At 43.1% G+C, this 144,179-nt stretch overlaps 1 protein-coding gene across 1 annotated transcript; it reads left to right on the top strand.

The window, feature by feature from the left end:
• The first annotated feature begins 67,374 nt into the window (after positions 1-67,374).
• LOC124606218 (gamma-aminobutyric acid receptor alpha-like) lies at positions 67,375-142,782 on the top strand. Its single transcript, XM_047138192.1, has 8 exons — positions 67,375-67,437; positions 70,218-70,438; positions 99,312-99,394; positions 110,221-110,355; positions 110,449-110,601; positions 112,444-112,604; positions 112,747-112,902; positions 142,357-142,782. The coding sequence occupies exons 1-8, from the start codon at positions 67,396-67,398 to the stop codon at positions 142,780-142,782; spliced, it is 1,377 nt and encodes a 458-aa protein (XP_046994148.1). The 5' UTR covers positions 67,375-67,395.
• Positions 142,783-144,179: the final 1,397 nt, after the last annotated feature.

Here is a 144,179-nt window from a genome sequence, read left to right as displayed (position 1 = left end):
ATTCTCGCACTTGTCAGCTCTTGCCGTCTACGGAATTGTGTACATGATGCTTTTCCGAAAGTCAGATGGTATATCGCCAGACTCATATATTCTACACACCAACGTGAATAGTCGTTTTGTTGCCACTTCCCCCAATGATTTTAGAAATTCTGATGGAATGTTATCTATCCTTTCTGCCTTATTTGACCCCTCCAAAGCTCTTTTAAATTCCGATTCTAATACTGGATCCCCTATCTCTTCTAAATCGACTCCTGTTTCTTCTTCTATCACATCAGACAAATCTTCACCCTCATAGAGGCTTTCAATGTATTCTTTCCACCTATCTGCTCTCTCCTCTGAATTTAACAGTGGAATTCCTGTTGCACTCTTAATGTTACCACCGTTGCTTTTAATGTCACCAAAGGTTGTTTTGACTTTCCTGTATGCTGAGTCTGTCCTTCCGACAATCATAAGTACAGCCTAATCATTTTACTACCCTTCTGTAAATTCTCATTTGACGTCTTGTTTAATTAATAGACACAATGGGAGTTATCCCCTCATCAAGCATGGACCTCGTCGTCGGTGGGTGGCTTTGTTGTCTCAGCGATACAGATAACCATACCTAGGTTCAACCAGAACCGGAAGGGGGGGGGGGGGGGGGGGGGGATCTGCTGAGAGGCCAGACAAACGTCTCGTTCCTGAAGAGGGGCAGAAGCCTTTCCAGTTGTTGCACGGGCAACAGTGTGAATGATCGACTGATCTGGCCTTGTAACTTCAACCAAACGGGCTTGCTGTGATGGTATTGCGAACGGCTGAAACCAAGGGGGAAAGGCAGCCTTAATTTTTTCCCTAATGCATGCAGCTCAACTGTATAGTAAATGAGGATGGGATCCTCTGGCTAAAAAATTCTGGATGTAAAATGGTTCCTCCATTGGGATCTCTGGGCAGGGACTACTGTACTGTACTGATGGCAAACAGCTGGAGACAGCGTCTGCCGTAAAATATTTAAGCGTAACTATCCAGAGCGATCTTAAGTGAAATGGCCGCATAAAACAGATAGTGGGAAAAGCAGAAATCAGGCTCAGATTTAGGAAGAATCTCAAGGGAATGTAACTCATCCACGAAAGAAGTGGCTTATAAGGCGCTTGTTCGCCCGATTATTGGGTATTGTTCATCTATCTGGGGTCCCTACCATGTAGGACTGTTAGAGGAGACAGAGAAGATCCAACATAGAGCGGCTCGTTTCGTCACGGGATCGTTTAGCTGGCGAGAGAGCGTTACGGAGATGCTAAACAAACGCCACTGGCAGACTTTACAAGAGATACGTTGCGCTTCACGTAAAAATTTACTATTGAAATTTAGGAACAGCACTTTTCAGGAGGAGTGGGACAACATATTACTTCACCCCCATATACATCTTGCTTATTGACCACCAGGAGAAAAATCGAGAAATTAGAGCCAATACAGAGGCTTACTGACAATCATTCTTCCCACACACTATTCGCGAGTGGAACAGGGTTGGAGGGATCTGAAAGAGGTACCGAAAGTATCCTCCGCCACACACCATTAGGTGGCTTGCGGAGTATGATGTAGATGTAAAGAGGATGTGGTCATCAGGAGAAACAAAACTGGCACTGTACAGGTCGGAGAGTGGAATGTTAGATATCTTAATCGGGCAGGTAGGTTAGGAAATTTAAAAAGAGAAATGTATGGGTTGAAGTTAGATATAGTGGGAATTAATGAAGTTCAGTGGCAGGAGGGACAGGACTTCTGATTAGATGACAACAGGGTTACGAATAAAAAATCAAAGAGGTAATGCAGGAGTGGGTTTAATAATGACTAACAAAATGGGAATGGTTTTACGCTACTATGAACAGCACAGTGAACGCATTATTGTAGCCAACATAGACACAATGTTAACACCCATGACAGTGGTACACTTTTATACGCCAACTAGCTCTGTAGATGATGAAGAACTTGAAGAAGTGTATGGGCAGTTAAAATAAATTATTCAGATTTAAGTGAGGCGAACGGACAGGAAGAAGTTGCTGTGATATGCAAATCATTAGCTTTTCAGAGCACTCACACAAGGTTGGCGCCGGTGGCGACACCTACAACGTGCTGACATGAGGAACGTTTCCAACCGATTTCTCATACACAAACAGCAGTTGACCGGCGTTGCCTGATGAAACGTTATTGTGATGCCCCGTGTAAGGAGGAGAACGGCGTACCATCACGCTTCCGACTTTGATAAAGGTATGATTGTAGCCTATCGTGATTGCAGTTTATCGTATCGCAACATTGCTGCTCGCGTTGGTCGAGATACAATGACTGTTAGCAGAATATGGAATCGGTGGGTTCATGAGGGTAATACGGAACGCCGTGCTGGATCCCAACGGCCTCGTATCACTAGGAGTCGAGATGACAGGCATCTTATCCGCATGGCTGTAACGGATCGTGCAGCCACGTCTCGATCCCTGAGTCAACAGTTGGAGACGTTTGCAAGACAACAACCATCTGCACGAACAGCTCGACGACGTTTGCAGCAGCATGGACTATCAGCTCGGAGACCATGGCTGCGGTTACCCTTGACGCTGCATCACAGACAGCAACGCCTGCATTGGTGTACTCAACGACGAACCTGGGTGCACGTATGGCAAAACGTCATTTTTTCGGATGAATCCAGGTTCTGTTTACAGCATCATGGTGGTCACATCCGTGTTGGTGACATCGCGGTGAACGCACATTGGAAGCGTGTATTTGTCATCGCCATACTGGCGTATCACCCGGCGTGATGGTATGGGGTGCCATTGGCATTGGTTACACGTCTCGGTCACCTCTTGTTCGCATTGACGGCACTTTGAACAGTGGACATTACATTTCAGATGTGTTACGACCCGTGGGTCTACCCTTAATTCGATTCCTGCGAAACCCTACATTTCAGCAGGATAATGCGCGACCGCATGTTGCAGGTCCTGTAAGGGCCTTTCTGGATACAGAAAATGTTCGACTGCTGCCCTGGCCAGCGCATTCTCCAGATCTCTCACAAATTGAAAACGTCTGGTCAACGGTGGCCAACCAACTGGCTTGTCACAATACGCCAGTCACTACTCTTGATGAACTGTGGTATCGTGTTGAAGCTGCATGGGCAGCTGTACCTGTACACGCCATCCAAGCTCTGTTTGACTCAATGCCCAAGCGTATCAAGGCCGTTATTACGGCTAGAGGTGGTTATTCTGGGTACTGATTTCTCAGGACCTATGCACCCAAATTGCGTGAAAATTTAATCACATGTCAGTTCTAGTATAATATATTTGTCCAATGAATACCCGTTGATCATCTACATTTCTTCTTGGTGTAGCAATTTTAATGGCCAGTAGTGTATGTATCTAAGTACTACTTGCTTGTTTGAATTTGTGAGATATGATGTGTGGGGTATTATTGTGTCCAGTGTACTGGGCTTTTAGTATGTGTTGAATATGTGCTGGCTTTTCTGAAACTTTATGGTAATTCCCAAGATATTTAACTATTTCGTCTTTTTCTAATGTAAATTTTGTGTTATCGTGATTGGAATTTATGTCTGCACGTAATTGGCCAAATTTTTCTGCTTGGTTCATCTATCAGGCAATGTGGAAAACTGGCAACAGCGGTGCTAGCTTTCATCATGTTTCCTTCGGCATATGGAGTATAAACTGCAGCATAATCGTGTGGTTACATGATGTCTTTCAGAACCTGAAGACTAAACAATATGTAGATATGTCATTATCGTCTAACGTGAAGTCGACAGCGAGCCCTTTCATTGACACATTATTGCAAATCGCGGTTGACAATCGCGACGTAGGTTTTTCCTGAACCAGATACTGACTACACACATTTAGCACGAAGCCACGTACAAAGTCCAGTGACCGCACAATCTCAGATCTGGAGTCTTCCATACGTCGAATATCTATGATTTGGCCGCTGATGTAACGACAGTCACTTCCATAGCCAGTACAACGTATGAATACATCGTTCGCTCTCTTCAACACAGCAGCTATTAATAACACAATTGCCCATGAAGAAGTAGGAGGCCAACAGGCATTCTGACACACTTTCCCATGCGTATATACATACTGTATACGTGTATGTACCGTATCCATAATGTAACAAGCTACACCCATTTTTGTGATGTCATCATGCTCCTTCTCTTTCCTAAGCCACGTCCCTTTTCTTGGAAACGTATCAAAGAGCATTCAAGAAGCTTAAGCCGCAGCCCTTGGCCAGTCAAAGGCCTATTAAGAAGATCTCTCTATCACAGCCCAGCTTTTGGCAGCCAATCTCATTTTTCAACTTCTTTTTTATGTCGAACCCCTTGGTCAATCAGTGAGCTTCTGACCCAAGGCACAGATCTAGATCTCTCATTCAAAAATTAGCATTTTACCATTTTTAAACTCCACGTTACTCCACACCACTTGACTAATCGTTGAGTTTCGAAGTCAAAACACATAGCATTTGCTCTCTGCCAATCACAGCCCAGGATTTTAACATCCCTTCAAGGGAAACATCCAATCACATCCGAGTATTTAACAGACATTAAAATGAAACAACCAGACTACATCTGCAGCTACATCTGCATCTACATACATACTCCGCAAGCCACCGGACGGTGCGTGGCAGAGGGCAAACTGTATCACATTAACAGTCATTTATTTTCCTGCTCCACTCGCAAGTAGAATGAAGGAAAAACAGCTACCCTCATGCCTCCGAACGAGCCCTTACTCTTTATCTTCGTCGTCCTTACGCGAAAATTATGTTGGTGGCAGCAGAATCGTTTTGCAGTTCTTTAAATTTTGTCAATATTGGTCCTTGAAAAGAAGGTCGCCTTCCTCCAAGGAACCCCATTTCAGTTCTTCACGCATCTCTGTAGTACTTCCGTGTTGTTCAAATCTACCGGTAATAAATCAGCCCACCTCTGAATTGCTTCGATGTCACCCTATAATCAAACCTTAATCTCCATCTTGTTGTCTGTACCTCCCACTCGACAACAAGCAAACTTTGATCACTGCATCAGAATTTAAAGAAACCATTGATTATCTGTATTACTTATCAAAACATGCAAACATTTGTTTTATAACAGTATAAAACACACATAGCCCACTTAGTGTCACCCCTCATGCACACATGTCACAATGGTACTTATATAATTAACATAACTGTCAAAAAATACGTAAAGATACTGACAGTGTTGGTGTAACTGACAGAATTTGCACCTCTAAAATGCTATTAAAATATGTAAGAATAGTGATGGGACAACCAACAGGCTTTTAATACCAAATTGGCCAGTTGATTGTTTTTTCATTCAGTGGGTTTTTTTTTCAGTCGAATTATATAGTCAAATGGAACTAGTCTCTGCGGTCACATGAACTTCATGATTCAGTCACTCTCTGAGTTTGAGTGATTTTACTCAATGTGACACAGCCAAGTGACACAGGTCCCTGAGGGTTGCGTCAATTATATGAATGTTTTCACTCAGTCTCTGAGGTTTACGTGATTTCACCTGTATACGTTTTCAGGCTATATGGCTGTACATGAACAATGACTAGGCTTGTCTAGTTTTAAAAGATTAACATCTGATGCTACATTATAAATTTATGATAAAATAAATGAATAATTACTTTTTTATTTAAATGTATTGAATCCCTGTCTTTCTCTTTCCACTGATTTGTACCTATCATAGATATTTGTCTTTCGGTAAATGCTGTGATAACGTGACCAGAAATCATATAAGACGCAGTTTTTTTACGTGTTTGGTGACCTAATCATTTACTTTTTAAGAATATACTGTCATTAGTCAGATGTACTTTTACATGAGAAATATTTGTCTTCATTTCTTAATTTTCTTTGAATCTCAGTAACTAATGTAGTTTCGCAATGTGCATCCTTGCAGGTACTGTATATCACATTGAATTTATCTTAAGGATCAGTTTCTACACAGTCATATGATTTTTTCCATTCCCGCACCGTTGAGAATTTCGACATTTTGATCCAGGCACAAAGTTCACTATTGAGTAAACACTGTGGTGTCACCGCCAGACATCACACTTGCTAGGTGGTAGTTTTAAATCGGCCGCGGTCCATTAGTACATGTCGGACCCGCGTGTCGCCACTGTGTAATCGCAGACCGAGCGCCACCACAAGGCAGGTCTCCAGATACGGACTAGCACTCGCCCCAGTTATATGGACGACGTAGCTAGCGACTACACTGACGAAGCCTCGCTCCTTTGCCGAGCAGATAGTTAGAATAGCCTTCAGCTAAGTCAATGGCTACGACCTAGCAAGGCGCCATTAGTAACATTGCATGTATCTAAAGAGTCTCACTTGTATCGCCACAATCTCCAGATGTACCAAAAGAATGGATTAAAGTTAAGTATTCCAGAAGCTACGTACTTTTCCTTATAGCTTTCATTACGTATCCTGTTTCAGATCTCACGCCCTCCTGCTTTAGCTTAGCGCGTGCCTTTCGGCTACTTCCGTGGCGTGGCTGTCTTGCTACGCCACAACAAACACCTTTTCATAAATACTGATGAAAAACTGTATGTAATAAACTGCAAATATCAGAATGACAATAACAGTTAAGCCACTTAACAACAGAGTTCAATCAACAATAATGATTTAGCAATGCCAAAATGATCAAATGTGTCTGCTTAGAACTGAATGCGTCAGGGATCAGGCGAATGTGTCAACTATTTTCATTGAGATGCTCCGACAGGCTGGTTTAACTCAAAAGAAATCAATGAACAATAATCCAACCGATCTGTAAAACTGCAACCAACTGAACTGACTGGTTTTATTCGGTTGCTCTCATACCCTGGTTTTTTTCAAAAGAATGAATGGTTAATTAAGTAAGTACAGCTACAACCAAAAGAGTCGATTGTTTTCCGACAACTGAATGAACGATTGTTTTCATTCAGTTGTTACCATCGCTAGCTTCAATTATTGTACTACACTTCAAATAAACCAAAAATTGTCTGCATTATTTATCAAAATACACAAATGTTTGTTCTACAATATTACAAAACACTTGTCGCATTACTGTTGCTCCGTCTTACCGGGTAAAGTGCATTTGTCGATGACAGCACTTCGATCTTTGTTCCACACTTTAACTAACAACTAGCCCCAATAAAATTGTTACAAGTGGTCCCCATAAGTCACCATTTTATAATAAAGGCCTGTTTTCCGCATAAGAAACTCAATTTTGCTTAACTTTGACACTGTGATACCATATCAAATCACTGGTACAAAAAATTCGGTGCTACTGGGGATAATGATGGGCAGTTGACATGGACACTTCCATTACCCCCATCATGGAAATTATTATTACCACAAATGTATGGTGGATGTCATTGGCGTAATGGTGATCGGATGACGCAGTGACTCCATTACCCTGATCATGGTGACTACCATTACCCTAAATACTTGGTGGATACTATTGTGGTAATGATGGTCAGTTAACATGGTGACCGCTATTACCCCAGCCCTAGTGACTACCATTACCCAAAATGCATGTTAGATACTACTGGGGTGACGATAGTCAGTTGACATTCTGAATATCGTTGCCTCAATCATGGTGACTGCTAATACCCTAAACGCATGGTGTTTACTATTGGGTTAATGATGTCACAGTACAACAAATACAGCCGCGATTCTCCTGCTCATTTTTGTTACTTTGACAGCAGCGCTCCAAGCGTACGGTAAGCTACACTTCTGAATACGATATCGGATGAGAGCAAATGCTGTCGTTTATACTGATTTGTAACATAGTTTCTACAGCAGGAAGCGTATGTAGAGCCATAAAAATCAACAATAACTAGAAAACGACGCTACATTTGTCTGTCTTTAGTTTCCAAAGGACTCTGGAAGATATGGAACGGTACATTATGGGGCAGCTTAGTTACGGTTATTTTGTAACCTACAGATATTTACTGAAGAATGTCGTTTTCTCTGAAGAACAAAAAATGGCTAGTAAATAACAGAAGGCCTGCCATTTTGCAGAAAGACGTCGTATATCCACTCCACAACATGAAACTTTGTTCCCTTCCAGTCAAATCAATGGTTACTGAACGTAGGAAACTTGTATGGAATACATTACTTACATTATTTAACGCACCAAACAAGCCACAACAATTTTAGCTGAGGGCAAACCACACAGATGTGATAAGAAAAGTCAAAAGCAATAAAACTATTTCCCATCATAGAACACATCAATTCCTCAATTGTTGCTACATCTGAGACACGAACGTGAAGAACGTTCAACACATTCTCTTTTCAAACAAACGTAATTACATTTACAAAATTATTCGTGTATTAGGAAGACCAGTGAAGTGTAAGAACGTAATTAAGTAGAACATCATTAATCTTATAACTGGCTTTTTCGTCGCTAGGGCACTAGTGTCGTTCCATCTATCAGATGGTAGAAACTTTCACAGAAGTGAGTGTCCTGACTGTATTTGGTAGACTGTGATGATAGTGTGTTGACATGGTGACTGGCATTACCCTAATTATGGTGACTATCAGTACCCCGTAACATGTAAGTTACATCAGCAGCAGTGCCATATGTGTTTTGTAATGTGATAGAAAAAATATTTACATGTTTTGATGTACTCATAAAACACAATTTTATTTTGGTGGAGCGAGCGAGGTGGAGCAGTGGTTACCATATTGGACTCGCATTCAGGAAGACGCCTGTTCAAAGCCGCGTCCGGCTATCCTGATTTAGGTTTTCCGTGATTTCCCTAAATCGCTTCAGGCAAATGCCTGGATGGTTCCTCTGAAGGGCACGGCCGACTTCATTCCCCATCCTTCCCTAATCCGATAGGACCGATGGCCTCGTTATTTGGTCCCCTCCACCCCAAGTCAGCCAACCAGCAATTTTGGTGCAAGGATCTAACTTCTGGGAGATCGAAGATTCCATCATTGTTTTTCGTCATATAGTGTCTAAAAATCGTATTTGATGGACTGAGAAGATTATGAGATCAAAAGTACCCAGACACCTGGCTGAAAATTACTTACAAGTTCGTGGCGCCCTCCATCGGTAACGCTGGAATTCAATATGGTGTTGGCCCACCCTTAGCTTTGACGACAGCTTCCACTCTCCCCGGCATACGTCCAATCAGGTGCTGGAAGGTTTCTTGGGAAATGGCAGCCCATTCTTCACGGAGTGCTGGACTGAGGAGAGCTGTCGATGTCGGTCGGTGAAGCCTGGCACGAAGTCGGCGTTCCAAAACATCCCAAAGGTGTTCTATAGGATTAAGGCCGGGACTCTGTGCAGGCTAGTCCATTACAGGGATGTAATTGTCGTGTAACCACTCCGCCACAGGCCGTGCATTTTGAATAAGTGCTCGATCGTGTTGAAAGATGCAATCGCCATCCACGAATTGCTCTTCGACAGTGGGAAGCAAGAAGATGCTTACAATATCAATGTAGGCCTGTGCTATGATAGTGCCACGCAAAACAAGGGGGGCAAGCACCCTCCATGAAAAGCACCCTCCATGAAAAACACGGCCACACACGCTGGCAGATGATGTTCACCGGGCATTCGCCATACCCACATCCTGCCATCGAATCGCAACATTATGTAGCGTGATTCGTCACTCCACACAACGTTTTTCCACTATTCAATTGTCCAATGTTTACGCTCCTTACACCTAGCGAGGCGTCGTTTGGCATTTACCGGCGTGGTATGGGGCTTATGAGCAGTCGCTCAACCATGAAATCCAAATTTTCTCACCTCCCGCCTAACTGTCATAGTACTTGCAGTGGATCTTGATGCAGTTTGGAATTCCTGTTTGATGGTCTGGATAGATGTCTGCCTGTTACACATTACGACCCTCTTCAATTGTCGGTGGTCTCTATCAGTCAACAGACGAGGTCAGTTGGTATGATTTTGTGCTGTACGTGTCAATTCACGTTTCCACTTCACTATCACATCGGAAACAATGGATCTAGGGACGTTTAGGAGAGTGGAAATCTCGCGTACAGACGTTTGACACAAGTGATACCCAGTCACCTGACCACGTTCGAAGCCCGTGAGTTCCGCGGAGCGCCCCATTCTGCTCTCTCACGATGTCTAATGTCTACTGAGGTCGCTAATATGGAGTACGTGACAGTAGGTGGCAGCACAATGCACCTAATATGACAAACGTATGTTTTTTCCGGATACTTTTGATCGCGTAGAGCATACCTGAGCATAGCGAAAATAAGCAGTTTAATACAATTCATTAAAGATCTCATCAAAAACCACCAATTTTAGTAAGGTTTGTTGCGCAAAACCGTCAAACATGTAGATAAATATGCTAGTGGAATATAACCAAGGTAGACACAAGATCAAACGTGTTAAAAAAGTATTTTAGGCAGTCAGGAACATTAATTATATTTTCGTGATACACTATCTTCTTCCTGCCTAAAACTGTGCTTGGTCAGCGTCGCTTTAGTACAACCTGAAACATAGTCTCATCATATCTAAGAGGAACTGTCAACCACTACTACTGCATGTTATTTTAGCCGCATGCTTTTTTTTTTTTTTTTTTTTTTTTTTACTATTGTTGTTGTGGTCTTCAGTCCAGAGACTGGTTTGATGCAGCTCTCCATGCTACTCTATCCTGTGCAAGCTTCTTCGTCTCCCAGTACCTACTGCAACCTACATCTTTCTGAATCGGCTTAGTGTATTCACCTCTTAATCTCACTTTACGATTTTTAACCTCCACGCTGCCCTTCAATACTAAATTGGTGATCCCCTCATGCCTCAGAACTTGTCCTAGCAGCCGATCCCTTCTTCTAGTCAAGCTGAGCCACAAAGTTCTCTTCTCCCAAATTCTATTCAATACCTCCTCATTAGTTAGGTAATCTACCCATCTATTCTTCAACATTCTTCAGTAGCGCCACATTTCGAAAGCTTCTATTCTCTTCTTGTCCAAACTATTTGTCGTCCACGTTTCACTTCCATACATGGATACACTCCAAACAAATACTTTCAGAAACGACTTTCTGACACTTAAATCTATACTCGATGTTAACAAATTTCTCTTCTTCAGAAACGCTTTCCTTGCCATTGCCAGTCTACATTTTATATCGTCTCTCCTTCGACCATCATCAGTTATTTTGCTCCCCAAATAGCAAAACTCATTTATTACTTTAAGTGTCTCATTTGATAATCTAATTCCCTCAGCGTCACTCGACTTAATTTGACAACATTCCATTATCCTCGTTTCGCTTTTGTTGATGTTCATCTTATATCCTCAAATCTAGACACTGTTCATTCCATTCAACTGCTCTTCCAAGTCCTTTGCTGTCTCTGACAGAATTACAATATCATCGGAGAATCTCAAAGTTTTTATTTCTTCTCCAAGGATTTTAATACCTTCTCCGAATTTTTCTTTTGTTTCCTTTACTGCTTGCTCAATATACAGATTGAATAACATCGGGGACAGGCTACAACCCTGTTACACTCCCTTCCCAACCACTGCTTCCCTTTCATGTCCCTCGACTCTTATAACTGCCATCTGGTTTCTGTACAAATTGTAAATAGCTTTTCGCTCCCTGTATTTTACCCCTGCCACCAGAATTTGAAAGAGAGTATTCCAGTCAACATTGTCAAAAGCTTTCTCTAAGTCTACAAATGCTAGAAACGTAGGTTTGCCTTTCCTTAACCTAATTTCTAAGATACGTCGAAGGGACAGTATTACCTCACGTGTTCCAATATTTCTACGGAATCCAAACTAAACCAAACTGATCTTCCCCGAGGTCGGCTTCTACCAGTTTTTCCACTCGCCTGTAAATAATTCGTGCTAGTATGTTGCAGCTGTGACTTATTAAACTGATAGTTCTGTAATTTTCACATCTGTCAACACCTGCTTTCTTTGGGATTTGAATTATTATATTCTTCTTGAAGTCTGAGGGTATTTCGCCTGTCTCATGCATCTTGCTTACCAGATGGTAGAGTTTTGTCACAGCTGGCTACTTTCCCTTCTATGCTTAGAACTGGGTTTCTATCTGAGCTCTTGATATTCATACAAGCGGTTCTCTTTCCTCCAAAGGTCTCCTTAACTTTCCTACAGGCAGTAGCTATCTTACCCCTAGTGAGATATGCCTCTACATCCTTACATTTTTCGTCTAGTCATCCCGCCTTAGGCATTTGCACTTCCTGTCGTTATCATTTTTGAGACATTTGTATTCCTTTTTGCCTGCTTCATTAACTGAATTTCTATATTTTCTCTTTTCATCGATTAAATTCAATATTTCTCCTGTTACCCAAGGATTTCTACTATTATAAAACAATAATACATACAATGTAAACGTCATGTATGAGACACAAACCCGTAAGTTACACAATAATTGCATTCTTTCAGTAATTGACTCAATATTGAAGCTAATGTTTTGTATAGTTATAGAACAGTAACACATACACTGTAGACATGGATACAACATTGTGGCACTTAATCTTAGAGTCCACGGTTATGTCTTAGGCACCAACCCTTTAAGTTACATAATAATTGCTCCAAACCCTATGTATTTTTGAGGAATAGTACAACCATTTTAAGTTACACCCTTTACGTGTTTTTGATAAATAATACAGACGTGGAAGTAGTATTGTAATACGTGACATATACATTGTGGCTGATGAAGCTAACATATTTATGTTGATAAATGTTGCAGACATTTTAGACTTGTAAATATTGTTGCACCGGTATTGTCCATATTGTTAGTGTCTTGAAGTATTTGTTGACAGACATTCTTGACAAACATTGTGACAGAAGTGTGCATCAGTAGTACCAATAAGCGAGCCATGTGTATTTTGTACTGTTGTAGAAGAAAGTTTTATGTATTTTGACAAGAAATACAAACAATAATAGTTTCTTTTAAATTGTGGTACAATGAACAAAGTTTTCCCTCTGTCAGGTTAGATCGCTATTGTTGCGGAAGGGATTCCTTACGTATTTTGATGAATAATACTGACAGTTTAAATATGGAAAGTTTTAATTTTGCCTTTCACCTAGTCTGATACAGATATTGAACTTCCATCATTAACAGGTGTATCTAAATATGTGATGTCGTTTCTTAAAAGCTCTCTGCTTGGCCAAGGATGTGGCGTAAGATTCTTAAAAGCTCTTTGACTGGTCTGTTTGCAGAAAAAGTGGTAAGGCTGTGGGGTGGAGAAGGGAGGGGCGCGATGATATAGAAAGGCCACGTGGATCGTGACGTCATAGGTATGGTACATACAGGTAAACGGAATGTGTATACTCACCGAAAATTGTGCGAATATGCCTGTTGCCCTACTGCCTGAGGATACTAGGGAAAAATAATAGGCTCCATCTAACTTTTCAGGAAATTGTTGCTGTTTGTATGGCTTTCTCCCCCTACAAGCTTCTACCGGCGCTACGTCCTATAGTTCAGTGGAAATTAGATTTCAGAAACTTCATTAAGACAGGCGGAATCCGTTTAGCTGTGGAGGGTGTAGAACTGACAAACAAGTAAACACGTAAAGGTTAAGAGGTGCGTCCGCGTGCCTAGTACCGATGTCCATGTTTCGATTTAAACACAGCTTGATTACTATTTACTACAGATAACCTAGATTCTACTATGTATATGGTTTACATTCAATAATTCAGGAAGAACAAAATATGAAACCTCAGTAACTGTTGTCCTTCTTCGTGCATTTAATTCTATCTACATATGTTTCAACTATAACAGTTTCAGTTTGAAATATCATCCGTCACTGTTGCTACAATACCATTTTCACTAGTCAATGTCATTCTGAATTGTTCCCCATGAAAATCAAAAAAATTGGGATGAAACATTGTAAATGAAATTATTGTCTCTTATCATTCAACGTGATTGTTTTGAATCACAGCACTAATTCCTTGACAAGTCCGTGTTACCGTCATCTTTTCAACCGTATTGCTAATAATAATATTAATATTTTTCCTCTCACCATCTTTCTCTTGCGGTATTTGTCGTCTACATTAATATGACATTTTTATTTATTAAATTTGTAGGCCACGCGGCATAAGAATTCCTTGACAGTTGCAGCAGGCTGGGCACGGCACGTTCGCGTACCAACAAACAATCGTGTAAAGCGATTCTATAACGTCTCTATGGCAACGCCTCAGTGTTGTCTCAGCCTGCAGTCGTTTGCGCTTAGCAGCTGAAAGAGACCGCAACGTTTAGGATTTTTTGCTTTAATAATTATGAAAAATACTAACTTGCCTCTTTTTGTACGATTTATGTTTTGTTCATTATGACACGACGAGTGCGTTTTATGGTGTACTGGTCGTTGCCGATAATGCTTTTCTGTTTTCATTAATGTCGGAATACGAACCATCAGACGAGAGGCGACCGAACATACGCCACCTAAGAGAAGAAAATGTTATGCGCTACATTCTTCACAATGGAAAATTATCCTGCCTAATCGAAATGCATACAAAAAATGGTTATACCACTGTATGCAAATTGTTTCTATCTGATATTTTAATCAGGCATTAAGGAAGTTGTGGTTCAAACAACCACTGTAAAACTGTATTGTCACAGAAAGCATCAGTGAATGTCCAGAAGTTCCAATGAGAAAAATGATATCCCAAAAGCTGAGCGTGTGTGTTTTAGAACATACTTCTTGGCTTAAGTTGTAACAGCCTTGACTGCCAGATAAAACTTGCTCCTTCTCTTTGCCAGTCGTTGTGGCCGAGCGGTTCTAGGCGCTACAGTCTGGAACAGCGCGACCGCTGCGGTCACAGGTTAGAATCCTGCCTCGGGCATGGATGTGTGTGATGTCATTAGGTTAGTTAGGTTTAAGTAGTTCTAAGTTCTAGGGGACTGATGACCTCAGCTGTTAAGTCCCATAGTGCTTAGAGCCATTTGAACCATTTTGATCCTTCTCTGTACTGTTCTTGTTGTGGTCTTCAGTCCTGAGACTGATTCGATGCAGCTCTCCATGCTACCCTATCCTGTGCAAGCTTCTTCGTCTGCTTACTGTATTCATCCCTTGGTCTCCCTATACGATTTTTACCCTCCACACTGCCCTCCAATGCTAAATTTGTGATCCCTTGATGCCTCAGAACATGTCCTACCGACAGGTCCCTTCTTCTGGTCAAGTTGTGCCACAATTCTATACAATACCTCCTCATTAGTTATGTGATCTACCCATCTAATCTTCAGCATTCTTCTGCAGCACCACATTTCGAAAGCTTCAATTCTCTTCTTGTCCAAACTATTTATCGTCCATGTTTCACTTCCATCCAAATACTGTCAGAAACGACTTACTGACACTTAAATCTACACTCGATGTTAACAAATTTGTCTTCTTCAGAAACGCTTTACTTGCCATTGCCAATCTATATCTTGTATCTTCTCTACTTCGACCAAAAGTAGCAAAAATCCTTTACTAGTTTAAGTGTCTCATTTCCTAATCTAATGCCCTCAGCATCACCCGACTTAATTCGACTACATTCCATTATCCTCGTTTTGCTTTTGTTGATGTTCATCTTATATCCTCCTTTCAAGACACTGTCCATTCCGTTCAACTGCTCTTCCAAGTCCTTTGCTGTCTCTGACAGAATTACAATGTCATCGGCGAACCTCAAAGTTTTTATTTCTTCTCCATGGATTTTAATACCTAGTCAGAATTTTTCTTTTTTTTCTTTTACTGCTTGCACAATATACAGACTGAATAACATCGGGGACAGGCTACTGCCATCTGGTTTCTGTACAAATTGTAAATGGCCTTTTGCTCCCTGTATTTTACCCCTGCCACCTTTAGAATTTGAAAGAGAGTATTCCAGTCAACATTGTCAAAAGCTTTCTCTAAGTCTACAAAGGCAAAAAACGTAGGTTTGCCTTTCCTTAATCTTTCTTCTAAGATAAGTCGTAAGGTCAGTATTGCCTCACGTGTTCCAGTATTTCTACGGAATCCAAACTGATCTTCCCCGAGGTCGGCTTCTACCAGGTTTTCCATTCGTCTGTAAAGAATTCGTGTTAATATTTTCAGCTGTGACTTATTAAACTGATAGTTCGGTAATTTTCATATCTGTCAACACCTGCTTTCTTTGGGATTGGAATTATTATATTCTTCTTGAACGCTGAGGGTATTTTGCCTGTCTCATACATCTTGCTCACCAGATGGTAGAGTTTTGTCAGGACTGGCTCTCCCAGGGCTGTCAGTAGTTCTAATGGAATGTTGTCTACTCCCGGGGCCTTGTTTCGACTCAATTAAATTCAATATTTCTTCTGTTGCCCAAGGATTTCTTCTAGCCCTCGTCTTTTTACCATATTGATCTTCTGCTGCCTTCACTACTTCATCCCGCAGAGCTACCCATTCTTCTTCTACTGTATTTCTTTCCCCCATTCCTGCAATTGTTCCCTATGCTCTCGCTGAAACTCTGTACAATCTCTGGTTTAGTCAGTTTACTCAGGTCCCATCTCCTTAAATTCCCACCTTTTTGCAGTTTCTTCAGTTTTAATCTACAGTTCATAACCAATACATTGTGGTGAGAGTGCACATCTGCCCCTGAAAATGTCTTACAATTTAAAACATAGTTCCTAATTTCTGTCTTACCATTATATAATCTATCTGATACCTTCTAGTATCTCCAGGATTCTTCCATGTATACAACCTTCTTTTATGGTTCTTAAACCAAGTATTAGCTATGATTAAGTTATCCTCTGTGCAAAATTCTACCAGACGGCTTCCTCTTTCATTTCTTACCCCCAGTTCATATTCACCTACTACGTTTCCTTCTCTCCCTTTTCCTACCCTCGAATTCCCGTCACCCATGACTATTAAATTTTCGTCTCCCTTCACTACCTGAATAATTTCTTTTATCTCATCATACATTTCATCAATTTCTTCATCATCTGCAGAGCTAGTTGGCATATAAACTTGTACTACTGTAGTAGGCGTGAGCTTTGTGTCTATCTTGGCCACAATAATGCGTTCACTATCCTGTTTGTAGTATCTTACCCACACTCCTATTTTTATTCATTATTAAACCTACTCCTGCGTTACCCCTATTTGATTTTCTATTTATATCCCTGTATTCATCTGACCAAAAGTCTTATTCCTTCTTCCACCGAACTTCACTAATTCCCACTATATCTAACTTTAACCTATCCATTTCCCTTTTTAAATTTTCTAACCTACCTGCCCGATTAAGGGATCTGACATTCCACGCTCCGATCCGTAGAACGCGTCTTCTTTCTCCTGATAATGACGTCCTCTTGAGTAGTCCCCGCCCGGAGATCCGAATGGGGGACTATTTTACCTCCGGAATATTTTACCCAAGAGGACGCCATCATCATTTAATCATACAGTAAAGCTGCACGCCCTCGTGAAAAATTACGGCTATAGTTTCCCCTTGCTTTCAGCCGTTCACAGAACCAGCACAGCAAGGCCGTTTTGGTTATTGTTACAAGGCCAGATCAGTCAATCATCCAGACTGTTGCCCTTGCAACTACTGAAAAGGCTGCTGCCCCTCTTCAGGAGCCACACATTTGTCTGGCCTCTCAACAGATACCCCTCCGTTGTGGTTGCACCTACGGTACGGCCATCTGTATCGTTGAGGCACGCAAGCCTCCCCACCAACGGCAAGGTCCATGGCTCATGGACTATGACAGCAAAAGGTCTTGTGGATGCACAAGAGCTGTAGCAATAGCACAGAACGTGCGCAATGGAACAAGTCGCTACTGGATATACGCACGTGATGCTTCTAATGTTGGAAACATTAAAGGGTATCCGTATGCAGTGCATTATTTTAATATAGAAAGAGAAATATTTAAAAAGCTGGTAGATTTTTATGGTGATAAGTTCGAATCGTCCAAGGATATATTTGAAAAAAATCAAAAGTCACAAAAAGTGATGTAAAACTCAGTTAACTGCTTACAGCGCGAGTACCACTTACGTGAATTCAGTCTCCAAAAACTGCAAGGGACAGACGATCATCTTCTTGAAGCAAACTGTAAGGTAGTCCGCACACGGACCGCCTGAAAAGGAACGCAATTGGCAGGCGATCAACATCGGCAACTGGCTGCCGACGGGCTTACAACACAGTTTCGCACACGAAGCTTCTCAGAGGTTTTATTTTATGTCGTGTGACGAGGGCCTCCCGTCGGATAGACCGATCGCCGGGTGCAAGTCTTTCGATTTGACGCCACTTCGGCAACTTGCGCGTCGGTGTGGATGAAATGATGATGATTAGGACAACACAACACCCAGTCCCTGAGCGGAGAAAATCTCCGACCCAGCCGGGAATCGAACCCGGAAGCTTAGGACTGATAATCTGTTGGGCTGACCACTCAGCTACCGGGGGCGGACTTCTCAGACATGAGAAACTGAAGTTGCCGTTATACGCGCGGGAACTAGATGGAATATCCTTTGTGCCACCCGAACATCTGTTGGTTGTACTCAGCATGTCGAGCACAGATCCTAGCTCAGAGGTAGATCTGATTCTATATTATTATTACACACGGATAAGAAAACGAAGAAAATTCCAGATTCATCCATACCGTGCATCTAATGGAATATATATATATACTCCAGGCTGTATGTAGCTGCCGAGGAGCTGTAATAGACAGATTCGAAATTCATAGCTTTTTCTAGTACGACTAAACAGTGCTACAGTGATTTGGCGCAATTGATTTTGTCCACCATAACACATCGTTACTTTATTTTGGAAACCCAAATATCTTGAGATTTATGCATACGGAAATGTGGTGATGGTGTGTTCGTTAAATCACTATTGCATTTACACGTATCGGAGATTTGTAGCTTTTCACTGTTTGTTTCCACTTGACAATGTAATTTCACAAAACAACAAAGGCTGCTAGTCACACAGAATTCGTACATTTGCTTCCTTCCACTGACATTTTAAACATTAGACCTACAGTACACATACGTCATGTGAAATTCGCTTCCCTCGTCACACCCCTCTTTTTCTGTCAAATCTCTCCTGCAGCAGCCTGGGAGCAAACCTAATGTTTACAACCTGTTCGTTCATTTTCAAATTAAACCAGTACAGACATGTGTTCGAGGACATAACCCAACTCTGATCGCTTGGCAACGCGGACGCCGAGTTGATGGCAACTGGCTGCCAACGTTTAGCAAGCGACTGAAGGCGAGTCACTCTGCAACCGCGCTCTCTGCGGGGCCCTATTTAATTATACAAGTGATTCGTTGCGGACCGGTTACCAATTCACGTCGGCAACGAATTGCTTCTGAGTCGTTCCGTCTGCGGAGAACCTAACTACCACGTAATTAACAAGTGCATCAAATACTTTCAATGAGTTCAACTCACCTCTACAAACACCGAGAAACTAAAGAAACGTTTATTATTTGCAAGTGAGTAGCCCAGTTGCAAAAGCGACTAAGTCAGTTTTAAAAGATTTTTGGGAAAAGCCGAAAAAACGTAGACTCGTTCTTACAGCAATGTCACAACAGTGGTTAATGTCTCTCAAAAAAAGGAAAAAAAACTTAGCGACCAAATCACGCATGTCTCTATAATCCTACACTAACCCCTTATTAGCATTTTTATGTAAATATTTGTACTTATCCCGTTTTGCAACAGAATGGGCCAGTTAGACGCTTCTGAAACCGCATCGACGGCCATGATGGAATGCAGTCGGTTGCAAAACTGGCCGAAAAATTAATTTCGCTGTTTATCTGGCTATGTCGGTAAGAATAGTAGACTACTGTAGTATACTAAAATAATGCGAAAGGAAGAAAATTAAACGAACAAAGTGCTGAAATACTGCTTTATTTTAAATATTTAAAATGATTGAAAACTTTAAATAAAAAAAACCAAACATGAAATACTACAAGGTACAATATTAATATTACTCAGGTTTAATCACTCAATTCAGTCTTAACACCTGTCATGAACATGAGAAATCTTTGGAAACAAATCTTGGAAAAATGAAATACAGCAAAGAAACGATCACAAGGTAACATGAAGTATACAGCGTCTAACCTATGTTCGGGGAATTGTTGTCACCTAAGAGCTCAAAATCAAGTCCTTCATCCTCGCCGTTTTGACATTCTTCTGTTTCCATGATCTTCTGCTGCTAAAAAACATCAGTGTAGAATTTTAACTTTTCCTCCTTGGGCGATGTCTCTCCCCAGTGTAATTCTAAGAGCCGCTTGACGTCCACAATTTTAGCTTTTTTCAGTGGGACGCCTTTTGGAATCCCCTCAGGTAGAGTTTTTTTCGTAATACGTTTGCCTCTTTTAAGAATAGATTTCGGCTGTCCACTTGTAAGGTGGCGTGCTCTCCTGACCTTCATTTCTTACATATTCCGTCGTCAAAATCGTATTCTTCACATCAAGACGCTTCATTCGAACCCAAACTCGATAAGTTAGAGTCAATTTTGTATGAATTCATGTAAGCAATATGCAAATGTAATAAGTAAATTGCAATTGTGCACCGAGGTTGAAAAAAGTCGAGGCTGGCGTACACAATATGACGGCCACAGGAATTTTCGTTCTAAAGAGGAAACCAACCCACTGGGGAGGCCGTCCCTTCAGAGGGCTGGGTCAACAACATACCTACTTCGGCCGAAGCAACCGCCCAGAGAGAAGACAGCTTTTGCCAGAGCGAAGGGATAATGACACCCATGTTCGACTTAAAAGGAAATTCTGCTACATTGTGTGGGAGCACCCAGAAGAGGCATTTTTTTCACGGACCGACAGCATAGTTACAGCATTCCCACAGGAGGACAGTATACGCCTAACGGAGATGCTACAGATTTCCGCATTGGTCGACTCAAACGAAACGTCATTCTCCCGTTTAAAAGAGAAACGCTGATTGGCGCAATATTTCTGACGCAAACAGCCAGAGGAGTGAGGGAAGACAGCGAATGATATACCCCTGCAACTTTTCAAGAAAAAGGGGCCATCCGTTGTCCTCTTGGAGCAGTGCGCTCATACGTGTACGCAAAGAGCGAGGAACAAAGTCTCTCCTCAGTACTTCACTGGGAGAGCACCTCTGTCGTTAGCAAATCGGAGTGACACTCTATATTGAGTCGCTCGCAATTAAGCGTTGTTCACTGTGTTGGCCACCACACTTATTGTGCGGTGTGAACACGGACAGAGTACTAGTTAAACGCCCGTGAGCGAACATTGAGTGGCATCACGGTGGACTGATTATCTGACCAGTGTACCACGCCAATAGTTAGACTAGGGGTGGATAGGAGTCCTTGACTTCATCATGGCATAGGGAGAGTTTGATTGGCGAAGGTCAGTCCAGATACAAAGAGATAGTTGTGTTTTTTGTCAGCAGCGAGCGACGCTGGCAGTAGTCGTCGCAGCTTACGCTATTGTGCGCTACAATGTATGCGAGCCTCGTCTGTCCTCCCTAACAGTACACTCCATTTCATTTCTCACATGACAGCCTTGACCGTACCTAGAAAAGTTATTCAAGCTGTGTAGGCGTGGCTCTCAGCCATTCTGCCGAGTAAATAATATTCTTAAAGAAAAGGGAGAAAAGAACCTTTCCATACTTTGTAAAATAATAGCATTCCTATCCATAAGAGACAATCCACTGTTCCGAAAATAACCTTGAAATTTATTATTATTTTGTAAGAAAAAGTTTTACTTGATTTCTCAGAATTTTTGTAATAAATAATTTTTCGTTCGTTTAATGTTTTTCTTACACTAGCTAGCAACACTCCTGTATCCAAGCATTTCACTAGTTATGTAAGAATATACAGAATATTTTTGTGTCTTTTCCTTACAGCGGACGACGATATTTGGTGCTGAATATTTTACAAGCAATTCTTGTTGGTACATTAGGAGCGTCTGTCTAACTTCTGTAGTAGTGTGAGGTGGAAATTGTTTCTTGCAGGAGCCAAAAGGTACTTGTTGGATCAATCCATTGCGCAACTTGACAGAATAAAACCCACACACTCACACACTTTCAAAACTCAAGAATGCTTCTCCTTGCACAAGACATAATTCTCTGTTTGTTGTCTTTGTGATGATAATTCTCTTCGACTTTTGAAACTGGAAGTGCCAGAATCCAGGAGCTTTGATGACATCAGTGGAGATCTTCTTCCATTCTCTAACTTTGCAGTCATCTGACCGCAAATGCACCACTGTGGCGAATTTTTTCATTATACTGACGTATACTGTAGGGTTTTCGATTGCGCTCAGTTTTGAAAATTTTCTCTCCATGTTTCCAAAAACTCTATCAGGGAGTATAAAAGAATGACTGATGATCAGGAACCACACTTCAACGCTCTCTACGTGTACTGGAGCAACGTACAGGAACCAGTACATCGACAGCCCAATCATTGTTATATTCTTGTTTTGCCGACCGCATCCATCCGAAAAGAGGCGTAGTTTGGTGACACCATGCAAATTGGTGTTAAGCAGTTGATAATGAAGAGGTGAAGCAACCTGATTCGACCCCTTTACACATTCGTCCTCCAGCCAAACATACGAGGTCACATTGTCTTTCGTCTGATTGCTCGTAAAGGAACCTCGGCAAACCGTGAAATTATATAAATACATCTGTTGGGAATAATAAGCCGCCTGATCTGGGACTTTTGGAAGGACTAAATTTTTCTGGTAGTCATAACTTAAAATTAGTTGACCTTCGATGTCTTCCTTCAGTCTTTCATAAAGAACATCGCTCCGAACTCTGTGAGCTGTAAGATGATGCTCCCTGCCGCCGTTGGATAAGCAGCTGCAGCAGCAAGTCGTATACTCCTAGCTCACTCATTTGTTACATAGTTTAATTCTTAATTTCTTTGCGTGGAAACCAACCCACTGGGGAGACCGTCCCTTCAGAGGGCTGGGTCAACAACATACCTACTTCGGCCGAAGCAACCGTATAGTATTTAAGAGTTGTAGCATCGCGTTTTAGTACCTGAATAATGTAAATTCGCGTAGTCGTTTGTCTTCTGTTTTTGTTTTGAACGGCCAGTGTCGGTTGGTCACAGTGTGCTCCCTGCCGCCGTTGGATAAGCAGCTGCAGCAGCAAGTCGTATACTCCTAGCTCACTCATTTGTTACATAGTTTAATTCTTAATTTCTTTGCGTGTTTTTGGTACTTGCATTGTTTAATACATAAATTTCGGGCGTATTATAGTATTTGAGAGTGTAGCATCGCGTTTTAGTACCTGAATAGTGTAAATTCGCGTAGTCTCCTTCCGCCGCCGAGCAGTGTCAGCAGTGCGCAAGTAGCAGCATTACTGCATTTACTAGGCAATCTTGTATTTTAATAACCGTTTAAATTTTGTCGATTTGTTTGCGCTTTCTGTAGATTAGTTCAGACGTTCTTTGCAGAAGTTTTTAGCATGGATAGGGACTGCAACTGCTGTGTTCGGATGCAGGCTGAGTTGGCATCCCTTCGCTCCCAGCTTCAGGCAGTGTTGGCTTCGGTCACACAGCTTGAGGCTGTTGCCAATGGGCATCACTGTGGGGGTCCGGATGGGGGTTTGTCGGGGACGGCCAGCTCGTCCCACGCATCCCCTGATCGGACTACGACTGTGGTTGCCCGGGATACTGCCCGCATTGAGGCTGATCCCTCACCTGTGGTAGAGTGGGAGGTCGTCTCAAGGTGTGGCAGGGGGCGAAAGACATTCCGGAGGGCTGAACGGAAAGCCTCTCCAGTTTGTCTGACGAACCGGTTTCAGGCTCTGTCTCAGGCTGATACTGATCTTCGGCCTGACATGGCTGCTTGTCCTATTTCAGAGGTTGCCCCTCAGTCTGCAAGATCTGGGCAGTCGCAGAGGGTGGGCTTACTGGTAGTTGGGAGCTCAGACGTCAGGCGCGTAATGGGGCCCCTTAGGGAAATGGCAGCAAGAGAGGGGAAGAAAACCAATGTGCACTCCGTGTGCATACCGGGGGGAGTCATTCCAGATGTGGAAAGAGTCCTTCCGGATGCCATGAAGGGTACAGGGTGCACCCATCTGCAGGTGGTCGCTCATGTCGGCACCAATGATGTGTGTCGCTATGGATCAGAGGAAATCCTCTCTGGCTTCCGGCGGCTATCTGATTTGGTGAAGACTGCCAGTCTCGCTAGCGGGATGAAAGCAGAGCTCACCATCTGCAGCATCGTCGACAGGACTGACTGCGGACCTTTGGTACAGAGCCGAGTGGAGGGTCTGAATCAGAGGCTGAGACGGTTCTGCGACCGTGTGGGCTGCAGATTCCTCGACTTGCGCCATAGGGGGTGGGGTTTCGGGTTCCGCTGGATAGGTCAGGAGTCCACTACACGCAACAAGCGGCTACACGGGTAGCAGGGGTTGTGTGGCGTGGGCTGGGCGGTTTTTTAGGTTAGATGGCCTTGGGCAAGTACAGAAAGGGCAACAGCCTCAACGGGTGTGGGGCAAAGTCAGGACATGCGGGGACCAAGCAGCAATCGGTATTGTAATTGTCAACTGTCGAAGCTGCGTTGGTAAAGTACCAGAACTTCAAGCTCTGATAGAAAGCACCGAAGCTGAAATCGTTATAGGTACAGAAAGCTGGCTTAAGCCAGAGATAAATTCTGCCGAAATTTTTACAAAGGTACAGACGGTGTTTAGAAAGGATAGATTGCATGCAACCGGTGGTGGAGTGTTCGTCGCTGTTAGTAGTAGTTTATCCTGTAGTGAAGTAGAAGTGGATAGTTCCTGTGAATTATTATGGGTGGAGGTTACACTCAACAACCGAACTAGGTTAATAATTGGCTCCTGTTACCGACCTCCCGACTCAGCAGCATTAGTGGCAGAACAACTGAGAGAAAATTTGGAATACATTTCACATAAATTTTCTCAGCATGTTATAGTCTTAGGTGGAGATTTCAATTTACCAGACATAGACTGGGACACTCAGATGTTCAGGACGGGTGGTAAGGACGGAGCATCGAGTGACATTATACTGAGTGCACTATCCGAAAATTACCTCGAGCAATTAACCAGAGAACCGACTCGTGGAGATAACATCTTGGACCTACTGATAACAAACAGATCCGAACTTTTCGACTCTGTATGTACAGAACAGGGAATCAGTGATCATAAGGCCGTTGCAGCATCCCTGAATATGAAAGTTAATAGGAATATAAAAAAAGCGAGGAAGGTTTATCTGTTTAGCAAGAGTAATAGAAGGCAGATTTCGGACTACCTAACAGATCAAAACGAAAATTTCTGTTCCGACACTGACAATGTTGAGTGTTTATGGAAAAAGTTCAAGGCAATCGTAAAATGCGTTTTAGACAGGTACGTGCCGAGTAAAACTGTGAGGGACGGGAAAAACCCACCGTGGTACAACAACAAAGTTAGGAAACTACTGCGAAAGCAAAGAGAGCTCCACTCCAAGTTTAAACGCAGCCAAAACCTCTCAGACAAACAGAAGCTAAACGATGTCAAAGTTAGCGTAAGGAGGGCTATGCGTGAAGCGTTCAGTGAATTCGAAAGTAAAATTCTGTGTACCGACTTGACAGAAAATCCTAGGAAGTTCTGGTCTTACGTTAAATCAGTAAGTGGCTCGAAACAGCATATCCAGACACTACGGGATGATGATGGCATTGAAACAGAGGATGACACGCGTAAAGCTGAAATACTAAACACCTTTTTCCAAAGCTGTTTCACAGAGGAAGACCGCACTGCAGTTCCTTCTCTAAATCCTCGCACAAACGAAAAAATGGCTGACATCGAAATAAGTGTCCAAGGAATAGAAAAGCAACTGGAATCACTCAACAGAGGAAAGTCCACTGGACCTGACGGCATACCAATTCGATTCTACACAGAGTACGCGAAAGAACTTGCCCCCCTTCTAACAGCCGTGTACCGCAAGTCTCTAGAGGAACGAAGGGTTCCAAATGATTGGAAAAGAGCACAGATAGTCCCAGTCTTCAAGAAGGGTCGTCGAGCAGATGCGCAAAACTATAGACCTATATCTCTGACGTCGATCTGTTGTAGAATTTTAGAACATGTTTTTTGCTCCAGTATCATGTCGTTTTTGGAAACCCAGAATCTACTATGTAGGAATCAACATGGATTCCGGAAGCAGCGATCGTGTGAGACCCAACTCGCTTTATTTGTTCATGAGACCCAGAAAATATTAGATACAGGCTCCCAGGTAGATGCTATTTTTCTTGACTTCCGGAAGGCGTTCGATACAGTTCCGCACTGTCGCCTGATAAACAAAGTAAGAGCCTACGGAATATCAGACCAGCTGTGTGGCTGGATTGAAGAGTTTTTAGCAAACAGAACACAGCATGTTGTTATCAATGGAGAGACGTCTACAGACGTTAAAGTAACCTCTGGCGTGCCACAGGGGAGTGTTATGGGACCATTACTTTTCACAATATATATAAATGACCTAGTAGATAGTGTCGGAAGTTCCATGCGGCTTTTCGCTGATGATGCTGTAGTATACAGAGAAGTTGCAGCATTAGAAAATTGTAGCGAAATGCAGGAAGATCTGCAGCGGATAGGCACTTGGTGCAGGGAGTGGACACTGACCCTTAACATAGAAAAATGTAATGTATTGCGAATACATAGAAAGAAGGATCCTTTATTGTATGATTATATGATAGCGGAACAAACACTGGTAGCAGTTACTTCCGTAAAATATCTGGGAGTATGCGTGCGGAACGATTTGAAGTGGAATGATCATATAAAATTAATTGTTGGTAAGGCGGGTACCAGGTTGAGATTCATTGGGAGAGTGCTTAGAAAATGTAGTCCATCAACAAAGGAGGTGGCTTACAAAACACTCGTTCGATCTATACTTGAGTATTGCTCATCAGTGTGGGATCCGTACCAGATCGGTTTGACGGAGGAGATAGAGAAGATCCAAAGAAGAGCGGCGCGTTTCGTCACAGGGTTATTTGGTAACCGTGGTAGCGTTACGGAGATGTTTAATAAACTCAAGTGGCAGACTCCGCAAGAGAGGCGCTCTGCATCGCGGTGTACCTTGCTCGCCAGGTTTTGAGTGGGTGCGTTTCTGGATGAGGTATCGAATATATTGCTTCCCCCTACTTATACCTCCCGAGGAGATCACGAATGTAAAATTAAAGAGATTAGAGCGCGTACGGAGGCTTTCAGACAGTCGTTCTTCCCGCGAACCATACGCGACTGGAATAGGAAAGGGAGGTAATGACAGTGGCACGTAAAGTGCCCTCCGCCACACACCGTTGGGTGGCTTGCGGAGTATAAATGTAGATGTAGATGTAGAAATATTTCTTTTCCATTGGCTGATTTTCCAAGAAATCGTGCTTTGTAGGGACGAGCATGTGTCAAAGTAAAGTGCTCCGAAACCAATATTGAAATTATTGCAGAATATTGTCGGGTAGTGGTCATGCTTTACGTCCAAATCAGGATGTTTGTCACAGAACATTTCCCACATATTGGCGATGTAGCATTTCTCCTCTAGAATAGTGACTAACGATCGGTTTGAATTGTTCAGTGTGACTGACATCTGAATTTTTCCTATCTTCGTACCACTTCGTTCTTCTGACAAAAAATGGTTCAAATGGCTCTGAGCACTATGGGACTTAACATTTATGGTCATCAGTCCCCTAGAACTTAGAACTACTTGAACCTAACTAACCTAAGGACATCACACAACACCCAGTCATCACGAGGCAGAGAAAACCCCTGACCCCGCCGGGAATCGAACCCGGGAACCCGGGCGCGGGAAGCGAGAACGCTACCGCACGACCACGAGCTGCCGACGTTCTTCTGATACCTCCTCTTCTTTCAGCGGTTGCAGGTGCGGAATCGCTCATCATACTCTGACAAATTTTGTTGAGTCTCATTTTTTTGACCTGCAAAATCCCCATGAAAGCCGCCCTGCAAAGCCTGATGTTTATAGAAACTCCTTCACGTTTTTTTTTTTTTTTTTTTTTTTTTTTTGGGAACACAAACTCCGTGATTAGTTGCTTTCTTGATACTTCGTCTCCTGTAAGCTTAGATGTTCGAGGAGATGACACAGCGGCATGCTGTCGAATGTACTTGTTCTGCCATTCTCGGTTATTTCGTTCGTAACATTTTTGGTGGATCCGCCTTACGTCGTGCATAGTGAGTTCTTTACATTTCAGCTTTCCAGCAGGATGTTTACAGTTTGGCATCTGTGGAAACCATTCCGGTTGCTACCCACAGGTAAATGAAAAATGAAATTGAAAACTAACTGATAGTAGTTTTATGTCAATGCAATCATAAGTTCAGTGTTTCTATTTCCAAGTACGTTGAATTTACAAGAAATGTGTTCAAGAAACGGTTAGGTAATGTTGCTAGGTCATTAATTGGTTCAAATGGCTCTGAGCACTATGGGACTTAACATCTGTGGTCATCAGTCCCCTAGAACTTAGAACTACTTAAACCTAACTAACCTAAGGACATCACACACATCCATGCCCGAGGCAGGATTCGAACCTGCGACCGTAGCAGTCGCGCGGTAGGTCATTAATTCTAACAACATTAATCCAGTAATGAATATTTGAATATTACTGTAAGCAGTAATTTTCCTTACCTCTTCCTTTTCTCGACGTTTCGTTTCCATTGCTGTACATTCCGCCTTCTCTTCCTAGAAGTAGAGTTTCTCGTGGCATCTTCCCTCTCATCATTAACGCCAATCTCAGCTCTTTTGTCGTCGGGTTCGTCGATCGTCGGGTTCGTCGAAATGTACTTCAATAGTAGGAATTTCCTCTTCATTAGCCTTCTCCATTTCGAAATGTGCTACAATAAAACTGCCTACAAAGTAGCTTTTAAAATGCACAGTGGAACGAGTGTGATGGCAAGTCTTCTTATCATATAACAATGCCTTCTCGCACATTCTTTCCTACAATGTAGCAATAGAATCAAAAACATACTAGATCCACCCAGTTCTGCCAACCCAGACATCTTAGTCACATGTAGCTAAAAATCGGAACTTTTTAAAAGTGTTTCGTCTGACAAGTCGATATGTCCGGTTCTGCAACCTTACTCTTTGTCGGCGTCCATTATCCCACTAAGACTCTGCCTCTTTTGTAACCGGATAGGATTTGGCCGCTTTTGCAGCCTAACATAGCCGCAAGCGATTTTCGTACCTCATTTTAAAATACTTGGAACCTGATTAAAATACTTAGAACCGGATCGGTACATTATTACATATACCGTGAAAACCTGTACGAGAAAGTGCCTCTAACTCAATTTTCGATTTTTGGTCGCAAAGCCGCTTTTAAAACTGGGCTACTCTAAGTGTAGCGTACTAAAACCTTCTTCGTCGTGTCCCAGCAAGATGGCGCTACCTCTTTTACCAGCTGTAGACCGTTTACGGCGTTGCCTGCCTGACGTGAAGCCGTATCTCTTGTTGAAAGGGGAAGAGGAATGCCGAAAGTAGTTAGGATAATTTGTATCAAAAGTCTAATCCATTTTGAGAACTCTAAAGGGTCGATTAATATAAACAGGAAAGGATTTCAGAAGCTTTCAAGCAGAAATTTTAGCGCTGTAAAGTGATGCATGCACTGGTGTTGAAACAGGCAGTGCAATGGAAAAACTGATAAGCCATCTTGCAAGTTTATGATTTGGTGGTTTCTTATTCTATGACTGAACACAACTGTGTAAGCTGTAATGACATTGTATAATATTGCAATCTTGTCACGAAAATACACGCTTTTACACAGTTTACAATCTGACACTGTTAAGACAGTTGTCAAAATGACGTATCTTCCTCTGAAAGTCAACACAACAGTATTAAATTTTAACTCTCAGAAAGTTAAATAAACCTAAACACAACAATATTAAATATTAACTAGAAGTTTCATTACAAAATTATTATTACGATAACTTTATGATGTTGGCCAGTACTACGTTAAATCATCCGATTCCGGTTCAAAGTTCAGTACTATTTTTAGGATGACAAGTCTATGGAGGATGGTTAGTTTTGTGAAGAGTTTAGCAAAACGATTACTCGAGGTCGCTCGAGTTTACAGTGCACGCAAGCTGGTGAACCAACAAATTTACACCTCTGCATGCGGTATTTACAGGGTGTTTCAAAAATGACCGGTATATTTGAAACGGCAATAAAAACTAAACGAGCAGCGATAGAAATACACCGTTTGTTGCAATATGCTTGGGACAACAGTACATTTTCAGGCGGACAAACTTTCGAAATTACAGTAGTTACAATGTTCAACAACAGATGGCACTGCAAGTGATGTGAAAGATATAGAAGACAACGCAGTCTGTGGGTGCGCCATTCTGTACGTCGTCTTTCTGCTGTAAGCGTGTGCTGTTCACAACGTGCAAGTGTGCTGTAGACAACATGGTTTATTCCTTAGAACAGAGGATTTTTCTGGTATTGGAATTCCACCGCCTAGAACACAGTGTTGTTGCAACAAGACGAAGTTTTCATCGGAGGTTTAATGTAACCAAAGGACCGAAAAGCGATACAATAAAGGATCTGTTTGAAAAATTTCAACGGACTGGGAACGTGACGGATGAACGTGCTGGAAAGGTAGGGCGAACGCGTACGGCAACCACAGAGGGCGACGCGCAGCTAGTGCAGCAGGTGATCCAACAGCGGCCTCGGGTTTCCGTTCGCCGTGTTGCAGCTGCGGTCCAAATGACGCCAACGTCCACGTATCGTCTCATGCGCCAGAGTTTACACCTCTATCCATACAAAATTCAAACGCGGCAACCCCTCAGCGCCGCTACCATTGCTGCACGAGAGACATTCGCTAACGATATAGTGCACAGGATTGATGACGGCGATATGCATGTGGGCAGCATTTGGTTTACTGACGAAGCTTATTTTTACCTGGACGGCTTCGTCAATAAACAGAACTGGCGCATATGGGGAACCGAAAAGCCCCATGTTGCAGTCCCATCGTCCCTGCATCCTCAAAAAGTACTGGTCTGGGCCGCCATTTCTTCCAAAGGAATCATTGGCCCATTTTTCAGATCCGAAACGATTACTGCATCACGCTATCTGGACATTCTTCGTGAATTTGTGGCGGTACAAACTGCCTTAGACGACACTGCGAACACCTCGTGGTTTACCCAAGATGGTGCCCGGCCACATCGCACGGCCGACGTCTTTAATTTCCTGAATGAATATTTCGATGATCGTGTGATTGCTTTGGGCTATCCGAAACATACAGGAGGCGGCGTGGATTGGCCTCCCTATTCGCCAGACATGAACCCCTGTGACTTCTTTCTGTGGGGACACTTGAAAGACCAGGTGTACCGCCAGAATCCAGAAACAATTGAACAGCTGAAGCAGTACATCTCATCTGCGTGTGAAGCCATTCCGCCAGACACGTTGTCAAAGGTTTCGGGTAATTTCATTCAGAGACTACGCCATATTATTGCTACGCATGGTGGATATGTGGAAAATATCGTACTATAGAGTTTCCCAGACCGCAGCGCCATCTGTTGTTGAAAATTGTAACTACTGTAATTTCGAAAGTTTGTCTGCCTGAAAATGTACTGTTGTCCCAAGCATATTGCAACAAACAGTGTATTTCTATCGCTGCTCGTTTAGTTTTTATTGCCGTTTCAAATATACCGGTCATTTTTGAAACACCCTGTACCTTAGCTGCGATGAGCTGTCGTCTGCCCGGCTGTTCTTGCCCTCTGAAATTCCTACAAAACTAATTAAACCTTTGCTGAATTTTCCAACAGAAACTCTCCCTGTTTCTCGATATGCAAGAAAACATGAACTCATCCCCAGTCTCAGACTCTGGCGATATACACGCACATGGCTGGAGCAGCGTGCATATTACAATGCCTTCTCAGTTCTCGCAAGAACAATTAACTAACTGGCTGGTTTCTTTCTCCACACTTGAAGCTCACGACGCTAAAGCTAATTTGTAGCTGGATGTCAGCCGCTGTGAAAGCAGTGTTCACACAAATTTCTCCTCTGTGTCATACAGAGCGTTATGCGCCCCATTCCGCACTAGACGCCAGTTCAGAGATGAGTCCCCCGAAAATTTCCATCTTGTCTTTCTCATAGCCGAACTGTCTCTCCATCTGCGTTCTTTCGTTCTCCATGTCACAGCTTTTTTCCACCAACAGGAGCGTTCCTCTTATTTTGTGGAAACTCTCTCTACCAATCGCAAGGGTCCTACCATTAAACTGCGTCGAAATCTCGGCATTTTACTCTTTCCCAGTGCGTCTCCGCCAATCGGACGTTTTTGTGCCCACTCCAGATGCCTAAAAAGTTACATGTGTCTATCACGTGTGTAACACTCGCAGTTCACATGATCAAATGCGTTACTGGTTTTGTTCATATCCATTTGGAATTCTGAAATGCAGTTTTCTAAGTCTTTTTCTGTCCTCCTCCTGGTGGCCCGGCCTGTTACTCTGCTGAATTTTCCAGCAGAAACTCTCCCTGTTTCTCGATATGTGAGAAAACATGAACTCATCCCTAGTCTCAGACATGACTGGATCAGCGTGCATATTACAATGCCCTCTCAGTTCTCGCGAGAACTATTAACTAACTGCACCTGGTCGGTCAGTCGTTGACTCTCGCCTGGGACACCCCTTCAGTGGTTTCCGTGGTATCTACTGTGGTGTGGTGGCATTCGCCTCTGCCCCCCCCCCCCTTGCTTCCAAATCAACACGTTTCCTCTCGCTGCTTGGTCCATCTTCTGCTCATAGACATGCATTAAATAGGATCGGTGTGTTAGTACCGTCGATTGAGTATAATTCCTTTTTGCATTACATACTGATAGGCAAATTTGCTCATTACCGCTGAATTAAGTTAGGTATCATATTCACCTTCCCATTGCAATGTATAAAGTTCTTATGCAAGGTGCGAAACTTACCTTCATTTATTCTGCCACCTTACAACCTTAAGAACAAGTTGCATAACAAATTCTTTGGAAGCAAAAATAGATCCTTAGTAGTAATATTTACAATAGCAATAAAACACTTTTTTGCGTCGAATCTGGAACATTTTTAAAGTGAGCCCTTCAATACTGCAGGATCGTTGTCATCTTTCTGAGGACTCTTTACAGGAAGCTCGCCGTATTGTCTCTGCAAATTTATTTACATGAGAGGAGCACAATGTTCTTAACATTTCAAATTATATTGAAAGTGCTGTCCTGTATACCGATTGTTACTGCCTTCCAGAAATATTGAACATATTCCCAAAGACGTTTCAAATGAAAAAATTTTGGCATATTTCTTAAAAGAATCCAACGAAAACCAGCTCATAAATTTATAAAAAAATATCATTTTTGTTGTCAATGCCTTAAGCAATGATTGCCATGAAAAGGTGTTTAGCCTGCTAAATAATTTGTATACCAAATAGAGAAATCACGCAGCCTTTCATGAAGGCAGAGATAATAATTAGGTTAAACTTTGATGCAAACGGTTTGGATTTTAAATTTTTTCTGGATACTACTAAAGGATCCAAATTGAAGAACTCAGTAAAACCCAATGCTAAATACTTGGGGCAACGTAAAATTTAAGTTTAAATAAATTATGTGCCAATAATATTATTATTTTTGTATGGTGCTGATTTTAAAAATAAAAAGCAATATTTTGTTTTAAAATATTTAATTGAACAACAGCTCCCACGCAAATCCCAATATTTTGAAATTTTTTCCATATATTTTATTCTTCCTATCTGGCAGACTTCCCAAGAGACTCCAGCGACTCCGTGACTACACGGAAACGCACGCACGCTCGAATCAAAAACATCGCATTGTCAGCACTACAATGCTCGATGTCCATCGGGCTACCTGAAAGCTGGGCTTACGCTTACTGGTTTCTGTCTCCAAGACGTTCTCATTGCAGTCACGTACCTCATTAGATAACTCATACGGACGTCTTTTTTATAGCACCGTTCATTCGGCAGGAAAAGGAGTCAACAAGTCTCTCACTCGAGTCTTACACAACACAAAGACAGATAATAGGAAAGGGAACACAGTGCCACTGCTTGCACTGCGCACAGTGATAGAATGAGATATACCCTCAATAATCTTCGCCATATGGTTCTCGCTTTGTCTGTCTCCAACAGTTCTTTCTTCTCGTCTCGCTGATCCTTGAAATTTTGAAGTAACGGTACATCAACATCTACCAACCTGCCCCAGCAGCCAGACAAGTGACTGCAGATCTTTGAGACAGACAAGCATCTGTCATCAAGCGCACAATTACGCGGGGGGAAAGGTGTTTCGTGCAACTGGAGACGCCTTTGACTTTGTAACACGGCTACTAAATCATGGCTGTGGGAAATGTGACCAGCAGAATTTGCAGTACCTTTTTTATTTTGTTTTAAAACAAGTACAAAATTCACAAATAGGCCAAATCAAGTTGTAGCTCCCTTATACACAATACATGAACACGATGAAATTTTTAAAGTAATATTTATTAACTTTAATTGCTGTTTCGTTTAGTCGGTAGGTATATCGCCTGCCATTAATTGATTAAAGGTAACAGTTACACTTAAAACCAGAATAAGAAGATATGAAAAATGTGTTGTTGGATAGCCCAGCGCAAAATTCCTTTGAAATGAATGCCCACGTTACTAAAGATAACCATCCTTCTTTTGCCTTAAGTGGAAGCCATTGGTAGTAACCACAGTGAGGAAGAGATATTATAGAGGGTGCAATCTGCTGCATGATTTTGGAAGATGTGAGCCGGAAACAGATCCACTGAAACAGATGGATTTATGAAGATTCTTCGTTCTCGTAAGAATTTTTATGATGTCTCGCACTAGACAGTTTACAATTTTCCCAGAAGTCTGTCTTGCAAGGGACAACAAAGCACGCATGGAATCGTTGGGTAGGGATACCGTGCCAAATTCTGTTCAAAGTGTTCAAATGGCTCTGAGCACTATGGGACTTAACATCTTAGGTCATCAGTCCCCTAGAACTTAGAACTACTTGAACCTAACTAACCTAATGACATCACACACATCCATGCCCGAGGCAGGATTCGAACCTGCGACCGTAGCAGTCCCGCGGTTCCGGACTGCAGCGCCTAGAACCGCACGACCGCCAAATTCTGTCCAGCAGTAGAAACTCTCATCGTGTGTGGGCGGGCATTATAGTGTTGCAATGTGAGCCCAGCATGGCTTGCCATGAAGGGCAACAAAACGATGCATACAATATCGTCGACGTACCGCTATGCTGTAAGGCTGCCGCGAATGACAACCAAAGGGATGCTGCTATGTAATGATATGGCACCCCAAACCATTACTCCCGGTTGTTAGACCGTACGGCTGGCAACAGTCAGATTGGTATCCCACCACTGCCTAGGGCGTCTCAAGACGCATCTTCGCTCATCATCGGGGATCAGTTCGAAGCGGAACTCATCATTGAAGACAGGCCGAAAAATGTGTGTGGAAACACCCCGGGAATCGGTGGGATACCAACCTGACTGTTGCCCGCCATACGGTCCGACAACCAGGTGTGGTTGTCTGGGGCGCTTTTTCATTTCATAGCAGGACCCCCTTGGTTGTCATCCGCGGTACCCTTACAGCACAGCGGTACGTTGACGGTATTCTATGCCCCCATCGTGGGCTTACATTTCAGCAAAATAACGCTCACCCTCACACGGTGAGAATTTCTACTGCTTGTCTTCGTGCTTATCAAACCTTACATTGGCCGGCAAGGATGACGAATCTCTCCCCAATTGAGAGCGTTTGGAGCGTTATGTGCAGGGTCCCCCAACCAGCTCGAGATTGTGACGATCTAACTCGCCAATTGGACAGAATTTGGCACGATGTCCCTCAGGAGGACATCCAACAACTCTGTCAATCAATATAAAACCGAATTCCTGCATGCATAAGAGCCAGAGGTGTACCAACGCGTCATTGACCCGCTCAATTCGTGAAGCTCTTTCTCTTGAGTAAACCATCCAATTTTTTTGAAATATTAATCATTTGTTTGTCTGTACATGTACACCTCATCTACAGATTTCTGTCCCATTCGAATAATTCCTTCATGATACGTTCTTTTAGAGTGTAATTGCGCTGTCATGAAGGACGTTTCTATGCGAAGCAAGGAGGTTCGGCTGCGCCAGACGACATCATCATAGAATGTAAGAGATTTCAGTATCTTGGAGCCATCTGTAAACACTTCGTGCAAGTCGTTACAGAAGTTACATAGTTTGAACAAGGTTGAGACTTTTGAGTCACTTGAGGATACCGTTGCTTTACTAATTATCGATACACACGTCCTCTGGCTAGCTGTTAGTGAGCAATCTAAGACACGGCTTCTGCCGGATAGCAACACCCTTTTGGGCAAATCGCAACAACCTCGACTTGAAATTGTCTGACAGCTATCATCAAATAAGCCTTTCGCGCGAAAACGTGACGTGCGCCAACGCTAAATTACAACACTTGCCTTCGAAAACTGCAGATAAAGTTCCACAGACAAAATATGGACATCATAACATTTGTCAGCACTTTAAACTTACCTTAAGTGGCCCCTAATGGACCTCAGATTACGACTTGAGACACTAGGTTCGCCGTCTCTGCGTTGCAGATTCCCTGACCGCACTGCTCGCCCTTAAAATTTCAACACAAGCCGGTGACGTGCAAAAATCATCAAGGAATATTCTACATGCTTGGATATGCAAATAATTAGAATTTCGCCTAATCACATCAAACAAGTAGTACTAATACTATATACATTCTGTTCGTTGATAAGACCATTCAGCAGGTTTCTCAGAAATGGCATCTGAATGTCGGTTATTCGAGCACGAAGCAGGAAGTTAACCGGCACGAGTCGAAACTCAACAGTGGCTGGATTTATATCTACGTCGGTAGCTACATGACTACTCTGAAATTTCATGAAAAAATCTCGCTGCATCCAAAAACGCCTTTGTTTTAATGATTTCCACCTCAGCTCGTGTATCATGTCCGGGAGACTCTTTTTCGTATTTTACGATGATACAAAACGAGCTGTCATTCTTGCTTCTTTTTCGATACCCTATCTGATGTGGATGACATAACGCGCAGCAGTACTCTGTCAGAGGACGGACAAGCCTAGTGTAGGCAGTCTCTTTAGTGGACCTACTGCATCTCCTAAGAGTTCTGCCAATAAAACGCAGTCTTTGCTACGCCTTCCCCACAACATTATCGAAATAAAGTGTCTCAACAGAAAGTTTCTATTTGATGTGTTAAAAAAATAGAGGTTTTACTCTATCGACAGAATCTCTATGTATTATTGAAATACGCAGTTTAGGAATTTACTTCTTAAAATAAAGTCATTTAAATGCAGTCCAGCACTCATTTAAACGATGATCAAAATTTTACTTGATGGCTCGGCATGTAGACACTTCATCCACATCATACTCCACCATTCACCTAATGGTGTGTGCCGAAGGATACTTTTGTACCACTACCTGTGCCCTCCAATCCTGTACCACTCGCGAATAGCGCATTGGAAGAAAGATTGTCGGCAAGCCTCTGTATTGGTTCTAATTTCGCGAAATTTCTCCACGTGTTCATTACGCGACTGCGTAAGGGCCAATTTATGTAACCCCCCTGGAGATAATTATACTAGGGAAAATTTCACGAACTCGCAGTATAGACGCATTGGATGTGGATCAGTCTTGCTGAAACCATGTTCTTTGGTTATAACCAGGAAAGTTTTGTAATTCAGGCAAGAAAAAATCATTTAACATCGTCACATAACGTTCCGAATTCACTGTAACTCCACGACCGCTCTCGTCCCCGAAAAAGTACGGGCTCATTCTACTTCGAGCTGACATCGCAGCTCATGCAGCAACGTTTGGCAATAGAAGAGGTTTTTCATGCTTCTGTTTAGGATTCGCTATACTCCAGTAGCGGAAATTTTGCTTATTGACGTGACGGTTCAGGTGAAAATGAGTCTCGTCAGAAAACAAGATGTTGTTCAATGATGGGCACTCAGACACGTCGTTAACGAACTGCAGCTTATGTCTGTCATCCTGAGGCTTCAGCTCTTGCACCAATTTGATTTTTTAAGGGTGCAGTTCAAGGTCTTTTTGCAGAATTTAAGCAGGGATGATCCATGCTCATTTAAACAACGCGCACGCTTATGAACTGAGAGGTTAGGATCGTCACGAAAAGACCAATTTCCACTCTCCACGGATTCGCCCGTTCTTAATGAGCACGGTCGCGCGGATTTCGGTTTGGCCAATGTTGAACCTGTGTCCTTAAACGATTTGATCCATCTCCGGATAAGGGGAACACTTGTAGCATCATTTATATTATGCAATCCACAATAACTGCAAAATTTCCTCCATTCTACAGTCGCCGATTCACCATTTTTGTATAATTCTGGCACACAGAACGCGCGGTCCGCTCAGGAAGAGCGCTTCATATCGACTGAATTAAAGGCCAAGAAAGGGATGAACGTACCCCGTCACTTCTCTACGATTTGTTGGAGAGAGCTCTTCAAATATAAACTTTATTTTGTGACACCTTGTATAATCTTAGCGCTAATATGATTGAAACACAAGGATCTCTTGCACAGATTTGTGCACTAAATTTTGCACCCTGTGGGCACCAAAACGACTTACATATTTAGTGATATATTCCCATCCTACTTTATGTACTGTACGCGCATAATAAGATACCGTTGTTGGTTATCCTTTCCGTTGTTGGCTGTGTAAATAGCAACGTATGGAAGTAATGATAGTAGCTGGGCTGTGTATAGTCTCTGCTATGTGTTACCAGTGACTGCAGAGGTGGCCTCGCGACTTAAACGCACGCGGGATGGCTTGAAGCCTTCGGGAACGGTATCCCTCGGCCAAACCAATCAGAGCCCACAGTCGATGCGCAATACTAGTTTTCCGGCTGGCTGGAGAGTGCATATCAGCGTTATACTAGTGAGGGGGTGGGGGAGGGGGTGCTTTCTTTCCGCGAGGGAACTCGGGAACAAATTAATCCGGGGCCCGCAGCCCACACATCGCGGCCAGGCATGCCCGGCCTGTGCGCCGGAAATGGATCCGCCAGCCGCACGCCACCAGTAGGCCAGTAGGCCTCGGAGCTTGTCCCACTGCACGACTACCGGATACCTCACACCATTTTCCGCTGAATTTTCGCAGAAAATTAGTTGTGCTGTTAGTACATGGATTTCAAATTAAGTAGAATTTATGTATGAATGCATGGTTTCGCGGAGTTATGAATTAATAAAATTTTCTCGGGATTCCAAGCCGTGTCAGGTGGTTAAAATCCCACGAGCTTTCGACCGACCTCTCCTCAGTCTTTGTCAAATGGTAAGCCTGACTGCTGTGTCGCCATATATGGCGAGGAAGATAGCACTAGTGACGTCACAGCCAACTGTACAGCTATACAACGACGCGGCACAGCAGTCAGTCTTACCACTTGACAATGACTGAGGAGAGCTCGGTCGAAAGCTCGTGGGATTTTAACCACCTGACGCGGCTGGAATTCCGAGAAAATTTTATTAAAAGTAGAATTTATGGTCCAAATGTACGTAATGATTCTGTATCTTTTAGTTAAACACGAGGGCTCATAATAAGTGAAAAAGTCCGGGAATCTATGCCCATACAATAGGCCTTTTTACAGATACGAAGGCAAGTCAGAAATATTCCTTCAGGCAGGAGAGCTTCTGTGCACAAATCAGCATGAACTTAAAAAGCATCGCTTGTGCGAAACTAACATGATATTCTGCGAACTATGGACGAACGGCAACAGGCAGATTACATATTCCTAGATTTCCGTAAGGCATTTAACAAGGCGCCACGCTGTGCAGACTGTTGGCGAAGTTCCAAGCGTAGAGAATAGATTCCCAGATAAGTGAGTGACTAGCAGGCTTTCGTAATGGAATCCAGAACTTTGTCCTTGACGGCGAGTGATCATCAGAGACGAGGGTATCGATAAGAGTGTCTCAGGGAGGTGTGACGGACATGCATAAATGAACTGACGGATAGGGTGAGCAGCACTCTGCGACTATTCGCTCATGACGCTGCGGTGTACAAGGAAGAATCGGCGTTGAGGGACTGTTGGAGGATACAGGATCAATTGCACAGAAATTCTATGTTGTGTGATGGATGGCAACTTGCTCTAAGTTTAGAAAAATGGAAGTTAATGCTCATGAGTAGCCAAAACAAACTCTTAATGTTCGAATACAGTATTAGTGGTGTGCTGCTTATAATGGTTGGGGAGAGAGATATATGCAGCAATTATCGTTAAGCCACACCAAAAATTGTCTTCCCAGAAACTTGCGCAGGCGTAGATGCCTTCGCGTTAAGAACGTTGTGGCAGTTCTAAAACACAGAATTCCTGTTAATTGTCTTGTAGTTCAGTGTGCGGCTTGGTAATTTAACGTTTCTCCCCACTTATATGCAATACAGCCGTCGTGGCTGCGGCGGCTATTCTCTCTTCCTAGTGACTTCGTATCCGAAGAGCTAAATTTTAAAATAAAAGTCCACGTCGTATCGGGAGAAGGAATTTAGGACGAAGTAGAATAAAAAACTCGCGACTTCCGCATGTTGGAACCTTTACTTAATAAAATACTGAGAACTCAGTTACACGCGTCTTTCTCTCACCAGCTCAGAAGTCCGAAGGACAATGAGATCTGTGGAAAATGACAAATGAGATACATAAAATAATTGCTGTTTTGGTCTTTAAATTTCTGTCAGCGATGATATAATCATACACCCCGACGAGATCTTTGCCGTACGGAGACGGCGCGAATATTTATCTATGTGTGTAGGCCATTTAAAGAATCTACACACCTGCCCCTCCCCCCTCCCCTCACTTCATACTGGCGTGATCCATATCACTGGACGTCAGTATACAGTGGCCGTGCATTACACTATTTGCAACTTTTTTTGTAGTTTAAACTCTTGGCCTGTCAGGGTACTGAGACTTTTATTCGTGACCTAGTTTACCTTATTTACTCCCAGAACATGTCATTATATAATATATATCTAATTTTGTTTATTGTATACTTCACAAATTGTTACTACTACTATTTACAAAAAAAAAATTTTTTAAAGGTTGCGTCAAGAGGTGCATTTGAAATTCAGAATTAGTCTGATTATTGGAATGTGAAGGCTGGTATTGCGGCATTGTCCATCGCGCACATCCCACGTGACGTGAGCTGCTCGTGCACTTGAGTTTGTTAACGCTACGGTTAAGGTGTGCTGTCCATGAGCGTCCTACAGTTTCACTTGTTTACCAAGTGTCAATAAAAGTATTCATCACATTGCTGCAACATGGTGTGCTGAGGCTTGTGCATAATGGAACCATCCATGCTGTGGCGAGGAGTTTCATCGTTTACGGCCCAGACATTTGTTCCTGTCGTATCCACTCGTTTCAGTGGTTGAACCAGGCTCAAGCTATCAGCATCCCGAAGACACTTGATTGGGTTCAAGCTGTCTCCAGTGCCTTTATTCGTTTCCATACCCTCTTCGTGGTAGAATGTCTTGTCGGTACCCGAGTCCACCGAGGATTAAACGTTCGTTACAGCTCAGCATCGGCACACGTTTTCACAGGAACACACGGAATTACGGCTTTAAAACTGTCACTAAATGTTCGTAACACATTTACAGTTATTGGTTCACATGGTCCTATGCAGTCCTGGAAAACATATTCAGCTTTACATATTCTTTATATTTAATCCAGGTTACGATAAGTATTTAATATATTGTCACGCTGGGTTTGTGTTTTTCTTATTCCGCACACATAAATTTTCATATTCGATTTACATTTCTTTACATAAATATTATACAAAAATTTCCATAAACACTGTACAGAAATTATACATACAAAACAGTTAATAATACGTGCATCTTTTGTGTCATTATATCACGTAGCATCTTCCAGTTTTTACATTATCATTTTTAATATATAAGAAACTATCAGCCTCGATTGCGGTAATGAAACCAACCTTTACCTAGGTTTCAGCCCAAATAATTGAGCCTTCTGCAGAAAATATACCTGAATCTGTAATTTGTCTGAAAGGGCATGATCTAGAAATAAAATTAAAACACCCTGAATAGGCGTAGTCACATTTTAAAAATGCGGTACATACGTACTAAGTCAACACCAAGACTTGACTTAAACTCTGGCGTGCGCCTCGTCTCCATGGACGCCGTGCGATGGGCCGCGGGAGCTCACGTGAAACTAAGTAGGACTAGATAGCGCGCTGCAAACCAACACGGGGGTGAACATTGCGCATGTCTGAGACCATGACTGTCAAAGATAAAAGACCAACGCAGTTATATCTTAAAACAAATAACTTATAGAAAGGTTGAAAATCTTAAACATAAAGCCTCTGCACCAGGTTATGACAAAAATGTAACAAACTATGCATCGACTTATGTTAGTTCGAACACACTACCCCGGCTTACACTATTAGAATATATCGGCCCTCTCACAACGAATGTTGAAAAACGCACCCATCGTTATTAATGAAAGATGACATAGGACATAAAACAGCGAAACTGTAGTATGTAAACGCCATAATGCAATAATCTCGGTTAACCTGTACACAGATGGTCGAGTAGGTGTTTTTATCAGTTGATGTAGATATACTTCTTATTGCTGACATGCACTGAATGAAGAATATTATCAAGATTAATTTTTTATCTTATTACTAAAAATAATGCTTGAGTGAACGAACAACGCCACTTCATCGCCATGTAATAGCCAATGACCAGCTTAGGTCAAATTACGTTTTACATGTAAAAAATATGGTAATTACGTGAACGGAAGTGAAACGCCCTTTCATCGCCCTTATACTCTATCGACCGACAGCGGTCAATTTCACTACGCGCTACAAAAGAGTATTATCGCCTCTTATATTAAACGCTATTACTAAAGAGATATGATATGATAAAACGTGCTTGACCCGAAAAGACACGGCAGTTCCGTAGTATAAAGCTGGTTGAGCTACCCCGTATGTGGGAGATTAACAACGTGCTGGAATTGAGTAACGTATTCGATCCACCTTGTGTATTTGTGAAGGGTGTAAGTTTGGATAAATCTGTTAAATTCATTAAATATCCTCTTTATGAGACTTGCTTCTGGGCGAAATCTGGATACCAGTATATGTTTAACGTTGTGAGTGTTCATGAACTCTTTCCAACGGTTGCCTGTAAAGTACGACGCGTTGTCCGTCAGCAGTATTTCCGGCGTGCCTACACTGAGTAGATAACCCGTTGTAATCCTTCCGATGATGTCATTCTGGCACACAACACATTTCGGTATTACCTGTAGAGCTTTTCGTCTTAAATTTTGATAGTAACAATAAATGCTTATCTTACTAAGGCATTTGGAGACGCCCAAACATCGTGAATGTATAATATAAAAGACGTCAACGTGAGGGTCTGGTAAGGAAACACACCACTGGCTCTACACCTTGGTAAACCATAAAATTTTTTTAAAACTTGTCTCCATTGTTCTGCACCAGTTTTAGCCTCACCTTTTGCCATTAGGGATCTTTCTGCTGTAGGTTCTCCGTGCTTTTGCTCATCGTAATGCAGTATGGTTGTTGCGTTTTTTGTTTCATCAACAGAACCCTGATTCCTGAATTGTTCTCCACGAATTCCAAAAATTCGTCTGGGTCTTGTGGTAGTCTCAATAAGACATCACCAATTACGTTTTGATTACCTTTGAGACGCACAATTTCAAAATCATATTCCTGTAAATACAAACACCACCTAGCGATGCTCCTGTGTAAGGGTTTACAAGTGAGAAGGAAGAACAAAGACTGTTGGTCGCAATACACCTTCGTATGCTTTCCCCACAGGCAATATTCGAACTTTTTGAAAGCCCATATTACCGCGAGAGCTTCCAGTTCGGTCACGGAATATGATCGTTTAGCTTCAGATGGGGTCCTACTAGCAAAACTGATTACCTTGGGGATAAGCTCCCCATTCGTGTCAGTAATCTGGAATAAGCAAGGGCCCAGCCCTTGCCAGGATCGTCTGTACACAGACGTAAATCCTGGGTCATGTCACGATGATGTAAGATGTTGGCATTCAAAAGAGCTTGTTTATTGCTGCCAAAATCAATTTGGCATTGCTTGGTTCATAACCAAGCGTGGTTGTACCGCGGAAGATTCAATAGAGCATCACTATTTAAAAGCTGCTGTGGTATAAATTTTCTGAAGAAAGACACCAATCCAAAATATCCCTTCAACTGTTTCTTATTTTGAAGCACTGGGCAGTGTCTGATAGCATCGAGCTTCTTAGGGTCTGGAAGTATGCTTTGAGCTGATATCGTGTATCCAAGGAATTTAACTCTTTCCTTACAGAAATGTGCCTTCATTGGTTTGGCTGTGACTCTGTATTCTGAAAACCTTTACAAGACTTGAGCCAAGAGTCTTATGTGTTCTGTAGCAATCAGTAAATTGTCAACACACTGTGACTCTACTTAACAATACTGATCCTAAGACTCAATCTAAAGCAAAAATAAATACATAAGAACTCATAGCTTCTGCCCCCACATACAAAGGCAGTGTACGTATGACTATCTTCATGTTGTGTAATTTGCCAATATGATGCGACAAGATCTATTATGGTGAGGTACTTGACATTACAGAATTTTCGAAGTTGTTCTTCCAGGTTGTAAGGCCGCATCCTGAAAGGCACAATAATTTTATATACTCCTCATGTGTCGAGAACAAGGCAGACACTTACCGTCTGATTTGCTAATGGCCAAAATGGGGCTACAGTATGGAGATAAGGAAGGTTGTATTATTTCCAAGTTTAGCATTCCATTTATCTCTGTCCCCACAGCCTCCTCCTTGGCACATGGAAAGTTTTGTGTGGCTACACCTCCATTTTGTATTTTTATCCCTTGATTATGCCTGGTCATCATTCGAAAACATGAGCAAAACGCATTAAAAGCTCCCGCAGTTCTTCCTTTTGTTCTCCTGTAAGACGCACTGACTCACCTACCTCAGCACGCCCCCCCCCCCCGCCCCCCCCCCCCTGTGGACCCATGGTATTCCTGCGACTAAAGGGAGTCTCACACCTTTTGGCCTTTATGTGATGCCTCCCTGTAGGGTTTGACCTCCATTTTTCAAAATTTTCCTGAAGAGCGAGACAATTGGGGCAGGGCACCTTACATGGTGCATTGTGTCCATCGTGTATTGAGATCTTTTGCCCACTTTCTCGTCGTGGCATTGCAGTCCCGTTCATCCTCCATCTCTTGAGTGAGGACACCTTCCTGGGTGCGTTTTCCTCCACCCACTATGCATTGTCATTTTTTGTGCCGATGGTGATCATGGAATTCTTTGCACCTCATATCCAGCACGGTAGCCAGTACGTTGTGGTGGGGCCGCCATGTACCCTGTTGGTTGTAGCTCCCTGACTACACAGGGATCGCTCTGGTGATGTCTGCGCTGTTAACTCCCCATGTATGCCAAGGAGTAGATGCCCATCACCCTGGGGCATCAGGACTCCTGGCAAGGGCCATCCTGCCAGGTGGTCTTTGCTGCAGCTGGGTGGCACCCATGGGGAGGGCCCATAGTCGGAGTGGGTGGCATCAGGGTGGATGACATATGATGAAGCATACCACATCATCACTTTCTGGTGATCAAAACCCCAGCAGTCTCTAAGCGTTCCAAGTCTCAATACAATGCAAGGACATATGATCATAAATCGTTCCCCTCCCTCGCCACACCATGGGAGGTATGCCAGGCTAAGGATGGCAGCGAGCCTTATTGATCCCGGTACCTCATGTACAAGAGCTGATGGGGCTCCTTTGTCTCAGTGAAGCCTCAGGTTTTTGTAGATCATTTAGAGGATAAGTTTGGGGAGGTGGAGGGCTTGTCCAAAATGCAGTCAGGGTCAGTCTTGATCAAAACAGCATCCTCTACCCTATCATGGGCATTACTCACTTGTGACAAGCTGGGGGATGTTTCCATTACCATCACGCCTCATAAGAGCTTAAATATGGTCCAGGGTATTACATTCTACAGGGACCTTCTTTTGCAGTCTGACGACGAGCTGCATGCCAACTTAGAGGGACGAGGAGTTCTTTCATCCAGCACGTCCATTGGGGTCCAAAGGATAATCAGGTTGCCACCGGTGCCTTCATCATGACCTTTGAGGGTGACACATTACCCGTGAAGGTCAAGGCAATGGTCTACTGCTGTGATGTAAAGCCATTTACCCTGCCCCAATGTGGTGCTTTAAGTGCTGGAAGTTCGGCCATATGTCTTCCTGCTGTACTTCCAGCATAACATGTCGAGATTGTGGACATCCATCACATAGCTTTACACCTGCTTTCTGCATTGCCCTCCAGGAAACCTGGTTCCAGGCCATGCGGACCCCTGTCCTTTGCAGCTGCAGGAGATATTACAAGAATCATAGCGAATATAAAAGAGTGTTAGGTGGAGTTTGCGTTCATGTCCTGAACTCTGTGTGTAGTGATCCTGTGCCGCTTCAAACTCCTCTTGATGCTGTGGCTGTCAGGGTACGGACGACCCAGGAAATAACTGTCTGCAATGTATATCTCCCTCCAGATGGTGTGGTACCCCAGAACGTATTGGCTGCACTGATTGGTCAATTCCCTTAACCTTTTCTACTTTTGGGAGATTTTAACACCCATAACCGCTTGTGGGGTAGCACCATGCTTACTGTCGAAAATTTTCTGTCCCAACTCGACCTCTGCTTCTTAAATACCGGGGCCACCACACATTTCAGTGTGGTTCATGGTAGTTACTCGGCCATTACTTTATCAGTTTGCAGCCCAGGACTCCTCTCATCTATCCACTGGAGAGCACATAATGACCTGTGTGATAGTGATCACTCCCCCATCTTCCTGTCACTCCACCGATGTCATGCCCATGGACACCTATCCAGATGGGTTTTAAACAAGGCAGACTGGGTAGGCTTCACTTCTGCTGTCACCACTGAATCTCCCCCACGTGGTGCCATTGATGTTGTGATTAAGCAGGTCATTACAACGATAATTTCTGCGGCGGAAAACGCGATCCCTCGTTCTGTAGGATGCGCCCGGCGAAAGACAGTCCCTTGGTGGTCGCCAGAAGTCGCTGAGACAATGAAAGAGTGTCGGCGACGTCTACAGCGACATAAGCGGCATCCTTCCCTAGAGCACCTAATAGCCTTTAAGCAGCTTCATGACCACGTTCGCCTGCTTATAAAACGACGGAAATAGGAGGGTTGGGAGAGGTACGTGTCGACCACTGGGTGCCATACGTCACCTTCCCAAGTCTGTACGATGGTCAGACGTCTTTTTGGGTACCAGACCCCAACAGGGCTCTCTGGCGTTAACATCAATGGCGTGCTCTCCTACCGACGCAAACGCGATTGCCGAGCAGTTTGCTGAGCACTATGTTCGAGCATCTGCGTCGGAGAACTACCCCCCCCCCCCCCTTCCCAGCCTTTCGCACCCTCAAACGGTGGATAGAAAGGAAAGTCCTCTCGTTCACTAAACGCCACAGTGAACCCCTATAACGCCCCATATACAGAGTGGGAGCTCCTCAGAGCCCTTGCACATTGCCCCGTCACAGCTCCTGGGCCGGATCGGATCCACAGTCTGATGATTAAACATCTCTTGTCTGACTACAAGCGGTATCTCCTCGTCTATATGGAGGGAGAGCACCATCATTCCGGTGCTAAAACCCGGCAAAAATCCGTTTGATGTGGATAGCTATCGGCCCATCAGCCTCACCAACGTTCTCTGTAAGCTGCTGGAACGCATAGTGTGCCGGCGGTTGATTTGGGTCCTGGAAGCACGTGGCCTACTGGCTCCATGTCAGCGCGGCTTCCGCCAGGGTCGCTCTACCACTGATAATTTTGAGTCCCTCAAGTCTAATCATACAATTAAGGCTTCCACGACCGGATGTTTCAGCTGCAGAGAATTCTTCCGGGTTGTATGGCCGTGGCCCATGGAACTTTTCTGACGTTTCGTCCAAAGCTACGTTGGACGTCTTTGGAGGTGTTTCTGGTTGTGCTGAGCCTTGCCGACTAACGAGTCGGACGTCGAAGAATGGCCTAAATACTGTAAAATTGGGCGTGGTTGGATTTCATGTGAAATCCAGACCACGCCCACTTTCCACGGTATTCACGTGAAATCCAGACCACGCCCACTTTCCACGCTATTTAGGCCGTTCTTTGACGTCTGACTCGTCAGTCGGCAAGACTCAGCACAACCAGGAACCCTTCTGAAGATGTCCAACGTAGCTTTGGACGAAACGTCAGGTATAGAAGAGTTCCATGAACAACAGCCATACAGCCCGGAAGAATACCTCAAGTCTGCAATACCTCAAATCTGCCACCCGAACAGCATTTTCCAGACGCCAACACCTGGTTGCCGTCTCTTTTTGACTTACATAAAGCATACGACACAACCTGGCGGCATTGTATCTCTGCCCACATCTCTGGGGCCCGCTCCCGATTTTTATGGCTCTGAGCATTATGGGACTTAACATCTATGGTCATCAGTCCCCTAGAACTTAGAACTACTTAAACCTAACTAACCTAAGGACATCACACAACACCCAGTCATCACGAGGCAGAGAAAATCCCTGACCCCGCCGGGACTCGAACCCGGGAACCCGGGCGTGAGAAACGAGAACGCTACCGCACGACCACGAGCTGCGGACCCCGATTTTTATACAAAACTTCCTGTCGCTCCATACTTTCCGTTTCCAAGTTGGTGCCTTCCATAGTTCCCCCTGTATTCAGGAGAATGGCGTTCCACAGGGCTCTGTATTGAATGTATCTCTATTTTTAGTGGTCATTAACGGCCTAGTAGCAGCTGTAGGGCCGTCGGTCTCCCCTTCTCTGTATGCGGATGTCTTCTGCATTTCGTATTGTTCCTCCAGTACTGGTGTTGCTGAGCGGCGCCTACAGGGAGACATTCACAAGGCGCAGTCATGGACTCTAGACAAGGCTTTCAGTTTTCAGCCGCGAAGTCGTGTGACGTGCACTTCTGTCGGCGACGTACCGTTCATCCGGAATCTGAACTTTATCTTAATGATGATCCGCTTACTGTAGTGGAGACTTATCGATTCTTAGGATTGGTTTTCGATGCCAGATTGACTTGGCTACCTCACCTTCGTCAGCTTAAGTGGGAGTGCTGGCAGCACTTCAATGCTTTCTGCTGCCTGAGCAACACCAGCTGGGGTGCAGATCGCTCTACGCTGCTGCAGATCTACAGAGCTCTTGTTCAATCCAGCCTTGACTATGGGAGTCTCGTTTAGGGTTCGACGTCGGCCTCAGTGTAGCGTTACTCGATCCAGTCCACCACTGTGGCGTTAGCCAAGCGATGGGAACTTTTGGAATGAGTCCGGTGACCAGTGTCCTGCTGGAGGCCAGAGTTACTCCACTGCGGATCCGACGTGCACAACTGCTCGCCAGTTATGTTGCACACATTCGCAGCTCTCCTGAGCGTCTCCTTTTCCACCCCGCAGCAGTTCATCTCCAACATTGGCAGTCCAGGTCAGGGTTCACGATTGCGGTTCGCATGCGACCCTTTCTCTCCGAACTGGAGTCCTTCCCTTTACCACCTCTACTTGAGGTCCATTCACGTACACCTCCAAGGTGTACACCTCAGCCGCTGGCTGCAATGTATTCACTGCAGAGCTTGTGGCCATAGCTCGAGCACTTCAGTACATCTGTTCCTGTTGTGGTAAGTCGTTTCTTCTCTGTTCTGACTCCCTGAGTAGCTTACAAGCTATCGACCAGTGCTACCCTCGCCATCCTTTGGTAGCGAACATCCAGGAGTCCATCTCTGCTCTGGAGCGGTCCAGTCGTTCAGTGGTGTTTGTGTGAACCCCAGGACACGTCGGCATCCCAGGCAACGAACTTGCTTACAGGGTGGCCAAACAGGCTACGTGGAAACCGCTCTTGGAGATAGGCATCTCTGAAACTGACCTGCGTTCTGTCTTACACCACAAGGTTTTTCGGATTTTGGAGACGGAGTGGCATTACAGTATGCACACCAAATTGCGTGTCATTAAGGAGACTGCGAATGTGTGGAAGTCTTCCCTGCAGGCATCTCGCAGGAAATCAGTTGTCCTTTGTCGGCTCCACACTGGCCATTCGTGGGTCACACATGGTTACCTCCTCCATCGCGAGGACCCACCTCAGTGTCGCTGTGGCTCTGAAATGACAGTCGTCCACCTCTTGCTGGACTGCCCACTTTTTGCCGCTCTGCGGCGGACTTTTAACTTTCCCAGTACCCTACCCTCAGTGTTGAGCGACAATGCCTCAACAGCTGCTTTAGATTTACGTTTTATTCCTGAGGGTGGGTTTTATCATTTGATCTGAGTTTAATGCATGTCCTTTGTCCCTCTGTGTCCACCACCCTAGGGCTTTTAGGGTGGAGGTTTTAATGTGTTGCAGAGTGGCTGTCTTCTCTTTTTTTATTTTCATGGTCAGCCAGCCATGGTAATCTGCTTTCTTGTTTTTAATCTCTTCTCCCTGTTTCTTGCGTCTATCTGTAGTTTTCTTGTCCTGTTTTGTCCATTGTAGTGTTTGTTGTCCTTCTGTCATTCTTCTCGTTCTTCCTTTCTCCTGTTATTGTGCCGTACGTCTTCCTTGTTGTCTTTCCCTTGGGTAATTGTTCAACTGGGAACAAGGGACCGATGACCTTGCAGCTTGGTCCCTTCCCCCCCCCCCCTTTAAACCAACCAACCAGCCTTAGCACACACTATCTCAGGGTCTATTTCCTCCTCCTGTGATTACTCGGTTCCCTTAGTATTTACAAACATTACGGTAGGATAGAAGAACAGTATTCGAACGTCAGCAGTGTGTTTTGGTTTGCTTTCTCTGGCATTTGACTTGACAAGGTCTACTGAATATTGTTCGTCGTTCACAACGAAATGACACTTACCCATACCAATGTCAATTTGTGCTTGGTACTTCTAAGGTGTCCATGCCGGTAAGCCAGTTTACTATCAGCACTTCAACCACAAGAAAAATGCATTGAAAAGAGAAGCTATCAATTTGAATAGGAATCCATGCTTGCAGTTTTATGCCTTTAGACGTACCTCCTACAGCTGTTTGGATTTTACAATTTTGGACTTGAAACGTCGATATGTGTCCTCATTTTTGTAATTGTTCAGACAGACCTTTAAAATTATATTCGTGGTAACGCCAGTGCCCAGTACTATGGGTACCCGTAAACCAAGTATTTGTGCACTGATTGCTGCCTCTACTATGTCTTCATTTCCTCCAACTACATAGTTGGTAATATCTCCCTGATACAGGTCATCTTTGATATCACCACAGTTGTCGTTTTCTGAATTACTCTGAGTTAGGGTTAACCTCAACTACGTGTCCATTATGCGTATGGTTTCGCCATTTGGTGTCTTTCGCGGCTCTCGAATCGGAATTTCGTAGTCCCAGGCCGCTATTCCAAATGTAGTGATGATTGTACTGGTTATATCCAGGCGGCGGCGGGTAATTTTGTCGCCTGGTTGCATTCTGGCCTTCCCAGTGGACGTTCGGGTCATTGCCCCCGGACGGCGGCGCATTGTACGCTTGCTGACTATAACCTCTGGACATTAAATCCTGTCCAATTGAAATTCTGTCCTTAGTTACTTTTGTATCCTCACTTGAATTTGTGCCTCTATCCATTACCAAACTGGTTGCTGTTGGTATTGTTGCGAGGGGGATATGGCTGCCAGTCGTGTTAGTTGTTTTTATCATTCCCGGCGTGTTGTACGTTAGTTCGTGTGTGGTCCTCCTGCGCGCTATCACTTTATGGTTGCGCAGGTCTCTCTTCATAAATAAGATCAACATAATGGAGAACTGAGAGGAAATTCTCTATATCGTACTCAGAAGTGTTGATTAATTTCTCACGTATGTTGGCCGGTAGTCGGCTAGTCAAGATTTTTAGGACATCTTCGTGTGATTTGGGTTTGTCCAGTAACAAGTTTTATTTAGATACTTCTCGAAGTATGTTCTGAGCCCTCCGTGCTTACAGCTGAGTGGTGCCGGGTTAAACAATTCGCGCCTCAGTCTCTCTTGCACTGCAAGGGACCAGAACTTGTCTAAGAATGCCCTTTCAAACTGTTCGTAGGTGTGACATTTTTCCGCCATGTCAGTGGTCCACAGCAAGGCATCACCCTGTGTATAACTTATCACAAAGCATATCTTCTGCGCTTCGGTCCAACTCTTTGGGAAAACAATCTGGAAGGCTCTTATGTACACGACTGGTTATGTTTGCTTACCTTCGGAAGAAAACATCGGAAACTGCCTGTGTCGTAATACCTTCCTCCGCGAGCAAAGTAGAAAGGCATGCAGCACTGTCCGTTGGCGGCGCGGCATTGTTTTGATGTATCGGATCGTATTCCGAATACCTCTGGGCGACAGACAGAAGTCGGCAGCGCCTGCTGCATGTTATAGTTGCATTCTATTTCACGTGACAGGTTAGGGTTCAAGTGCGAATAGATGTTCGGATTATCTGTTCTGTCTGTTGACGTCTGATAGCTGGGGGTTGAATGTTCCCTTTCCTTTTCAATGTTACTAACGATGATAGTCCACGATTTTTACTCCCCTGATTTCAATCTCTGATCCTTTTCAGATCTTAGTTCTGCCTTCTGTACCTTCACTGCTTCCTCGATCACATCTACATAACCCTTGTGTTCCTGGACTACCTTCTGCGCCAGGGTACTGCCTTTGTATAGGATACCAGCCTATTTCCTTAATGTCTTTATGTATTCATTTTTGAAATGAATATTTAAACTTATGCTACTTAGTTGCAATGACAGGTCTTGCACCTGTTGAGGTCGAACTTTTGCACGCTGTTTGCAACCCGCCAACGGTACCTGCGAGTGTATTTATTTATATTGTGATTGCTCCTGCTGCATTTCTTCTGAGCCTCAGAGACTTCCATCACCTTTTCCGCGAACTGTTCTTGTGAGTTGCCTACTGATGACGCTTTTTGGCTTAAATTATTTATATCTTGTGACAAATCAGTGAGCAACTGTGTTTTTAGGTCTTTTCCCATACTCACAAGTGTATCCGAAAATTTATTTGAAAGATCAGCATGCAAATCTTTTGTCAAGTCATTGAACTATTATGTTATGTTGGTTTTGAAAGCATCAAGAGTTTGCTTTTGCCGTTCAAGTATTTCCTGTTGTGTATCTGTTGTTTTGTAAAATCATTAAATTTTTCGTTTTGTTGTTTTGAAAAGTCATTAAATTTTTCATCAGTACTTTGAGTGTTCGTTTTTGTTCTTCCTTAAACTGGTTCTTAAAATCATTGAAGCTTTGTTTAAATAACTGTTGTAAGATTTCCATTGTGATCGGGGTTTTCGGTGTGCACAACACACCCTGTCCAGTCACATTTGCATTAGGCGTAAGTGTGCCAGTTTTTGGTTTGTTTTCTCAACTTTGATACAGCTTCGATCATAGTCTATTTTCAGATATCCAAACGAGATTGTTAATGTTCAAACTGTTAACAAACTGACGTTTTCCGGTGAAATCAAACCATTTAAAATGATGTTCTCGGTCAATTTGAAGGCTGGAATTGTACGTGCTCAACTAATACGACATTACCTGCTCCAACCCTGTCAGGACGGTGCATGTTACCTTACGTTCCTTAGACAGGTGCTGCCAAGACCGTTCCGAAAGTACAGTGCCAGAAAATAAATTCAACACGTTATTTCCACCTTTCCAGGAACGGCGGTCACTCTGGACAAAGAACATGCAGCTCGAAGAGGACTTCCATCTAGCCACTGACTAAATTATTTAGTAGATAAAAAATTCATTCTCGCCCCGTACTGACTGGCTCGGCGACGTGTTATATACGAGCGAAGAATGAAGTGGTGGCTGCTCATGGGAGATTGGATTTTCGATGTCCCATAAACCTTCGTGGAAAGTCCGCAAGACGGGGGCCCGAATACGAATCTCTTACTTTTACGACTAGTTATCCATTACTTAAGGCGCCCGAGGGCGTACCACTGCGTAGTGCGAAGCTACTGTCTCGTGCCACCGATGCCTTATTAGTCTGCGCAGTTACACTTCCGCTGTGCTAACCAAATATCTCTGTCCCGTCCCGTGTATTACTTGTATGATATACAGGGTGAGTCGCGTAAGACGTAACACCCCCATTATTCCGTTGGTGATTGCACGTATCGACAAGCGGTGTTCGGCGAATCATAGCCGACTATGGGGCACATACTTTGGTACATGCACAATAATCACAACGTTTATATTGACCGAGATAATGAGGCAAGTACATGTTTTTTAAATGGGACGCTGTACTTCGTTTACCATCATTCAAACGCTCTGGAAAAGACACGTATAGTGATGTAACACATGTTGCTATTGTGATTCAAACTTTGCTTAAAAGGCGCTGGGAAATATTGTACGATTGAAGGTCGAGGCGGTCGGAAGCGGCTGCAGACTGTAAACACGCCTCGCGCGACCCGCAGGTCAAGTTGCCGTGCTCTATGCAGCATGCACGGCCTATGCTACGTAGGTATATCCTCATCCGCCCTCTTTTAAGGAAAGTTTGAATCGCAATAACAACATGCGTTACATCACTATACGCGTCTTTTCCAGAGCATTCGAATGATGGTAAAAAAAGTACAGCGTCCCATTTAAAAAACATGTACTTGCCTCATCATCTCGGTCAATATAAACGTTGTGATTATTGTGCATGTACCAACGTATGTGCCCCATAGTCCGCTATGATTCGCCGAAAACCGCATGCCGATGCGTGCAATCGCCCCCGGAATAAAGGGGGTGTTACGTCTTACGCGACTCACCCTCTATGCATGGATACATCAGTGTCCAGATATGACCTCTACTAAACAGGAACTGAAATCAGTTATATGTAATTCTTTTGAACTCATTTTCTAATGGTGGTCATGAAGTTGGCGATTCCTATTTGCAGTTACATCTACATACGTACTGCGCAAGTATCTATCGAAATTATGGAGAGATAGTCATTTTACAAGCTATGTACCAATGTAATTGCTCAGGTTATCTCTGCACGGTTGATTAATGGCGTACTTCCGGATGTTCTGCCGAGTCGTCGTTTCCATTTCATACACAATGTTTCGACGACCGATCCAGCCGCCTTCTTCAGGCGCTGCAATTTTTGCTGTTACAGGCATAATAGCAAAACTTGCAGCACGTGGAAAACCGACTGGGTCGATGTTCGAAATCCATACACATTCTAAAAATGAATATACTTATACACGTGTGTGTGTGTGTGTGTGTGTGTGTGTGTGTGTGTGTTTGTGTGTCTGTGTATGATGATCAACAGATCAACTACTTCTCCAAAACCAGTTGACCGATTTCAACCAAACGTGGGACACATATACCTTACTGTCAGGCGTTAATCACTGTGGGAGTAAGAACCACCTACGTATTAAAGAGGTTGTGACTGGAGTGACAAAGAAGCGTAGCAAGAGATCCCTGGGTTCCAAGACTTCATTGATCCAGTATTTGAGAATGAGAGTACTTACCAACTTGCAACAAACTTTATCCATAATTTCAAACGTTTCAGAATTTTTTTCTCGCTGATTACCTCCACATAATGATGAAAATAATGAAGTTTATCGCTTATTCCTCATCCGCTGCTGATGAAGTGAAAGTACCACATGAGGCATGACGTTATAATTTATTACTTCTTTACTACCAAGTGTGTTCATGACACATTTTACATGCAGTATGCATATACACCACTGAAATGTAAGTGTAAATTTATATCTTTGTAGGACACGTAGTTCAGGAACATTGAGATACGTCAAAAAGTGGCGCATCATGCATGACGTTTAAATTTATTACTCCTTTGCTACTAACTCTTTTAGCAGTAAATTCCGCAAACCATATCCAGATATGCCGCTGAATATACCTACGGTATTGTAATATTGTGTGAGACATAGTTCACGAATGTCAAGTCATAAACATTAACCACAAGGTCAGACAATGCGTGGTACGGGCGTCGACGTACAGCTATAAATAAATATCTGGGCAATGCCGAGTTTCTCTGCTAGTATTGCACATAAAATGGAAACAACTCGGCAGAACTCTCAAAAGCACGCTATTATATACACATTATTTGCTTGGATGTGTAACAGCATTACAGCCATTTATAGAATCCATTTGTTTTAGTCATCAGTCTTCTGACTTGTTTGATGTGGCTCGCTAAGAATTCCTCTCCCGTGCCAACCTTTTCCTCTCATAGTAGCAATTGCAGCGTACGTCCTCCATTATTAGCTGAATGTACTCCAATCTCTGTCATCCTCTACAGTTTTTACCCCCTGCAGCTTCCTTTAGTACTAGGGAGGCTATTCTCTGATATCTTAATTGATGTCCTACCAAACTGTCCCTTCTTTTTATCAGTATTTTCCATATATTCCCTCCCTCGCTGATCCTACGGAGAATTTCTTCATTCCTTATCTTATCATTCCACTTAATTTTCAACATTCTTCTGCAGCATCACACCTTAAATGTTTCTATTCTCTTCTGTTTCGGTTTTCCCATAGGCCGTTTTTCTCTGCCACTCAATGCTGTGCTCCAAACGTACGTTCTCAGAAATTTCTTTCTCAAATTAATACCTATGTTTGCTATTAGCCAGGAACGCTCTTTTTGCCAGTGCTAGTCTGCTTTTGGTGTCCTCTTCGCTCCATCTGTCATGGGTTATTTTGCTGTCTAGATAGCAGAATTCTTTAATTCTTCTGCTTTGTGATCACCAGTTGTGATGTTATCGCTGTTTTCATTTCTGCTGCTTTTCGTTACTTCCGCCTTTTTTCCCTTTACTCTCAGTCCATATTCCGTACTCATTAGACTGTTCATTCCATTCAACAGATCCTGTAATTCTTCTTCGCCTTTACTACGGATACCAATATCATCAGCAAATATTAACATCGACATCATTTCACCTTGAATTTTATTCCCACTTTTGAAACTTTTTTTTTGTTTACGTCATTGCTTATTCGATGTGTAGATTGAAAGTAGGGTGAAAGGTTACATCCCTTGCTTCATCTTCATCTTTTCTTCGGGTATTAGGCAGAAATTTCCTGTTACGGTACCCATCTCTGTCGGGCTCTTTCTCTGTCTCTCATAATTTTTTGCCTTTAAGGGGAGTCTTTCACTCTCCATTCTTTGTAGATGTTCGTTCCATTTTCTTCTGTAATCTCGAATTTTATCATTGAGGCTAAAGAATCGCAGTTGTTCTCAAATATCTTGGTTTGTCCCACATACCCGGCTTAATTTATCAAGCTTAATTTTAATATCTCTGCTATAGCCATATGTCATTTCACATCCGTGGTAATTGAAATGGTTTACTTGCTCTAAAATCTTCTGATCTTTCACTATTTTGGTTCTGATTTTTTCTTTTGAAATTCCCATGTTAAATTTTGCACTTATTTGTTTTAGCAAGTAGATTCCTTTCTGAAGGTCAGCTTCCTTATCTGCTAGGATCACTGCATCATCAGCATATACTAAATTACACTCCTGGAAATGGAAAAAAGAACACATTGACACCGGTGTGTCAGACCCACCATACTTGCTCCGGACACTGCGAGAGGGCTGTACAAGCAATGATCACACGCACAGCACAGCGGACACACCAGGAACCGCGGTGTTGGCCGTCGAATGGCGCTAGCTGCGCAGCATTTGTGCACCGCCGCCGTCAGTGTCAGCCAGTTTGCCGTGGCATACGGAGCTCCATCGCAGTCTTTAACACTGGTAGCATGCCGCGACAGCGTGGACGTGAACCGTATGTGCAGTTGACGGACTTTGAGCGAGGGCGTATAGTGGGCATGCGGGAGGCCGGGTGGACGTACCGCCGAACTGCTCAACACGTGGGGCGTGAGGTCTCCACAGTACATCGATGTTGTCGCCAGTGGTCGGCGGAAGGTGCACGTGCCCGTCGACCTGGGACCGGACCGCAGCGACGCACGGATGCACTCCAAGACTGTAGGATCCTACGCAGTGCCGTAGGGGACCGCACCGCCACTTCCCAGCAAATTAGGGACACTGTTGCTCCTGGGGTATCGGCGAGGACCATTCGCAACCGTCTCCATGAAGCTGGGCTACGGTCCCGCACACCGTTAGGCCGTCTGCCGCTCACGCCCCAACATCGTGCAGCCCGCCTCCAGTGGTGTCGCGACAGGCGTGAATGGAGGGACGAATGGAGACGTGTCGTCTTCAGCGATGAGAGTCGCTTCTGCCTTGGTGCCAGTGATGGTCGTATGCGTGTTTGGCGCCGTGCAGGTGAGCGCCACAATCAGGACTGCATACGACCGAGGCACACAGGGCCAACACCCGGCATCATGGTGTGGGGAGCGATCTCCTACACTGGCCGTACACCACTGGTGATCGTCGAGGGGACACTGAATAGTGCACGGTACATCCAAACCGTCATCGAACCCATCGTTCTACCATTCCTAGATCGGCAAGGGAACTTGCTGTTCCAACAGGACAATGCACGTCCGCATGTATCCCGTGCCACCCAACGTGCTCTAGAAGGTGTAAGTCAACTACCCTGGCCAGCAAGATCTCCGGATCTGTCCCCCATTGAGCATGTTTGGGACTGGATGAAGCGTCGTCTCACGCGGTCTGCACGTCCAGCACGAACGCTGGTCCAACTGAGGCGCCAGGTGGAAATGGCATGGCAACCCGTTCCACAGGACTACATCCAGCATCTCTACGATCGTCTCCATGGGAGAATAGCAGCCTGCATTGCTGCGAAAGGTGGATATATACTGTACTAGTGCCGACATTGTGCATGCTCTATTGCCTGTGTCTATGTGCCTGTGGTTCTGTCAGTGTGATCATGTGATGTATCTGACCCCAGGAATGTGTCAATAAAGTTTCCCCTTCCTGGGACAATGAATTCACGGTGTTCTTATTTCAATTTCCAGGAGTGTATTTAAAAGAATGTTCCTGTCGAGATAGATGCCTTTCTGAAATTCTGATTTCCATATATGTATTATTTCTTTAATGTATATGTTGAACAAAGTTGGAGAGTTGCAGCAGCCTTGTCGTACCTCTTTGTTAGTTGGTATCTCCTCAGTTGTTTTACCATTGAGATCTAGAATGATAAACTTTTTATCGCATTTACTAGATGCTTTGGACATCCGCGATTCGTCATTATTTCCCAAAGTTTCTGTCTATTGACATTGTCAAAAGCTTTTTTAAAGTCAGTAAAAGCAATGTGTGTTTCTTTATTATACTCTCGCCGTTTTTCTATTATTTGCTGTAGGATAAAAACTGCATCTGTTGTGCAACGCCCTTTTCTAAAACCCATTTGTTCCTCATGCAGTACTGCTTCTGATATGTTTTTAAGTCTTGTATTTAAAATCTTAGCCTACACCTTGTATTCTGAATCAGCAAACTTATTCCTCTGTGATTACTGCATAGGCTTTTATCTCCTTTTTTTAAATACTGATAGCGCTCTAGCTGTTTTCCAGTCTTTGGGAGCACTCTTTGTTGTGTATTGGCAGGAGCCAATCCACGGGGTTTCGAGGAAGCCGAAAGGCACGCGTTTAAGCTCACGCAGGCTGGCGTGAGGTCTGGAACAGGTAAAGGAAGTTATAGTAGCAAAGAACGTACGTAGCTGCGGGAATACTTAACTTTAATCCATAATTGGTGAACATCGGTCTGAAGGTACATGCATCACAAGATAAATAGCAAATGATAATGGCGCCTTGCTAGGTCGTAGCAAATGACGTAGCTGAAGGCTATGCTAACTATCGTTTCGGCAAATGAGAGCGTAATTTGTCAGTGAACCATCGCTAGCAAAGTCGGCTGTACAACTGGTGCGAGTGCTAGGACGTCTCTCTAGACCTGCCGTGTGGCGGCGCTCGGTCTGCAATCACTGACAGTGGCGACACGCGGGTCCGACGTATACTAACGGACCGCGGCCGATTTAAAGGCTACCACCTAGCAAGTGTGGTGTCTGGCGGTGGCACCACACTCTTCCTCTTACAACAATCGTTGAAGAGATGTAGCAGTCGTTGGTGTAGCATCATTTCTCCGTATTTTAATAATTCAGCATTAAGGCCATCTTTTCCTGTTCCTTTTCTGTTCTTAATTATGTTAGTGCAGAGGTTAATTTATCAGACTGTATTTCATCTAATCCTTTCTCGTCTAGTTGTTCAATTTCAGTTTCTTGTGCTGTATGATCATACCACAATTCGCTGTGATGATTTATCCACTGTTCTTCTTCAATACTATTTATTTGTATCTTCTCTCTTTCTGTTGTGTTTAAGGTTCTTAAAACCTTGAATACCGTTTGTTGTTTTCCGTGGTTATCATGTTCGATATTAGAAATAAATCTATCCCAGTGTTCCTGGTGTGCTTTCCGTACTACGCATTTCCTTTCCTACACCATTTTTAATCCGCCACTTTGTTCTTGGTCTTCCATTTTTATTGTTCCGAATTTGTTCTTGTATGTATTGCATAGTACCCCTCTTTCGCCATAACTTTTCTCAGGATTTCGAACATGTTGCACCATTTGACTTTGTCGAACGCTTTCTCCGGGTCGACAGATCCTATGAATGTGTCTTGATTTTTCTGTAGCTTCCGTTATCAACCGCAACGTGAGAACTGCGTCTCTGGTGCCTTTACATTTCCTAAATCTAGACTGTTCGTTGTCTAACAGATCTTCAGTTTTCCCACTTTTCCATTCCTCTGTAAATTATTCTTGTCAGCAACTTGGATGCATGAGCTTTTATGCCGTATGCGCGACAGTTCTCGCACTTGCAGTCTTGTGAATTGTGTCAACGATGTTTTTCCGAAAGTCTGATGGTATATCGCCAGTCTCATACATTCTACACATCACTGTGTATAATCGTTTTGTCGTCCAATAATTTTAGAAGTTGCGATGGACTGTTATCTTTCCCTCCTGCCTTATTTCATCTTAAGTCATCCAAAGCTCTCTGAATTCTGATTCTAGTACTGGATCGCCTATCTCTTACCTATCGATTCTTCTTCTATCACATTAGACAAATCATCCCCCTCATAGAGGCCCTTAGTGTACTCTTTCCAACAATTCGCTCTCTCCCTGCATTCCACAATGGAATTCCCATTTCATTCTTAATATTACCGGCCTTGCTTTTAATTTCACGGAAGTTTGTTTTGAATTTTCTGTATGCTGAGTCAATCCAACCGACAATCATTCCTTTTTCGATTTCTTCACATTTTTCTTCTAGCTATATCGCTTTAGCTTCCCTGCACTTCCTATTTATTTCGTTCCTAAGTGACTTGTATTTCTGTATTCGTGAATTTCCCTGAATATTTTTGCACTTACTTCTTTCACCGATCAACTGAACTATTTCCTCTGTTACCCGTAGTTTCTTGGCAGTTTTCTCTACAACTTCTGTGATTGCCTTTGTTAGAGATGTCCGCTCCTGTTCAACTGAACTGCCTACTGAGCTATTCATTATCGCAGTATCTGTAGCCTCAGAGAACTTCAAGCGGATGTCTTCATTCCTTAATATTTCCGTATCCTACTTCTTTGCTCTCTGATTCTTCCTGACTAGTCTCTTAAACTCCTCGGTACGCCTTACAATTCAGGACCTGATTTCAGATTCTCTGCCTCACCGTGATGTAATCTAAGTTAAATCTGCCAACATCACCCGGCCTTTTCCAAGTGTACCTCCCCCCCTTTAACAGAATGTTCGCTATTACTGGCTAAAATATATTGCAGAACTCAATTACTCTTTCTTCCCTTTCATTCCTACTATCAAGCCCATATTCTCCTGTAACCTTTTCTTCTACCTCTCACCCTACAATCGCATTCAAGTCCCCCGTGACTATTAGATTTTTATCTACCTTTACCTACTGAATTACATACTTTGTCTTTTCATTTGCCGCTTGCGACGTCGGCATCTATACCTGAATTATTGTTGTAGGTGTTCGTTAGAATCCACACATATTATAAAAATGGAAATATTTAACTTTATCTAACCAGAATATTTAAACAATATCTATATAACTGAATGTTTGCTGGCAAGCTAAGAAATTAATTGAATGTCTATCAGACGCGAAGCAGAGGAAATTGGATTAATAATGTCACTAGATTTCTCCTTTTGCTGAAAGAAATTCAATGTCTTCATCGTCCACCTGGTGTTGAATCCCTGCCTGAAAGATCTGACAAATGTGACTGTCGTTAGCTCTTGTTATTCACCAAACACCAGCACTGCGTAATATATCTGCCAAAGAAACCCGAAAACTTTGCTGAAATCGTTTACTGGCGAATGACTGTCTCTGCCGTGAAATCCTGAGTCTGATTTAAGAATCAGGGAGTTAGTCTAACGTGCTATCGCGAAGCTCAGCGTGTAGGATGATTGGCGCTCCTGGCTATGTTGTACATTAACATGCAGTTCCGTTTTTTAAAAGCTTACGTGAATCGAAAGGGCACAAATACATGGAAATGAATACATGGAAATACATGGAAATGAATTTTTTTATATGACATTGCAAACACAGTTCATTTTTTGTTTTCGTTTGTAATGGAAAATCTGCGAAATGAATAGCTACCCAGAGGCAACGGCAGGGTTGCCGTTAGTATTAAATAAAGATCAATACATTAGTCTTTGTCTCTATTCGTATTACACAGATTTTTGTAGCAAAGTAAATGACATTTTTTGTACTAAGTTATACGTTTGTTAATATCTTGATTTGTTTGTTTACACAACTATGATTTATGCGAAGACCGACATTTATTTAATTTAGTTGTTAAAGGAACGCAGTAATTTTTTTTCCAGCTCAAAAGTTCATCAATATGTACACCCAAAACTGACTCCGCTTTGCATGCTACATTACTGCTGTTTCCAGAATGATATTTTCACTCTGCAGCGGAGTGTACGCTGATATGAAACTTACTGGCAGATTAAAACTGTGTGCCGGTCCGAGACTCGAACTCGGGACCTTTGCCTCGGTCTGCCACACAGTTTTAATGTGCCAGGAAGTTTCATTACTGCTTGTTGTACAGAAATGAATAAAATACGTCTTTTCAAAAGTAAGACAGAGCCCATTTACAAAAAACAACATATTAAATCTTTCAAAGACGTTATTAACAATTTTTTTCTACTGCTTCTGTAACAGGACTGATTACAACATATGTGTCACCTGCCAAAACACCAACTCTGCTTGACTGTTGGGTGGAAGCTCATTCACATATACCAGCTATTAGAGTGGAACCAAACCAGAATCCTCTGAGACACCATTCTTGAGTTTCCCTATCAGAATTATTCAGAACCATTTCTTGTGTTCTTTCTGTTCCAGATAATTGAAACAATTTTTTCGTAACACCTTTAATTCCTTGCATCTCAAGAAAGAATGTCATAATCTCTTTAATGTGTTTCATTCGTGTGTGAAGGTGGGAAAAGCACACTTGAGCGCACTCTGACGTGTGCTGTCGATTGCCGTTGATCATTACGCCTACAATGGCTGTATACTTTACAGTCTTTCTGAAATAATACGTCGCATGAAAAGATGAATCTCTAACAGTATCTAACCACGTATTCTGACGCTTCTTAGTCAATTCATATGGCGCAAATTGGGAACAGCTGTTCCAATTGTCTTAAAACTTGTGAATAATGGCATTAACAAATGTTCTAACATCAATCTCAAAGACAACACCAGCGTCTGTTGCGCTTGTTCAATGTTGTCTGTCATTATGCTTGTTGACTGTTGAGCCGAGAGTGGCACAGCAGTCCTCGCTACAAAGTGTTGGTACCAGTTACCAGCAAGTTTCTCGCTCGCCGCCTTTATTACTTACAACAATATCCTATGCGGGACCATTGTGCCGGCCGTTGTGGCCGAGCGGTTCTAGGCACTTCAGTCCGGAACGGCGCTGCTGCTACGGTCGCAGGTTCGAATCCTGCCTCGGGCATGGATGTGTGTGATTTCCTTAGGTTAGTTAGGTTTAAGTAGTTCTAAGTCTAGGGGACTGATGACCTCAGATGTTGAGTCCCATAGCGCTTAGAGCCATTTGAACCGGGACCATTGTTAGTAGTTTGCAGCATGATTCTGTGCTTATGCGTTGCTCCATTCTAATGTGATGCGAGTCTTCACACTCACTGTCTCTGCCCACAACAGACGTACGTACCTACTACAGTTTGATGTTTTCCACCCTTCGTGGCACTTCTCGAGACGTTTCTTCAAGCACATTCGCATGCATACATTTTTAATACTTGTTCCTGCGTGTTGCGTTCTAGCCGTAGGCAAATTTACTGAGCATACTAGACATACCTTGTATGACTGTTACGACGTATAATTCGTAGTGAACATATTCAAACTTCCTGGTGTATCTCACTTAATTTACGATATTGCAGTGCCTGTGTTGTTAAAAAGTACAATGAAGTGTTCCTTCAGACATTCAAGCATATGGAATTTTGGGTCTGCGCAGATAGCCAAAACGGTGCCGGAACGGTAGCTCAGCGTGTACGGTCAGAGGGTTAGCCGCCCTCTGTAACAAAAAAACTGAGTTAATGGAACGACGATGAACTTGAACAAGCGTCATGGGATGTCTGCCCTGAACTAATAGAACGAAAAATCACGAACAAAATGAAAAAAACAGTTAAGACGACCTCTGGCATAAATCGGGAAATCGGGGATCGAGTCCCGGTCCGGTAAAAATTTTCACTGTCGTGATTCCATTATACAGCTGTTGGTTGTCGATATTCGCAACTGCGAATACATTTAACGTATTACCTAATTTACTTTTCTTATGGGTAATAAGCAAGAACTTCAAGTAGATGCCTTGCATCTCCACGCTAGCTCTAGTGAAACTGCACAGTGCCGGCGACTGTGAGGTGCGCCAGTGTTCCTGTTGTTGTCGATGAGTATGGCAGAGTGGCACTGCGGATATGCAGTCCGGTAACTCGTTCTACTCGGAAAGCATTAAGGCAGCCAGCGAGATCAGCTACTTGTTCGGCTGAGCAATAACTCGTCTCCTGATGACAGGAAAAATCTGAAAAAGTACTTCTACTGCCAGTTCTCGGATCGAACATCGTTGCATTATACCTGCCGGTATAGTAGAGGTTCCTCTAGATACATGACTAAATGCTCTCCGAGTTCAGAATTTGAGACCCGAAGCTTGCAGTAATAAAGTTCATTCATCGACAATGGAAGAGTTTGCTTGTTGCAGCTGTGTCGGCAGGGGAAAGTTTTCCAGCCGAACTACTACACCTTCCCTGGATCTTAGCGGAAGAGAGGGACAAAAAGTTTCCACGGCTTGAGTCTCGTCTGGCACAGTAAAGCCTGCCATCCAAGGAATTTATGTCTTTATGAAAAATATTGGATTTAGTAACCAACTTTTATAACTATATTAATTACTTTCAGCGTAGCCGGACTAAACAAATAAATGCTGATCAACAGGAAGGAGCAATGTTCATAAACTGCGGAATAAGAGAGTCCAAAACGACTCCTTTAATAACTTTATTGCCCTAATGAAACTGATATAGTTCATGTACAACACATTCATTAAATAACAAACAGTATTAAAAAAGGATACATAAAGTTCCTAGAAAAATTGTTGAACAGTTCATATACGGAAGACAGAGTTGTTTCAGACAGCTCTATTAAAGAAAATGTGCATTAGCCATATTGTTAACCAAGGTGGTAATTCTTCTGGAAAACCAATTCTCATGGAATTATATTTTACGTGGAAAAATCAGGGAAATCTCAGGGAATTCCACGAATTTCCTAAACTCTCATGGATGTATGAGTTCTTAAGCTAGTACAGAAATTTAATTTTATTGACTTTCGTAAATCATAATCTTTAAAATACTTAATATTTCAAAGTGAGTTAGTTATATGAACATTTTTCCACAAATTATTCCACATAAATTATCGGTGTTTGAAAACTACGATTGAAATACTGCTTATGGCTAATATATCTCAGCTGAGAGGAAGGAAAAGTCGTTATTGCTGCATATGCCCCCTGCCCACAACGTTAATTTATCAGGAGCTTTTATTCTTCCTCTCCATGCCTGGAATTCTCAGGGAATTTTTTTCTAGTTTCAGTAGCCACCCTGCTAACGCACAACGATGGCTACAGTTCAGTTTTCATCACAAACGTCCTTTGGCATAAAATCAACATATAGAGTACGAGCTGAACCAGAATCAGCATGTCAGCTACGAGCAGTGGCAGTAGAATTCTCGATATTACCTGACCATAGGGCCTTGGATCTTGTGGGTCAATCACGGGCACTGTTGCAGTTTTCTGGCGGTGTGTCCTCCGATCCGCGTAAAAAATTGGCTAATCCTAATCACTAATGCCATTTCGGAGGCTCTCGCCTACCGCATCTGCAACCCTTCGGGCATCTCTATCGCGCGGGCAGCCACCACTGCCGTTGCACGTTGCACATCGTTAGTACGACACGACGCCATCAAGACCGGCCACTCGAGAGGGAAATACTTTCAACAGCATTCCGCTACATAAGCCGGCGGCAGGACAACACGAGTCAGTCAGTTTTAGAGGGCCTCTCCTGGTCCGGACGACTGCCGCTACTCGCCCATCGAACAGGATTGCTCTCGAAGCACATCATTGGGATAAAGCTGCTTCAGAAATCATCATCGTTTCCTCTTCCGGACGTTAGCTTCTGCAGCAGCACAGTGTCTTCATCATTAGTTAAGTTATTCTGAATCGGACTTCCCGGCCTTCCGCCTTAAACTCTAAGTGTTCTTATTGAATCTAAACCAAAGCAGTCTTCATCTTCCGACTCAGGCTTACAGGCCACGCATTTAACAATCAGCCAGTGATCATTGCCGAACAGCAAGTACTCACTCCCGACTTGGCTCCAGGCGGTGCTTATTTCCCAGCGGAACATTCCACCAGTGTTTTTTATGTGAACTTAATCTCCGATCAGCGGCCTCGGCGCTTATTATCAGTCTGACCTTATTGTGATCCACAGTTGATTTGTATCTATTGTAACTGTAATTTTGCCCTTTATTTCCGTACCACCGAAGTAGACATTTTTTGTTCAATAAATTTGTTATATCCTGGACATTGCTTTCCTGCGTCGCGGAGCGTGACACTTCACTGATTATCGCGAGGTCTAAATCCACAGGTGATATACTATGGCTGTAGATAAGCCCACAGAATAAAACTTAAGTCAGCATGGCACCTAATTAGAGTTCATTTGCGTACTGCTTCAAATTAGACGAGAAGCTGCAAGTGTGCGAACCCAAGCGGAAGAACACAGCGAACGAGAATGTTTTGCTGGAATCCTTGAATAATCTTGAGTCCAGAGAGAAAAAATGAGACGAATCAAGTAAGTAGCCAAAACTCAAAATTACATCAGAACTTAGGCAATGCTCTGATCTAACTGCCATCTCTCTGTCAGCCTTGAGAAACCCAAAAATCTGATATGCAAATATAAACGATTCATCATTACAACACATGAATTGAAAGCCATATTAACTACGTGTCTGATCCTATACATACAGAAGAGCAATCAGAACATTCCGTCACTTACACATTGCTTGGCTAGGCCTCAGTGTCTGTTCTTTATTTAGTTTAAGTTCCGTTATATAACATTCTAAACAGACAGTAATCGTAACAGCTAATCGTCCCTGTGCGTGTTACAGATCATCCAACCATTGTGAGGACTAACATGCTGATACGAAGCATGGGACCAATATCGGAGCTGGATATGGTAAGACTCAGCGGCATCTACTTAGTAGACTATTAGTATAATATCTTTCTTTTGCTGCAGCACTGCCCACTCTCAGTTCACGGTGCTACATGGTCGAGATACGAGGACATACTTCTAGAATGAGAAGTCTGAAGACACTAAACTGTGGTAACTGATCCACAAGACATGTATCATATAAGGGACGATCAAAAATCGTCCTTTAGAAGGGCGTACAGTCCAGAATCGCTATGCGAATAAGGCAAAATCGCTGTGAGCATTGAGGCAACCATCCCACCGACCCACGAGGTATGGTAAAGCACGCTGTCCTGCTGCGTGAAGACGTCCGTAACTGCCTGCTGCACATCCTCGTCCAACAAGAATCGTGGACCCTTAAAGACTTTTTTAAGGGACGGAAGGCGTGATGGTCGCGTGGGCACAGATCAGGTCGGATGCTCGGGTATCTTCCACTTGAGTTGGTTTAACTTCTGCGTAGCTATATTTGCGATTTGCGGATGAGCATTATCATGAAGCAGCAGCAACCCTTGTCGCAATTTTCCCGGACGCTTCGCTTTAATTGCACGCCGTAATTCTTCGTTCTCCGATGGAAGTCTACCAGTGGCTGTCCTTCGACAGCCAAAATTAGGATAACGGCGCACTGGTCCTGTTTGGAGGCATGTGGTAATAACGTCGCCATAGTTTCCGTTTCCGAATTGACCGCACACACATCGGAAAGATACAAATGCCAAACTAATTCCTTGACTACATGTCGGTGCTTATATACCGGCGTCGGGGTAGTGCTATGTTGCGTATTCGCGGCAGCAAAGCCCTCGGAAGGGTAACTTTTTGATCGCCCCTTACACCACAGTGTCCATAACATGCAATTAGAAAAGTCCTCAGCCCGAGGATAATACATATTTTAGTATAAAAATGAGAAATGAAACAGTTAACAGATGGTATATTTGTCAGCGAGGTGGTATGTTCTCTAAGGAGAACTTGTGATTCTCCTTTTTGGAATATGGTTTTTAAACAGTCTATTCGTGAGGAATACTATCGTAAGACTAATCACGTTTCATTACAATTACACCTACTGATTTCAACGATGTTGCAACAATTTCGATAGTGGAAGAGTTACCTAATTTTGGAGAAGTCATCCGATTTCATGTGGTAGAGACTGATATAAATATGTAGCAATACGCTTCCCTGTAATGTATTGGTCTTTAAATGAATTTAAAACCGGTATTGTTGTGAATATACAAAATAGGCAGCATAAAACAGGTTTGGAAAATATTTCACGCACCTTAAGATAGGCATCCCAACTCACATAATCTGGGCGCAAATGATGCAAGTTGGGTTACGTATCCTCAGGTGCATGAAATATTTTCCAAGCCTGTTTCATTGCGTCCATCCTGTAGAAGAGTGCTAGCATAGAGTGATTATGTCTGTTAATAAAACTCCACTCACGCAAATTGTGGTAGTTTCAAAATTTTCATTACAATTTTAACAACTCACTTCAAATGACAATACGTAGAAATAGTTCTAAAATGAAATGCATCACTTCACTGAGGCAGCAATGGTATATAATTTTGAACAGTAATGAAATCCATTAACGAAACCACGTCCTTGTCATAACGTGTACTATCATGACTCATTAATATTATAACGTTATAGCTTCAAACATTAATTTGCAGTTGAAAAATCAATTGCACAGTAAGAGGCTGATAAAACCACGGAAACAGCACATCAAACAAAGAGACACTTATTGCAACTAGTAATACAGTTTCAGAATCACAGCCTAAACCTTTCGTAACATTACTATAAGTTTCAAGATATACTCTAAATAAGAATTGTGCATTTAATTTGAAATTACTAAAACTGCAAAAACTAATTATAATCTTGTATTTTACTAAAGCCTGTTTTGTAATATCTCACATATGTTGAACAAAGGATGATTTGAAGTCCTGACAGCCATTCTCAGCACAGTCTTTTATTCTGTTGTTAATATTTTAGCGCTAAAGACAAAATTTTACGTTATGGGGTAGGAACCTGTTCCAAATAGCACGAGTTATGTTAATCAATATCTGTACACACACACACACACACACACACACATACATACATACACACACACACACACACACACACACACACACACAAACACAAACACACAGACTCACAAACACCAAATGTAAAGACTGACACACACTCAGAGCAATAGCAGACACTCTTACTACTACCAACACTAAACAAGAGAAAAACGCATTCCGCACGTGAAAACAAAGTGCACAAAATGTCGAAATTGCATTGGTTCTTCACAACACAAAAAAATGAATATAATTAGTGTTAGTGAAGACGGTACGTGGTAAAATCTGCCACTTATGTGTGTAAAAACGGAAAGAATGGCGAAAGAAATAAAAAAACGTGAGTAACGACAATAATTAATACTGTTTATAGTAATAAGTTAAAACATAAGAACTGTTCGTGATCCTAGCAAACCAAAATTATGAGAAAAACTATATTGTTGGTGATCGCTGCTTTAAAATAAAACAAAACGCGTTTGGTCTTAATCACACTTCATTGCAGTCATAAAACACGTTATTTAACCTACAGCACTTGTATAACTGCGACTGTGGAAAACAGAAGCCGTAAAATAAAGTGTAAAATATGTATATAAGAGAACCGATTTCTTTTGAGTCTGGTAAATACAGGTATTCCATATTTTTACCAGAAAACAGCTGGAATTGAAAAAAAAATGAATTGACAGGAAAATGCGGTGTACTTTGCTCTGGGTGACTGTTTTGCAGGACTACTCTATGGACTGCTACTTCCGACAATACTGGCGCGACTCACGACTCAGTTTCCTGGGCCCCATCAAGAGTCTGAGTCTGAGCATCAAGATGCTGGAGCGCATCTGGCGGCCCGACACCTACTTCTACAACGGCCAGAACTCGTACGTCCACACCATCACCGTGCCCAACAAGCTGCTGCGCATCTCGCAGGACGGGGACATCCTCTACTCAATGAGGTGAGCACTGCTTTCTGTCCCAGCGAGGCAAGTGCCTCCAGCCCATACTAAGAAATGAGCTCAACATGTCTTCAGTAACAATAAAATAATAATAATAACAATTTGTGTATGCTGTCACACAATGAAGCAGGCCTGGACTGCTTCTCAGCGTCAGCCACACCAGAAACTGTCTACTTCGCAAACATGGCCTTCACTTAACTGCCTTATCAACAGATAGCGCTTCCAAATTCTGAAAAACTGGTGAATAAAGTTTCTCCCTACGACATTGGAATGATTAATTTGTTATGTGGTTTCTAAAAGTCACTCCCTTAAGCCAGTAGGCCGACTTGTGAAATTAAAAAGTCTTTGCTTCGTTACCGTCTTATTTTAAGAGTGGTAAATACTACAGCACTGCGCTGCCGTGATGTGTCTAATGTGTGAATCAACGTTGTCACCAGAAGATATTTACTAAAGGCGTGTAATGTACACTGACGGAAATGGAAAGTATTACACTATGAATCACCATTCCGATATTTATCAAATACCTTTTCCCCACAGCTTCGTATCTCTACGTGTTGGACCATAATATTGCACATCTCCATACCTCCTACTTGCCAAACTCTTCCTGTCCCCTGTCTCTGACCATCTCGTCCTTCCTCTTCCTTGTCTACCTCTTCCTCCCCTCTCTCTCACAGTCCATCTGCTCTCCATTTCTCTCTGCTCAGTCGTACGCATCCGAATGAGTAGCCCCTGAAAGACATGCCAATACTACCGGAGCCAGGAGGTTATAACTCTAGTGTATCATATTTGGTAGAAGTCGATCCAGGTTTAGGAGGATATATATATACGTTCTGTTTTATATACAGGGTGTTAGGTGTATAGGTACAGATATTGTGAGTCTTCCTGCAAATTCAGCACATAATTTACTATCTGATGTTTTCTGCACAGTCATAATTGCACTGTGGAAGAGACTATGCTTGTGAGTGTGTGTTATCTTTTTTTGCGTCAATGCATCCACATTTCAGTACTTGACCTGTTGACCAGAGGAAAATAAACATTAATAGCTCGCTTGTGGAACACATTTTTGGAGGTACTAACCACCCTAAAAAGCTACTACTTCTAACAGCTATAATTATTACTCTCAAATGAAGTAAATACTGATGTAGTGTTGTTAAATATATCAACAGAAATATCTGTACTTATACCCCTAATACCCTGACTTACATTCTATTCGAAAATGATGTCCATCGTCAGCATTAGTATGACGTGTGAACTCATTGTTCACTCATACGCTCTTGTATTCGTTGTGACACAGAAACAAACTATTTCGGAATGTAATTTCGAGAAATTTCTTGCCATGCTTAAAACACATGCTCTATGAAGATTTCTGGCTAGAGGCTTGTATGAAGGTATATGTCTTCCCATCGCATACCAGACATGCTCTAAGCATGATAAATTAGGGTTCTGGGCAGGCCAGTCAAGGATCTGTAAATTTCACAAGGCGTTTGTGGTGTGAACTACATTGCGAGGTCTTGCACTGTTCTGCCGAAATATTCTATTTGGTCACGAAGGGAATACAACACAATTTATCTTCCTTGCTACATTCTGAGGATCAACCAGCCTCCCTTCAACAATTACCAAATCAGTCCTTTTGTACTATCCAATAGCATTCCACACAAATCATCCAGAAGTTGGTGAGCTATGGGCCTCGAGAGTCGCTGCTTTCTGTGAGCTTTCACCAGGTCGTGACGGAATTGGGACCCGTTGCTAAACTCTTCAGAATGCCACTCACTGTCCTAGTTGACTCTGGCTCTGCACTGTGTGAATCTCTGCCGTCTGTGGTGTGAGGTGTCAGGATCGCGGTGACACTGGGGCTCTAACGTGAACGCGAGTTTCAACTATTTTCATCCATTTGCTCGTCAGATCCAGTCGAACAATCCTACAATCTGCATGTGGTGTAGCCCTTTTGTGAGAACCTCGATGCACAACTCGCCGAAGTGGAGTCAACTCAAAAGACTTGCACCAGGCGACCGGTCTACACGACGGAAGGCCCTAGCCACACGAGATTTCATTTGTGAGAACCATGGTATCTTGGCCCATTACCTCCACGGAACGAACTGTTCATACGTAGTTCCAACTGGCTTAACTAGTCGGGTGCAAGATTAAAAATGCCATTTCCCTTATGCCAACTGGGTGTGTACCCTGTTAAGTGCATTTTCTGATCTACTCATTTTTCCTCGCAGCATCCGTGGCAATGCGTTAATGTGTCGGTGTGATAAGTTTGCTTTTCCGGACTCGTCTCTGTTTACCGAGCAAGGTGGCGCAGTTGTAACACACTGAACTCGCACTCGGGAGGACGGTTGTTCAACTCCGCATCCAGCCTTTCAGTGTAAAGTTCACCGTGGTTTCCCTAAACTGTTTACGGCAAATGCTGGAACGAGTACTTTGAAAAGGACACAATTTCTTTCCCTATCGTTTCCCATTGCGAGCAAAATCTGTAATGGTATTCGTCCTCGGCAGGACGCTAAACCCTAATCTTTCTCCCTTTATTTTGTTTCGCGCTCCATAACTCGCCGCGCGTCTTGCTAGCTAAGCAACTCAATGGTGTTTCCCTTAACAGTTATCGTCGCGTCCCAGATTATATTCTCTCTGATACATTACATACCTAGGGATATTTTACCTACTTCCTTGAGGATGATCCATGGTCCACTGACGATATTTCGATATTTACAATTACTCGGGTCGTACATATTCAAAAAAATTCTTAAAAAAAAAAGAACATTGTCATATTGCAGATTAACTTTGTAATATAAACCATCTAATCAAAAGTATCCAAATAGGTGTTAGTGGACATTACTATGGGGCGTGTCTACCCTTAGTCTTTATGACGGCTTGAACTCCTCTCGGCACACTTTCAATGAGTTGTCTGCTTCTTCTTGGAGGATTGGCAGCCCATAGATCCCGAAGGGCCAAAATCAGATAAGATAGTGATGTAGGACCTGGGGTCCAGAGCGAATTCGACGTTCTAACTCACCCCAAAATTGTTCCTTTGGGTTCAAGACAGGGCCATGGGCATGCCAGTCCATTTCAGGAATATTACTGTCCACAAACCATTGCCCTGCAGTTCCTGCTTTGACTTGTTGCACTGTCATACTAATAAAATCATCGTACCCGAATTGTCGCTTTACAGTACACAGTTCATAATGTAATACAGCGCGATCATATCATTTCGCATTTTGCGCTTTCTTAACCTAGATAAGGGTGTACAATAAAACCACGAATAGGACCCCCATACCGTAACATCGCCTCCTTCGCATTTCACTTTTGAAACCACACACGATGGCAGATAACGTTCTGCAAGCATTCGCGAAACCCAGTCCCTTCCATCGGATTGCCACATTGTACAGCGTTATTCATCACTCCAGAGCACTTGTTTCCAGCTATCCAATGTCCTGTGACGTCGCGCTTTACACCACCTAAAGCGTCGCTTAACATTGCCTACAGAAATGTATCGCTAACGAGGAGCGCCGCTCGACCGTTATACCTTATTATTTTTCACTTCCGGTGCACCGTCAATGTACCTAGCTGGGCTGAGTGATTCCTTCCGCTGATTTCATGCAGTTTTTACAACCACCCTCTGGAACGATCGACGGTCCCTGTTCATGAGGTCTACCTGGTCTTTGTTTAGCTGTTGTTCTTCATCTGCGTTTCAACTCCACAGTCACATCACCAGCAGTCAACTCGGGCAACTCTGAAAGCGTCGAAATGACTCCGATGGATTTGTTACTCAGCCATCGAATGACTAGTCCATGTTCAAAGTCACTTAGCTTTTCTAACCGAACCATTCTACTATTACTGCTTCTCTGCTGACAACACAATACTCGCTGTCCCCTTTAATACTACCGGGTCTGCCTCTCGTGACACCTAGGGTCACTTCCACATTACATGCGGATGTCTGGATACTTTCGATCAGGTGGTGTACATACATGGATGAGGTCTGGAGACACCAGTAGACTATATAATGGTAAGACAGATTTAGAAATTTTAAATCACAAAACATTTGCAGGGGCAGAATTTATTCGACATGAACTTCAGAACAGAACTGAAGAATTTGCAGAAAGGTAGGAAATTAAGATAAGGCCTGGGTGAGTTTAAAGGAGCAGGATGGTATTAAAAGTATCAAAGAAACCATTGGGCAACGATTGACAAAAAAGGTAAAAGGAACACAACACAAAGCAAATAAGTAGCTTTGATAGATGATGTAGTGAACACAGATGGGGATCAAATAGATAAAAGGATAAGGGCATTACAAATCCATGGATAAAACACTCATATTGAATTTAATTATTGAAAGGCAAGAAGATAAAAATGCATCCAGTGAAGTAGGAAAAAGAGAATACCGACCTCTAAAAGATGAGATTGACAGAAATTGCAAAATGGTGAAACTGGAATAACCAACTCAAAAATGGAAGGGTGTACAACCATGTATCAATATAGGAAATTGAAGAGAAAAGAGAATCAGTTTTTTGACTATCAGTTGTTCGTATGACAAGCCCAGAGTAAGCAAAGAAGCGAAAGCTGAAAGGAATGTATAGAAGAGCTATACAAAGTAAACAAACTTGAAGACAGTATTGTAGGAATGGAAGAGGAAGCAAATAAAGATAAGAGGGAAGATATGATACTGCGAGAAGAATTTGACATAGCATTGAAAGACCTAAGTCGAAACAATGCTCCTGGTGTAGAACACATTCCTTCAATATCCAAGAGATATTTGGGAGAGCCAACAATAACAAACCTAAATATTACGAAATCTGATTCGCAACCTGCGAATCTAAATTCATTTCATCTGCACTATTTATCGGTGACATACGAAAACATCTGCCAAACAGGGACTCGAATCCAGATTTCCCGCTTAACGTAAGTGGTCGCTTTCACAACTTCGACTACCCGAGCACGCCTCCCGGACCGACCCAAACTTCCATATGTCACTACTAGTGTAGTGGAATTAGTCGAATGGAATCAAGCGATGCTGAGAGAATTAGATAACGGAATTCGACGCTAAAACTAATAGATGAGTTTTGGTATTTGGAGAGTGAAGTTACTGATTATGGCCGAAGTAGAGAGGGTGTAAAATGCAGACTAGCAATAGCAAGAAAGATATTTGCGAAAAAGATAAATTAGTTAAAATCGAATATAAATTTAACTGTTAAGAAGTCTTTTCCGAAGATATTTGTGTGGAATGTAGCCTTGTACTTAAGCAAAAGATGGACGGTAAGCAGTTCAAACAATAAGAGAACAGACCTGAAATAATGGTCTAAGAAAGTGTGCTGAAGATTAAATGGATAAACCGAGTAACAAAAGGGAGATACTGAATCTAAATGAGGAAAAAACAAATTTATAGCACAAGCTGACTACAAGATGGGATCGATTGATAGGACACATTTTGGGGCATCAGTTTGGTAATTGGGGGGGGGGGGGGGCGGTGTATGTGGGTGGCGAGGTGGGGGCAGGCTCTGGAGTGGAAGAGGTGGGGGGAGGGGTAAGCAGTTCAAACGAATATAATAAACAGAATTAAGCGCTTGTAGATTCCAGTAGCTGTCTATAGATGAACAGGCTAGCACAGGGTGCTATAGCATAGAGATCTGCATCAAACCATTCTTCGGACTGAAGACCGCAACAATAAGAAACGCACACGTTGTAAACACTTCCAATGGCCATGGTACTGTCTTTACGTATCCAGGAAAATTTACTTGTACATCTAATCCCGGTCCTCACTCCGCAAACCACTCATCGTTGTGTGGCGGATGATACTTATGGTACAGCCATCACCAGCCCCTTTCAGATTTCATTTACCATTGGGGAGCGGGACGAACGACTGTCGGTAATCCTTCGTATGAGCGATCATTTCTTTTACCTTCTCATTGTGGTCACTTCCTGCGATGAATGTGGGAGGATGCAATACGTTGCTCAACTCTTCCCGGAACGTGCGCTCTCCAAATTTCAACAGAAAACTTCTCGATGACACACAATGCCTCTCTTACAGCGACTGCAACTGCAGCTTCTTGAACGTCTCGCGTTTACTACATGAATCCGTCCTGCCTGGTATGTTGTAAGCCCCTTCTTTCGTGGATCACAGTTTATCTTAGCTTGGCGTCGCTCTTCCTTACCGTTAGTTGTACTTGATCACAACCACTTCAAATCGCTCCGATCAGTTACTCCTAGGTATTTTACTGCTGCTACCGTTTCTAATGAATTATCGTCAAATGCATATTTCAATGGTAATTGATCTAAAAATTAATTCTCCCAATGTACACCGCTCAGCAAAACTTAAGGAAAAGATAGATAACATATTACCAACTTGGTATAAATGAATGACAGTACGGGAGCATATTGTCTGGGGCCTCCCAGTCGTGCACAGACAGTTGGACATCACATGGCGCGAGTTCATTGTGACTGTAGCACCAAATGTAGCTGGCACCGCAACACAAGACAGTTGAAGGAACGAGGAAAGACAGTGCGAGTAAATCAGCGAGCAGTAACGGTGAAGGGATTAGCCGAGCGGTCTAAGGCGCTGCAGTCATTGACTGTGCGGCTGATCCCGGCGGAGGTTCGAGTCCCCCCTCGGGCATGGGCGTGTGTGTTTGTCCTTAGGATAATTTAGGTTAAGTAGTGTGTAATCTTATGGACTGATGACCATAGCAGTTAAGTCCCGTAAGATTTCACACACATTTTTTTGAGTAACGGTAACTGTGATAGTGTTCCTCATTACCACATGGTCCGGAGACGACATTTAGATGACTTCTCACAGACGAGTGTATACAAGAGTTTGGTATTGCTCGTAGCACTGTTTCACGTGCACTGAGAACGTTCCGAACTACAGACACTGCTACGCGAGGAAGAGAAGTCTGTAAACCACAGTCGACTACAGCAGCAGATGACCGCTACATCGTGCAGTAGGCTCGAAAGGACCCACATCAAACAGCAGGTTCATTTGCAGTCGTATTTAGTACGAATGCAAGGCACACTGTCACAGGCTCCACAGTGGCATGGCTACGGCGTGGGGGTCGTCTCTTTGCCCGACGACCAGTACGTACCGTTCCGATACCACCCTCACATCGGCGGCTTCCTTTGCGATGGCGCCAAGAGCACACGGACAGGACCAATGACGAGTCTCGGATGAGAGCAGAATCAGTCTGAGTAGTAATTCTGGACGTGCCCTAACACGATGAGAAACAGGAAAGTGTCATACACCCAGGAACATTGGGGAACACGATAATTTTGGTACTTCAAGTATAAAGTGTGGGTATGCATAACGCTGCATAGGTGTCCTGAGCTCCAGCTCATTGAACGCAGTACACTCACCGGTCAACATTACTGAGACGCTGGCCGGCCGGGGTGGCCGAGCGCTTCCTGGCACTAGTGTCTGTAACCGCGCGACCGCTACGGTCGCAGGTTCGAATCCTGCCTCGGGCATGGATGTGTGTAATGTCCTTAGGTTAGTTTGGTTTAAGTAGTTCTAAGTTCTAGAGGACTGGTGACCTTAGAAATTAAGTCCCAAGTGCTCAGAGCCATTTGAATTTTGAATGTCTGTATTAAGAACCAAGTACCGCCCTTTGTAATGTCCAGGAGACCATCATGAATTGCGATGACTTCAGAGTAGTAATTGTCCGTGAACAAAAGTGTCATTTCTGTTCGACTCATTGCGTATTTCTTCCGGTTACTTTCTGCTCTATTGCATAGCAGTTCTATCTTTGCAAGGCCCAAGTTTCATCGATCTGTTACTTGGGAATGATACATCATGCCAAAGTTACTTTCTTTTCAAGTTTTCCGCACCAGCGACTAGCCATTATTAACACGCCATCATCTAGACGAAAAGGGTCCTAGAAACGTACCCCGCTCCACAGACGCAGGTTGGTGAAGGCTGAGATATTTTATGGGGTACTTTCACCTGGCCTCACATGGGACCTGTGGTGTTCATCGAAGACACCATTACAGCTGTGGTGTACGTGAACACTATTGCAGACCACCTGTATCCCTCGATACTTGGTGTGTTCCTCGGCGGTCAAAGCATATTCCAGCATGCTAACTGTCCATGTCACGAGACCACAGTGCTGCAGTACTACAGTGATTTGAGGATCATGTTAGTGAACTCACATCGACGTCTTGGCCACCAACTTCGCGTGAAGTGGATCTGATGGAAAGCATCTGTAACGCTATCGGACACCAGATCCGCTTTCACAACCACCGGCCAGTAAATTGCGGGAAATACTTGAGCTGTGCGGTGACACTTGGAGCTTATACCTCTGGAAACCTACCAAGAACCAGCAGAATCCAGGCCGTGTAGAATCGCTGCTGTATTGCGTTCCAAAGGTGGGCCGACACATTATTAACCGGGAGATCATAACTTTTTCTCTCATCAGTTTATTTCAGAGTTCACACAAAGTTTATAATTCGTTGTTTGGTAGGACTATGTTACATGAGCCTAGTAGGAAGTTATTGCGCTACTTTTATTTCCACTATAATGGACGATCAAAAAGTTGCCGTTTGAGGACGTTGCTGTAGCGTATATGCAACGTAGGGCGACCCCAATGCGGGTATGGTTCAAATGGCTCTGAGCACTATGCGACTTAACTTATGAGGTCATCAGTCGCCTAGAACTTAGAACTAATTAAACCTAACTAACCTAAGGACATCACACACATCCATGCCCAAGGCAGGATTCGAACCTGCGACAGTAGCGGTCGCGCGGTTCCAGACTGTAGCGCCTAGAACCGCTCGGCGACTCCGGCCGGCAATGCGGGTATATAAGCACCGACATGTAAGGAAGGTATTAGTGTGGCGCTCGTGTCTTCCCCAGCTCGTGCCGTAAATACAGAAACGCAAACTATGGCGACGTTATTACCAGATGGGACCAGCGTGCTGTCATGCTTTTCAAATGGTTCTAATGGCTCTGACCACTATGGGTCTTAACATCTGTGGTCATCAGTCCCCTATAACTTAGAACTACTCAAACCTAACTAACCTAAAGACATCACACACATCCATGCCCGAGGCAGGATTCGAACCTGCGACCGTAGTGGTCGTGCGGTTCCAGACTGAAGCGCCTAGAACCGCTAGGCCACTGCGGCCGGCCTGTCATGCTTTTCTTAGCTGCCGAAGGACAAACACCGGTAGACATCCATCGTAGAATGAAGAATGTGAATAGGGCAGGTTGTCTGTCGAAAACCACCTGTTTGGAATTGGGATGCTGCTGCTTCATGATAACGCATGTCCCCATACCGCAAAGTCTGTAATTACGCCAATCGAGTGGGATATACTCGAGCACCCGTTCTATAATCCTGATTTCTCCCCATTCGATTATCACTCCATCGATCTCTTAAAACAAGCCTTGAAAGGTCAAAGATTCCTGTCTGATGAGGATGTGCAGTACGAAGTTCCGAATTCCTGCACGCAGAAGCGTACGATGTTTCGTGCGTAGGTGGAATGATTGCCTCAGTGCTCATGTAGATTTTGCCTGATTAGGATACCGATGCTGGACTGTACGGCCTTTGACCAAAAACTTTTTGTTCGCCCCTTATATATTACCGAGCAATACACAAGTTTTCTTAGATTTTGATGGCTTCCTCCACAGCGAGGACAATATCCTTGTACTGTTACAGATACCCCCAAAAGCAAACGGTACTGGAATGATGATTGAGAACTCAGTGTTACAGCGAGTTAAATTAAGAGAGTTTCTCTTTGACTATGTTTCTGAGTTCCGGTGTAACTACGTCATTACGACGAATTGCCCGTTCATCTATTGGCAATGTGCTATGAGTGATTTTTTTTTATGCGTCAAGTTGTAGGACCAAATTGAGGAGCAAATCTCCAAGGTCATGGAACGTGTCAGTACATGAAATTACGACACAAAAGTAATAACAGATAAAAATAAAATGTTTATGAACCCAGAAAAGTCAAGCTATAAGTTTAAGTAAACGCAGTCAACAATATAATCTGCTTAATTTTTCAAGTAACTCCTCAACAGAATAGACGGAGTGACTCACGAGGAAACTCTTCAGTTTCGTTTTGAAAGCGCGTAAATTACTGCCAAGATTTTTAAATTCTTGTGGTAGCTTATTAGAAATGGATGCAGCAGTATACTGCATACCTTCTGCACAAGAGATAAGGAAGTCTAATCCAAATGCAGGTTGGATTTTTGCCGAGTATTAACTGAGTGAAAGCTGCTTATTCTTGGAAATAAAATAATATTGGTAACAAGAAACGACAGTAAAGAATACAACGTACATCGAGAGGGCAATGTCAAAGTGCCCAGACTAGAGGACAGGGGTCGACAAGAGGTTTGCGGACTTACACCACTTATTGCCCAAACTGCTCGCTTCTGAACCAAACATATACTTTCAAAATAGAAGAGTTATCCCAAAATACCATACGACATAAGCGTATGAAAATAAACAAAGTAGACTAATTTTCGTGTCGAACAATCACTTACTTCAGACACCGTTCGAATAGTAACAATTGCCGCATTAAGTCTCTGAACAAGATCCCGTACGTGGGCTTTCCACGACAGTTTACTGTCTATTTTGAACATCTAGAAATTTGAACTGTTCAGTTTCACTAATCATATGCCCATTCTGTGAAATTAAAACGACGGGTTTTGTTGAATTGTTTGTTAGAAATTGTAAAAGCTAAGTCTTACTGTGCTTTAGCGTTAGTTTATTTTCTACAAGCCAAGAACTTGTGTCATGAACTGCACAATTTAAAACTGCGCAAGTGTTGGGCACAACATCTTTTAATATCAAGCTGTATCATCAGCAAACAGAAATATTTTAGAGTTACCCGTAATACTATATAAATAAGCAGCTAGAGTGGCTATAACACTGATCCCTGAGGCACCCCCCATTTGACCGTCCCACTCAGACCCCACATCACAGCCATTCTCCCTTTTTATAAAGCGGCTTTACTACTGAGTACTTTGATCGTACAGGAAACACACCATTCCTAAACAAAAAATTATAAATATGGCTCAGTACAGGGCTAACATGTGCATGTGCAATATTCTGCTAGGCACTCCATCATATCCATGAGAGTCCTTAGTCTTCAGTGGTTTAATTATGACCCATCGCCCTCTTGTCTGTAACACAGGGGAGTATTTCAGACATCAATCTCCTGGCAAATGCCTTTGCCAGGAGAGTTATATAATTCCCTGTAGAAACTAAATTTTTATTTAATTCACCAGCAATGCTCAGAAAATGATTGTTAAATACTGTACATACAACTGATTTATCAGTAACAGAAATATTTTTCCTACGAACTGACTTTATATCGTCGACCTTGTGCTACTGACCAGATACTTCCTTCACAACTGACCACATGGTTTTAATTTTACCCTCTGAATTAGCTATTTTGTTTGCGCATCACATACTCTTTGCCTTCCTAATATCATTTTTAAGCACCTTACAGTACTGTTTGTAGTGGGCAGCTGTAGCTTGATTGTGACTGCTTCCAACATTTTGACATAAATCCCACCTTGTTCTACATGATATCCTGAAGCCACAAGTCAGCCAGCCAGGCTGCCTTTTACTGCTAGCACCCCGTTTAGAACGTTCTAATGGAAAGCAACTCTCAAAGAGCATGAGAAATGTGTTAAGGAAAGAATTATATTTGTCAACTGTGTTATCGGCACTATAAACATCCTGCCACTCTTGTTCCATGACGAGGTTTTAAAAACTCTCTATTACCGTTCGATTAACTATCCTACATAGTTTGTAATTATATGTGACATTTGTTTGAGTATAAAAGCCTTTTAGTGTTAAAAGTTGTGCATCATGGTCTGAAAGACCATTCATCCTTTTACAGAATGCCCATCTAGTAATGAACAATGAATAAAAATATTGTCATGGCTTTGCTACTATTCCCCTGCAACCTAGTTGGAACAAACACAATCTGCATCAGATCATATGAATTTAGGTGATCTTCCAACGTCCTTTTTCTTGCACAATCACATACAAAATTAATATTGAAGTCACCACATATAACTAATTTCTGGTACTTTCTTATTAAGTGAATCAAGAACCCTCTCTAGCTTGAGCAGAAATGCTGTGGTCAGAATTAGGCGACCCATAAACAACAAAAATTAGAAGTTTAGTTGCATTAAATTCAACTGCCCCTGCACAACATTCAAATATCTGTTCAGTTCAGTGCCGTGATAGGTCCATGGACTCAAATGGAATAATGTTTTTTACGTACATAGCCACTCCCTCACCCCGCAAAGAACTCCTTGAAAAACAGCGGGATAATCTGTGTTCTGGTAAAGGAAGCCTCTGAATTGTCAAATTATTTAAGTGATCCGACATACCAATAATTTCAGAGTCAACGTCTGTAAGCAGTTCACTAACTTTATCTCTAATACATCATATTTTGATGAAATATCCTAATTCGTTTTCTACTTGGAAACATGACGTCCTCTGAAGATGAGTCCTTAGAGGGACTTACTTTAAGCAGGTATACCTATAAGCTGACTTAACTCTAAAAAAGGTGCAGCTCTAACAGCAGCTACTACAGGAATTTTTCCATGAATGATGCTGCCACCCCCCACTACAATGCCACCTATAAGCTTTGTCAGCCTCCCCCTCCCGTACCTATTGAGGTACAGGCCATGCCTAGAGAAACCCAATCTACTGACAGACTCAGCTGGCACAATGTGACCCATGCCCTCTGCCAGCAGTGCCTTCTCCAGCCCCATGTTAACGACCCTAACAGCCGCGTTAAGATGAGGCCGATCATGACGCTGAAACAGTTGCACGAAATGTCATGAGTGTTCATAAGAACTGGCGAGAGTGTCTTCACTCCGATCGTCCAAATACGTACTTCAAATGCAAATGTCATTGGCTTTTGGACATCTGAAAACACACCGTCTGTGAATAACGCCGGGATATTCTCTCTTACCATTTCAGCTGCAATATTTGTAAAATATTATTAGGTGTTTGATTCGGATCTTAAATTACGCTCGGATACTTACGAAAGACTGCTGATGCGGTCCAGATGTTCGACATCTGCTTCGCATGTGCAACTCACGTAGCTTCCACATCTGTCAGCTTCTACTGAGCCAGTTGGCTTAGTGATAATACGCTGGGCTTGTATTCTGAATTATGGAGGTCTTAGCCCCCGTTCGACCATTTACATTTTCCGCTATTTTCCTTTGAGTGCCCGTGGTTTCTGCCTGAAACCACCATTTTATTTTTTAATTTTTATTTTCATATTCAGTTGCTAGGATCACGCAACAGCTTTAATTACTCTTCTTTCCTAGTTGTCTTTTCCTTTACCAGCGAATCTTTTCACAGATATCCTTTCACTTTGAATTTTAACCCCACTCCTGTAATTTTCTTTTACTTACGTCATTCCTTCTTCGATGTGCAGATTGAATAGTTGGGGCGAAGGACTGCTTCCCTGACTTCTACCCTTTCTTATTCAAGCACTTCTTTCATATTTTCCCTTCTTATTGTTCTCTCTTGGTTATTGTAGATATTGTTTACTACCTGCCTTCCTTTACAGCTTACACTTGTTTTCAAGAGACAGTTTGTCGTGAGTAACGAGACGTGAGAAAGTTCAGGAGCTATAACTTATGTACCTGCTTATCAGCCAGAATTGTGCCACATCTAGGTTAAAAAACTTACTGCTTATGATAAGGGGCGGCGAACAATGACAGTATACATCAGAACCCTAACAGCCTTTGCAGTCATTCCATGTATGCTGCCGCTGGCTCATACGCTCATGAAATGGTGGTGAAGTGTTTTAAACGTAAGCTCACTTGTGACTGATTATACCAGAGGCACCTAACATTGGAGGGGAAAAAGAGCTCTCTGGTCCTAGCAACAGTTTCTTCAATATTTCGTTTCAATATTATTTCAGAAAATTGTAAATCGTTGTATAGCTTGCGCCATAAATTTCCTGAATGGAAGGAAGACAAGCTGTTACTATGGGCTCAGGTGTTAAGGAAAAAATTAAGGACCTGCATTTCAGTCTGAAAATATTTCTGGATCTAAAACACTTTACTACGCTACTCTAATAAATTGCGGACATCGAGAGGACTTTCCAAATGGTATTATAAGATGTTGCTGCCCACAAGTGCAAACTATTACCGTTTTTGTTAGGGTACCGACCGAGGCATAACGGGAAGACAACGTTTGCTGTGACTGACCACTTACACTGGACTTATTAAACTCCCACATCAAAATAATGACATCTGAGTAACAGAGGGAAAATATTACCCTGTAGTTACACAGGGGCAGGTAAAAAAAAATTCATATATTAGATGGAATAATTAATGTTTGGTTACTTCATCCGCTCTTTTAGTATCGTTTATAATAATGGCAGCTATATTTCTGAACAGCTAATTGTTATTGTTGTTTCTACAAAAGAAACACAGTATTTAATTTTTTTAAGTTCTCATACGTTTCTGACGGCATGGCTTTACTCGCTTTTTAGTTACTGTGACACAGTAGTATTGCTCCACTTCTTAACTGGGCTATAGTACAGTCTGCTTATCGTTACACGACATTAATAACTTTTAATCGGAAGGCAGAAGATCAAGATGATGTACTGTCGACGAATAACATTAAACATAAATAAAAAACGTATTCTTAAATTAGGTAATTAATCTCCACTGTCTTGTGTGTATCGTAATTTATCTTATCATTTACGCAAGGCTTGTTTTCTCCGTCTCAATTAATGTGTTGTGAAAAATTTCATTTATCTCAAAATCGTCCAGTGAGTATGATGATGTAAGTAATCAGAAGTATCTTGATTATACAGTGTGTCGCAGGATGAATGATCAGTATTCAGAGATATGACAGAAACGATCTTTCGAAGCAAGCAACTGTAGTAGACGTAGCCTCTGGAAGCTGTAGCTGAGAGCTGTGAACACTTCTTCATCTTCGGCACTGTGAAATAAATCTCTTCTACTGCAAGCTCTTTGCTTTCCATATTATGAGAGGTGGAGGTATAGACTAAGCAAGAAAAAAAGTCCTGTAAGCATGGGCTCCAAAGTGCATACTTTAAGAGGTACGAGTACTTGTTCATCCTCGCTACAGTGAAACACACCCCTTCTACTGAACAAGTGCTCATAGCTCTTAAGGTATGCATTTTAGATGCCATTTTTACTGACCTTTCTTGCTTCGAATGATCGTTCCTCTCATATCCCTGAAAATGGCCATTCGTTATGTAACATCCTATATAACCTCACAGCATTTATACACTCCTGGAAATGGAAAAAAGAACACATTGACACCGGTGTGTCAGACCCACCATACTTGCTCCGGACACTGCGAGAGGGCTGTACAAGCAATGATCACACGCACGGCACAGCGGACACACCAGGAACCGCGGTGTTGGCCGTCGAATGGCGCTAGCTGCGCAGCATTTGTGCACCGCCGCCGTCAGTGTCAGCCAGTTTGCCGTGGCATACGGAGCTCCATCGCAGTCTTTAACGCTGGTAGCATGCCGCGACAGCGTGGACGTGAACCGTATGTGCAGTTGACGGACTTTGAGCGATGGCGTATAGTGGGCATGCGGGAGGCCGGGTGGACGTACCGCCGAATTGCTCAACACGTGGGGCGTGAGGTCTCCACAGTACATCGATGTTGTCGCCAGTGGTCGGCGGAAGGTGCACGTGCCCGTCGACCTGGGACCGGACCGCAGCGACGCACGGATGCACGCCAAGACCGTAGGATCCTACGCAGTGCCGTAGGGGACCGCACCGCCACTTCCCAGCAAATTAGGGACACTGTTGCTCCTGGGGTATCGGCGAGGACCATTCGCAACCGTCTCCATGAAGCTGGGCTACGGTCCCGCACACCGTTAGGCCGTCTTCCGCTCACGCCCCAACATCGTGCAGCCCGCCTCCAGTGGTGTCGCGACAGGCGTGAATGGAGGGACGAATGGAGACGTGTCGTCTTCAGCGATGAGAGTCGCTTCTGCCTTGGTGCCAATGATGGTCGTATGCGTGGTTGGCGCCGTGCAGGTGAGCGCCACAATCAGGACTGCATACGACCGAGGCACACAGGGCCAACACCCGGCATCATGGTGTGGGGAGCGATCTCCTACACTGGCCGTACACCACTGGTGATCGTCGAGGGGACACTGAATAGTGCACGGTACATCCAAACCGTCATCGAACCCATCGTTCTACCATTCCTAGACCGGCAAGGGAACTTGCTGTTCCAACAGGACAATGCACGTCCGCATGTATCCCGTGCCATCCAACGTGCTCTAGAAGGTGTAAGTCAACTACCCTGGCCAGCAAGATCTCCGGATCTGTCCCCCATTGAGCATGTTTGGGACTGGATGAAGCGTCGTCTCACGCGGTCTGCACGTCCAGCACGAACGCTGGTCCAACTGAGGCGCCAGGTGGAAATGGCATGGCAAGCCGTTCCACAGGACTACATCCAGCATCTCTACGATCGTCTCCATGGGAGAATAGCAGCCTGCATTGCTGCGAAAGGTGGATATACACTGTACTAGTGCCGACATTGTGCATGCTCTGTTGCCTGTGTCTATGTGCCTGTGGTTCTGTCAGTGTGATCATGTGATGTATCTGACCACAGGAATGTGTCAATAAAGTTTCCCCTTCCTGGGACAATGAATTCACGGTGTTCTTATTTCAATTTCCAGGAGTGTATAACTTCACAGCATTTATTCTCAATACTTCAAGGTGTCACTACATAGCACTTCGAACGATGTACAAGTAGCAGATAATCAGAAGAAAATATGTCTTCTTAAGAGCGATAGGAGCATTAAGACAATGTTAAACGGGAATGACACCTTTATCTATTTTCTTTTACGTTCTTTGCAACAACAGGCATTTTGATCGCACCTAAAGTGGCCTTATCCGGTATGACGCATGAGAGATTTTGTGAAATCCTTTCATACCAGCGTCACTTAATCATTGTCACTGATGCGAAACAATAGCGATCGAGAAACAGGATTTGACAGAGCTGTCGAAAGTATTAAAATATTGGACTCAGCCGTAAATTACTCAGTATCATTCTCCTCATGTACAGGAAAGTTCAAAAATTTTACTACTCCCATGTGTCTGGTGTCAGGAATTCGTAGATTTTGAGACAGCTCTCGACAGTATGTAACAAAATCTATACTATCAACCCTTTTTAAATGGCAATACATTGGAGTTGGACAAAAATGTGGAAACACATAAAAAATGGATGCCTGAACACAAGTACAGATGCTAGCCAAACTTGCAGGTCTCGCTGTAGTATTTGGCCACGAAGGGCACCTGTGCTCAGTCGTGGTCAGTAATTATTTTATTACGTCGGAGCTAAGTCAATTCAAACTTCGGCAAACTGCTGGTGCTCTTATGGTGTTTCTGTAACGAAAGTGACCGAAGCTTTTGATGTTTCAAGACGCTTCACATCGAAGATTTATATCCCATATAGGGGAAGCAGGAAAGCGTCAACTGTAAGATACAATACGGGCGGAAGTTAATTCTACATCTATCGATGACTTTCCATCAAATAGAACATGTTGCGTCCTCCTAACCAAGAAGGAATTCTCAGACCAGTCGGACATTTCATTTGATACCCCCGTCTGATCTTACTTTTACTAATAAACGTTTATGTAGCACTTTGGCAAATACTTTTCGGAAGTCAGGAAATATTGCATCCGTTCGAATGACTTGATTCATAACTTTCAGGATGTTACAACAGCACAAGTCAAGTCTGGCATGATAAATCTCTTAAGTATCCATATTGGTAGTCAAGGGGGAGGTAATTCTGTTCGAGATATCTCGTTACGTTTGAGCTCAGAGTATCTTCTACGACTCTACAACAAGCAGTTGTCACAGATATTGGATGGTAGTTTTGTAGATCACCTTGTGTCCGAAATCATTAAATAACAAAATAGCGCCAGGCGATATTTTCTGCGACCTATCTAAGGCATTTGACTGTGTGAATCACAGTTTTCTCCGAGATAAATTGACGTTATATGGAATTGATGGTGTAGCCAAACTTGGATAATATCATATCAAACCCAACGAATGCAGAAAGTTGTACTTAGTAGTATGTAGTCTGGCGTTAGTATTGTGACGAGAGAGAAATCACGTATGGGGTTCCCCACGGCTCAATCTTAGGTTCGCTATTTTTCCTTACATAAGTATGAATTTTCGTCTAATATGCAACAAGCAGAATTGTTTCGCTTTGCAGATGACACTAGTACTGTGATCAATCCAAGAATACATAGAGGAACAGAAGAAATCTTTTTTAAAAGTGTCGTTGACTGGTTGTCTGCTAATGGTCTCACTCTCAATTTTAAAAAGACACGCATATTCAGTTCTGCACATCTATGGGTACTACACCAATGATAAGTGTAACACATGCTGAAGAAATAATAAATGGGATGGAAACTTCAGAATTAATTAAACTGGAAACAACACATTTTGGGGCTCATAAAACAACTTAGTTCCGCTACATTTGCGCTTAGAATCATTGCAGATCTTGGGGAGAGACATATTTTGCATATTTTCATCAATAACGTCATATGGAATAATGTTCTGGCGTGATCCTTCTTTAAGAAAGAAAATATTCATCCCTCAAAAACGGGCTGTAAGAATGTTATGTGGTGCTCACCCACGATCACATTTTGACTACTGCCTTACAATATAATTATTCCCTCATCGAGTTTGTCGTAAGAAATCCACAACAGTTCAAAAGAACAATGATGTTAATAATTACGATACCAAAAGAAAAGAATCTCATTCATCATTCCACATTAAGATTATTTTTAGCTCAAAAGAGTGTGCAAAACGCAGCTATCAAAATTTTTAATCGTTTACTCAGTGATATAAAATGTCTGACAGACAACAAAGTAAAATTTGGAAACAAACCGAAAAAGTTTTTTCTTGGCAGCTCCTTCTACTCTGTACAAAAATTTCTGTTTTTGTTAAGTTGTGAAAGGTGGTGGGCAGGAATTACTAGCTCAGATCTGTTTATTTAATAATAATCATTAAAAAAATTGTAAATGCTCAGCATGTAGCCATATTTACAAATTAATCTGCAGTCTGAATGCAAAATGACTCGTCGGACATCATTTCGATTTATCGTGCGAATGATCCGTGGAACATAAAACTAACTAGCTATTCGGAAGGGAACTCGGATTATCGATAGGCTATCAGAGATAATGTGGCTAGCAAGCAGCCACAGTTCCCCGCTGCTGTGCAGACGGCACAAGCGGACACTACACTGAAGGATTTCTGCGTTTAAAGCGCATGGTCACGTCCTGACACTTCGTCAGCGGAACTACAGCAAACAACTGAGGTGCCATTCATTAGTGAAATGTTACACCAAATTGCGCGGGTGTTCGACCCACTCGCCGAGAGGTTGGCAACCCCGCTGTTACGTGATTTAAAATTTACCGAATGGTATTTACAAGTTCGTCTGACCGAACCAGCCATGAGAGTAACATTTATGATACATATCCATAAATGAGGGTGGGTCGAGGAAAGGGAAACAAAATGAAGGTTCACTGGTTGAGAGAGTATGTGGTCACGTTTCAGTTATTACAAAACCTAGTAAAATTTACAAAGAACTTGGCAGTAAGAGGTCACTTATCTGCACGGCGTTGCTCTCCCTCTAGCCAGGATGCGTGCATCGATTCGGCTGGAAAGGGCTTCAAAAAGCTGGCCCACAAGCATTGTAGCTGAAGCTTCATATCTTGGATGAACTGGGACAGATTTAAAGTCCGAGTTGGATCCACATATATTCCACTGGGAACGATCTGGAGATCTTGCTAAACATGGGAGTACCTCAGAATCACACAGACTATTCATAGCAATACGTGCCATGTTTAGACGAGCACTGCAATGTAGAAAAATGACACCACGACTCTGTCGCACGGAGGTAACACTTGACGACACTGGGTGGCCGTGACGCACCGCTGTGCCGTCAGATTTCTCTCAGTCACTACCAGCCGAGATCTGAGGTCACGTCTGGTTGTTCCTGACGCTACGAGGCCAGTAGCTATACCCCGGCCTCTCCAAAACTTTGAAAGAATGGGACCTCTACCTATATCGCCGCTGTACTCTCCGATGATGGTCAGCCGGGATAGTGGAAAACCGCGTTTCATCGATGAACACTTTGCGATGCCATTCATCAACGACCCATACTTCTCGATCATCGCATCACTCTAAACGTTGTTGCCTTAACGGCAACCTAGGCATGGAATGGTAAATCCCTAGTCAGGCAGTTACTTGTCTCCGACCAATGGTTCAGGATGACACTGAATGTTTTCTCAAGTCCATTACTTGTTCTCGGATGGCAGGCGCAGATGTGAAGGTGTTACAATGCGCTTAGTGGTCAGATACGGCCGACTGCAACGTTGATGACGAGCGCCTCTGCCCTTAAATTCTCATACAGTCCAGCATCAGACCACTCTCACCTCTGGAACAGCCCACAAATCTGGATACTGCGCGATTTGACCAGCCGGCCAATTTGAGACTCATCACAAACTCTGTCTGGTGCTGATGACGCTGTCTCACGCGGGTTTGTGCCATCTTCGTTTCTTTCACTGTGATCACTCATCTGACGCTGTTCATGCCCCTTATATACCTTACCAGGCCTGGTAACAACACAAAATGCAAACAGCACTAATCTATTCTGGTGGCCGTTCTGCCTGCCACAGAGAATTGCAACTCTAATCATACCCGCCGTTGGTGCGTACTTGTATGAAAGTACAGTGACTTCTGACCAAATGTTCTGGATGCTTCCCTTTTTTGTTAGGCAGTGTACGCATATAATAAAAAACGCAAATATAAGGACGTTAATCATAATGTTACTGGTTTCTGTGTTTTTCGTACTATTTTTATGCCTGAATGTGAAGCTGGAAAACTAAAATTTCTGTTCACAGACTGGACCGTATGAAGCCCCATGATGGTTGGAGCAGATTTCCTCCCACCCGTGTGTTTTCAATTGAAACTGTCGAACCGCGCCACTCAATACAGTGCTCGAGTCTTACTTGCTTACAGTCTTCTCTCTTTCGGCGTTAGTTCTCGACTGATCTTATACATGTACGGTGACAGTGCTGTTCATCTAGCCAGGCATTCACTACAAGAATTTACAATGGGACCGTACCTACTTGTCATTGCCTATTTCGTCCAAATGCATGGTATATGCAGATCTTGGCCGAAATGAAACAGAAATGAGAGCTCCGGATGGTCAAGCGTTTGGAAAAGACAGCATTTTTGGCGGTGGTCGAGCGAGGCATGAGCCATTTATGATAGCGCGGATTTCATGCAGTGGTTGGCGCAGCGAAAAGAGTACAGAATGGGAATCTGAAGGTCGTGGGATTATTTTTTCAGTTTAAAGTTTTGCGTTGCTTACACTGCAAATAAACTGAAATAATGTTCAATATATTGTATTTTCGTGACGAAAAAAGATTGCCATTGTACAGTATTAAAGTGATTTCCACGCTGCACTCCGCTTTTGCAACCCTGTGACATCTGTTTCTACGCAGGTAAAGAATTTAACGAGAAATCTGCAAAACTAGAAATCTTCAAAACTACTCTTATTCCGTCGAGGGAGAACAAGAAGTCACATCCCCAGAAGACTGTATCAAAATACATTTCATGCCAATACTTGGTGAAACGATGTGGTCCGCGCGTTTCGTTGCTAATGTGTGACCAGAGAGACCTTTTATGAATGTAAACCAAGTTTGTTTTTCTACAAAAACTTTACAACAACCATGTAATTGTAAAAATGGAGCGTTTATAACGTGTGCAAGGTGCCGAGAAAATTATCGCTTCGCCTGTTTTTACGATGAGTATTACCCCAACACTTGTAAATCATCAGCTATAAAACAATAAAAGTGTCTAATGTTATACACTAAGTGTTCGTGTATGCCTTGCAATCCCTTACTGGAAATTCATTTGCAATCCGAAATTTTGCTTCGCCTTTTATTTTCACGCCTTATATGAAAATATTAATAAAGGCAATATACTGAGAATTTTTTCGGTTTCTCTGCAGCATAAGCAACATATAAACAGAAAATAAGTGTCCACGTAGGGACTCGATCTCACATCCCTATGATTAGCATTCTGTCCTCTTTCCGCCGCGCCAACTGCTACCTGGAAACTAAGCTAACATAAATGGCTCATGCTTCGCCCGACCCGTGCCAAACATGATATTTTTTCTAAACGGTTGGCTATCTGGAGTTCTCACCTCAGTAACTTTCAGTTGTACCAAGCCCTGCATATATTATAAATCTGATCGACATAGGGGATGACAAGTAAACGCGGCCCCTTGTCAGTCATCACCGACCGTTCGGCAGTGCCATTATTACGAAATAAATCTCGGGTGAACAGGCTGGTATGAGTGTGCATAGGACACAATATTTCGGCAATCGACCACGTTGCCATAATCAGGTGCGCTGATGTACTGACCGGCGGTGTTCCGGCGCCATGTATATATAGGACAATCCCCCTCCCGCTCCTCCCTCAGGCGCTTCCTGCGAGTCGGTGCGGTCCGCGCCCCGCGCGCGGTCCAAGTACAGCGTCCGTTCTCCCGCCGTCTGGGCGCTGCGCCCTAGGTCTTCTCCTTCAGGAGGGTCTGCCGGCACCGCTCTCGCTATTCTTCCCTCCTTCCCCGAAGTCGGTACACCCTGGGAAGTATCCCTTTTCTTCTGAATCCGGGTGATCGCGGGTTCCCACGCCTTGCTAATGATGTAACCGCTGTTACGATTTAGTTGTGGCTCCCTTACTCTGATCTCTATGGCTTCTTTAATGACACAGTTCCAGTATTTGGAAGTCTGTGTCAGGACTTTGGTTTGGTCATAATCCATGCTGTGGAGTTCCGACGGGCAATGCTCAGCGATTGTCGACATACTAGGCTGTTGCAGTCTAGTGTGCCGTTGATGTTCTCGGCATCGGTCCTCATTGGCACGAATGGTCTGCCCTATGTATACACTACCGCATTGGCAAGGTATCTGATAAACCCCTGATTTACGTAGACAAATGTTACATATACATGGCGCTGGCCCACCGCCGGTCAGTACATCAGCACGCCTGATGATGGCAACGTGGTCGATTGCCGAAGTATTGTGTCCTATGCACACTCATACCAGGCTGTTCACCCGAGATTTATTTCGTCATAAAATACGCCTGGAGAAATTGAAGAATCACAGTGTCATTATTGTTACACCGACCACCACATCATTCAGTAGCGAGTCATACTTAACTTTTTGGTACGTATGCCGAGTAGGACAGTTAAAATTACTTCTGATATCCTTCTAATAGACGGATATGAACAATAAACTGAGCTTCATCAGCGTTAACTGAAAATCGTACTTTAAGTGATACCGCGATTTTCGGGACGGTAACGTCTGGCGTTGTGCTGGAGGCTCTTCGCTGTGTGGGGGCGGCGGCGGCGGAGGCGGCGGCGGCGGCGGCACAGCCACTCGTAGCGGTCCTCCAGCCGGCCGACGACCTGAATAATCGATTGCACTACGCACTCGAGAAGCGGCCGCGTTAGCAGGTTTTTAAGTATTCATCCGCTACACACTCTTCTCACTAAGCGATTACCTAGCATAAAGCGAGCACAGATTCCGCCTCTCCCTGCGTCCGCCTGGTTACGATCACTATACATAATGCTTAATATTCGGTCAAGTAACACATCGTCTTCATTTTTTCCATAAGGTGCAACGCAAGTGCAGGAGTTGAACAAAAATATGGAAGCATCACGAGAAATGCGAGCTTGAACGTAAACACAGATTCCAGCTAAGCCTGCAGGATGCGCTATTTTATCGAAAGGCACCTGGGCAATGTCATCAATACGTTGCAGGTGTCAGTCGTGACAAGACCAGTGTTCTGTGTAGTTGTGATGCATTATGTCGGGGCTAAGTGAATTCGAACGTGGGAAAGCCGTTGGGCACGTATTGTGGATGCTTCAGTAAACAAAGTAGCCGAAGTGTTCAAGAGGCACAGCATCGAATATTTACACCGCGTACAGCGAAAGCGAGAAAACATCATCCGCTAACTTACGACGGGGACGAAAGTGTGTGTTGAGTGATCGTGACGGACGGTCATGGAAGAGGACTGTGACAAAAAAAAAAAGTGGACGACAGCTGCAAAAATCACAGCAGAACTGAATATCGCAGTCGCGAATCCTGTCAGCAACAAAGCAACACGAAGGGAGCTCCAGTAGCAGGGAACCGCAGGTCGAACTGGAATTCCAAAAGCACTCATCAGTGACGCAAATGCCCGTAACAGGAACCCTTGGTGCCGAAGCCATAAAACCTGGACTATGGAGCAATGGGTGAGTCTTGTTTCCGAATTCTGGCCGACTTTTCATCCCAAGAGCGAGACGTGGTGAGGCTTCGGTGATGACTTGGGCGCCATATTGTGGTTCCTCTTCGGATGTCACACTACTGCCAAGGATTATGTGACCATTTTGGCTGATCAGGTCCATACCACATTACATTGTTTGTTCCCCAGTGGTGACTCAGTGTTTCAAGAAGACAGGGCCCCGTTCACAGAGCTCGCATCGTCCAGGACACGTTTTGTGGACGGGAGGATGAATTGTCTCATCTTCCATGGCGACAAAAGTTGCCAGGCCTGAATATCATTAAGCCGTTTTGGTCTTCTTTGGAGATGAGGGATCGCTATTCACTTCCATCATTGTTACCTGAACTTGCCGCTACTCTGCAGGAAGCATGGTACAAATTCCCTTGGAACCCTTATAGGATCGGTATATGTCCATTCCGAGACGACTGCGAACTGTTTTGAATGTCGACAGTTTTCTGACGTCGAATTAGGCATAGTAATGTGTTGCGTTTGTGGTGTTTCCACATTTTTGTCCCTCCCCCCGCCCCCCTCCCTTATATGATAGCAGACACTAGATTACTGTTGGAAGAGATTTCGCGTATTCAACTTTTCCTCAATGCTTCACAGCATGTAAATATGGAAATTTCACACTCATCACATTCACGATGGGGGAACGCTGCCAAATGTCACAAATTCGAGGAATGGTCCGTTTATTAAATCCTAATTAATTTTTGTGTCCATACTTAGGCAAAAAATCTCACTGGACAGCATAATAATCATCTGGAGAATCATCACACTAATGCTGTGTAACACCGCCTCAAAACTTGATAATTACCAAAATATGGAGAGGAACAGAGTTCTTAAGTTTATTCAGGTATACCGTCTTTAGATAAAAACCTCTCATTGATGACTGGATCCCAGAGAGCTAGCAAACTGCAGGGATGTTGACTGCTACGTTTCATCCACTGATCCAAATAGTCCCTTTTATTTTCTATGGGATTAAGTTGAATGGCTTGATGGGATTACAAGGACCAAACTATGAAGTCATGGGTTCCTCAGACCTTTGTGTGTCAAGCCGCGAATAGTCCCCAGTGAGAAAGGACATAAAAAACAAATCCCAAAGAACCCTGTTATTCTCGAGAATCAAGAAAGCAGACAGAAGCAAGTGGAACTGAGAAAGGGATAAAAGGGTGAAGGTGGGAGAGATGCCTGGCCAGAAAGGAGCTGGAGGTCCCTGGAAATGGGACTGAGGCTTGGTGATTTAACGGGCCAGTTGAAGTGCGCTAAAGTGCCCAAGTGTTCGTTCACAAGAGACGTACACATGTAGCCCTGTAAATACAGATGTTGTCTTCTTGGAAGAAAGGAGTGTCCACAGCATACTCATCATGATAACGTCAAACCAGTGGCAATACTTCGTTACCGATGACGTTGAAATAAACTTCGTAGTTCATGTCTTCAGTAACTTGAATGAATGGAGCCAAGTCATGGTACGAAAAAAACCATAGAACCACCTCTGTCCTGAACTACTCTATTCACGCATTTTGGGTTAAACACCTTATTGGACTGTGTGCGCTCGTAATGCCTTGCATAATTTGAAAAATAAGCAAAATTGCGACTTTTCCGACCACACCACTCGTCTCCATTCCGCTACTGCCCAATTTCTGCATTGTATGATTCACTGACGATGTTCTCTTTTGTGTGCCCCTGCGGGCGATGGCCTTTCTGGCGTATCTGACTGCAAATGTCCACCGCATGCTGATCCCTGCTCACTGTTAACGCAGAAGCTGTTTGAGATGGACCTACATCCTGTCGGATTTCAAACCGACTGTCATTGACATGACAGTAACATTTGTCTCCAGTTCCTACCCATCAGGATCTTTTTACAATCATTGTTCATCCGTCATATTACATGGCTCCGAGTGGTACACCCAGTTGTACAGTTCGCATTAATACATAAGCACCTTACTCCACGACGCGATCATGCACGTGTCCTTACACAATAGCTCATTTCTCTCATTTTATCACGTTTTCATGTCGATCCATCTTGCTGTTCTGACTCTATCCAATCGACTGGCACATACACTCGCCTTAAACGCCTTGACCTGTGTAAGTAGCGGAAGGCCGTATGACTACATGGTACCAATTATGTACCATCTATAGCACTCCAACTAAACAGTGTGCTGTTTTGATGAGGAAACTAATCTTTTGTCTGGAGATCTCGTATCCCATATTTCATGAAAGTATGAGTTTCTCGTTTGAGTATTCTCCAGTCATCTTCAGTTAAGAATTAATTCTTTCCAGTTTTTGATTGTAGTTAATTTTACAACACTGCCACTATTCCAGAATGAAATTTTCACTCTGCAGCGGAGTGAGCGCTGATATGAAACTTCCTGGCAGATTAAAACTGTGTGCCCGATCGAGACTCGAACTCGGGACCTTTGCCTTTCGCGGGCAAGTGCTCTACCAACTGAGCTACCGAAGCACGACTCACGCCCGGTACTCACAGCTTTACTTCTGCCAGTATCTCGTCTCCGGTAGAGCACTTGCCCGCGAAAGGCAAAGGTCCCGAGTTCGAGTCTCGGTCGGGCACACAGTTTTAATCTACCAGGAAGTTTCACTGCCACTATTGTTAGATGAGACTGAGGGAACTGACCTAATGGGTAAGACGTTGGACTCTTTGAAATTATGCACATATAGGAGGCACAACGTGTGTTTTTTAAGGAAATACCATTTTAAAACAAAAAAATAGACGTTTATTAGCAATTTTACTTTTAGGTGAGAGCTTATACTTTAATCTACTGTTCTACATAATTCCCACCAATATTAAGGCACTTCCCGGATCGCACAACCAGTGTTTGAATACCATCATCATAGAAACCTGCCACCTGATTAGGCAACCACTGGAACATGGTAATTTTGACATCATCGTCGTTGTGGTGCTGACCACACAGATGCTTCTTGGAAGGTAGAGGCACGTGGTAGTCACTGGGCGCTAGATCGGGGTTGTCTGGAGGGCGATCTAGTTATTCCCAGCCGAATGATCTGATCAGCTCTTGAGTTCGATTGGTCGCGTATTGACGGGCGTTGTCATGAAGCAAAACGATTCCCTTACTCAGCCTTTTTGTTCTGGATCGCACGGAGCAGTATTTTTGAGGTCTCATATTACATCGTAGAATTTATTGTGTCACCACAAAGCAAAACATCCACAAGCAATACCCCCTTTCTGTCGCAGAAAACAGTACACATCATTTTCCGGGCTGAAACTGTTTGCTTGAACTTCACATTCTTGGGTAATGTTGAATGCCGAAACTGGTACTTTGATTCATGCGTAACATAAGACACCCATGTTTCGTCACATGTGACAGTTTGGCTTAAAAACCCGTCACCTTTCTCACTGCACCACTCTGGGAAAGTCAGAGAACTGGCTAAACAGCGTGAGCATAACTTTCGATAATTTACACGTTGTGCAACAATTGTATAGAGCACTTTTCTTGATATTTGAGGAAACTAATCATATAAGATCGAAATGGTAAGGCGTCTGTTCTCTCTCACTTTTTCATCAATTTCTCCACTAAATCGTCAATAATGACTGAAGGTCACCCATGTCTTTCCTCATCACCCACATTTGTACAGTCATCTTTAAAAACTCCACCCATGTCCGTACCATCCTATCGCTCATAATGTTTTTCCATACACTTCACTGATCAAAACGAATGACCGCGTGGACTTCACAGTCGGTTGGATACTCAGTCGGAGGAGGCGTTTCATATACAAGCAAACTGAAATACGCTAAATAATTACGTAGTGGCGTCTGTGGCTTGCCAACAGGGGGCAGTTCACAGCGCGCATGCGCCAAATGCCTACCGCTGCGCTGCAGCGGCGGAATTTCGGAACATTACCGACTTTAAAAACGCGCCTCGTATTAGCAGGTGTTGGCCATTGTTTGGATGCAGACTTAAGAACAGAGCTCAGTGCCATTATCAGAGCACCAATAGGCCAACAAGCCTACTCAAGTGAAAAACACATTTTTCCCGAGCTACATGCATATGTTTATCTTGTTTATGAATTTCGTGGAAGTAATAGAACAGCCCAATAAGGTTAAAGGCGGTTGTAAGTGCATTAAATTGTGCAGTGTACAGCAGAGACCAGGCATTAGTTAGTATTTTCAAAATGTTCCTAAGTCTGGAGGATATCGACCACAGATAAATCTTTGGAGACTACTACCAGGTCACGATTTTTAACAATTATAACATCGAATTAGTGATTTCAAACACTTTCTGGCTGGTCAGCGGCCTAAAAATGAAACCGATTGGAAATCAAAACATAAATTCAGATCTTTTAAAGAGTGATTGAGATGCTAAGTGGATTTAATAAAGTTTCGTGGCTTCTTCTATGAGTATGACACCTGCGAGAATGTAACAATGATCATGATCCATGCTATTGTGCTATGAGGCTATTTATGATCATTTTCAATGTAATAGATGTTTGTAAGAAGAAATGATGTCTAAAAATATTTGCGCAGAAATTTTTTTTTAATTCTTCTGTTGTCTTACGCAGACGTATTTCTATTTTCAGACTGACTATCAAAGCTAAATGTCCGATGGAACTAAGGAACTTCCCTATGGACAGACAATCTTGCCCTCTTATCCTTGGCAGCTGTAAGTATATTGAAAATAGTATTATCGTTAAGAAACAAACTTCAATAAACGTTTCAACTGTTTTAAAATAATGTGTGCACGTTACTGTCTTTAGAATCCAGAATGTCATGTAGTTCCTGACCAATGTCATGTAGTTCCTGACCACCATTGTTTGTAGTTAAAAGCTGTCTGTCTCCTGCAGTGTCATCCTCATAGTCTGCATACACTCATGAGAAGGTAGGTTTATCTTGCTTAACCGCATTTCCCATGATCTTTGAGGCATTTAAACTCTCTCACTTTTCTGCACTGTCGTGGTCGTAAATTGTCATGGGGATGATTTATGAAAAAGTTTAATCAATTTAGGGTGGCCAATGAATACTTAGTTAAGTGTGTCTGCTGGTAAGAGATTCATGTTCAATGTGTACACAAAAAACGAAAGAATTTACGGGGGTTGAATAAAAAGTAATGCCTCCACCTTCGTTAGTTGGGTTTGTGTGGAAATATTTTAATAATTCCACATAATCACCAGCCAATTGGATACATTTCTGCCAACGATGAACAAGTGTTATGAAGCCGTCACGGAAGAAGTCGACACTGTTTCCGCAACCACAGTCACACAGTTCTCTCAACGTCTTCATCAGAGGCGTAATGATGTCCCCACAGACCGTCTTTCACTAACGGGAACAGATGGAAGTCAGACAGTGCTAAATCTAGACTGTATTGAGGATGCCGTACGGTGGTGAGATGCAGTCTCTGAAGTTCTACTGTGGTGGCGCGTGAAGTGTGTGGTTTGGCATTGTCATGCTTTCTAAAAACATTTTCCTTTACCTTTGGACCCTTGTTAGCCGTCGTTTCAGAGTTGGCAGCGTTGTGATGTAACGCTCTGAATTTATTGTTGTTCCACGATCAAGGAAATCAACACGGATAACACCATCTGCGTCCCAGAACACTGTGGCCATGATTTTTCCAGCTGAGGGCTGCGCCTTGTGCTTCTTTTTGTGGGGAGAGTCTTTGTGTCGATATTCCGTAGACTGACGTTTCGTCTCCGGGTCGTAACGTTGTACCCACGTTTCGTCTTCTGTCAGAATTGAATGGAGAAAGGCATCGCCTTGTGCACAGATCTTCCGATAGCCTAGCAAAGCAATAATGTGTCCCACACGTTTTTGCAAAATGCCGATTGTGCTTGCAGTTTCTCTCTGAGTGATACGACGATCGTACTGAATCAATCTGTCAACATTTTGCTTGTGAAACTCGGTGGTTGCTGTTACAGGACGTCCAATCCTTTTTCACGCAGGTCGGATGTTCCCATCTCGACATCTTTAAGCTTACTCGCCCAACGACGCACAGTACTACTCACATCAACACAATCACCATAAACTGCTTTCATTCTCTGATGAATCTCCTTTGGGGTGACACCTTCTGCTGTCAAGAATTCAATGACTCCACGTTGCTTAAATCGCATTGACCGACCGTCTGCGCAGGGTTCCATACTTTGCACTGTAACAACACAACCGTTCAATGCTATGGCCTCCCGCCGACTGGAGCTGTAGAGAAGAGACTACTGAACAAGCCAGTACCTGCCGCGTACCAATGCTGTCAACTGTTGAAGAGTTATGAAGGTGGATGCATTACTTTTCAATCAATCCTCGTGCTTTAATACAAATCGCGTCAGACAACAGCACATTTTTTTTAAAAAACTTTTCTGCATCTCCATCTCCACCAATCACTAGCAGCCATTGAATTTTAGTGGTGCTATACAGGCTGTCAAAGTGGTTGGTGGTGCCGCCCTCTCTGCCACTGCTTAAGATTTAGTCCTTGTTTCCACATCGCACCCTCTGTCTGCACAGAATGCCTTTTGATATGACTTACATTATAACACTTGTGACTCTGATCTTTGACTCAAACGAGTCCATTGTTTTATGCATGCATGTCCGAAGCAACAGGCACTGCGGCGCCAGGCAGCGAATTTCAATTAAAAGTGCCCTCTCCTCTGTGAGTCTGTACACCGGTAAATTCATATGGTGACAGGTACTCCTGCAATTCTGTTGGATGGTAACTCACTCAAATGTACTGAAGATGCTATTTACAGCTGAAACTGTATAAGCAAGAATAACAAAAAGCCAGTGGGATTGTGACTTTCTGCTGTGTTCCTATCCCTCCTTAATTTATTAACTAATATAAGTGTTCCAGACAAGTTTCGATAAATTAATTTCATATGGGAAAGCTTTTTTTATTTAGAAAGCCACAGGTAGTGTAGAATCAGTTTTAAGTCGTGAGATTCATACCTCAGTATGCTGCATATCTTTCAAAACTTTTGTCATTGCACTGGTAGGCGTTTGATAGCAAGTAAGTCAGTGGTGGTGTATTTATAATGCTGAGCAAAACTTTAAGCAAATGTTTCATTTTTTATGTACACGTCTGTTCCTTTACAACCGAGTATTAAATGTACTCATTAAGTCATCCAAATAGTGTTTTGTGTGGTCACCGCCAACAGTGGTTAAGATTCTAATATGCAGCTCAACTTCACTAATATATGTGTAACAGTATCGCACGCGCATTGCTACCTACGTCACCTCCCCTCTAATGTGAGCCAAGTCTATGTGTGCATGTCACTTATAGCACCGATTATAATATGTCACCCACAACTGTCGGACCTTGTGATCTTTCAGTTGTAGGGAAGAGGGAAAAATTATTCATTTTGACAGTGACGTTAACAGGGGAATGTGAGATCCGTCTGATTTCCATACCCCAGGATTTCTGTACACAACACATTTCTGTTGAGAAATATCTTAACTGATAAAGTAACACTACGATGTATTACAGTTTCACAAGTTTGAGATGTACCATCCGTTTAAAAGCTAGTAGGAACATTGTAGTTTTTTTCTTCAACGAGAAGCCTAAGAGACTGAACACGAGAAGCTATGCGAACGCTAGATCTTATCTCTTTGGAGTAAGGATATTAAACGCTTTGCAATCACCAGAAGAAATTTCAGCTATCAGTCGAGACTAGTCGTGACCATCCACTGGTCAGCACTCGCACACCTTGTGACCAATTATGACCCACCACAACTAGGGGAATGTCTCTATCGAACGCATTCGGGTGTCGCAATTGGTTTCGATAGTTACTCGAATGAACCTATTGTTCGCCAGGTACAGATACCAACCAACCCTCAACATTCTCACTGCCTTCGTTGTTGCAGTATTTAGCTGGCAGAGACAATGTTAGTGTTAGTGTTACGTCTAGAAGCTGAGGTCAGACAAGGAGAAGACAGTTGGCTGGCTAAAAATTCAAGCATTGGGCTGTAAGAAAGACCATCTGACATGGAATGAAAAAGTAGGAGTCACAAAGTGACAATAGACACTGTAATGAGTGCAGGGATCCCTCTGAGAGTCTGAAAACTGAGTCGACAATAGGCTGACATACTTTCATAAGTCAAAGTCAGAACACTTGATGCGAAACAGCGAGCAAATCACTTAGCATGATGCACGAGACTCTCTTGAAACGATGTGCAACTTTCAAGTCATCCCAGAATGAAGTTCCAGTCGCCTCTGAATCAGTCCCACAATGTGACCTCTGAATGATCTCTGAAGGACTTCCGAATGATAGAATCCTCTTTGAGCTCGCAATCCTCCTGGTCTCGTCAGTTTATATGACTCCTCCTACTCTCTCTGATACACTCCTGGAAATGGAAAAAAGAACACATTGACACCGGTGTGTCAGACCCACCATACTTGCTCCGGACGACACTGCGAGAGGGCTGTACAAGCAATGATCACACGCACGGCACAGCGGACACACCAGGAACCGCGGTGTTGGCCGTCGAATGGCGCTAGCTGCGCAACATTTGTGCACCGCCGCCGTCAGTGTCAGCCAGTTTGCCGTGGCATACGGAGCTCCATCGCAGTCTTTAACACTGGTAGCATGACGCGACAGCGTGGACGTGAACCGTATGTGCAGTTGATGGACTTTGAGCGAGGGCGTATAGTGGGCATGCGGGAGGCCGGGTGGACGTACCGCCGAATTGCTCAACACGTGGGGCGTGAGGTCTCCACAGTACATCGATGTTGTCGCCAGTGGTCGGCGGAAGGTGCACGTGCCCGTCGACCTGGGACCGGACCACAGCGACGCACGGATGCACGCCAAGACCGTAGGATCCTACGCAGTGCCGTAGGGGACCGCACCGCCACTTCCCAGCAAACTAGGGACACTGTTGCTCCTGGGGTATCGGCGAGGACCATTCGCAACCGTCTCCATGAAGCTGGGCTACGGTCCCGCACACCGTTAGGCCGTCTTCCGCTCACGCCCCAACATCGTGCAGCACGCCTCCAGTGGTGTCGCGACAGGCGTGAATGGAGGGACGAATGGAGACGTGTCGTCTTCAGCGATGAGAGTCGCTTCTGCGTTGGTGCCAATGATGGTCGTATGCGTGTTTGGCGCCGTGCAGGTGAGCGCCACAATCCGGACTGCATACGACCGAGGCACACAGGGCCAACACCCGGCATCATGGTGTGGGGAGCGATCTCCTACACTGGCCGTACACCACTGGTGATCGTCGAGGGGACACTGAATAGTGCACGGTACATCCAAACCGTCATCGAACCCATCGTTCTACCATTCCTAGACCGGCAAGGGAACTTGCTGTTCCAACAGGACAATGCACGTCCGCATGTATCCCGTGCCACCCAACGTGCTCTAGAAGGTGTAAGTCAACTACCCTGGCCAGCAAGATCTCTGGATCTGTCCCCCATTGAGCATGTTTGGGACTGGATGAAGCGTCGTCTCACGCGGTCTGCACGTCCAGCACGAACGCTGGTCCAACTGAGGCGCCAGGTGGAAATGGCATGGCAAGCCGTTCCACAGGACTACATCCAGCATCTCTACGATCGTCTCCATGGGAGAATAGCAGCCTGCATTGCTGCGAAAGGTGGATATACACTGTACTAGTGCCGACATTGTGCATGCTCTGTTGCCTGTGTCTATGTGCCTGTGGTTCTGTCAGTGTGATCATGTGATGTATCTGACCCCAGGAATGTGTCAATAAAGTTTCCCCTTCCTGGGACAATGAATTCACGGTGTTCTTATTTCAATTTCCAGGAGTGTACATCTGATGCTCCTTGATTTGACTGTATTATCTAATTTAATGATCAACTTAGTGAAACCACATACAGAATGATATAACTCAATGATTCACAGGCTCCCTCAGCTTGGCAAAAAATGGTTCAAATGGCTCTGAGCACTATGGGACTTAACATCTGAGGTCATCAGTCCCCTAGAAAGAACTACTTAAACCTAAATAACCTAAGGACATCACACACATCCACGGCCCAGGCAAGATTCGAACCTGCCACCGTAGCGGTCGTGCGGTTCCAGACTGTAGCGCCTACAACCGCTCGGCCACTCTGACCTTCTGGAAACTAGAAATCTACTCTGTAGGAATCAGCATGGGTTTCGAAAAAGACGATCGTGTGAAACCCATTTTTTAGTAAGTGAGTCCATACAAGATTATTGAACGACTCATTGGGATTTTGAGTCTGACCATGCAGACACTTCTTCAGTAATTCAGGATTTGCCAGTTCTCTGTAAATAGGTTTTATGATATCCATGACTGCTGCTGGGATGGAATGTTCATGGCTGTATGAACTGTTTGAGTACTGGGTATTGCGGTAATTGCACCATGAATCAGGTCCAGGAGGGCAAAGGTGGTGTACTGGTTTTTCATCAGTTGACAGTCTGTTGAAGAAGGTAGCCCATACTGCGTGCTTCAACAAATCCTCAGTATTATTTCTAACGGCCATCCCAAAATTCTGCTGAAGTTCATCAATCATTATGTCTGTCAGCCCGCCTCTCATGGTTTTATCATCAGAAAGTTTCTTGTCTCTCAAACTTTGTTTCAACTCCCTCAACCCGGTGCCCATCCTCTTCTGAACATGACCAACACTGTTAACCTTTATAACACAGCAATCCACAGCCTTCTGTATAAAAAATTACAGATTTTATTAGATCTTGAAGTAATCCAAGTAAAAATTTTAACATTGTAAACTGGTGTAGATTATATTTAAAAAAATAAAATAAAATACTTCCCATGTGAGTTTATATGTGATGTAAATATATCATTTTATTCGGAAAATTGCAAATTTTATAATGAGATAAAAATCCGAAAATGTGAACAATTTTTTTCCGTTCTAACTCCCCTTAAATAAAGAAATATTTATGTCATCTTGGCTGCTGAATGCTTTTAGTAGCTGCTGAGTACCAGATTTAACCGTGCTTTGAGAGGTTACATGCAATGGTGTAAAGAGAGCTCAAATGTGTATAGTGGGATTTTTGAAAATTTAGTTTAAAATATTTGCATGAGTAAATTGGATTGGATCATTTCTGTGAATTCTCTTTTATGCATAGCACAAACAGTTGTAATTCTATAGCAAATGAAGTTTTGACACTTTTGCACGCCAACATCTTAACTCAAAATTCTCCAAGCTGCTAACTTCTAAACTATTCATAATATCACCCAAGAATTAAATTTCTGTTCAAAAAATGCATTGCATTACTTTCCTGTACCAAGTCTTATCTTTTTAGCAAGGTTGCAAATACCTGTACTCGTTTCTTAGTTTATTTACAAAAATCATAAGAATGTGCAAGATAATTTGATGCCCATTTCATCAAGACAAGTAACAGTTTCATTTTCAGTAGAAAGAAAGAAATCTGCTTCTTATTCTACTCTCTAGAAGTGGTTCATAATAGTTATGTTACACTCGGATGTCTGATGTAATCACGGGTATGACTAAGTTATACTCGTTTGTTTGAAACTGAGATGTTTCATCTTTGATTGTTTTTAGTAAGTCATCGCCACTCCAAGCTGAACAGTTTTAAATCCGTGTGTCATAGCACGTACCTCTTCACTGTACCTCTGTTTTATGCAAGTATAAAGAATGGATATCGTTCAGAATTCTATTGTAGTGTCTATTCTTAAAAACCGTTTATATTGGGAGTATCGTTCTGCAACGCAAATTTAAGGAAGTCTTGCACACGGTACTGCTAGTTCAGTGTGGAATCATGCAGTTGTTCAAAAACTCTTGTGACTGAAACTTCTTTTTCGCCAACTAAGATATTGGCAGCATCTCTGCACAAACTGTTTTTCACTTACAGATCAAAATCTTTCTGCAAACCATGACATGAAAACAATAGCAATACTGGAAACCGAGCCCTGTTGATGCACTGGACTAAAATAGCAGCAGAAAAACATGTCGCACCATACACGAAATGGCAGCTTCTGAAGTAAAAGTAATATCCTTCGCAATTGTAGCAGCAGCAGCACAATTGACACTTCTTATTCATGTTGCTCTTTTAAATACTATTATTTTCAGTTTTTTGCACAAACAATTATGAAAGGTCTAACGGAAGGGAATTGTATTCTTTCGAAATTTATACTACAACATATGGCTATCGATTAATCTATTCCATTCTAAATCCTGAAATTTCATTAACTTGTGTTTGCACTTATACTCCTTAAAATTCCGTATTATTTATCGTTTTATAGCCATTACTCTTGCCAGACTAAATAAAAAATTCCACTATGTTCCACGATCTTTCTCCAGTTTAGTTTCAAACAGCACAATTTTAACTTATAGTGGTTACCAACTGAAAATAAATTATTTCCAGAAATTCAGCATATAAGAATAAAATATATTTATTATTGAGTTCTTCGTTTACTCAATCTTCAGTGAGTCATAAACGGTTACAAAAAGATTGTCGCTGAAGCTCAAGACATATGTTTCGGGCTTAGAAACGTATGAAACTGAAGAAATGTGTGATAATATTAATTAGCTTCTCAAATATGTTAAAATAGACAAGAATACAGTCATAACGGAAGAACGGATGCAGTTGTCGGTAAAGATAGGAAAAAGAAAATACCGAGAGAGTTCGGCCTCGATAAGTGAAGTGAGATGGAAGACGTATTAATAGAATTCTGTGCTGTGTTACTTGTTACGAACATCTTTATCGAGAGCACGTCGAGAAGGAAGTAGGCATGTAAGGGGATCAAAGAAAATATCGGAGTGACTGTACTTGGTTAAAAAAAAGATTCTGTAACCAAATTAAAAACTGGAACAGTTATCCAGGTACTGACGTCGTAATTGACCATAACCCAGTACTAATGAAGTTTAGTTGACATTTAATATGGTATAGAGAAAGCAGCCGATAATTTGGCACCTAGATAAGCAGGAAGAATCAAGACTTCGAATGCATTGGAATAACATATGACAAAAGAAGAAAGTCACTTACAGGAGTTACTGGTATGGAAAAACAATATAATTCCCGTAAAAGAGCATGGTAAATGCAGCAGAATAGGTGCTATAATTGAAGCAGCTACCCATGGATGACGGATGACTAACTGGAATTAGCGAAGAAACAAAGAAAACGGAAAAGGGTTGAAAGTGACCATAATATCGGTCATTCAGAAATGAAAGTAACTGATAATGGAGAAAACTTTAAAAAAAGAGGAAATAGTGAAAATATGTTATGCATTGATTACAAAATTAAGAAGGATAACATTGATCTTGTTAATAGAATAATATTCAGTTACTTTAAGTAGTACAGTCACAGTCATTAGAGATGTTAGTTGGCTGAAGCAGAAAATAAAGGGAGAAGATGAAATCAGTACTTGGAGAAACGTTACAGCAGCCCATAAGAAATTAGTACAATTCAAAATTAGGACGTTGAGTAAGATGATGGTTGGGGGAGAGTAAATGATTTGATTTGTATTTTAAAAATGTTTATTCTCATGGTTATAAGGCTAATCGGTTGAGCAAAAACTATATTAGCATGTAAATGAGATTTATAAAACTGGGGATCGCATGAATAAGAACAGTATCAAGTATTAGTGAAGTATTGCATCAAAAATTCCACAGGAATACTTTAGCCAAGACAGGGAAGGAAAACTGAATGTAGATCAGGAGAGGATCAGTTCAGGTCTAGGAGAGGCAGGGGTATTAGAGAAGCAATTATAGCTCTGCGGCTATTAATAGAAGGCAGATTAGAAAAAAAGACACGGAAGCGTACATTACATTAGTAGATTTGGAGAAGGCTTTTGATAATGTTGAATGAAAGCAAATATGAGTATTTTCAGCTCCTCGTCAGTGTGGTATCAGATACAGTGATGAAAAGGTAATCTGTTATTTTGTGCGAAGGAGATTGGACTGGCGAGTACTATGGAACGACAGGAGAGGCCCAAATGAAAACAGCTATAGGACAAGATCATCATTTCTCGTCACTGATATTTAATTGTTATGTTGAAGAGGTGATGTGGAAACAAAAGACTATTTCGATGGATCGCCGAAAGTTAACAGAAACTGTGGGTAGGTACGCTTGTTTATGGCAATAATATGCGTATAAACCAAAAAAACTAAGATAATTTGGTGAGCAATAGAGCAAGCTGGATAGCTAAATTTTCATCTTGGAAAACCTCTTGCAGAGTTGAAATACTTTTGCTAATCACAGAAGCTGATGGATAAAGAAATAAGATCCATGAAATACGTAGTAACTAGGATTATACGAGACAATAGGACTTATTTCAAAAAGACACAACTGATATCAACCAAAAATATAGATCTCGAGACAACAAGAAGATTAATGAAAATCTGTACTTGCAGCTTAGATGGAATGTTCGAGTAAGGAATGAAGACGTCCTGCAATCGGTCAACGAGAGGAAACTTTTAATAAATGGTTCAAATGGCTCTGAGCACTATGGGACTTAACATCTGAAGTCATCAGTCCCCTAGAACTTAGAACTACTTAAACCTAACCAACCTAAGGACATCACACACAGCCATTCCCGAGGCAGGATTCGAACCTGCGACCGTAGCGGTCGCGCGGTTCCAGACTGAAGCGCCTAGAACCGCTCGGCCACACCGGCCGGCCAAAACTTTTAATAAAAAATATAATTAAATGAAGATAGAAAATCATCACTGGTGAAAATTTAATTGAACAAATGGAAGGTGATAACTGCAGTGGCAATCCTAGATATCAGTAAGTAAGGCAGGTCGTTTATAACGTACGATGCGGCAAATGTGCTAAAATGGAAAGGATAGGTGACAAGCGATAAAAGTGAAAGAATAGACTACTGCGCCAAACCAGCCTAAGGACCGATGACCACACCAACAATAAGCATGAGGAGTATGAGAGAGGAGAGGATGGTGGTAATGTCCACCGCCTTGTAAAGTGGTCACGGGTTCCAGTCCTACCTCAGGTTTTGACGTGTGTTTTAAATGTGCCGTCACTGTATAACTTTAATGGATGTAACAGAATACCCTGGATATGTGAAATCTTCAGGGTCAAAATTTTATAAACAGTACAGGAACCTAAAATGATTATTCTGAGATATGAAATATCTTCGATGTACCTTTTCCACATATCTGCTATATTGTCTGCGTTAAGTAGTGGAATTGCTTTTGCCCTTTTAACGTTGACGACTTTGCTATTAAAATCTCCGGAAGTTATTTTGACTTTCCTTTATGTTAAATCTGTGCTTCGGACACTTCTTTTTCGAGTTGTTCATCTTTTTATCTGCAACCCTTTCGCTTCCCAGCACTTCATATTCATTTCATTTCTGAGTGTCTTAAATTGTTGTATTCCCATCTTTTCCTGATCATTGTTATATTTTCTTGTTTCGTCGATCAGCTGCAATGTTTCTTCTGCTGCCTACAATTTCTTCGCACCTGTTTCTAACTGTCTTTGTCTGTACAACATCTGTAAATAACGTTTTTAGAAATGTCCAATGCATGTTACCTATCGAATTTTTAAGCACGTGATGAAGCGATGGCAAAGAGCGTGCTCACCCTTGCTGTTGCAGATGCTTACACGACGAGGCACCTGGTGTACCAGTGGCAGTCGGAGGGCAGCGTCAGCTTCGTGGCCGGCATGGCGCTCTCCCAGTTCGACCTCATGGGGAACCCGCAGAGGAACCTCACCTACAAGCGGCGAGAAGGTCGCTAACACCCTCTCACAAACATTCGTCTGAGTTTCAGACTTTTCAAAGCATTACGAATAGTGGCCGACAGCAAACTGTTTTTGTTTGCAGGAGAATTCTCCGTCCTCCAAGTGAACTTCAATCTCCAGCGGCACACAGGCTATTTCCTGATACAAGTCTACGTACCTTGCATCTTGATAGTGGTTCTCTCGTGGGTATCCTTCTGGATACATCGAGAAGCAACTAGTGATAGAGTTGGACTGGGTAATACTCATAATAATTGTGCTGAGATATCTCTCAAAATAATTGTAGTTAAGAGGCTACTCGTCAGAATTTAATATAAAGTTTCCTATTGACATAAATAGCGTACACCTTACAACGACTTTGCTCATAGCAATTGTTCAAATAGAAGACCGTCAATCCCAATGAACGTGCATAATTTTTCTTGCACTTTGTCACGTATAAAATCCATGCTACAGAGCTGTATCAATCTTCTTTATTACTATTACCGGTTTCGATAATTCACTACCTTCTCGGAATGAAAAGATTAACATTGCTCAATGTCATAACTATTTCTGACATAGAAAACCACATATTGCATAATCATCACAGTTGCACATTTACATGGCGGTCGGAAACAGTCTGAGAAGCTTGTAAGGCTGTTACAGAGGAGGTTGTGCTGCGACATAATTGTTAAGAAAAAATTCGGTACATCGCGCCATTTCCGAGCTAATTAGCGTTGAAGTTAGCCAATTAGGCGGCTGCGCGCGCAGATTCAAGGTGCCCCGGCTGCGCGCGCAGATTCAAGGTGCCCGCCAGACACAATTAGTGCCAGCTGCTGTCATAGCGTAGATGATAGAGCACGAGGTTGTTCAGCCTTTGACTCGGGTTCGATCCTTACTTCGTCCCATGTCCAATTTTTGTATCATTCTCTCGTTCGGTTGTAGGAAACGATAGTTGCTGTCATAGCGTAGATGATAGAGCACGAAATTGTTCAGCCTTTCACTCGGGTTCGATCCTTACTTCGTCCCATGTCCAATTTTTGTATCATTCTCTCGTACGGTTGTCGGAAACGAAACGAAGATTAGTTTGACGACAACGTCTCTGGCGTGCCACTTGAATTTGCGTGCGCAAAGGCCTAATTGGCTAACTTGAATGCTATTTAACTTGTAATCGTCGCAACACCCTTAAAAGCATTTCGGTCTGTTTCTGACCACCCTTTGTAGAATTCCAACAAATCCTTTATCACAAAAAAGGGCACGTCCCATTAGAATAACTGATAACGACTACGTCGGTATCTGTTGTGTAGAAGAGGAGGCCTGTGTACAGAAGAGGAAGTTTTTCAACAAATTGATAGAAGAGAATGATAAAAAATATCTGAAAAGAAGAGTCAAATGCTTTGTGAAGGGATTAATGTAAAAGTAATAAATGAAATAGATTACGGGAACATGTGAAAGACCCTCGAAATCGCGTACAACAAATGGAGTGGCGATTGATAATTTAAAATTCAATGTGTAACTTTGAATTTTAAAAAAGTAGTAGAGAATATTTGCCTGGTGGATTATGATTTCGAGTACCATTCAAAGGCACGCCAAATATTTCTCTTATCTATTTTATTTCTTACTTTTAGACATACAGCGTCGCGAGCTTTTGACCGTTCTTTTGTTTTCAAACATTTTCATTTAAATTTCCAGGTTTTGTTCAAAAAGCACGAAATATAATGTATATCAAAATGGATCGGTATTGTTATTAAAAGTACAGAGATCAAGAGGAAGCAGAAAAGTATGATTTGTGCAGTAATTTCATATTTATTCTTTTATTTTTCAACGTGAAAGGAAGAATTTTCCCTCAAAGCACTAATTAAGCTTTCTTCAATTATTCCGATTAGTTTCAAGTAATGAAATCTCTTTTGCGAAATTAGATCCTCGCTGATGACCATTACCCACCCTTCATTTGGCTATGAAACTTCTGACAAAACTCCATTCTGTAATTTCTACAGAGTGTTATTTTCGCTCTGCTGAAACGATTAACCAAAAATTGTATTTAAGATATTGAGAAGCTAGGGCTGGTGCCTGAACTTGAGAGCCCTGTGTTCGGCCTCCCCAGGTATCACCACCGTGCTGACGCTGTCCACCATCAGCCTTGACAGCCGGACCGACCTGCCCAAGGTCCGCTACGCCACGGCGCTCGACTGGTTCCTCTTGATGAGCTTCTTCTACTGCATAGCCACCCTGCTCGAGTTCGCAGGGGTCCACTACTTCACAAAGGTGGGAGCGCTCGTCCTCTCCATACCACTATCTGAGAATCGCTGTGTTTGGTAGCTGCAGTGGCGTTGTTCTCACAATTAACCAGTGGTCTCACATTTGGCAAATTCCTTACAGTAACATCTTCGTTCCTCGTATTCTTCAGGTTGGTAGCGGTGAAATTCCCGTGGACGAAGAAGAATGGGAAGATATTGAGGGGCCCTTCGAAGAGACCTTCTCACCATCACCGGAGCCGGTAGAGAACAGTCCGGTTATGCGCACCGGCCGCAGACGCAGCTCGCTCATCTGCCCGATCTACAACGTAAGAACACCCTACCGACCACCTGGACCCACCTGTGACCAGCAATATTACTTTGTGGCAATATGTTGAAAAATTTTTTAACGTTGTTGCCAGCGCGTTAGTGCATCATACAGTGCAATCAGAAACTCTATATAAGGCCCATCTGCAGGCCATCAGTAGCAAATAAAATAGAAAACCAGCAGTTCTAATTTACCACTATTTTTATGTTACTTGTCTATGAATTCCTGTTGACACATCACTATCATTATATAATGGACACTTCTGACTATAGTCATAAACATTTATTGCATACGACCTTGATTTCAGCTTTAAAGCCGATTTTCTAGTGTAACATTGTTTTTAATGTGTTATGAAGGAAGGAGCCTAAAAGAACCACAGGAACTGACGTGTACAATAATAATCAAGCATGGACCCAAAGGAGGACGGTGGGGGATCTTGGGGGTTACGACACCCTCCACCTCCAAACAATATGTTAGCATAAGTGTCTATATTTTTGCATACATTAATTTCCAAATTCAGTTAACTTTCGGAGAACTAAAATTCTTTTAAATGACAAGAAACCCTAAAAAAATTACAAGTTTCGTTTAACACATAATACTTTTCAGTTACGTTCCACTTATTTAAACCACGTGGATTGGTTTCCAGCCTTACTGGCTGTATGAAACATTCCAGCCAGGTAAATGCACATATTCACAGGATAATTCCACGTGCTGCCAAAAATGACACGGTTCGCGAGTCCACAGATGTTACCTCGGTAACTACAGGAAGTATGGGAAAGGCTAGGCAGAAGAGGAAAGATCACTGATAAAAATAACAGCAAGGATAGCTTTCCAAAATATAGATGGAAACTATCGAAAGATACAGCATTCCCTCCATTTACATGCTCGCATAGCAGTACTACGTAGACGCCAGTTCACAGTGTTAGATGGTTCAAATGGTTCAAATGGCTCTGAGCACTATGGGACTTAACATCCGTGGTCATCAGTCCCCTAGAACTTAGAACTACTTAAACCTAACCAACCTAAGGACATCACACACACCCATGCCCGAGGCAGGATTTGAACCTGCGACCGTAGCAGTCGCGCGGTTCCGGACTGAACGCCTAGAACCGCTAGACCACCGCGGCCGGCCACAGTCTTAGAGCTAAGTGAAATACAGACAACGGTGAGTGCACATATCGTACAAATTATTAAGTTGTCGAAGTTGTGACAGTTTGTTGCTATTATAGTCCTTAAACCAACTGCATGGCGCAGTTACTTCCCAAAGTTTTGAAGATGTGCTATTCAGATGATGTATTTATCTGAATTTGCTATTTCTTGGAAGTTAAGCTGAAGCGATGTACTAAGCACCGATGTATAACCGAAATTACCAGTGGGGTGCTACTTACTGAAGAAAACAGTAAGTCGAACGTTTCGAGGTTTATACCCATTCTCGTCGATTTTGATGTTAGTGCGTATTCCTGCAAAGCATGCACGTGCTTTTGTTGATCGAAGAAACATAGAGCTCTTTGTTTAGTCTTCGCAGTATTCCCAGTCGGTTATTAAACAAATTCACAGGATGGCCCTTCTACATATACATCAGTACTCCGCAAGCCACCTAACGGTGTGTGGCGGAGGGTACTCCTGGTACCACTGGTTACCCCTTCCCTCTTCCACTCGCAGATAGCGCATGGGAAGAGTAAAGTTGGTAAACCTCTGTGTTAGCTCTAATTTTTCGATCTTTTTCATCGTGATCATTTCGCGAGATGTATGTGGGAGAAAATAACATCTTGTCAGAATCTTCCCGGAAAGCATTCTCTCAAAATTCCAGGCCTCTTTGTATCGTCTGCCACTAGAGTTCGATGAGTATCTTTGTAACGCTCTCGCGCCGACTAAACAATCCTATCATGAAACGCGCCGCTCTTCGTTAAATCTTCTCTGCTTAATCTATCAGTCTTGCTGGTAAGGGTCCCAGATTGATGAACAGTATCGTAAATCGGATACACTTTAACCGATTTTCAGATTCAAATGTGATTATCATGACTGTTTTTTTTTAATTCCTGTGATATTTACGGTAGTGAACACAGGTATGTATGGAAGAATTACATATTAATTAGTACAATACATTTTATAAAAGAAAAAGAAACTAACAGAAAAAATTGAAGGTGGTCAGGGGTAGCGTGGATTTGGGGATACATTGAGCAGCCTACAACTTCTCCATTGCTGTCAACTACTATTCCATTTGCGGTCAGTATTTCAAAAGCGTAATGTAACTTTGACCACCTCAAAATAATAACACTGATCCAGACTAAAAGAAAAAGAAAACCTAGTCCAGTACATAAACAGAGTGATCCACCATCTAAACTATAAATATAGTGGAAGGTACTATGCTGGAGTACCACACACATAGCTCCAAGTTTAGTTGAACGTAATACCTTCAATTTCATCCATCTTAAACCTAAACCTTCGTTTCAAAACATCCAATGTAGTTAGAACTAAGGTTATCTGTTCTTGATTTATCAAGTCGATATCTGGCTTTTGTGACCAAAGAAAACTTCATTCCTTATTCCCGGAGATATATGACGTTATATGTCATACGTGAATCACTGCCTGAACCACAAAAGCTTACTATTTGATCACTATATGACTGACTTTGTTTTTTCTTAGTTGTAGGTACATTAACAATTACAAATGAGCCTTTGTCTGCATAGCGATCGTTAATGTTTGTATTCCTTTATGCCACACTGACATTGGCAGCAATACGGATTAATCGCCGGCCGCGGTGGTCTCGCGGTTCTAGGCGCTCAGTCCGGAACCGCGCGACTGCTACGGTCGCAGGTTCGAATCCTGCCTCGGGCATGGATGTGTGTGATGTCCTTAGGTTAGTTAGGTTTAAGTAATCCTGCCTCGGGCATGGATGTGTGTGATGTCCTTAGGTTAGTTAGGTTTAAGTAGTTCTAAGTTCTAGGGGACTGATGACCATAGCTGTTAAGTCCCATAGCGCTCAGAGCCATTTGAACCATTTGAACGGATTAATCAAATGTGTATCTGTAGTCGTAGGGTAACAATGACTAGTGTACAGAGCAAGAAACAGAAAATTCATGCACATGACCTCAGAAATACTAATGAACTGAGGTGACAAAAGATACGCACGTATACAGATGGCGGTAGTAACGCAAAGATAAGGTATAAAACGGCAATGCATTGGCGGAGCTGTCATTTGCACTCAAGTAATTCGTGTGAAAAAGTGTCCGACGTCATCATGGTCACACCACAGGGAATAACAGACTTTGAACGCGTGCGGGATTTAAAAATTAAAAATGAGGCGGCTCTCAACTACTTACCCTCAGACTCGGTGTTGAAATATTAATAGTTTTGGGTGTTTTCGTTGTGTAGGGGCTAGGATACGTAGTTGGCGCATTACAAGCCAAATACTGCTGAGTCTACAGTATACAATTTGAACATACACCAGAATCGAATGGTCGAAGCTTCCTATTACTCGGCAATTGCGAATTTTGAATGTAACCTAGAAATTTATAAATGAAAGACTGCAATTAAATAAAATCTGCAGATACTATTTTTAACGACTTTAAATGATGGGCACAATAGCAGAAGTACCTTTAAGAATGCCGTTTATTACTGAAAAACACTTATTGGTGTCGATGGTCCAGCAATTAAATAAAATATAAGTTGCATAACAGGGAAACAATAGAGTCCTACTTCACGTAAATAATTATGAAAAACGACATAGCTCGCGAGATGTTCACTTCTAAACACATACTACGTCTACGTCTCCACTGCAGAAGCCACAGAAATCTCGCAAGTGCGCAAGTCGGCACTATGAAATATTTTTATCTCCCGCGACCACGTGCAAAACTGCCCCTCTCCCCAAGTCTTTCCTGCGCCCGCCCGTTGCTGCTTCCCGTCTAGCACTCCTCTGTCCTGTCCAGCACTCTTCCCCCACTTCCATCCAGTCTCCCCATTAAACGAGCACTGTGACTGGCTGGAGCGCTCTCGCCATTTCTCCAAGCCAACGCACACTCACAAACATATTGAAACACAAACAAAATACTGGATTTACATTTAAATAACTTGAAATTAAATAAATATTCCTACGGCTGCACCATAAACACGCTCTAACACACATTATTAAATACATAAACAAATTAAATAAACGTATATCAAAAGAATAGAAACAAAGTAGGCCAGTAGCCTAATGTCTCTGTGCTTTCTAAAACACAGTAAATATTTGACCAGTTTCTTCAAGAATAGTATATATCGGATATAAACGAAGACATAGACGAAGAAATATATTTATAAGCATGTTGCTACCGTTTTTTCGGGTAACTGTGGAGTACTTATGGCCTGATGCGATTAATAGTAATCAGCCACTTTGATCTCCAATAACGCATGTACTACTCAAGTAATTCATACCAATTTAGGTTTACACTAATAGCTGTCTAAAGACACGTCGATCGACAAAATCGGATGAACCATTTAGATTTTGGAAATTCGTTGCTGGGTGTTACTTGTATGATTTACAGTCACATAGTAAACTTTAAACTAATAAAGATATTGAAAATCTGATTACACCATCAGAATCGTCGTGCAAATAGTGGTAATCCACATGTTTTTTTTTAAGGCATCAAGATTCCTCTGGCTATTATTAATTTCTACATGAACTGTGAAATGCCTGCTATTATGGTTTCACAAAGTCCGCCATCTTTGGCACTCCCGGTGTACAAATATCCTTCATCGACACAAAGCATAGTCCTCGTCACACCGTCAACATGTAATTCCCAGTCATGCGATCAGCCTGGACCACACGCTGGGGCTACCCCTCTCGCTCCGGCCAATGTCCGGCACCACTTGATCGGCCTGCCGAGAGGCCCGCGCGGCCACACCAACTCCGAACTTAAAATATATTCAGGTCGCCACAATTCGCCCGTTACCTCACACACGGAACGGTAGTGCTTGGAGCTGGACGCATGGGACATTTCAATTCAAAAATCGGTAGGGAATTCAGTATTCCGAGATGCACAGTGTCAAGAGCGTGCCGAGAATACCAAGTTTCAGGCATTACCTCTCGCCACTGACAATGCAGTGGCCGAAGGCCTTCACTTAACAACCGAGAGCAACGGCATTTGCGTCGAATTGTCAGCGCCAACAGACAGGCAACACTGCGTGAAATAACACCAAAAATCAATGTGTGGTGTTCAACGAACGTATCCTTCGGGAAAGAGCGTCGAAATTTGGCAGCAGACGACTGACGCAAGTCCCTTTGCTACCATCGGCTCTCGTGGGCTCGTGACTATATTGATTGGTCACTAGACGACTGGAAAACCGCGGCTTGGTCAGGTGAGCTCCGATTTCAGTTGGTAAGAGATGATGGTAGGTTTCGAATGTGGCACAGACCTCAAGAAGCCATGGACGGAAGTTGTCAACAAGGCACAGTACAAATTGGGGATGACTCCATAATGGTGTGTGCTGCGTTTACACTGAATGGACTGGGTCCTCTGGTCCAGCTGAAGCGATCACTGACTGGTTCAAATTCAAATGGCTCTGAGCACTATGGGACTTAACAGCTGAGGTCATCAGTCCCCTAGAACTTAGAACTAGTTAAACCTAACTAACCTAAGGACATCACACACATCCATGCCCGAGGCAGTATTCGAACCTGCGACCGTAGCGGTCGCGCGGTTCCAGACTGAAGCGCCTAGAACCGCTCGGCCACATCGCCCGGTCCCGATCACTGACTGGAAATAACTACTTGGAGGCCATTTACAGTCACGTGGACGTCATGTTCCCAAACATGTTACCGGGCCACGACCGTTCGTAATTGGTTTGAAGAACATTCTGGACAATTCGAGCGAATGATTTTGCCACTCTGATCACTTGACATGAATCCCATCAACAATTAAGGTACATAATCGACAGCTCGGTTCGTACGCAACATCCTGCACCGGAAACACTTTCCCAGTTAATGACGGCTACAGAGGTAGCATGGCTCAATATTTCCGTAGGGAACTTCCAAAGAGTTGTTGAGTCCATGCCACGTCGAGTTGCTGCATGACACCGGGCCAAAGGAGGTCCGAAACGGTATTGGTAGGTATTCAAAAAAATGGTTCAAATGGCTCTGAGCACTATGCGACTTAACTTCTGAGGTCATCAGTCGCCTAGAACTTAGAACTAATTAAACCTAACTAACCTAAGGACATTGTAATTCTATCAGAGACAGCAAAGGACTTGGAAGAGCAGTTGAATGGAATCGACAGTGTCTTGAAAGAAGGGTATAAGATGAGCATAAACAAAAGCAAAACGAGCATAGTGGAATGTAGTCGAATTATGTCGGGTGATGCTGAGGGAATTAGATTAGGAAATGAGACACTTAAAGTAGTAAAGGAGTTTTGCTATTTGGGGAGCAAAATAACTGATTATGGTCGAAGTAGATATAAAGTGTAGACTGGCAATGGCAAGGAAAGCGTTTCTGAAGAAGAAAAATTTGTTAACATCGAGTATAGATTTAAATGTCAGGAATACGTTTCTGAAAGTATTTGTATGGAGTGTAGCCATGTATTGAAGTGAAACGTGGACAATAAATAGTTTAGACAAGAAGAGAATAGAAGCTTTCGAAATGTGGTGCTACATAAGAATGCTGAAGATTAGATGGGTAGATAACATAAGTAATGAGGAGGTACTGAATACAATTGGGGAGAAGAGGAGCTTGTAGCACAAATTGACTAGAAGAAGGGATCGGTTGGTAGGACATGTTCTGAGACATCGAGGGATCACCAATTTAGTATTGGAGGGCAGCGTGGAGGGTAAAAATCGTAGAGGGAGACCAAGAGATGAATACACTAAGCAGATTCAGGAGGATGTAGGTTGCAGTAGGTACTGGGAGATGAAGAAGCTTGCACAGGATAGAGTAGCATGGAGAGCTGCATCAAACCAGTCTCAGGACTGAAGACCACAACAACAACAACCTAAGGACATCACACACATCCATGCCCGAGGCAGGATTCGAACTGCGACCGTAGCGGTCGCTCGGCTCCAGACTGTAGCGCCTAGAACCGCACGGCCACTCAGGCCGACGGGATGTATTCCATAACTTTTGTCACATCATTGTGTACTGACACATACGTGCATGGGAACAAAAAATTAGTTAGTGATCTGTTTTGAGAATTGATCAAATAACATACGTGCTATAGTTGAAAACGCCGATAGCTTTCCAGGTAAATATCTATGGATTTTGCGCAACCAGATTGAAACACATTTTCGCGTACAACTTCAGTTGCAACAGCTTCACCAACTGTTGCGTAAGAAAATCGGCACTATATGGCGCCATCTAGCTTATATTGATGAAATTTTACCACCAAACAGTATAATGTAAACACTCAACTGAAAACCTGAAGACACCTGTAAAACTTTTGGTGTGTGAGTGGTCAAAGTAACCACGACGGTCAAAGTATACCCGGTTTACGATACTCAAGCCGCTTCCTTCGTGAATGAGTTACGTTTCATTAAGAATCTTAAGATTCTTCCTACTATTTGTTTTACGTGGTCATTCCACTTAACGTCGCCCTGGATAGTTACTCCTAGATGTTCTCCGGTATATACTGCTTCCAGCAATTGGTCATCAATAGTGTAGTTGTACAGTAGTGGTTTTCTTTTCCTAAATATGCACAATATTTACATTGATTTACATTCAGGGTCAACTGCTGCAGACTGCACCATTCATCAACCTTCTGTAGGTTATTTTGCAAATCGATATTGCATTCTGGCTTTGCTACTTTCTTACAGTGAAACATCATCTGCGTAAAATCTTAAAGAGCTTCCGACTCTTTCTATTGGATCGTTTATTTATGTTGCAAACAATAATGGTCCTATCACACTTCCTTGGGTACTCCGAAGATTACCTTTACAGCTTTTGATTTTGTTCCGTTAAGAGCGACGTGTTCAGTTCTATATGCAGGGAAGTCATGAACCTAGTCGCAAATCTGGTTCGACAAGGTGAGCTCGTATGTTTTTGATTAGATGGCAGTGCGGGACAGTGTCAAACGTCTTCCTGAAGACAAGGAACGCGGTGTCAACCTGACCGCCGTTGCCTACAGCGCTATCGATCTTCTTGGAGGAGGAGGGCGGAGTTCCGCAAGATCTCTGTTTGCGGAATCTATGCTGATTTTTGTAGAGGAGATTTTTGTTCTCCAAAAACGTCACAATCCTTGAGTATAAAACATATTCCATAATTCTACAATAGATTGACGTCAATGATGTAGGCCCATAATTATGTACATCTGTCCTACGTTCCTTCTTGAAAAAGGGAATGACCTGTGCCTTTTTCCAGTCGGTAGGTACCCTTCGTTACTCCAGGGAGCTATTGTACTCTGCTTTTAGAAGGAGAGCAAGTTCTTTCACATTCTCCTCATACAGTCTTATAGGTGTGGCACCTTGTTCTGATGCTTTTCCACTACTAAACGATTGTAGTAGCTTTTGTATTTTGCGATCGGTTCTCTCAGTATCTTTCATTTCGATGTTCATACGACTACTGAAAGGAAGGACCATATTACAATTTTTCCGCGGTGAAATAATTTCGGAAGACCAAAATCAATATTTCGCCCTTCTCACGATCATCTTCCGTTTCGGTGCCTTTATAGGCACTGAGATGCCGAATAGACGATTTCGAACCGCTTACTGGTTTCACGTAAGACGAAAACCTTTTTGGGTTTCAGTCAGATCGACTGACAAAATTTTACTTTCAAAGTCGCTGAACGCATGTCTCATTCATATCTTTACTCTCATTTTCCCTTCGTCCAGCTTTGGTTTGTCCACTAGGTTTTGACGTCTCTCGAATTCAGTGATAAAGCTCTCTTTTTTTCCCCACAGAAATTTTCTAATACGGCTGTTAAACTACGGTACGTCTTTCCTATTTTGTAAGACCTTGCTCGAAACATAGATTTTCTTGTCTAAGGCATATTAAACGACGCTATTGAATTTTTTCCAGTTGTGCTCCACGTTTTCGTCCTCAGCGCTGAATATTTGTTGTTGATTACTCAGATACTCTGCAATTTGTATCCTGTTGACCTTGCTAAGCAAAAATATTTTTTTAACATTCCTTGTGATACCGATAGCCATAGTTGCTATCAGAGCCTTAAGGTCACTGATACCTTTCTCTGCGTTATCTGATTCTATAAGTTAGCTAGACCTTCAGGTGTTATCTATTATTTGATCAGTTGTATATTACGTATCTACAGGGTGGAGAAAAACAAGCTCATAATGTCAAAGCGAAGAAGCAGACGTCAAATCGAGCATTTTTTCTAAATAACCACAGGTCGGCTATATTTCGTTGTGAACCTACGGCCATAAGACGACAGACAATCAGCGACTAGTTTATGACAACCATCCAGGTCTTTGTCTAGAATAACCTTGATGATATACACCGTATTTCAGGCCTTTTTACCTGTCAGTACTTTATATTAGCATGGCAATTATATCATTTCAACTATACCGAATGATATTAGGGATGTCCCTTTCCTTGAACTAAACGTTTTGCACCTGCGGGTTTTTGTTGTCCATAGACCTAACAGATATTAGTATACATCACGTTATACAGAGAAGAATAAACATACTACAAACAGAAATACACCACGCCTGAATACAGACTTTCCCACTGCTCAGGCCTTCGTCAGGAGATGAGTATGACACTTGTCGGAATGTCATGGTGTTTCAACACTATCACCTGAGAGCTTTTCATTCATATTTCACTACATTTATATTACAATATTATTCTAATTTACTCTGTTAATACACACGGACAGGTATACTTGTAATCTGTCTCAATCCCACCTTGTGAATGGGACGTTAAACATAAACCTTCCTTCCTTCTATCACACCATTTTCAACACAGCAGACTATTGTGGACTTGAAGATAAGTGAAACTAAGAGTAAAAACTAGCAGAAGGAATAATCTCATCAAATAGACGTCGTTTAGAAAGTATATATTTTGTTTGCATATGTACCTTATATGATGAAGACGTTCTTGTTTAGAGAATGTCCTTGACTGAGAATTTTCGTTCACACTATACGTAATCTTTTAATAGGTTTCTAAATGTGCCTTCTTTGCACTTTCTACTGTGAAACACACTCTTTATTACACAGAAAATATGGATGCACTGTATTCACTTGATATTTCACAATTACAGTCCGCACTCAGTCTTCGTAAATTGTAGAAGACGCCAAGAAAATAAGTCATGGATTCCAGAGTAAGGCAAATCCCTCAGTAATCCGTAGAACACTACACTAAAACGAAGCCTAGTTGAAATCCAGTAAATAGCTAGGTCACGAAAATGCGGTCTTATTGGAGACTTGAGCACAACAAAATTTGAAACGGCTTTCATTCGGGTTTTGTCTACCGCATGATGTCAGTGGCCAGAAGACCCCAGTGAGAGTCCACAGGCCCCCCTTACTGGTTACTAGCCGCCGGAAGAGTCGTTGATAATGGATGTTTCAGGAAGTCGACCTCGCTGTCTGGTGATACAGATACAACGTCTCCACCGTCCATTTTTAACTGGCCGTAGGGCCAGAAGTGTCCCTGTTGGTATCGTGATCGCTAAACTGACAGGGGAAGGTGTTGGTGGGCATATCAGCTAAATGTCTGCTCTCCATCTCAATCTCTGGCGTCACTGTGCCTTCTGGTTTTGGTGGAGTGATGGGGTGCTGATGCTGGATTATTGTGGTCTGTGATTCCATGCTGGAAATCGGCGATGCTGAAGGTGGGAAAAGATCCCATTCCGTGGGGAACCAGCTGCAACGATGCTGAACCTGAGGTCTTCCAGGCATCTAATTTTGTATAGAGCTGGTCTACGGTCAGTGGTGGTTATCTTGTGGAGGAAGTCGCTAAATGTGGGTGCAGCTGGTTGGAGTGTCATGCCAGAACGGCATTACTGGCGTCCGCTGTGCACGTCTGCCGTGTGTGTGGCTCTGATGACATTTCGTATCTATCCAGGGACTCTCCCGATGGTGTAAGCCCATACCCCTGTGCCCACCTAGTAGCAGGGGCGACACTTGGCTCTCATGGATGTATTTCAGGCCTGTGGAGGTCCTAGAGGGTACAGCGTCGGCAGCCAAAAAGCAGTTCCACCAGAGAGCATCCTTCAATCGGCGTGGTCCAGTAGGAGGCCAGGAACTGAATTGGGATGTTGGCCTTGGGTGCAGCTAAAGCATCTTCCACGTCGGCAAAATAAAGATGAGAGTAATCCACTCACCTTGACTATTGGAGACTGGGTGGAATGGCTCCTTTACCGGGTGCGTTCTGCCGTTCCAAGTGCAGAAATCCTTGAACATACTGGATGAAAACTGGTGGCCATTGCCCCAAATGGTTGTATCTTGGACCGATACAATGGCGAATATTTTCTGGAAGGTGCTTACTGTCTCTGTTGCTATCATATTTGACATTCGAACTACGCAAGGAAATTTCGAAAGTGAGTCAATGACAACGAGCCACATCTCTGAGGAAGAAGAAGGCAAAGTCCACATGGACACGCTCACATGGGCGCTGCGGGGTTGGCCAGGCGGGGATGGTTGTGGAGGTACTGGCAGCGCCAACGCACAAGTGTCACAGGAGCGGGCTGTCCTCTCGATGTCCTGAGTGATGTGGCCAGGGGGCCTGCAGCTTCGCGAGCGCATCCATGCAGGTCATCACCCGGGGTGATGTTTAGGTAGTGGCGGCAGGACGATCGTCGTCTGTCAGCATCAGGACTCCGAGTACCATCTGGAACCTGTTTTTTGGAGAACAATACATCCACAGTTCTGGAAGGGAGCGGTGTGGAAGGTGTTCCAGCCAATCTTGCTGAACGTATTTCTTAACTTGCTGGAGGATAACGTCTTCAGCTGTACCCTCGCAATTATGGATAACTAAAGTGCAGCTATTTACAGAAGTGGGCTGTAATTGTAATACGACAGCGTAACTTGGTAGATGTGCTAACGCATCTATGCAGAACCGATTTATGCTGGAAAGAGGAAGGCGTCCTATCCAACTGGAAGTTATCAACGAGGTTGCTGTTGCTACAGCTGACCGGGTGCGTGTCTCCCAGATACTGCTAGCACTTGTGCGCTGTCACAACGATTGTCCGTCCCATAATCAACAGTAAGGAACGTTTCTCAGTCTGTTTTACACTCGTACCCTTACAAGATCCACAGGGTGCAGTAACTGTAACTTCACGCGTTGCTGCAAAGTTCTGCATTTTCTCTTCAGTTTATAACACAGATCGAAATTGATGAAATGTGGCCGGTCAATATTTTATGGAGTCACGAGGCGAATTTTACACTAAAGGGTGCAGTGAATACACAGAACTGCAGAATTTGGGTTACTGTTAAACCGCGTATTGCGCACAGAGAGCCATTGCACTCGTCGTATCTGACTGTGTGGTGTGGATTCACAAGTACCTTTATGCTCGGTCCGTTCTTCTTTAAAGAGAATACACCCAGTGGGCCTGTCAGCCGTACTGAGACCTCTGCGCGTTATGGACAGCATGTGATTCCTGCTTTGGAGGAGCGAAACTGTGTGGTAACCACTGTTTCATACAAGATGGAGCAGCACCTCATGTCGCTCGTCCAATGCAAGATCTGCTTAATGCAACCTTCCACGAACATGGTATCTCCAGACGTTTTCTAGATGCATGCTTGCAGGATCACCCGATCTGAATCCACGTGATTTTTGGCTCTGGGGAATCTAAAAGAACGCATTTACATGTTCAGTCTCTACCTGATATGCAGGCCAGTGTACGGGGACATGTTGCTCAGATTCCGCCGGAACTGCTACAAGCAACTCTTGATCACTTCGTTTTAGGTACGTAGCATCTCGTCGACGTCTCCGGTGATCATATTGAACGAATTTTGTAAGCAGCGGTTAATAATAATATCAACATTGTGTCTTTCTCACTTCTTTGACCTTTTCTGCCCATGTCCTGCTTCTAATCCAGCACATATCGTAACTTTTCTATATGTCTTTCATGAAATTAATGCACCAGATTTGTAACTGGTGCCCAAAATTGTAACCAGTTTTTTTCCAACTTAATTCGTTCGTATTAACACATTAGAATATCTACCAAGTTTCTCTGCCATACGATAATTATAGCCCACACTGGACCTCTCTGAATAGCTGCACTTCAATTATAACTACCCAGTGTTTACATCACACAATAACGACTCAGAATAGTTATGGTTTTCAAACAAAAGTCGACACTTACATGTTACCTCTTCGAGATCAATTGGCCATGCAGCATATGAGTGATACCATATGTTACAACAGCGAAAAATTGGTAGCCTAGCTCCTAGAACATTTGTTTGCTGCTCATTTTGCTTGGACAGTAAACAGTTGGTTTCAGAGAAACCCAAACACTCAGATTTATCGAAAGGAGTAATTTTCGTAGAAGAGACAGTATTTGGCAGTTAGTAAATAGCACGAAAGCACACTGTTTAGTAACGCATGTTATGGTACTGGCCTGTAAGTGGAGCACCAGACGTCTGTAGTGTGAATGCCAGTCTCTGTCTTCTGGAGGAAATGGCGTGAGTGGTGGAGATGTATGCTGTGCCCGCTTGATGAACAGCTGTAGTATAAGCACTTCCTGCTTGTGTTGTTGATATTCCAGAATTTGCTTTTGTAGTTCTTCTTGTCGTGCCTGGTGCTGCACCTGTTGCATCCGTTGTTCTTCTTGTTATGGCTGCTACTGCATTTGAAGTTGCATCTCTTGCTGCCACAGTTTCGTGAGCACTGAACTTAAGTTTTTTATCATCAAATGCTTGCTAAATTAAAGTCCTTATCGTCAATACTACACCTGCTACAGCGCAATACACTCTTTATTATACAAAAAGACCTGGACGCATGGTACTCACAGTTCACAGTTTCAGTCTACACTGTGTTATCGCATACTGTAGAACGCACCAAGAGAATGATTCAGAAAGTCCACGGTCAAGCAAATCCGTCAATAATCCGTGAAATACAAATTCAAAACGCAGTCCAATTGAAATCCAGTAAACAGTGAGGTGACAAAAGTATAGTGTAAGCAGTGTAGAGACGTTAGCACGGCACGATTCGAAGTGTTGTGCAGCGGCACGTTGGCCGCGTTTTATCTTCGGTTTTACTGCAGCAGCCAGGCCCATGTGACGGCCGGCAGTCATTCATAGCAGACATTGCAGGATATCGACTTTCCTGTCTAACGACAGAAATATAGCAGCTTTGTTTTCTATGTCTTTACTGTATGTCAAAGTTCTTCCAAGTTAAGACTGGGATGGTGATCATAACCTAGAAATGATAGCATTAATTTGATTTAGTTTAAGCCATTTAATTTCAGGATGATTATCAGTCTTATTGCGTATATTGCAGGCATGTAAGTTTCTGCTTAACAATGTTCTTAACAGTACCCTGAGTGGCTTCCTGCGAATGGTCTTAGCGTCAATTTTAAAAAGCCACATATTCAGTTCTCCACATCTATGGGTACTGCACAAGCAAAAAATGTAACACATGGTGAGAAAATAATGAATAGGGTGGAAACTTCAAAATTCTTTGCTGTCCATTTTGAGTAGAATTTAAACTGTGATGATATTTTGAAGCTTCTACAACAGCTTACTTCAGCCATATTAGAATTCAGAATAATTACAAATCTTGGAGAGAAACAAATCAGTAGGTTGATATATTTCGCATATTTTCATTCAATAATGTCATATGGAATAATGTCCTGGGGTAACTCACCTCTAAGAAAAAAAAGTGTTCATCGCTCAAAAACGTGCTACAAGAGTGACATGTGATGCACAACCACGATCATCTTGTAGGCATCTGTTTAAGGAGTTGGGCATTCTCAATAATGCTTTACACTACATTTATTCCATCATGAAGTTTGTCGTAAATTGTCCACTGCAGTTCTAAAGGAACAATGATGCTCATAAATAGGATGGCGGAGAGAAAAATAGCATTCACTTCTCCATGTTAATGTTGTCTTTAGCACAAAAATGGGTGCAGAATGCTCCAACTAAACTTTTTGATAACTTAACTCTGTGATAAAAAATGTCTTAGAGATAGTAAAACAAAATTGGGAAACAATCTAAAAAAGTTATCCGTGACAAATCCTCCTATTCCGTAGAAACATTTCTGTTACTGTAATGTGTAAAAGGTGTTGAAAAGACTATCTATAGTGTAAATAATACTTGAAACATGGGGCTAAGTAACTAATCAACTTGTGGCGTTACTTATGAAGCACACAATCGTTTCATAGACGCATAATGAGCAGACACTCGAAACATTTTGTTGTCTGAATTTATTTGTGCTAAATGTCTTCTAGGATAACGTATAGTGCGTCGGGAAAGTTTCTTCTGTTGTTTCACCAATATATCTGTGTGTATATGGGATTCATTTCCCCATATTATGGTGCACTAGATAGATGTGGGCAGAATACGTAATTAGCACTTTTAGTTTACAGAGTATGCAGCAATTATCCCAGTCCATTTCTGTCTTGGGAATATGTTTGTCTCTGCGTTGTAGCAAATTTTATTGATGTGATTCTTCCATGTCATACGCCTATCGACCGTAATGCCAAGGAATTTTTAATTCGCTACCTCTGTTTCACTGAATCTGCATATATAAGACAGATATTATTTGGCTGTAGTGATCTCTTTGCATGTACTGATTGTGTGTGGCATTTTAAGAGCTGTTTTTTTCGTCATTCTTGTGAATGGTTTGATGTGGGCCGCTACATCCTTAGTTATTTGTTGTATATATCAAGGCCTCTGTCTTACGTATAGTTAATTCACTTTACGGCTCCCTTCTAACATGGCAATTTTTTTTCTGTGAGGTCTTACCCCATGTCCTATCATCCCGTCAATGTTTTCCACATATCCCTTTCTTCACTGATGATTCTATAGAGAGTCTCCTCATTTATTATCTTGTTAGTCCTCTTACTTTTCTTCTTCCTTCTGAACATCACACAGCAAACGCTTCGACTGCTTTTCCTATTTTCCTGCAATCCATGAAATACTTCCATACAGCGCAGTGCATTGGACATTCATTCTCATAAATTCCTTTCTCAAATTAAAGTCTTTTTTTATACTAGCAGACTTTATTTGACAAGGAACTCACCTTTTGCTTGTGGTAGTCTGCTTCTTATGTCCTCTTTGCTTCGTCCATCATTCGTTATTTCGATTTTAAGGTAGCAGAATTCATTCACTTTGTGTACCGCGTGGTTTCTAATGTTGTTGTCGAACTAGTCTCTCTCTCCTCTTCAATACTTTCTTCTTTCTGTTGTTCGCTCCCAGTTCATATTCTGTGTTCAGTAGGTGTTCCTTCAGTTCAGTAGGTCTTGTCATTCTTTCTCACCTTCACTGCCGACAGCGGTACAACCTGCGAATCTTCTTATTGACATCGCATTTACAAACAAATTGTTCTCCGTGAATTATGTACTAGCCTCTTCAGCTCTCTACGAGTGAATGTAGCCTGCATACAGTATTAAGTAGCCGCCTAATACTGAAAGCGTAACATATATCAGTTACATACAGAATGAAGAACAGTGAGTCTAGCAATGATAATTCAAAATAAATATATAAATTACTGTGAGAAATACAATCCAGTGATTTCAAAAGAACCAAGAAGAAGAACGAAAGATGACTTCCAGAAAGAGAGTCATTATGCACAGAAGCGCCAAAGAAACAGGTATAGGCATACGTATTCAAATACAGTGATATGTAAACAGGCAGAATACGGCGCTGAGGTCGGCAACGCCTATATAAGACAACAAGTGTCTAGCACAGTTATTAGATCGGTTACTGCTGCTACACTGTGCAGGTTATCAAGATTTAAGTAAGTTTGAACGTGGTATTATATTCGGCTCACGAGCGATGGGATACAGCGTCTCCGATGTAGCGATGAAGTGAAGATTTTCCGGTACGACCATTTCACGAGTGTACCGTGAGTATCAGGAATCTGGTAAAACATCAGATCTCCGACATCGCTGCAAGAACGGGACCAACGACGAGTGAAGAGAATCAATCAACGTGACAGAAGTGCAACCCTTCGGCAAATTGCTGCAGATTGCAATGCTGGGCCATCAACAAGTGTCAGCGTGCGAACCATCCATCGAAACATAATCGAAACGGGCTTTCGGAGCCGAAGGCCCACTCGTGTACCCTTGATGACTGCACGACACAAAGCTTTATGCCTCGCCTGCGCCCGTTAACACCGACATTGGACTGTTGATGACTGGAAATGTGTTGCCTGGCCGGACGAGTCTCGTTTCAGATTGTATCGAGCGGATGACGTGTGCGGGTATGGAGACAACCATCCATGGACCCTGCATGTCAGCAGCGAACAGTTCAAGCTGGTGGAGGCTCTGTAATGGTGTGGGGCGTTTGCAACTGGAGTGATATGGTACACCTGATACGTCCAGAAACGACTCTGACAGTGCGTAAGTATCCTGTCTGATCACTTGCATCCATTCATGTCCATTGTGCATTTCGACGGACATGGGCAATTCCAGCAGGACAATGCGACACCTCGCAACTCCAGAATTGCTACAGAGTGGCTCCAGAAACACTCTTATGAGTTTAAACACTTCCGCTGGCCACCAAACTCCCCAGACTTGAACATTATTGACCATATCCAGGATTCCTTGCAACGTGCTGTTCAAAAGAGGTCTCCACGCCCTCGTACTCTTACGGATGTATGGACAACCCTGCAGGGTTCATGGTGTCAATCCCCTCTAGCGCTACTTCAGGCATTAGTCGAGTCCACGCCACGTCATGTTGCGGCACTTCTGCGTGCTCGCGGGAGCCCTACACGATATAAGGCAGGCGTACCAATTTCTTTGGCTCTTCAGTGGACATTGAGGTAATTAAGCGTTTTGGAGAGAACGGAAGATATACGAGATTCTGATGATTGCGTTTTATAGATGTTTGAACTTTGCTGTTTTTAACGAAATTCTTCTCAGAAATTTCTAATCAGGGCGCTAAAACTCACGTTGTTGATACCATTTAAGAACAAATTATCTTCATCGTGCAGAATATGTTGAGCAGTAGTTGTAAATTTACTCTTGTGGAGTGCACGCGTGATATTCTGATGCGAAAGTTAAACTATGACGGATTGGCCGACACAATATGATTTTTGTTTCTGTCTTAATATATGCCAACTTTATGTTAACCACAGAAAAACAGGGACTCTGAAACCGAAGGAGTCAAGCATGGTGCACCACAAAGTTCTTTATAGAATGCTTTATTGTTTGTTATACATTATGATGTCAAACTTGCACTGTCACAGAATGATTTTTTTCCTTCTTGTCTGTGATACAGATATTGCAATTAAAGACAATATTAGTCCTCCTGTGAACTATAGAAACAAATATAGGAGACATATAGTGTTCGTTAATGGGAACTACAATCAGATAATAACAGGAACTGGTAAACCCACGTCGGAGACATAATTAAGACACATCTGCTGTACACCGTTGATGGTTATCATATCTTTGTTTATAAAGTGTCTGTATCTTCATATTACAATGCATGCATGTCTGAAGGAACAGACGCTGTTCTGACGATTGTAGCTGTGGTAAACTTTACGAAATGGATTCGCATTTTGCAAATTTAGCCTGACATCAGTTGTTCGTGACAGACAAAAATTTGTACTGAACCGGGACTCGATCTCGTGTTTCCCGCTTACTTGCCCTAACTGCCTGTTTTTTTCCAACATCTTTTTACCTTAAGAAAGTAGAGCGGTTAGCTTTAGGTTGGTGGAGACAGGGTGGACAGGGCCCGCAATCGGAGGCCTGGCCACTATGTGTGCCCCATCCTGTCCCTCAACCGCCCCCACCGAATTCTTTTTATTTTATTTTATTTTATTTTTTTGGAACAGGGAGGCAGAATAAACAATCAATGTTTCTTTATTCGTGCAACTGTGCCCTTCTATGGGTAAAGAGAGTATAAATACAACGTAAAGTCTGCCCTTCCGGCAGAACCAACATTAGATACTACATCCGAGGTTACCAGCGGCAGACGTCCGAGCTTTTTTTTTAAAAAAAATAAAGAAGTGTCGGCTATCCGAGCACGCCTCCAGGCCCGATCTAAACTTTTGTCTGTCCCAGAATCCACAACCCTTACTCTGGCACATTTCGTGATTCCCAAACAGGGAGATACAGATATTTTATCGTCGTTTCAGCCCAGCAAGGAATGGATACATCATTGATGGAAAGTACAGACACTGTATAAACACAGAAATTGAAACCCTCAACGGACTAAAATGTTCATATAATATTAGTCTCTCCTTGTGCCGCAATCACGAAATCTGCGAGCATAAAAGTTGTGGACTACGTGACATACGCAAGTTTGCGTCTGACCTGGAGGCGTGCTCGGATAGCCGAAGTGGTTAAGGCGACCACTCGCGATAAGCGGAAAATCCGGGATCGTGTCCCGGTCCGACACCAATTTTCATCTGTCTCAAACAGTTGACGTCATACCGGATTTGTAAAACTCGACTCAATTTCATACCATCTGCTATACTTATGATTACTGCTATGAGCTATTTTGAAAAGAAGGAATTAGTAAATTCTAAACGTTTTCATTCACCAATGAGTTACTGAATCTTAATTTTTTTACGTGGGGGAAGAGGCGGATCTGGGATTCGAGTTAAAGAGGAAACATTTTCAGATTACATTATTATGTTTTAAAATTTGTGTTTCGTGTTAACCTTGAAACTTTCTGCAGTTCTCTTCAAAGCTTTTGATATTCTGACATCTGCTTCACAATACATATATCAGTTGCTTTTAAAACAGTGTCCCATACTCTCACAGGTTATATTATTGGTTAAAACTATAAACTTACATCCGGAAATAAATACCTGTTGAGAAATGGATCACTGAAATTTTTCGGGAATGATCAGCACTCGCTTGTCAGAAGTAAAGGTTGTCTTCCTGTTGACGTTCGTGACTCATTCCTTATTTTTCTTTTTTATAAACTTTTATTATTGGTGAAATCTTCTCATACTCCCATCCGGGTGATGTTTCGGTGAGTGTCACTCTCACCATCTTCTGGTGCTAGGACTGGAGTGTTCTGTGCAGCCAGTCACCAGTCCACGAGAGTCACCTTTAGGAATGGAACTGAAAAGCACTTCGTGTTGGACGGAACTTGTTACTTTTTAGAAGTTCTTCCCCTTTTCGAGAATCCTAGTTTTCATGCTGTCACTGTTATGACCTGACGAAACAACAATCGTGCAGTATACTGTAACTGTGGGCTCTTTGACTGCGCTGGGAGATGGTGGAGTGGGACTAAAAGATATGAAACATAAGTTCACTTTATTACAAGAATGATTAAAAGGTTCTCTTAACTTTATGCTATCCATTGCTAAAGGACCAAGCATCACTTGAAGGACACATTTACTAAACTCTAATCTTGACACTGGACTCGCATTCGGGAGGACGACGGTTCAATCCCGTCTCCAGCCATCCTGATTTAGGTTTTCCGTGATTTCCCTAAATCGTTTCAGGCAAATGCCGGGATGGTTCCTTTGAAAGGGCACGGCCGATTTCCTTCCCAATCCTTCCCTAACCCGAGCATGTGCTCCGTCTCTAATGACCTCGTTGTCGACGGGACGTTAAACACTAACCACCACCACCATCTAATCTTGAAGTACAAAGTTCAGAATGGCAGTTCAATATAAGATATGAGTAACCCATGTGTGCTAACTAGACGATGTAGCGTGCTCGACCGGAGGTCACGAACTGGGCCGAGCCTTACTCTAATCGGCTGTGCATTGGCCTCCGTGCGGTGGCGCTGAGGCGCTGCGAGAGAGGGAGTGACTTGGCCAGCGCCTACATACGGGCTTTGCGGAATGCCGCGAGACATCGTTAGCTCTTCTGGTGTCGACGCGAGGTGCCGACTTTGTTACGGCACCGCGATCTTTGGATTATACCACAATCACATTCTCCGAAAATCAGCCGAAATTTTTGAAATTTATAGTAAACGCTTCTAATAAAACGTTGCATACGGGATGTTATATTCCCATTTTCACCTCCCTTTTCCCTCCCCAGCTTCCCTTCGATACGCGCCGGTGTGTACGACGGAATATTCGGCACATTCGCTGCTATTATTTAACGAAACCACTCGGATATATTCAATCCTTCCTGATACAAACAGTGTTTCAGGATGAATAGTAAATATTGTTGGCGGTAAATAAATGTCGTGTGACTAGGGCCTCCGGTCGGGTAGACCGTTCTCCGGGTGCAAGTCTTTCAAATGGTTCAAATGGCTCTGAGCGCTATGGGACTCAACTGCTGAGGTCATAAGTCCCCTAGAACGTAGAACTACTTAAACCTAACTAACCTAAGGACAACACACACATCCATGCCCGAGGCAGGATTCGAACCTACGACCGTAGCGGTCGCACGGTTCCAGACTGTAGCGCCAGAACCGCTCGGCCACCAGCGGCCGGCCAAGTCTTTCGATTTGACGTCACTTCGGTGACTTGCGCGTCGATGTTGATGAAATGATGATGATGAGGACAACACAACACCCAGTCCCTGAGCGTAGAAAATCTCCGACCCAGCCGGGAATCGAACCCAGGCCCTTAGGATTGACATTCTGTCGCGCTGACCACTCAGCTACCGGGGGCGGACTTGTTACAGGTAGTAGTATAAACTAATTCGCATAACATATTCCTTATTAGACTACAAGTGTCCATTTTATATTGGTTACACAGATACACCTGGTTACCGAGATACAGCTGCTGTTAAAGCAATAAATTTTCATTTCTCGTGTTGATACTCCAGTTGCTATGGGTTTATCTATCGTCTTTTACGTTTTCACGCTGCGCTTCAGAACACACAATTCAAGTTTTCAACTGTGGTTGTGATTTGTTGGTCAGTACTGCATCGTTTAAGCATAACACACATAGAAATGCTGAGTATTTGTGCACCGGTTTTGTAATGGAAACGTGCTGTTTCTCGTAGGAAAAACAGGCGACGATTTTCTCACCGCAGAGTGTCAGATTCAGGATCATTTACTCCTGTTTCCACTAAACTATGTGAGACTAGTCGAGTGCCCAACAGTCGTATTTAATCTGAACTTACAAATCAAAAGAAATGCAGATGAAGCAGATAATGTTATTCAGTTGCTGCTTCAACAAGCAGACACAGAATTTAATCTACAACTATCACTGTTCAGCATACAAGAATATGAAGGACATCATTTACGCAAGACCTCTATGATTGTCATTTTCATCGGGTTCAGCAACTTTTGGAAGGTGTTTAATGCAAACGATTGCAATTTTGCCGTTGGATACTCGCATATTGGAGTCAGTCACACGATCTGGATCCACTTGTCGGCTTTGAGCAGTGACGCCCTGTGTGAGGTCATTAGTTTGCTGGTGAAGCCACTACTCGCGACGGTGTCAATAACACAAGTATCTGACATCCGTGGCCCGACAAAAACCTACCTCATTTTATTGTGGCGCATTTTGAAGAATGCATCTTTATAAATGTATGGTGCAGTGTGATAGATATGAATTAGACTGGGCCTGTTGTGTTACCGCACCATCTTACAGCGTCCCGTTATGCAGACTTTCTAGAAAACGAGCTTCCAGCATCACTGGAAGCGGTTCCTATCGTTTCAAGCATGGATATGTTGTTCCATCAGGCGGGGCTCTTGAACCTTCTAGTCGTCAGGTGTCTCATCATCTAAACCTAAAATTTCCCGGAAATTGGCCACTAAGGTCCCTGGTCCTAACCCCCGAAGAGTTTTGCCTGTGATAATGACTGAAGGGCGAAGCCTATAAATACAAAGAAGAGGAGCTGATCCTTTAGATTATTAGCAGTACTGCCCTCATAAAGAAACGACAAGACCCCATTAGGACAGCTGCACGTTGTGTTGTCTAGAGAACTGGAAAGGGAAGTGAAGTCGAAGGTAGAGTTAATGAAAATCAAGCTTGAACCTGACTGATCATTCGGTGAATAAGGTTACATGTATGCAAGAATAGCAAAAATGCTGGGTGGAGGCGCTGCGAGGTCGGCTGTGGGGAAAACCTGCAATTTGTATGAAGAAACGGGGTCAACGAAAAATGCTCCAAGAACCGGCAGAAAACCAATATTGACTGATATGGATAACTGTAATAGAACTTGTCGTATTTCTCTGCAAGGTCATCGCCGAATCGAAAAAGATGGATATGCCATCTTGAAGACTTTAAGGGCTGAAGCTTCTGGTGGAAAGGTGAGATAAAAATTTTGTGAAAATGGTTTGGTAGCGAGGGCTCCAAGTACGAAAAGAAGCGTTATTGAACTAAATGCAGAGGCAGAAACGTATGAAACGGACTAGGGAGTGGACGCAAGAAGACGCAGCTAAAGACATTTGGAGTGACGAGACTAAGACTATTATCTTTGGAAGCGATGGAATTAAGTTCGTTCGTCGTCGTCCAGGCAAAGACTTGTTGCCTTAGTGCACCACTGCCACTATGAAGCATCCCATCAGCGTCATAGTGTGTGGTTACATGGCAAGACGTGACATTGGGCGTCTGCAAAGTGTTGCAGGTCAACATTAACGAGAAATATTACCAAGAAGAAGGCTTAATATTGAAAATGATGCCCTCTATTCATGATTTGTTTCAGGGTAAGAACGATCAGCGCAACTTTCAGCTACACAGTGCGCCATGTCACAGCACTATAGTTAATAAGCAGTGGTTTCCTGGCCATGGAATTAGCGTGCTGACTTTGCCTGCTGGCAGTCACGACCTTAATCTGATCCAGAACTTGTAGTCGGGACTGAAAATTTGGTTTCACAACGGTATCTCAAAAACAAGAGGGAGCTGCTACAGACCCTCGTCAGTTCATTTTTCAGAGTCATTAAACCAAAAGACCTCCGACATCTGGTATACCCGATGTCGTGCAGAATCGAGGCAGCGATTAAATCAACAGAATATTCCGGGAAATACTGAGAAACATTACAATAATTTTTTTACCATTTAACTCGAAAGTTTCTTAAATTGTTAGGTTGTGAGTATCTTGTTTGAAATATTACTAAATTTTTAATGTTAACCATAATTTTCAAATATCAGACGTTAGGAAACTTTACTTCAAAATTTCTACTGAATTATTCTCTCCGCAGGATTGTTCATGTACGCATTCGACACTTGTATTGCACACATCTCGTCCTCCACCTCCACCCTCTCTATGTAGTCCTCTCCACCATCCCCCCATCTCTCTTTTCACTTCATCCGCCCACTTTCAACTGTCCCTCTCTCCCTTCCCACTCTCCTGTCTCTTCATCTCCTCCTCATCCCCCCCCCCTCCCCCTCTGTCCATTTCCCCTGGCCCCTCTTCTGTCCATTTCCTGCTACCCTTATATCTGTCTATCTCATCCTCCCTCTCTCTCACTGTTCATCTCCTGCCCCCACTCTCTACACTCAGTCGTGCCCATCTACAGGTGTAACCCCTGCAAGACATGCCAATAATACCCACACAACACGCCTCGTCCCCTCTCTATCTGTCCTTCTCCTCATCCCTGCTCTCTGTCGATCTCCTCCTCCCTTCTCTCTCTCTCTCTGACCACCACCTTCTTCCTAACGTTTCTGTCCACCTCATCTTCCTCTATTTTTCTGTCTATCCCCACGAATTCTCTGTCCAACTTCTCCTCCCCCTTTTTTGGTCGACTTCATCCTTCCCCCTCTCTCACTGTCATTTCCTTCCCCAACTCTCTACGCCCAGTCGTGCTGATAGGCCTGTGTAGCCACTACAGGCCATGCTGTTGTTACACTATGTCGTCAAAAGTATCCGGATACCCCCAAAACATACGTTTTTCCTATTAGTTGCATTGTACTGCCACCTACTACCAGGTAGTCCATATAAGCGACCTCAGTAGTCATCAGACATCGTGAGAGAGCAGAATGGGGCAGTCCGCGTAACTCACAGACTTCGAACATGGTCAGGTGATTGGGTGTCACTTGTGTCATGCATCAGTATGCAATATTTCTACACTCCTGAACATCCATAGGTCCACTGTTTCCAATGTGATAGTGAAGTGAAAACGTCAAGGGACATGACAGCACAAAAGCATACAGGCCAACCTTGTTTGTTGACTGACAGAGACCACCGACAGTTGAAGACAGACGTAATGTGTAAAAGGCAGACATCTATCCAGACCATCACACAGAAATTCCATGCACTGCAAGCACTATGACAGTTAGGCGGGATGTGAAAAAACTTGGATTTCATGGTCGAGCTGCTGCTCGTAAGCAACACATCACGCTGGTAAATGCCAAACGACGCCTCGCTTGGTGTAGGGAGCGTAAACATTGGACGACTGAACAGTGAAAAAACATTGTGTGGAGTGACGAATCATGGTACACAACGTGACGATCCGATGGCAGGATGTGGGTATGCCGAATGCCCGGTAAACGTCATCTGCCAGTGTGTATAGTGCCAACAGTAAAATTCGGAGGCGTTGGTGTTACACTGTGGTTGTGTTTTTCGTGGAGGGTGCTTGTACCTCTTGATGTTTTGCGTGGCACTATCACAGCACAGGACTACATTGATGTTTTAGGCACCTTCTTGCTTCCCACTGTTGAAGAGCAATTCATGGATGGCGATTGCATCCTTCAACACGATCGAGCACCAGTTCATAATGCATGGCCTGTGGTGGAGTGGCTACACGATAATAATATCCTTATAATGGACTGGCCTGCACAGATTCCTGACCTGAATCCTATAGAACACCTCTGGGATGTTTTGGAACCCGATTTCGTGCCAGGCCTCACCAACCGACATTGATGCCTCTCCTCAGTGCAGCGCTCCGTGAAGAATGGGCTGTTATTCCCCAAGAAAACTTCCAGCACCTGATTGAACGTATGCCTGCGAGAGTGGAAGCTGTCGTCAGGGCTAAGGGTGGGCCAACACCCTACTGAATTCCAGCATTACTGATGGAGGAAGCCACGAACTTGTAAGTCATTTTCAGCCAGGTGTCCGGATACTTTTGATCACATAATGTATCTGCACAACTTACCACGTCCCCTCTCTACCTGTCCATTTCCTTCTCCACATTGTCCCTGAGCGTCTCATACTCTCCTCTCTGTGTCCATACCTTCCTAACCCCTCTTTTGATCGCCTCTTCCACCTCACTGCATGTCCATATCCTCCTCCCCTACTTGTCTGTCCACCTCATTCTGCGCCCCTATTACTGTCCAGCTCCTCATCCCTCTGCTCAGCAGTGCTGATCTGCACGTGTAGCTGCTCCAAGGCATGGGGATACTACCCACTTAAGGTGCTTATCATGCAGGACAGCCTACATGTTAGGAGTAGAAAACACTTACCTGGCCCTATCTCTACTCCTGTGGGAGGTAAGATTTTCTAACCCACACAGTGCTGATTCTCTTAGCGTAAACGGCAAGTGTACCAAATTTGGCTGAAATCGATCCAGTGTTTTATGAGGAGATGCTGCACAACCATACATAGATACATTCTGGTTTATATACTGTACATAAGGATAACGATTGATATATACTAAAATAAACTCTGGATTGCAATATTCAGTGGATCACTACAACGTAATGCCACTTCTGTGCTATTCATCGTGAAGCATCCCATATTTGTGGTGGCCAGTTTTAGCTGCCTCACTGTGTATACCTCATATCAGCACATATTACATCTTGATATTTCAGAATTTTTAAGTTATTTTACGTTACTGTAATATACAGGGTGCAAATTTTAAGTTGACAAACCAGAATAACTCAAAATAAGCTTCACACGAAAAAATGTATAAAATTTAATGTTGATTATTTTCGAGTGGGAAATCTGCTGGTGCTAAAATTAGCCTATCACCCCTGCACCTTGCGGGTGGGGTGGAAGGCAACTTTAAAATTTCATATGGGAACCTCCATTTTTATTGCAGAATCAGATTCTACATAAAAAAACTAAGTGCAAAAATGGTTCAAATGGCTCTGAGCACTGTGGGACTCAACAGCTGAGGTCATCAGTCCCCTAGAACTTATAACTACTTAAACCTAACTAACATAAGGACATCACACACATCCATGCCTGAGGCAGGATTCGAACCTGCAACTGTATCAGTCGCGCGGTTCCGGACTGAAGCGCCTAGAACTAAGTACATTTCGTATTAAACATTTGTTTTGATTCTTGGTAGTGGGCGCTGTAATTCGAGAAAATCCATGCTCTCATTTTTGCGTGGAACATGGTTACGGATAAATAAAAAATATTTACTTTATAAATTTTGATTCGCTCAAACTAAAACTCTCCCTCTCTCCCCATAGGGTGGGGTTTGAGAGAGAGGATTTAGAGTTTTACAAATGTTGACCCAAATACTACATTAATTTTTTCCACAGATTTGGATAAGTTTTGCTTGTTTCGTGGTCACGAGGCCACACAACTTTTAATTATCAAAAGAATTATCTGTCTAGCTAACTAATTAACCAAACATCCTACTTAATAACGAGTGAACTCAATTGTTATTTGTCCGTAACCATTTCCACGCAGAAATGAGAACATGGATTTCCTTGAATTACAGCGCCAACTACCAAGAATCAAAACAAATGTTTAAGACAAAATGTACGTAGTTTTTATGTAGAATCTCATTCTGCAATAAAAATGGGGGTCGCCATTTGAAATTTTAAAGTTGCCTCCCGCCCCACCCCCAAGGGGCTGAGGTGGCGCGCTAATTTTAGCACCAGCAGATGTCCCCCTCGAAAATAATCAACTTTGGATTCTACACATTTTTTCATGTGAAGCTTATTTTTCGAGTTATTCTGGTTTGTCAACTTAAAATTTAAACCCTGTACAGGGTGTTACAAAAAGGTACGGCCAAACTTTCAGGAAACATTCCTCACACACAAAGAAAGAAAATATGTTATGTGGACATGTGTCTGGAAACGCTCACTTTCCATGTTAGAGCTCATTTTATTACTTCTCTTCAAATCACATTAATCATGGAATGGAAACACACAGCAACAGAACGTACCAGCGTGACTTCAAACACTTTGTTACAGGAAATGTTCAAAATGTCCTCCGTTAGCAAGGATACATGCATCCACCCTCCGTCGCATGGAATCCCTGATGCGCTGATGCAGACCTGGAGAATGGCGTATTGTATGACAGCCGTCCACAATACGAGCACGAAGAGTCTCTACATTTGGTACCAGGGTTGCGTAGACAAGAGCTTTCAAATGCCCCCATAAATGAAAGTCAAGAGGGTTGAGGTCAGGAGAGCGTGGAGGCCATGGAATTGGTCCGCCTCTACCAATCCATCGGTCACCGAATCTGTTGTTGAGAAGCGTACGAACACTTCGACTGAAATGTGCAGGAGCTCCATCGTGCGTGAACCACATGTTGTGTCGTACTTGTAAAGGCACATGTTCTAGCAGCACAGGTAGAGTGTCCCGTATGGAATCATGATAACCTGCTCCATTGAGCGTAGGTGGAAGAATATGGGGTGCAATCAAGAAATCACCAACAATGCCTGCCCAAACGTTCACAGAAAATCTATGTCGATGACGCGATTGCACAATTGCGTGCGGATTCTCGTCAGCCCACACATGTTGATTGTGAAAATTTACAATTTGATCACGTTGGAATGAAGCCTCATCCGTAAAGAGAACATTTGCACTGAAATGAGGATTGACACATTGTTGGATGAACCATTCGCAGAAGTGTACCCGTGGAGGCCAATCAGCTGCTGATAGTGCCTGCACACGCTGTACATGGTACGGAAACAACTGGTTCTCCCGTAGCACTCTCCATACAGTGACGTGGTCAACGTTACCTTGTACAGCAGCAACTTCTCTGACGCTGACATTAGGGTTATCGTCAACTGCACGAAGAATTGCCTCGTCCATTGCAGGTGTCCTCGTCGTTCTAGGTCTTCCCCAGTCGCGAGTCATAGGCTGGAATGTTCCGTGCTCCCTAAGACGCCGATCAATTGCTTCGAACGTCTGCCTGTCGGGATACCTTCGTTCTGGAAATGTGTCTCGAAGCAAACGTACCGCGCCACGGCTATTGCCCCGTGCTAATCCATACATCAAATGGGCATCTGCCAACTCCGCATTTGTAAACATTGCACTGAGTGCAAAACCACGTTCGTGATGAACACTAACCTGTTGATGCTACGTACTGATGTGCTTGATGCTAGTACTGTAGAGCAATGAGTCGTATGTCAACACAAGTACCGAAGTCAACATTACCTTCCTTCAATTCGGCCAACTGGCAGTACATACTGACGAAACTAAAATGAGCTCTAACGTGGAAATTAAGCGTTTCCGGACACATGTCCACATAACAGCTTTTCTTTATTTGTGTGTGAGGAATGTTTCCTGAAAGTTTGGCTGTACCTTTTTGTAACACCCTGTATATCTCTGACTCCTTTGCACACTTTTAGAAACTGCACTCGACAGAGTATGATGAGTGCAGTGTAGTGCAGTGCTGATGTGCTCGTGACAGCCTGGTTGCCCCGCCCACAGGACCCGCCCAGCTACGGCATGTCGCGCTCGCCTTCGCCGGCGGTGGGCGCGTCAGCAGCTGCGGCTGCGGCGGCGGTGCCGCTGCACGTGCACTCCGGGCCCGCCGGCCACGGCGGCCGCGCGCCGCTGTCGCGCGTGACGCGCCACACGCAGACGGAGCGGCGCGTGCCGCGCTGGCGCCAGCTGCTGTACTGCCTGGCGGGCGACGACGCCTTCCGGCGCCAGCGGCAGCGAGAGGCCGCACAGCGAGCCAGGGACGCCGCGGCGCCGCGCCACGTCAACAGCGTCTCGCAGATCGACCGCGCGGCGCGCGTCCTCTTCCCCGCCTCGTTCGGCCTTCTCAACGTCTGCTACTGGCTCGCCTACTACACCTACCAGGAGGAGTTCCAGTGGGACGACGCGGCGCTGCCCTCTGCCAAGCTCTAGCTCCACCCGCTTCCCCCGTATAGCCCAGTAATATGGACGCCTGAGTAACAAAGTGGACTACGCATGGTTTTGCCGATTTTTGCTTCTTGTAGTCCAAACAGAGATCTTTCAGGAACAAATGCACCATGTCGTGGAATGCAAACATATTTATAGGAAAAGTATGGCCACCCTTTTCCCTTCCTGTTGCTGCTGTCTGCAGTTTTTCGGGAGAGGCTAGTGTGACTAGAAGGTTGCTGTGAACTAACTTCAAAATGATGTATCACTCGATGCCACCACGAAAGTCGACACCGATCGATCCCATAAGCTGCGAAGGGTACTAAGTTCTCAAGTGTGTGAGTGGACCTCGGAAATCGCGACATATTCCGAAGAAACGGCTAAATATCTGTAACAAGCAGTAATATAATTGGCATTGCTGCTTATACGGCTTCCCACACCTTTGGAAATCGCAAAATATTAAAAAAAAGGTAAACATTTGTGTCAGCAAGAATAGAAATGTAGCTGCTCGTTTCGTACGTAGCAATTTAACTATTCGTTTTTTAATGAGACTTAAGAGAGATTGCTCTTATACAGAGTGTCTCAAACCTTTTGGGCCAAATTTAAACAGGTGATAGTGAGTCCACAAGCAATAAAAAAATACTCAGACAGGGAACCACTGGTCGAAAATATATATTTATTGTGTTATGGGGAACCGCGCGACCGTTACGGTCGGGTGTGTGTGATGTCCTTAGGTTAGGTAGGTTTAAGTTGTTCTAAGTTCTAGGGGACTGATGACCTCAGATGTTAAGTCCCATAGTGCTCAGAGCCATTTGAACCATTTTTTTGTGTTATGGACAGAAACAGCGGACACCGCATAACGACAACGTAGTTCATAGTAACTGTTCAAAGTGATGACCGCAAGTCTCAGTTAATGTTTTCAATGGCGCCTGCAGTTCTGCTGCACTCTCACGAAGATTCTGGGTGCCTGTTGAACACTGGAACAGGTAACGTACACCCCTGACCACAACACAGATATACCGTACACAGCTTAGCTCATAGCACGTGTGTCATGTGACGACCGCATGCATAGCACTGGCCTGTTAACCTGTGCTGCATTATCCCTGGTGTGAGTTGTCCATTGCATCAGACAGGTTGTACTGTGTTCGTGGTGACATGTGTTACTATGTACAGTGCATGACGCGTAGTCAAAGGTGGAACGTTACTCATCACGTATTCTAAGACGGATCGTTACTCATCGCGAGAGTCGGCACACATGCATTTAAAATAGGGTGCGGTGGGATGTAGTGCCCGAAAGCAACACGAATCTACACAGAAAACTACCCCTTAAGGCGTCATCCTAACAGGAAGAAGTTTATCTCCTTGAGTGAGGTCGTTCACGCCACAGAGAGCCAGCCAAGATT

Source organism: Schistocerca americana, chromosome 3 (genome assembly GCF_021461395.2).
Source record: "Schistocerca americana isolate TAMUIC-IGC-003095 chromosome 3, iqSchAmer2.1, whole genome shotgun sequence".
In the NCBI taxonomy this organism is placed as follows: Eukaryota; Metazoa; Arthropoda; class Insecta; order Orthoptera; family Acrididae; genus Schistocerca; species Schistocerca americana.
This window is presented reverse-complemented; position numbering and strand designations above follow the sequence as displayed.

Coding starts and splice junctions, on each gene's coding strand:
- LOC124606218 (XM_047138192.1), top strand. CDS start 67,396: ATGCTGATACGAAGCATGGGACCAATATCGGAGCTGGATATG. Junction 110,356..110,448: donor CACCTACAAGCGGCGAGAAG/GTCGCTAACACC, acceptor TTTTGTTTGCAG/GAGAATTCTCCGTCCTCCAA. Junction 110,602..112,443: donor TAGTGATAGAGTTGGACTGG/GTAATACTCATA, acceptor CGGCCTCCCCAG/GTATCACCACCGTGCTGACG.